We start from the raw sequence: 144,179 nt of genomic DNA, 5'->3' as shown, positions 1-144,179 counted from the left end.
ACCTTATTTGTCACCAAATGGCACTTACGTATGAATCGTTTGATAATCTTATCGATTTTTAAAGCTTATTCATTAATTTCAATGTATTTATAAAGAAAACTTAACTAATTAATTTTTATTTTTTTATTTTATTTAACTACTTAATTTTTATTGAGTGATAGTATACGTGATAATGTATTTATGGTAACTTTAAAAATGGATCCTTCAGTATAATGGAGGGGGAAATCGATAGGATGACGTTCGATTAACAGCGCCAGTTTATTGTAATTACGTGTAGTTTCGTGTTGATTATTGTTAAAAATTCTTTATTTATAGATCTGTTATGTATAACCTATAAAATATGACTATGTAAATAATTAAAATAATAATCATGCAAACATGACTTCGTCAGTGCATGTTAATAGTTCTATCGAAAATGCGAATATCAAATTTGTTAATTTGATTGAACGAATATTATCATTAACACACACTAAACTTAGTAATAAACCATTAATTAATTCATGTCTTAATGATCTTAATGATATTGATTACAGACACATTAATATAACTAACAATGACGTAAGTTTAATTTTATCTATTAATAATTAATGTCATTTTTTTAAGGTTATATCACTTAGATTATCATAGATAACCTTCAAAATAAAATGATATTAATTATTATTATACCTAATGCATTTATTTATCATATTATTTTATATCAGATTATACTTGTTGTTTATTATCATTGTTGTTACTGTTTTAGGCTGTTTTATTGTTGATAAATCAACTTTGTACTATCGTACCACCAACAGAAACACTTCTCGTTAAAGATACTTGTCTATTCCTAGCTAATGTAATACTAAATGATCTCGTACTGCAAGGAAGAACCTTAGCTGCTTGCACGAGATGGATCTTGAACTCATTAAAGTTTTCGAAACCGTTTGCTTGGGTTTCTATTCTTCACGCTTTAAAAAGCGTCTTAGTTAATGGTAATTTTGATAATATCAATCAAGTTAGTATTTTTGATTTGTTATAAAAATGATTTCTTTCTTTGTAAATATGTTATGTTAACATTCTTATTTTCTTTTTTCTTTTTCAGTATCTCCAATCCTTACTCGGAGATAAGGGTTTGTTGAACAAGTATTTAGTACCACAAAATGAAGAGTGGACGGATTTAAATGTGCAAGCAATATGTTGTTTGGAAGGAATTTTGATAAATAAGAAAAGTAATTCATGTATATCGGAGGAATACATATGTATCATTAAGGATGTCGTTTTGAATATGGTTTCGTTGTTACCATGTTCAAATCATAATATACAATATTATAATAAAGTAATTAATATTGTAAATGAATGTTTGAAGTTACACGTTTTAAAGATACGAATTGTTATTTAGAAATATTGTATTTTCAGATTTTATGTTCATGTTTGAGAATTTTACGTATCGCAATGATAGATAAATTGATAAAGATCACATCAGATCTTATTGGCCAAATTTTAGGAGTAGTACAGGCTTTCCTGTTTTATGGAATTAAAGATTATTTACCTATACAACCGCAACTTCTTCATCCAGCAGCAATGAATCTTCCAGAACGTCCACACGTCGTACCAAAATGCAAGAATCAGAAAGCAGCCAAATCCAAATCTAAGAAGCAAATGTCTAAAAAATCTACACCAGAAGATAAACGTATTTCTCCAGAAAGTAAAAAGATTTATAAATACTCCAGCGAATCTGAAATATCTGATAGCGAAACAAATGATTCTGTTTTCGTGGAATCTAAAATCAGACTTGAAACTGTACGCTTATTGCAAGCTCTTATTGAAAACACTCAAGCTCGTGAAATTTTTGGCTACTGGCCACAAATAGTTGCGACCGGTTCGCGAAATGATGCCAGAGTATTAACTAGGAGTATTTTAAAAGAACCTAATACAAAAGTAAGACAAAATGTTTTAAGCGTGCTTACTGAATTATTAATCGGTGCTAGACCTTTCTTAATACATGCTGAAGATGTTCAGCCAACTTCGTTTATAACTTTCTTCGGTACAGTTTATCTAATGGTCAAAGAATTGCATTTTACTTTATCATTAGTTTTAAATACCGAAAAAAATGCAGCTGTTTTGACACATTTATTAAAGTGCATTGCAGTGCTTATTCAAGGTACGCCATATGCTAAATTAAAACCCGGACTTGCAACTAAATTAATTCGAAATTGTAGATCACACATACAACATAAAGGTATGCGTAATATATATCTATATATATCTACCTATATATATATATATTTAATTACTAATTAATATCAAATTCTAGATCCTACTGTAAAGGTAGCAACATTTTTAGTTTTTGAAGCGTTGGTTTGGAACGATCCTATTACTCCAGAAATATTAGAAATTCTATCTAAACAATCTAACGTCAATCCTGAACCAGAAACAAATGCAAGTTCAATTAACGATCTAACGGATCAAGAAGAAGAAATAGATATCGAAGATTTAAATGATAGTAAAATTGAAAGTACTAATCAAGATAAACATTCTAAAGAAAGAGGCATTAGTTCTTTACTTCAAGTATGCTTGAATAATGTATCAAACAAGGTATTATACAACAAAATATTTAATATATTATTCTATGCAATTTGATTAGATAAATAATTATTATGTATGCTATTTTAGAATACAAGTACTCCTGTTCAACTTCAATCTTTGAAACTAGTTGGCGCATTAGCATTTAATACCAGTGATCTTGTATTTCCTTATTTGGAGAGAGTTACTAATACTTTAATTTCTGTATTAGCAGATTCAGAAATACAAATAATATTACATTCTTGTAGAGCGCTTGAGTTAATTGCAGGTTGTTTAGCAAATACAGATTCAAGTCATAATTCTTTATTATTTTGGAATATTGTATTCGAACCTATGACGTTATTAGTTCAACATGAACAAACTATATTAAGAGAAGCTGCCTGCGATTGTTTAGGTGCTATTGGTTCTAATATGGTCACTCAGTTAACGGTATACAATATCTATTTATTTCCAAATGTTATTTCAACTTTTATTTAACATTATTATAATTATTTCAGCGTCAACAAAAAATATTACTTATAACAATATTATTAGGAAGCATTCACGATGAAGAAAGTGCTGTTAGAGCAGCAGGTTTAAGAGCGCTAGGAATGTTAATAAGACTTCCTCCTTTTGAAGAAGACACAGGATTTTTAATGGATTTAGCTGATATAGCTTGCCTGGGTTTAAATGATCAAAGTCTTGGCGTACGCATTAAAGCAACATGGGCATTAGCTAATTTATGCGATTGTATTTGTAGAAGACAGTTAGTCTCATCGACTTAATTATTTTTATTATTATGTTTTATTTAATTTAACGATTATTATATTTGTAGGTGTAACGAAGATATGGAGCCAATTTTATTCGACGTTTTATTACCAAAAATTTATCAAACGAGCATTATAGCTACTAAAGATAATGATAAAGTTAAATGCAATGCCGTCAGAGCTTTAGGAAGTATTTTGTATATCTGTCCGGATAGAGAAATATTAAAAGATACGTCTTCGGGATTGGACGCTTTAATTAATTGTGCTGTATTAGGAAATGATATGAAAGTAAATACACGTATATAGAATAGTTTCATTTTATTAAGTACACAATTCTTAGTTTAGCAAATTTCAATAAATGTTTCTTCATCAATTTTCAAGTATATTATGAGAATAATTTTTTAGGTCAGATGGAACGCTTGTAGAGCATTAGGATTAGTTATATCCCACAATCCAGATTATATTCTACCATCGTCTTGGCAAGTATGTATGTAATATACAGGTTGTTTCGTAATATGCGAGGCTCATATTACATAGGAAACACCCTCTATATATATATATATTGATAATTTGTTTAATATAAAAATATATTTTTACAGGAACAAGTATTTCCAGCATTGTGCAATTTAATATGTCATAGCCCAAATTTTAAAGTTCGCACAAATGCTGCATGGGCTTTATATTCGTGTAACTCTTATGGTAAATACACTCCAACATTATGGAAAAGTATAGTTTTAGCTTTTGAAAATTGTCAACACGTGCCAAGTTATGTCGAATATTCTCATCGTGACACACTCGTTCAACAGGTTTATTACAATATAATTTTTATTTGATATAAAACTAAATTAATATCTAATTTCTTTAATGTTGAAAATACATTATTTCTATTTTTAGTTGTGCCTTACACTAAGTCATTTAGCTGCTCATACAAAAGTAACCGAATTACAAAACGTTTGGGTAGAAATTGGTGATCATATCGAAAGTATTTCCAACTATATTAAAAAGTTTCAGGTAACATTCAGTATTTTTATTATGTTTACAGATAGAAATAATTGTACACGATTTAGAAAAATGTGATATTTATTTATTTTATACGTGATAATATTAGGAGGATCGGAAAGTAATTTTTTTTTACATTAAATTCAAACACAACTTTGAAGTACACAATGAGTTAATTAACATTAATCACATACTTTTTAATATACAACTTAAACATAAAACACATTACTTTCTGGTCCCCCTAATAATTAATATATATTTTACAATGTACAATATTTACAATCTTCTTTTCTTTTTCTTTTTTTAACATAATTTCAGGAAAACATATTGCCAGAGAAAGTTGGTAATTTGATAGAAGCTAAAGCACATTTAGAAAAGTGTGTTAAAACTGCCAAATCATTACAAGAGCAACAAATAGCCAGTACTTTAGCCAATTTATTTGATAGAACAAGTCATTACGATAATCTAGATAGTTTAAGTATAATGTAAAAAAGTATCAATACATTTATATTTAATAATAAATCTTCTATCTAAACGATCATTTTTTCTCATTTAGCAATCATAATCTATAATCAAACTTAATTTGTTGTATAAAATGCATCTTTTATGTATATTAATATACATAATAGAAAATAAGTATCTATTATCAGTAGATACTATATTTTAAGCATGTTTTCCTTTCTCATACTACATTTTCTTTTTCTTTTATTCATCTTCATTTATTTCTTTCTTCGTAGATTCATTCAATATATTAGTCGTATCATTTTCTTGATCTTGTTTAATTTCTGTAGAAATAGTTTCGCTCATAGTATCCTTACATATAACATTAGACTCATCTTTATTATTTTCTTTTCCTTTAACTTCGATATCTTTTAACTGTTTCATTTCTGTACAAGTAATGTTATTTGTAGATTCTTTATCGCAACTAAAATCAGACCGCGTTTCATCGTCATTATTTTCATCAGCCGAATCGCTGTCCTCTGTATTGCTATTTTCCTTACTTTCGATTTCAGTATTATTCATTTTCATCTTTTTCTTCCCTTTCATCTTTTGTTTCCTTTTCAATCTCTTAGCACGCTTTTTTGCTGTCGCTTCCTCTGCTAGTTTTTTATTTTGTTCCAACTTCTCATGGTACTGTGCGTCCAAAAGTTCCTGCAATTTTTCAATGAAAAATGATTTAAATTTATTTCAAGAATAATACAAAATTGAATTTTTATATTTAGCATAGAAGTTAGCAGAACAAAAATGAATCTAATTATTATCAATGAAATACCAACCTTATGACCTTTCTCTTGAATAAATTTTTGTCTTGCATATTCCTTACGGCGCAAATGTCTGTAGACATGAAACTCTCCGCTGCCTGCACCAGCACTACTACCCATTACATTTCTTACAAATTCTGGTACAGTTGGTGTATTTTTTGGTTTTGGTCGTTCTGGTAATACAATAGGTTTGTCCTATCAATAAAAAGAAAAAAAGAAATGATTAAAAATCAAAAATAATATAAAATATTATATAAATATATATTATTACTATTATTATTATTAATAAAATACTTACTGGATTTTTCATTAACTTCATTAATTTTAATCTTTGTAAATCCACAGCTGTTTTAGCAACAATTGGCTTCTCCTCTTCCTTTTCTTTTTTATTACTCATATTGTTATAAATAATATAACAACAATAAATAAGAATGTAGGTTATGTGACACGAAATAAAACCAGCTACTATGCGCCAGAATTCTTTCGTTATTTTATTTTAATACTTTATAATAAGTATTACTTTATATAAGTATAATAAGTACTTTATATAAGTATAATAATACTTTTGTTTCTATTGAAGTTGTATAATAAAAGTTTATTTTATTATAAATGGAATTATTAATAACGCAAAGAACTGTAGTGTACACGACTGTAACATACAGATAAACTTTCTTTGCTTTTTGTATGGTAGCGCTATCTGGCATCTAAATTTTCTGCAGATAAAATAGATTTATACTTTACCAAATGTCGTTATTTCTGAGGCCGGTTTCACCAGTCGATATTTTATCGACCGTCGGTAGTTGCAGTTTCCTACCGGTATCACATCGATCGTCGGTAATAGTAGGGTCCTACTGTTAAAATATCGACCGCTGTTAATGGCAGTTTCTACTTAAATAACATTGACCGTCGGTAACCTTAATATAAAGTATTACCGACGTAAAGTAAAATAAATTTGAAATTTACTATTACCGACGGTAGATAAGATAAAGGTAGAGCACTACTATTACCGATATCGCCTTAGCAATGTTACTAGAATTTCAATAAATTTTGAACTTGCTTACTAATCTAGTAACTTTTTTCAATTATTAATAACTTATTAAATATTTAATTAATAAAATGAGCAATTAAGAGCATTTATTCATTATTTCTGCTGCTGCGGTTCTATGCCAAATTTTTTGTGCCGAGTATAATTATAAGACATCCAATGGATTATCAACACACAGCAACGGCTTAAGAAGAACGTACTATTTTTTAGTACGGATTTTTCGTTTAGGAATTGTTTTTTCATGATGATTAAAAAGTTCAAATTTATTTTACATCTTACATAACCATGAAAAAATTTTTAAATATTTGGAAAATTTTGTTTACGATTTTAAAAGAAATATATATATATATCAGTATTCTTAATTACATTTTCTAGTTTTACAGATTTTACAACCTAAAAAGGATTTACAAATAATAGAAGCTTCTTTATTACTTATTGATCTTAATATATATTGTTTTAGAAAATAATGAAATAAGAGATACATTAGAAGAATGAAATGTAATAAATCTACGGTACAAAATCTGGATTTTTTCTTAATATAACAAAGCCTTCCATAATAGGAGTTAATGGTATATATTCTTCAGTAGCAAGTTCAGCTCTTTCGCCGTATGCTAATAACACAGGAGTCGTATGAGTTTGGAAACCAGTTATTGTTTTAGGTTTACCCGCTTGACCGACAACATCGACGGCAAGACCTACTCTTACTGGTACAGCTAAAGGATTAAGAACTTCATCAAATGTAACCAGCATTCTTGGCTGCATCGCAGCTGCTAATGTATACAAAAGGTAATGCGATCTTCCAAGAATAACTGCAATAAATAAATATAAATAATTAATTTATGCTATAATTTGAATAAGTAATTAAATTACTTACTGTTTTTGACATCTAGAAAGCCAACCAATGTAGCAAGGAGACCAGCTAATGCAACAGGACTTAATAATTGTCTATCACTATGATATGGAGATAATGTTAATGTTCCTTTTCCAAGATGTGTTAAACCTTGCGATATGCGGACCATAAATAAATTATTAGGATCTTTAGAATGGAACAACGCTAATTGTCTTAACATAGCTGCTAATCTTGCATTATTTGTTCCAGCTCCGACTAAACCCATCGCAAATATTGCATTGTGAGCTACCTCTGGGTCGCTATCGTGTGAAAATTTAGATAAGGTATCTAATATGTTTAATTTAGGATTAGAAACAGATATGAGTCCTAAAGCGAGTGGTACGGATCTTCTAATTACTGGCTCGCAATATCTCAATAAATGACCAAATGTTCTGTACGCCATTTCTGCTCCTATTTCTTCGCCCATTGCAATTAATGCAATTCCAAGAACAGCAATTGCTTGTCGGGAACTTAAATCTTTTTCTTTTTCTTCTTTCTTTTCTTCCTTTTTATCTTTATCCTTGCGATCGCTCTTATCCTCTTTCTCATTAGCTGGTTCATAATGTTCAGAACATATATGTAAGAGATGTTGTATTTTCAGAACATTCCCTGTTCCTGCATAAGCACATACTTCTACCAGTGTAGTAGACATTGATCTAAATGGTTCTGGTATAACTTCTAATGCTGCGATTATTGCCTCAGCAGCTTCTTGTTTCCCTAAGAAACATAATCCTAATCCAAGAGGTAAGAAGCGTGCATATGTATCTTTAAGCTCACTTTCTGTCTTTTCCATTAATGTATGCATTATTGTAGTTGTAACATAAGCATTACAAGATCCAACTGCAACCATTCCTAAAGCAAGACCAGCTACACCAATGACTTCCCAACTTGATTTTGGATCGCTGAGAACTGGTGTAAGTAAACATAATACTGTTTCTCTGTTAGAACCAGCATATGCTAATCCCAGACCAACAATTGCACCAATTCTCATCGTATTACTACTGTGTAATACATAATCAGAAAGAAGAGCCAAAGCTGGATCGCATTCGTTTCTCACACCACAGTTTACAATACCGCAGGCTAGTAATGCTCCAGATTTAATATAATCTTCCGAAGAGTAAAGGTATTTGTCGATAGGCGTTAATCCACCATCGACATCCCATAATAAAATCAAACCCAAAGATGCAGTAGCACTGAGCATTCCATGCTCTTTATTTTTGTATAGCCATTTATTACCATCTTCGATTAATAATTTGTCTTGTCCAAATGCGGCATTAACGAAACCATTAACAAAACTAGCAGCTAGATTTTGTCTTGCCGAATCTACTTGTCCACCACCGAAAGGTGGCCGACAATTTTCCAAATGCGATTTATATACGTCCTCTGGTGTTTTAGGTTCCGTTATATCCAATTCACGTGCCAAATTAAGGAAGTGATTGTTTAATTGGGAATTGGACATTATTTCAACCAAATCGTCGTATTCAACGGTCGATTCATTAAGATCTAAGAAAATTTGCTGACGACCCAACATAAATGCCAACTGTCTTTGGACTGATCTAAAAAGATAAGTAAAATATGTATTAGGAAAAAATACTACAAATTCGTGACCACTTACTATACTTATCTTTATACTTACAGATCGGTACATTTAGTGAAAATTTCTTCAATGAAAGAAAGATCATTAAGCTGCATTGCAAGTCGAATTGCTTGAGGAAATTGACCAAATTTTCCATACAATGTCGCAGCAGTTTGGAGTAGAACACCGCTTTCCGCATCGGCAACATAAGGTACGCAACTGGTAAGATAAAGGCAAACTCTCTGATATGCGCTCTCATCGACATATTGTTCCAATATATCGAGCCTTTCAATTTCCATCAGCAAATCGCAAGCTTCAGTTTCTGCATTGTGTGCCATATTGTACGGTACAATTTCATGTACCAATGCAATTAATCTTTTACTCATAGATACAGCATCAGCGCCACAGAGTTCATCCCATTCTCCTGCTAATTCACCCGACAAGTGTCTAACATATTCGTGTCCCCATTCACCGATAGGCAAAGCGGATCCAGTTAATCTATATTGTAAGCATTCTCTACCCTCTCCCATGGTCATTGCCAATACAGAGATAATATCTGAACACAGTTCTTGAAATTCGGGGTTGGTCATCTCATCGTAAATCTTTTTCATGGTATCATAATGGGGTCTCATAAATTTTAGAGGCTTTGGTACGCTTGTCATAGAAGTCGTGGATGCACGTATCTGTGTACGCAGTAATTCCAATGCAAACTGATGTAACTTTTGATTGGGATCTTGCAATACTTCTACCAAGTAAGTTAATTCCTCTTGTAAGAGTTTATCCTCCTCTGTCTGGAAATAGAATAATGTAATTTGTTATATTAACTGTAGTTAGAAGTAAGTTCATTATATCTTTTGTGTAATTTACTTACCAATTCACTTTTCTCATCTTCCTTCTCATTTTTAACATCCTTAGATGGCTTCACCTCGATTTTCGTACTTTCTGACATTTTGTCTTAAATAATTTTTTATTATTTCACCAAAGAAAAATAATATCACAATTTTCAATGCTTTCGTTATTAATTCTAGGATTAATCAACCTTAGATGATCACTCCACACTGGATCATGAGTTTCAATGTTTGCTAGTCACCATAATCGTGAACGCTTCTGCGGTCAATTGATCAACTGCAATATCAAATCTGTTTTACCATAAAATTATCTCAGTAGGTAAATCTATTTGATTTATTTAAAAATAATATATTACTTATATTTAATTAATAGTAATAATTGATATAATTTATTAAATTGATTGAAATTAAATAACAAAAATAATTCTTTAATATGGCGGTAAAAAATTAATTTCGAATGTAAAAAGAACATGCGCGGGAAATACGAATCTTTTTTGATTCTTTTAATTTAGTTACATATATATATATATAAATAAAAAATAATAATAATAATTATAATAACAACAACGAACAAATGTTATTAATAAAATAATAAGATAATGATATGTAAAGAAATAATAGAACGAGTGGGTGGTAACGAAATGAAAATTGGCGGGCTAGGTGGAGACGTCTGAGTTGAGATTAGTGCGCAAGTGTTTCCTGATTTGTTATTCGCGGTTGTCAGGGTGACAGGAAGTTGACGCCGACGGAGGCGGGAACGTCAGACGTCGCGATGCACCTGTGACGTGCAAATCGCCGTTGGTGGAGCGGCGTTAAGCCGTTATCCCCGAAAAAATATCAAAAGAAACGTGAGTGTGTGCGTGAATGTATATATGTATTATGTATATAAGTTTTACGCGTAGAGATAGATACGTGCGTGTAACAAACAATTCATTTTTTTTTATTCATTTGCACTACTATACAAAAAAAATTATGCATTTTATATTAATTAATTAATTATTTATTTTTTATTTTTTTTCTGTGTCTTACAAAATATTCGACTGTATGAATTATTTTAGAAAATAATTTCTAAATTCCTGTGAAAAGTATTTCAATGAAAAACATTTTATTATCAGTGAGACATTTTTTTCCTCATCGTAAACTGCTACTAATCGATATTACAGAAAAGAAAAAAAACATAACGGTGATCGGGAGAGGAGATAAGCGGTGAGTTGTTTTGCAATTTTCATATTTTCGTATACATATTTTTATTTATTTATTCGAAATATAAAATTGTAAGTTACGCGAAGTATGCTTAACGTTGCATTCGTATTGTTCGATAGAGGTTATGCATCTATCACGATTTACATTTAAATATAATGAATAAACAATTGCAATTGCATAATTAATAAAATGCAAATATCATAGATTTCTTTCTGATATTTTATAGAAAAGAAAAGAAAAGAAAAAAGAAATCTTTATAGTTGATCCAATTTAAAATCGATCATTAACATCGATCGATAATTCATATTAATTGATCTTCGATTATTTTTGATTTGACTGACGTTGTATGCTTCGATGGCGCGAGAATTTGAAATAAGTCGATCGAAATGGATGATTTTTGTTAAAATACAGTTTTCAATGAATGCTTATTTATTTAATTGTTATACTTGGAGATGCAACACAATTTTTATATTTATTTCTTTTTTATTTTTTTTCTAGAAGAAGAATATAAGATTTCGATATGCGAGTTATGGGTTCCGGTTTTGATAAACCCCTATAAAACGGCAACACGTTTATCGTAGCTGTCGCAAGGTTTGCTTTTATTCAGGGGCTTGTAGACATAATGAAATTCTCTCACGAAACGCATATACTTGAACAACGTGCGTGTTTCTCGTAGCTAGTCGTTGGATATTTCGTTAAGTCGCTTAGATGTAGCAAGAATGATCGAAGATAAACAGAAAAATATTACAAAGTGTGTATGTTCCTTGTCCCATTCGACATATATCAATATTAGATTTATCGAACAATTTTTCTTTTCTTTTTTTATCCATTCGTAAGTTACATTACTTTCAATTAATTTTATTCCATATCACGCATATGATACAACCTTTCAATTTATTCTATAAAGGAGAAACAAAAAAGAGAGAATCATTTTATTTTATTCAGATGGAAAGAACTTTTATTTAAAATAGTTACAAATTATTAAGCACGTCAAAGATTAGAATCAAGGATAATAACGATTGCACTAGTTCCAAGTTCGAAACTATGCGAATTAGGATGTTATATCCTTTGAAATAGGGCTTCGTTGTTTCGTCGATACTGCAGGTAGTAACCATTTTTAATAGTACATACTATTATACATATATATTCTATTTATTCATGACATAATATAGAAAAAAAAAACATAAATTACCATTTAATTAAAAACGTTAATACATTAATTACAGTAATACACACTGTAATAAATATTAGTATACAGTACTACCAATTAACAAGATAAATTATAAATGATCGTTATTATTTAAAGACGATGCAATTATTGAAAATATATTTCTTCCTTTTAATTTAGTTTTGTTTTAAATGAATAGGTATAACACGAGATAGATCGTTTCAAAATTGATCGGTGTATTCGATTCGTTTTATTCGAAAGTAGGCAAACAATTTGAAACTTTTGATCGGTGGTGTATATACGTGTACACACATATATATATATGTGTATATGTGTATATATAATTCGTCTACGTTCGTTTCAAGTGTGCATACGTGTTCGTCGTATCCGAGCATCGAATGCCTGCGGCCTTTGCGGTTCTGTATATATTCGTGTACATATACGTAATGCACATATGCACACATCTATGTATGTTCTTCTCTTTTCCATGTGCAGAGGGTTATCGATAATCGTGTCAATTTTCCGTGTCACAGGATTCGCCTTATGGGGTCGCGTGTTCACCAAATTGCATTTCTCTGTATCGGCTGTCATGAACCACCGACACAGAACTCTCAGACCCAACGTCGACATTCGTGAAATTCGATCGATGTTTCTGATTAATATTCGAACGATAGGTCATGATCGTTTCTCTTGATATCTGAACCAAGTAATTATTATTTAAGGTCTCTATGTGTGTGTGTGTGTGTTTTACATTTTAATATTATAGGATTAATATAGATATTTTTTTTTGGGGGAGGTTTCTTTTTTTTCTTTTGATAAATATAATTAATTAATTTAATGTTTTGCTATACACCCCGTCTCTGTGTGTGTGTGTGTGTGTGTGTAGCGAAATAAATTTTGAAATAATTGATTTTTATTATTAATTGTTATTATTTAATGTAATTATTTAATTGTTTCTTTTGTCAATCGCATTACGCACGCGTGTTTAATTATATTGTTGTTCAAAGGTCTTAGTTATTGAAAATTGTCATAGGAGATACACGAGAAAGCGAAGAAGAAATGAATTAGAATTAATGTAATTAGTATTAAATCGAAAATTCTTCTTCCTCGAATAATTTTGCCATCTTCGTTTTAAAGATTATTCGCATTCTTCTTCCCTTTGAATATTTTGTGATACTCGAAAGTGGGTCAACCGAAAGAGATCCCTTTTGGGTACCAAAGCATTCTGGTTTTATACTGAAAGCTACTTCTTTCTTTCTCGAACAAAGCGTCTTACATTCAATGTTCTTTTATTAACACTGTAATATCTTTTTATTGACTTTAAACTTCATTTAAAAAAAAAAAGAAAAAAAAGACCACACGAAAATATATTCCCACACGCGCACACGAGAATCTTTTATTCAAAAATTGAAACTAATTTTTTTTTGTATATCCTTTCGTTTTAAATTATTAATAATCAAAAAAATGATACACGACACGCGAATATTTGCAATTGTTAAGTAAGAAGATTTACACCTAACTATTAGAGGTATGTAAAATATAAGAAAGAAAAATCAGAAATAGTAAGAACGATGTTACAGTGGTTTTTATCGATCGATTTGACTATACTCGGTTATAGATACGAATAAATTTATAATAACAGGATATATGAATCGTATATATATATATATATATATCTATCTATCTTATAGTATTCTCTGTTTATACGTTTACGTATTCATGACACTTATATTAATAGATATACAGATTACATTATCTGTAATTGTAAAGAATAACGTCATAATTGCATCTTTCCAATCATCTTTACTATCCCCAATGTTAACATTTTCGTAATTTAAAAAAAAAGAAGAATAATTACCAGATTAAAGTATACAATACTGCTTTATAATTTATATTATAATTGTTATAATTATTTATAAAAGATTATATAGATTATATAGAATAAGATTATATAGAAAATATATGCAAATACTTCAATGTTAAAATTTTCGTAATTTAAAAAGAAAAATAATTACCTGATTAAAGTATACAATTCTGCTTTATAATTTATATTATAATTGTTATAATTATTTATATAAGATTAAATGTTAAAACATATAGATAACATATAGAAAATATATATAAATACTTCAATGTTAAAATTTTCGTAATTTAAAAAAAAAGAAAAATAATTACCTGATTAAAGTATACAATTCTGCTTTATAATTTATATTATAATTGTTATAATTATTTATATAAGATTAAATGTTAAAATTTTCGTAATTTAAAAAAAAAGAAAAATAATTACCAGATTAAAGTATACAATACTGCTTTATAATTGATATTATAATTGTTATAATTATTTATATAAGATTAAATGTTAAAACCTATACATATAACATATAGAAAATATATGTAAATACTTAAAGTAAATATAGTTTAGAATATATAGAAAGGAGAGACATTTTAATTAGAGAAAAGTAAAGTATAGTAAGTTCTGAAGAGAAAGGTTCGATATTTCAGGATCTTCTTAACGTCAATGTAACACTACGACTAGGACGATGATGACTAAAACGACAACGAAGACAACGACGAAGAAGAAGAAGAAGAAGAAGAAGAAGAAGAGGTCAGGGTACGTCGTTCCGTCTCGGAAGCGCAATTACAAAAGTTTCCCTTTTAACGTTAATTAATAAGAGAGCGCGTCGTACCGTACTTCATTATAGTGCGATCCATTACGAAGATAGCCTCAGCTTCTCTATCTATTTATCTATCTATCTTTCTCTCTTAGAGTAACTCTCTCATACTCTCTTTTAAAGTTACTCGAGCTTTCGATCGAAAAAAGATAAGCAAGAGAGAGAGAGAGAGAGAGAGATAAATGATAGAGATTCTGAAAAGCAAAAACTACTTTAACCTTCGCATACGTTTAACCTTATTATCCATCAAAATTTTTATTCCCAAGTGTAAAAGATACATTTTCCAATCGTCTCACGTACCAATTGCTAAAGAATCCGATAAAAGACCTTCTCGATTACTGTGCTTGCGCGATTGTGCGTTTTTTCAAGTATACGCGTAAAGTGGGATTTTTTATCTAATTTTTTAAGATTTTTGTTTTATTAGAATAAAAAAACAAAGAGGAAAGGAGAAAAATAGTCATGGCAGAGATAATACATTAACAAAGGGTATAAATGTGTGTGTGTAAAATCGTCTGATTAAATATCGTTCATTTATGAGCTTAAGTATACATATATGTACATAAGTCTGTCAAGTAGATTCATATGTACTTATGTACTTACTTCTTTCGCCATGGATGACGCAGCCAATCGAATGCCGGTTCGCCTACAGTTTTCGTGTCATTCGCCATATACGGTGCATCGTCTCGTACTCGTGCAAAAGGAAACGCGTCTTGTATTTCTCGAAACTTTCTGTCTCTTTTTCTTTTTCTATCTTTCTATATTTCCCTTTCTCTCTGCCCACGTTGTCTCGTTTAAACAGACGATTCTTTTTTACCGAACTTACCAAGGCGTGGTATCAACTGCTTTCGCTCCTTTAACGGGGCACCTCTCCTTGCTTTTGGGATGAACAGTGAAATGATTTTTTTTTTTTTTTTCGAGAGAGTTGTCAGGGCTGATTCAACCAATGCATGCCTTCATGCTTTATTTATTAGCTCTATTCAAGATACTTCTTCTTTGTCCGATTTTTCTCTTCTGCGTTACTTTCTTCCTTCTTTTTAATATTATATTTTAAATAAAAATTTGCAGCCCCCCCCACCCCATCACTCTCCACATGTTGGATTCTAAATTTTAAATTAAAATTTTCTAAAATTATAAAAGTAACACAAATTTGGATCAAACTTTTCAACCCTTCTCTTGATAGGCTCAATATTTTTCTTCGGAATCATTTATTTCGCGTCATTACTCCCACAATCGATGAAAATTATTCATAGTCGTCGCGTTATATTTTTTTCTTCTCTCTTCCATAGATTTAAGTTGCATCTGGTTCTTGATACGATCCCCAGTATCGTCGTTGTTATTCCATTACCGTTCCCTCGTAGTTCCTTCGAGTTCGTTCGAGTGTCTAATACTCGCTTAGATAGCTGAGAAGGAACGAGTGTTCTTTCAAGTAGCATCTTACAGACGTGTATTTAAGAAGTCCTTCTCTTTGATGAGAAAGTAAACTCGACTAGCGTTAATTCGAACTAACGCAAACGTGCACTTTTATTTTTATACCTTCCTTTACTTTTTTCATCATTATTCCAATTAACAAATCTATTATTATACATGATCAATGTAAAATTAAGATTCGTCATCGAAAAAGTAATATGAATCATGGTGTTAGAGATTATGTGCACAGTTTTAATACGAAATAACGTTGGATCAAATCATTTTCATTTGATTTCATCGAATTTTTGTAGAAAAGTATTTCAATATCAGGAAACTGTGCGTCGTTGAACATGTTTTGAAATCCTTCTTCACACGTTTCCTGCGTCACATATTATATCATCGAATAAAGGTTTCATCGTCAAGGACACGTTTATAACATACCATTTTCCATCTACCTCTCTTTCTCTTTTTCTTCTTCTCTTTGATGATTCAAACACGTTGTTACGTTTTTCATGCTTCGATAATGCGTTAGACTACGTCATTAACTTTTCATTATAGTCAATTTGCGACACGAACCTCGCGGGCGCCCACGATAACGAAGTATTATTATTAGTTTCAATTCAATTCAATTCAAATTGATCACGTTTCTTTTTTTTTTTTTCTTTTTATTTCATTCTATACGTGGATATTTGCTTTTATTTTTTTCTCTCTCTCTGGCAAATACTATATAATAATTAAATATACATAATGATGTGTTCTCATTTTATTTTACTTTGCAAACATATTTTATAAATAATATCGTAACTATATCTCCTCTATATATGAAAAAATTTGAATGAATTATTACATTGAAAATATTAATATATATATATCAATTAATTCGAAATAAAATACAAATTAATAAATATAATCATAATAATGATGTAATAATAAACATTATTAAAATATATTCAAATGAATTTTCATTAAAAACGATGAATTATTTCAAAACTATTGATTTCTTTGATCCACATTATCTATCCAAAATTCAAACGATTCTATTCCGATCTTATTCATTATTTCAAGTATTCGTGCGTTATCATCAAAAATTTCGAGATAACACGATTTCGTCACTTCTCTCTCTCTCTCTTATTTTGTATCTGTCTTTGTTTCTCTGATATAAAAGTAGAAACTATGGCGTCTCCATCGTATTGGAGAACGAGGAGACCACAAGAAGAAGAGGAAGATGGGAGGGAAAGGGGAAAGAATGAGAAGATTCGTGACGGTCTACGTCATCGCTCGGTTTACATCGTCTTATGTTAGTCGTCGTTGTGTCGTTGTGTCGTTGTCGTTGTTGTTGTTGTCGTTGTCTTAGTTAGTAGTCACGAGGAACCGGTTCCTCTGAGCTTAAAGTCCCTCTCAAACGAACGAACCTCTTTTATCGTATTCTCGTAACATCTCTTAAGAAAAATAACCAACCCATTACTATACTTTCGAATCTTCAATCAGAAAAATGATTCCTATTATATTTTTTAAATAATTATTTGACGAATAAATATTTTTTCGAATTGTTTTCCGATCATTGTTTGTGACTCATCTATCGAACAAAGTTCAAATTTTCCCTCACCTCGAATTATTTCGTCCAATTTATTCCATATGTAATTTTTATTCAATTATTTTTGGGACTCGTTGTACTCGTAAAAAACAAACAAGAAGCAAAGAGAGGGGGAGAAAGAGTTGCATCGATTATTCTAATCATTTCTTATTTAGAACTAACGCACACATACATATGTGAGATATTACAGAGAGAAAAGAAATAATATAAGTAATAGACTAACATATTACGAGTAAGAAAAAGATGATAGAAGAGGAGAGAAAACTAATTGTAAAATTCAACAAGATAGGAGAATAGATGAGAAGAAGGATAGAAGATCATTATACAAACGATATAAACAAACATACATATTTATGTATAACGTATAAAGTGCGTTAAAAGGACACACACACATAATCACACACACGTATTCGTCACACTTACTCGCATATACGGTAAAAAAAAAATATAGGAAAAGACACAACACACGTATGAACACACACACACACACACACATTGTGACACAGATCAAAACATACGGATACGTATGTGCATGCACGTGAACGCATACATTGAAAATGAAAGAGTGGGGGATATACAGAAACGTCCCACGTCGAGGTCGAGTAAAGTCTCGAAGGTAGAGGGAATCAGCATTCTCCGTAAGCCGAAGTGAGAACACATTGTACGAGAGAAACAGAGATAGAATATAAGAGAGAAGAAGAGAGGAATCGTTCAGAAAGAGAGAGAGTCATCGTGTTTGGTCACTAGGGCCCGCGAGTTGGCCGCGATGCCACATCGACGTGCAATATCGAGCAGAGAACATCAGTGAAACCACACACTCCTTTTCCTGTTAAACCTGCGAACCCAACAGAGAGAGAAAGAGAACGAGATAGAGAGAGAGAGAGAGAGGGAGAGTAGAAGAAGAGAGGAGAGTGAAGAGGGAAAGAGAAAGTGAGACAACAAGTATTTCTAAGACAAATTACATTTTTCTTGTTTAACGGTCACGGTGTATATTTTGTGATAAATATATCTGATAGAAAATATATCTTGAGATATAAGTGAGACATTTTATATATATGTATATGTATATGTAAGAAATATTTCGTTTGTAAAAGTTTGATAAAGAAGAATTATTAAGGATAATCGTAATTGATCGAAATTAAATATCTCTGGGTATAATAATAATAATAATAATAAATAAATAAATATGACGTTGAATCGTAAGAAAGAATCGACGAGTACGGGAAGAAAAGATTCCGGGGATAGGAAGACGATTATGTCTACGAATAATAGTCGAAATAATACAGGAGAGATGGCATCTACGAGTGTTGTTGAAACAGTGGTATCATCTAGCAGCGTCCTTGAAGAAGCTCAAAGTTTTGTCGAGAGGGAATGTAGAAGTAGCGTAATTGAAAGTAGCAATACCAGTCGGGAAGTTATCATGGATTCTAAAGGTAACGTAATACGCGTGATAGAAAGTTCAACACCGATTCAAAAATCTGGGAGGAGTAGTTTGACACAGAGGAATGGTCAGACATCTGAGGATTTTTTAATTCAGGAAAAGTTATCCCTAAAACAACAGCAACCGCAACAGCAACAGCAACAGCAACAGCAACATGGTCATACTACTACTATTGTTCAAGACAAAAAATCCGAAATGACGTCGTCCTCGTCGAGTAGTCAAATATTTGAGACAAGTAGCAGTACATTGGATCAACGTGGCGTACAAGTGTCATCGTCGAGTAATTCGATCGAGACCAAACAAATCAATCAACAATCTAAAGAAGAAATAACGAAAAATGGTGAGACCGTGAGCAACGTTAAAAGCATACAAGAATCCGCACAAATGATCGACGACAATGGCAAAGTATTGTCGTCTAAAAGTAGAAACGTAGAACACGAGACGACGAAATTTTTACCGGCCGAACAACAACAGCGTTCACGTGTCGTACAATTTACCGATGACGCCAGGGAAACGGGTGAAAGTGTTAGCCTTGATATTACCAACAAATCAGGACGATCGTCGACCGTTTGGGACGGTACTTTTACGTACGAGGAACAAACTTCACCGAGCCGAATTCGTAAAAGTCAGGAAGAATCGCACGGAAAAATGTTGGATCGAACGATCGACGAAAGAGTTGATGCTGCGACCGGCATTGAAATCACCACCGGGTCAACTTCAAATACGATTATTAAACAACACACTTCGCAGGACACGTCGAAATTATCTAGCAGTAGTAGTAACACCGATGTACGTCGTCAAAAACTTGGCGACTCCACTTGGGATGGTCGTTTCGTTTACGAGAAACCTATTCAAACTAAAAGAAGAAGCAACGTATCCGACAGTAGTGTTTTTAGGCATGGCAATCAGGACGATATTATTGAATCCACTCAACGCAGTGATTACAAAGAAAAATCATTAGACGGTACGTATGAAAAGGAATCGTCCGATGTCGTCAACATTCGGGAAGGTTCGACCGACACGTCCAAATTTATTTCTCAAGAAAAAATCAGTAGCTCGAAGGAATCGCAAATTTTGAGCGACCAATCGAAATTATCGAGACCACCCGGGGATTCGAATAAAAATCTTCAATTCGATAAGCAACAACAAGGTGTCGATAAAAAAATGATCAGGCGAAGCGACAAACGCGAGGTCGTCGATGTTCAAGATATTTCGGAAGAACAACAAAACGTTTCTAACGTGTCAGAATACGTTTCAACGTCCTACGTTGTCGAATATGCTTCCTCCAGCGACACTAAAAACGTCGAATTGGTAAGTTCGGTATCGGAAACGATTCACGAAGAAGACGAAAGTATTTCGAGATCGGCAATGAAAAAGGATCGTAGTTACAAGCCAGGTGAATCCACTTGGGATGGTAGTTTCGTTTACGAAAAATTGCCATCTAAAGTGGATCGTCACAGAAGAAGACCACCACCAATGGACGAGACATTTGTGATTCGCGACGTGACCGAGGATCATTCGATCAACGAGGCTGATATCTCAACGACGTCTTACATCGTCGAGCATTCCTCGAGTCAGCAAAGTTTCACTGACATCAAGGACGCGTCGTCGATAGAAACTATAGTTCATCAGGTTGTTCCACAAAAGTTCGTTGACAAGCCTGGCTCGTCGAGTTGGGACGGTACATTCGTATTAGAAAAATCGGAAGACGTTAAAAAACAAGGAACGAGTAAAATTGAAGAGAAGTACAGCGACGTATCGAAAGTAGGGGATAGCGGTAAAGTTAATATTTCATTGGTAGACAGACCTAGGAAACACGTGAGCGACGTTACTATCGATATTCACGATAAGACATCCAACGAGACGTTTAACGACACGCTAACGCAACAACAACACGTGGAAGAAACGTTGGAACGTAAGATAAGTAGCCATGACACTTCCTACGACTCTTCCAACCTCGATTTCACTTCTACTTCCGTCGAAACGGTCGTGTTTAGAGATGGACAACAACAACCAAACTTAAAGTCTAACGTTCAACGAACTATCACGTTTGAGGATAGACCTGAAACACCTGACACTGGAAGAAGACGTATTACCGAAGGATCCAACGAATCATTGCATGTTCAAGATAGAACTTATCGACCTACCAAACCGGGTTCGTCCACTTGGGATGGTTCGTTCGTTTATGAAAAATTCGATGACAAGAAAACGAGTTCGATTGTCACGAAGGATACTCAAAACTTGACCAGTTCAATCGAACTCAAGGAAACTAGTTCGACTAACGAAATTATTGACTCCTCGAAGACGAGAGAAGATATTATCGACGAAAGAAGACGCGTCAAACAAATTCAAAGACCCCAGAGCCCAACGGATAAATTGACTCGTTCCTCGAAACCTGCTGATTCGACTTGGGATGGTTCTTTCGTTTATGACAAGACACCAACAACTTCCCTAACTTTCAAAGATGTTTCTACAGATTTGACCCAAAGTTCAACGCAAGTTCGTACTTCGACGAGTGAAATTATTGATTCGTCTAGGACGATTCATGATATTTCGGATAAAACGATATTAATTAAGGAATCGAAAGGACCCGATGACGCGGACAAAAGACCGCAAAGTCCTGAAAAGAAAGACAGATCTATTCGACCATCCAAACCTGGTGCATCCACTTGGGATGGTTCGTTCGTTTACGAAAAGCCGCAGGATTTGAAAAAGAAACCAACCGACGCTGACAAATCTTTCTCTCCTTCTCCTTCTCCCGATCGCGATCAATCTCAAGACGTCAAAGATAAACCTACTTCTCGGGCACCACCAGTTGATCGCCCAATTGAAAAGACAACGATTTCAACATTCGTTGAAGATTTTCGCGATGTCAAGGATACCATTGATGTCACTGATTTTACTACTACCTTCAAATCAGATTTCAAGGATATCAGAAACGTCAGTGACGTAACTGATATTACTACGTTTAAATCAGATGTTCAGGATATTAGCGAGGAACGTGTCATCAACGAGTTTATTACGGATATTCGCAATGACACTTTGGTGAGTAAGAAAAAAAAAAAATAAAATACAAGATAAAGTAACCATTCAGATATATGTTTCTTAAAAATAATCCTTACATGGTTTGGTTAATATTGACCATAGCAATTTCATTTTAAATACGAGTTAGGTGTTTTATTGAGAACGATGAGATCATCCTTTCCTTAATGTAAAAATAATTACATGGAGAGGTGTTGGTAGTGGTGGTGGTGGTGGTGGGGGTGGAAGGGAGTGGGTCGAACCGTTCGCACATACGCACGTAGATCTTGATTTAACTTATTATTATCATGAATTTGTTTGATTATTATTAATTGTCAAGTGTCGTTCACATTTGTAAGTTTCGGATTGGACGTAATCGTGAAAATTATGATGGTTTAGTCGCCATTGAAATTTAACAGTTGTCTGCTTGCTCAATTAAATAGTCGTTCGAGTAAATAGTATGTGGGTTGAAGTATAAAACAATAATATAATATTACGTACACGTGTGTGTACATGTGCAAGAGAAAAAGAGAGAGAGAGGGGAAAGAAAATATGTTAATTATTGTACAAAGCTAAGGATTTATTTTCACGAAATTTGAGTATCATCGAGAATGATTATGATTCACCTAAATGCTAAAACGCTTTAGGCTGTAATCGATAATATCGAAGGATAATATTCTAGCCAGGAGCACAGTTCTAGGTTTGATGATATTATTCTGTTTAGGTTTTAGGTACATTATTTTACTTACTTACTTTGAAATTATTGATTAGAAATTAGAAAATTTGATTTCGACCATTCGATCAATGGGTTCACTTTTTATTGGAGTTTATTTCGTGCGTGTGAGAGAAATTCAATGAAAATGTTAAACGTAGAATTAAATACGAGTGGAAGAGTTTCACTTGTTGATAGTATAATCATTAAAAAGAAGTTCATCGAATTGCTATTAATATATTTATCGAGTTACGAGATATCGTAATGCGATAAAAATGTGAGAAAATAATTAATGTCGGAATTTTTGATAAAAATTATCTACGCGAAGAAAGAAGAGTGATCAATTATTTAAAAAAAATATATATATATACAAAAGATCTCATTGTGAATATTACTTTTTTTTAAATAGAAATTTTACGAACAAATATTCATTTACGTAAAATAATAGAAAACGCGTTGGGATAAATTATTTGATCATTGGATAATTGAAAATAATTTTCTAAACGAAATGAAATCCTTATAGAACAATAGACTGCACGGATTAGAAATGATTAGAATCGTCTCATGGATCTTAATAATTATCTCGTCACTTTATCTCAATTCATACTAATTAAAAATATTATTAATAATTATATAAAATTATAGTATAAATGACTATACTTACGTGTTACACGTGTCTAAACGATTCCGAACAATTATTCTAATTTATTCTCACATTAAATATTCTTTTCACGATGAATACATATATTTTCTTCTTTTTCTTTTTCCTAACTATCTACGTTAAATGAATTGTATAACTAATACATATATTTTCCGATGACTGAGTAGACACGTAATGAAAAATATAAATAGAAAATAGTCATCATAGTTAATGAGATCGATAGTATTCAAAAAATACTCTTCTTCTACTATTTTTTCTTCTTTTTTAATCATGATTCTATATAATCTTCTCCAAGTACAAGGTCACAATTTCTGCTCGTAGAAATCTGTCGACTAATAAAAGATAAATCGGCATAGTTAAATTGACTGAACGTTCACATATATATACGTAGATGTTTTAAATGATCTAAGCATTCTAAGCAATAGATCAAACATGTATATATGTACATGTGTATGTATCATATATACTTGTTGAAACGATAACGATCGTTCTTAATACTTGGAGTCATGAGTTCGTCAATGATGTCATCGTTCATGTTGGTCTTTTTAATGCACGACCTGTTTCCGTCAATTTCTCGCGTGATACATCTGACGAATTATCGTTTAACTTAATAATAATAATATTTATTGGATTGGCAAATAAGTGATTGCAGAATTTTTTAATTAATTTTCCTTCTAAATTCGTCAAATTTTAAGATTCTAAATTCAATTTCTACAATTCTAATTTACCGATAAAGATTTGATTAATTTCAAATATAAGTTGAACAACTTTAGGTTCTCTTTCTTGACTATTTTCTATTTAATATTTAAGTAGTTAGTTACGAATGAATGCTGCTAGTTCGTTCAAGTTCTTCAAATCCATACTTATGTAATTTTAAAAGGAACTCCTAATCTGTAACCACATGAATACGAGATATATATATATATACATCTATTTTATGCCACGTATATAAGTAGCTTATTCTTCTTCTACTTCTTCTTCTTCTTAAATCTTTGAGTACATAGATGATGAAACAGGTTCTTGTTCTCTTTACATGTTAAGATGTAATTCGATATTTCCGCGGATCGTTAACACGGATTTTAAGATTTGTTTAAGAGACTGACACGAGAGATCTTATGTTTCTTACGTTACTTTATTTACTCGAAACATTATTAAGTTGATTAGAATCGTATTAGAAAACACCGGTAACTTTGTTCACATTTATAAATTTATTCTTTTCAATATTTTATTCATCACAACGCAATGTCATCAATTTTTCTTTGAAAATAGAAGAAAGAAAAATATTAAACGAGTCATGAATTCCAGTTAAGGTATTGCATTTCGTAAAATTATGAGGAAATAATATTTGAAGAGAAGTGAAAAAAATAAAGGTGACGATACGCGTATGCATAATGCGAATAAACAGACACACATACATGCACGTAAACATATAAATTATAATAAATGTGTTACCGTGAAAGATCGAAATCTTCAAATCACCTAGCAACATTTGTGATCCACCCGACAAGTTTTCAATTATCTACGAATTTTATTATTTAATCCATTAATGTAAGAACTTTTGGTTCACCCTATATATATATACATAGAAATGTAGGTAACACCTTACCGTTTTTCGATTGTTCACAACGTGTAAAGTATCGGTAGCAGTATCAGTGCACGCTCCACTTATTTTGTGACACGCAAAGTTGAGACGTGTGTCGCGTGTAAATACATTTATGTATATGTATACAGAAATACCTATACTTATACGCGTAACCTGTATTTTCTCGACGAATCGTTGCATTAGTTGTCTCTCTCACTTATCTCGTTGCATCGGCTCGAATGCACACGATTTCAAACAGGATAAGGAAGTCCATTTTTTTATATACATTATTTCGATAATTACGTAAAATTTACATAGAATAGAATAAAACATATTATCACGCGAATGAAATAGGATTTAATACTAAATTAATTGGAGATTTTTGATTCTTTTTATTAAGGAATATATACGCGAGAATTCGAATAAATGAAAACAAAATATATTTATGATTACGTTATAGAATTTTAAATTGCAAATTAAAACGACACGGTCATTCTTCTCGAGTAATTTGTTGATTAAAAAAAATAAAAGAAAAAGTAGCATGGCGAGCGAAGAAAGGTCAAGTTACTTTAGCGTGACGATCTAAAACGTCGATCAAATTAGTTCAATTCGTGCAAGAAAGAATAATACTCAATTTGACCATTAGAAAAATAGTAATAGTCGTAAAAATGAGCTGTCGTAATAGAACATCATTGTAATTTGTTTCGCGTGTATTATTCGTGGATTTGTAAGTAAAATAATACTTTGTTTTAATGTATTACTATTGCACGCGTGCATTTCTCGGTTATTATTATCCACTCTTAAGGTATGATCGTTGCGTTAGGATAGTAAAAGTTATGGTGAATGTGTTTAACGAAGCAAAACCAATTCGTTGAACTAACCGTGAAATCTATGCACTTCGTTTTTCTCTCGTTTTTTATTTTTTTCTTTTCTTTTCTTAAATAAATGAGAATGATCTCGTAATAAGTTTCTTTTTCAGATCGTTAAAAAACTGTTGAACAAATATTACCGAATTTATCCTATCCGGAAAATAATTAATAATAAATAAACTATTAAAAATGAAATGAATTTATATATATCTAAATACATTTATTATATTTATTTATTTATTTAATAATATTTTATTGAGCCTAGAGCCTAGGCTCCCTAAAGGCCATTAATTACAGTATAGTACAATGTAATGTATAGATAAAACAAAAGAAAAATTGAAATTATGTAATTATTATTAAACTTATCATTATATTAGTAGTAACGCACAGTAAGTAGATAAATGTAAAAAGAAAATAGTAAATAATAAATAAAAGTATAATAGTTCTATAATAGTAGTATAGTAGTATTGGTTCAAAGCAATAAACATATGGTTTAAAAAATATATATAGTACATTATATTATATTATATTACTATATTATATTATATTATTATATTATAATAGTACATAGAAATAGATTTATGTGGTACAGGCTACCTTTCTATAAACTTTCACTCGAGCATATAATTACGTTATTTTTTCTTTTTCGTAGCGACTATCAACCAACATACTAATATAAGTCTGACTAAATTTAAAAAGTTTAAATATTATAAGACACAAGAATGAAATCGAATCTGAAAGATAGGAGAGATTGTTTTAACTCAGCACGTTACGTGATACGTTTACAAGGTGTGTGCATAAAAATCATTCATAGCAATCTCGTGTTACTTCGAAGTAAAGTAGCACGTGACATTTCTAATCTCTCTGTGTTTAAACATTTCTCTCTTTTTCTTTTTTTCTTTCTTTCTTTTCTTTTTTACATTAGAGAGACCGATTAGTATATATATATAACTCAAATAGATATAATTAATAGAAAACTCAAATGTTTTTTCTCATTTTCATTATGATCTCTCTACACCTTGTAATCTATGTTTAACTGACTGTATCATTAACGTGTATATATATATTTTTTTATCTTCTAAATACGAGATTAGAAAATTTATCCTTCAATCACGTGTTATTTTTTTTGCGTTGTTCTCGATTCATCGATTATCACGAGGGAGTGATTTCATTCTAATGCGAAATTAATGATATTTAATAACAGATTTTTGTTCTATATTTCTTGTTTATATTATGGTAGTGTTTAGAGATAATCATTAGGAAATATGGTGCTTTGCTTACTTCATCTCTTATAATAGATCGATTAGTTTTCCTTAATTGTAGCTGTGAGTTATAAACGCAAGTAAATTGCTTTGACTTTGTATTATCAACTAGCTGCATATTTTATTTTCTTCAAACTTGTAAATCATTCGTACGTCAAATCTTGAGAAACGTGATATTTCTAGATTTTGTTTTGTAATTCATTATTTTAACAATAGTTTTTCTTTTTCCACGATATTATTAGATAGATTAGATTAGAAATTTTTATAATATCATATTTATGTTCTTTTAAAAATAATTGTATTTAATAATTTTCTAAAAAACAAAAAATAACAAAACTAAGTACGAAAATTACGTTTTATTATCTACAAGTGATAAATTAGTAAGCAGCTCGTGAAAGCAACTGTAATTAGCGTAACGCAAATTATTTCGATTAGCAAAGTCCGTTTTAATTGTCTTTGAGGTGAATGAACTGGCTAACGGTCTTGGGTTCGTTGACAAGATAAGATAATAGACGATTAATTCGTATGAATACCATGGACTACGTGTTCGTTGCATCATTCATAACACGTACGATGTTAATAGAAAGAGACAGTATATCAAATTAGCTTATAATATTTTTCAATTATTAAACGAGAATATAATTTACATAAAATGAGATAATTTTTCTTATTTTTTTCTTGTTTTTTTTTTTTCCAGAGAGATGTCACTAAATCAACGAAAGAATTTATCGACACAGAGCAGGTGACTAGTATGGTAGCTCGAGATGTCGTCGACGACACTCGATACGAGAAGATCACCAGCTCAACTCCTAAATCAACGACCGATTCAACGAGAAAAACTTCTCCGGAAAGACTTGGTTATCCCCAAGGAATACCAGGAATTCGGGAAGACGATCGAACGAAACCAATTCCAGCTGCTGGAAAACCATCCCGTCCGCAGCAGCCTGAAAAAACTCAGACAGATGATTTCAAAAAGTGAGTCTTATGCAATTTTATTTGTTTGTAAGCTAACAACACTTACACAATAATCAATTTTAATTCAAAATAAAAAAGTAAAAGATTATATAATGATTCTGAAATTGCATTACTTTATATTTATGATAATTGTATTGATCTGTTAGGCCCGATGGAAAAGTGCGAGATTACGTGTCACCAACGAGAAAACAGCAACCAATACCAGCGGCTGGTAAACCAAGTAGACCGAAAGAGAGATCACCGAGTCCAGATAAGTCTGAAAAAGTTGTTAAATTGTTGATTCGTCCAGAGGATGATAAACCAATTGAAGGTAGACCCAGTCGACCAGAGGATAGACCAGCAGCAGGGAAACCGAGTCGTCCTGATGAAAGACCAGCTGCAGGAAGGCCGAGTAGATCCGATGAAAAACCAGCTGGAAGAAAACCCAGTCATCATGATGAGCCCGATGAAAGAATAATTGATGACAAACCTAGTTATCCTGGTGAAAGACCAGCTGCAGGAAAACCAAGTCGTCCAGATGAAAAGCCAGGCTTTAAGAAACCAAGTCATCTTGACGAACCCGATGAAAGAGTAGTCGAAGACAAGCCCAGTTATCCAGATTCTAGACCAGCTGCTGGAAAACCCAGTCGTCCCGATGAACCAGATAGAAGACCAGCTGCAGGGAAACCGAGTCGTCCTGAAGAAAAACCAGACGTTCGAAAAGTCAGTCATTTTGACGAACCTGACGAAAGAACAGTCGAAGGCAAACCTAGTCGTCCTGATGAACCAGACAGAAGACCAGCTGCAGGAAAACCAAGTCGTCCCGATGAATCAGATAGAAGACCAGCTGCAGGAAAACCAAGTCGTCCTGATGAAAAGCCAGGCTTTAAGAAACCAAGTCATCTTGACGAACCCGATGAAAGAGTAGTCGAAGACAAGCCCAGTTATCCCGATTCTAGACCAGCTGCTGGAAAACCCAGTCGTCCCGATGATAAACCAACCGTTCCACTCAAACCCAGTCATTTAGAAGAAAAGCCAGGAAAACCAAGACGCGGTGATCAAACTCCGGACTCTTTAGATGAATCTGAAATAACACCAACACCATCGGAAATTATTTCACGTATTCCATTGAAGGAACAGTGCATTTGTGAACTCTGTACTTGTGGGTAAGTTCACTTCATTTTCTATATTAACACGAACAGATTAAACGAGTATAGTTTGAACTTGTAAAAAAGATATGTTCCCAGAATTTAACCGGTAAACCCTGGGACACCCTGTATGTATAAATCTAGTGTCCTACTTTCATATTAACGTGCAAGTCTTAGCATGGGAAAAGTAGGGCACCAGACGCAACCCTTTTATGGCAACTTGTTTCTTTTCGATCACCTTTCGCATTCGTATTTCTTATTCAAGGCTCTTGCTAGTATCACCCAGTATTCCAAGATGACTTTTTTCAAACTAACATGATCTATATCGATAGCAAATTATCTCAACATCGATAATAATTCAAACGATCTATCCGATATATACAACTAGTCAATTTTTTACAAATATTTTTTCTGAAAATCTATACCGGGTTATAAATTTTGGTGATAAATTTTAAATATAATATAATACATACAATTTTTTAATATCGAGATTAAAGAGACACACAGAGCGAGAGAGAGTGTATGTATGTATGTGTGTGTGTGTATGGTTCAAAGCAAGTATTGAATTTCATAATTAAAGGAAGACAGAGAGAGGAGAGAACTTTAAGCCAATTTCTAATACATGAGTGATAGGGAGAGAGAAAAGGGGGAAAGGGGGATCCTATGGCTTTGGGCTTGGTTCTTCTATAGGATGCATACCATTAACGTTCTCATCATTTCGATTGACGCTCTCGTCTAACTTACCTGTCTATCTAACTCAGTCTATGATTAGAAATTAGAATATTTCCTAGCTTTAAATATTCAATTCACTTTGCGTGTACTATCGCACAACCTTATGAACATTTATTTTTTATTAAATATATATTCTTTTAATTTTTATAATTCACAAATTTTGTTGAAATTTTTTTTCTTTTCGAAATTACATGAAAGTATAATATTATGTATATATATGAGCCTTGAAAATAATGATTCGTACACGGATCCGAAAGATTTGCATTCGAAATTGGCCACGCGTGTGCGACCATGCTCTTTTTTTTCTTCTTTACACCATAAAAGGTGAATCCTTCTCGAAGGTTTTCGCGTGATACGAATAAGGATTTATGGATGATGATGGGCGTTGGCTATTACGAGATTTACTCTCACTCTAATCGGATCACATTTTTCTTCTAATTTGAGTCATCGTCTATAAATATTATTTTTATTATTATTATTATTATATTAATAAAATTATGGAACAAAGAAATATTTTTTTAATCGTGTGATGCCTAGATTTAATATTTATTTGTATTTATTTTCAGACGCCATCGTTGTCCACACAATTTGCCCCAAGATCATTTAGAAATCCCACGGGATGAACCGGTATATATAGTAAGTTCATACAGGGAAGAATTTGATGAGAAACACGTAGAGAGACAACACAGATACCACCATGAAGATCACCTCCACATGGAAGGTGAATTTGTAGGAGAGAGACGTAGCGATTACGTGGCCACTTATGGTGAGAGAGCACCTGTAAGGAAACCGCAAGACCATCTGAAACCCGAGGGTGAGTTTATTGGAAGGCCAAAGATAGAAGCACCAACCAGAGGTGAAAGGGCACCGACCAGAAAACCACAGGACAATCTTAAACCAGAAGGTGAATTTATTGGAAGACCGGACGAGGAAGCTCCTAAGTATGGCGAACGTGCTCCAGTTGTCAAACCAAAAGACAATCTCAGACCCGAGGGTGATTTTGAAAGTAGGTTACATGGTTTATTATTTCATCGCGAGATATTTTTGTATACAATATAATTCCTCGTCTATTGCATATTTATAAAGATTTGAATTTGCTATAAGAATTTGTCTAATTTCATTGTGCAATCATGTTGCGTAGGTTTGACTACAACAGAGCTGGTGTTTACCGGGGTACCCGGCGAACGTCCAAGCCCAGTACGTCGAAACACATACACCAAGCTTGAGGGTGAATTCTTAGATGAAACAACAACTAGATCAGAGTTTATTGATCATCGTACTATCCAACGTGCTGAAATTATTAGACGTACGGATAACCTCACCGTAGGAGAGGGTGAATTCACGGTAAATATTACGACATTACGTATTCGATAATTAATATAATTAAATTAAGAACGAATTTTTATAATTGTTTTTTCTTTTCTGTTTTTTTTTTTAAATAACAGGGAACCTCCCACTCGAAAGAGGATTTCCATAAATACGATGTCGTTGAACGAGAACCTAGACGTCATCGTCCAGTTTACACGGAAGAGGATGATAGATTTTATAGTAAAACTGAATTACTTGAGAGTACAACGACTACGCATGAAGAATATAAAACATTTGATGAAACTGATTATCTGAATACTACTTTTATAAGACGTGATGATAATTTGAGACCGGAAGGACCGTTTGATGGGGTGTCACACGTTAAGGATGATTATATTGTACCAGCAATAACTCATAGACCTGAGCAGAAAAGACCTAAGGATAACTTGAGACCGGAAGGGCCTTTTGAGGGACGTCCAAGGGATGATTATTCACCAAAACGTGCTGAGAGACCAGAAGTTAAAAGACCCGAAGATAATTTGAGACCCGAGGGTGTATTCGAAGGACGTCCAAGGGATGATTATAGACCAACTAGGGGTGAAAGGGCTGATGTTAAAAGACCTGAAGATAATCTAAGACCAGAAGGGCCATTTGAGGGCAGACCTAAGGATGATTATTCACCTAAACGTGCTGAGAGACCAGAAGTTAAAAGACCCGAAGATAATTTGAGACCCGAGGGTGTATTCGAAGGACGTCCAAGGGATGATTATAGACCAACTAGGGGTGAAAGGGCTGATGTTAAAAGACCTGAAGATAATCTGAGACCGGAAGGGCCATTTGAGGGCAGACCTAAGGATGATTATTCTCCCAAACGTGCTGAGAGACCAGAAGTTAAAAGACCCGAAGATAATTTGAGACCTGAGGGTGTATTCGAAGGACGTCCCAGGGATGATTATAGACCAACTAGGGGTGAAAGGGCTGATGTTAAAAGACCTGAAGATAATCTGAGACCAGAAGGACCATTTGAAGGCAGACCTAAGGATGATTATTCTCCTAAACGTGCTGAGAGACCAGAAGTTAAAAGACCCGAAGATAATTTGAGACCTGAGGGTTTATTCGAAGGACGTCCCAGGGATGATTATAAGCCGACTAGGGGCGAAAGGGCTGATGTTAAAAGACCTGAGGATAATTTGAGACCGGAAGGTCCATTTGAGGGAAGACCTAAGGATGATTATTCACCTAAACGTGCCGAAAGACCGCAGGTTATTCGTCCGGAAGATAATTTACGACCAGAAGGACCATTCGAAGGGAGACCCAGGGACGATTATAAGCCAACTCGTGGTGATAGAGCTGATGTGAGGCGCCCAGAAGATAATTTGAGACCAGAAGGACCATTTGAGGGACGCCCCAAGGATGACTATAGTCCGAAACGTGCGGAAAGGCCAGAAGTTAAGAGGCCTGAGGATAATTTAAGACCAGAAGGGCCCTTTGAAGGACGACCAAGAGACGATTATTCGCCTAAACGTGCAGAAAGACCACAAGTAATTCGCCCAGAAGATAATTTGAGACCGGAAGGACCATTCGAAGGGAGACCCAGGGACGATTATAAGCCAACTCGTGGTGATAGAGCTGATGTGAAACGTCCAGAAGATAATTTGAGACCTGAAGGTCCATTTGAGGGACGTCCAAAAGATGATTACGGTCCAAAACGCGCTGAAAAACCAGAAGTCAAGCGTCCAGAAGACAACTTGAGACCCGAAGGCGTATTCGAAGGGAGACCCAGAGACGATTATAAGCCAACTCGTGGCGATAGAGCTGATGTGAAACGTCCAGAAGATAATTTGAGACCAGAAGGGCCATTCGAAGGAAGACCAAAGGATGATTATTCTCCTAAACGTGCTGAGAGACCAGAAGTTAAAAGACCCGAAGATAATTTGAGACCCGAGGGTGTGTTCGAAGGACGTCCAAGGGATGATTATAAACCAACCAGGGGTGAGAGGGCTGACGTGAAGCGTCCAGAAGATAATTTGAGACCGGAAGGTCCATTTGAGGGACGACCAAAAGATGATTACGGTCCTAAACGTGCTGAGAAACCAGAAGTCAAGCGACCAGAAGACAACTTGAGACCCGAGGGCGTTTTTGAAGGGAGACCGAGAGATGATTATAAACCAACTCGTGGTGATAGAGCTGATGTGAAACGTCCTGAAGATAATTTAAGACCAGAAGGTCCATTTGAGGGTCGTCCAAAAGATGATTATTCACCGAAACGCGTGGAGAGACCTCACGTAATACGTCCAGAAGATAATTTACGCCCAGAAGGGCCATTCGAGGGTCGTCCCAAGGATGATTATATGCCAACCAGAGGCGAGAGAGCTGATGTCAAAAGACCGGAAGATAATTTAAGACCAGAAGGACCGTTTGAGGGAAGGCCAAGGGATGATTACAAACCAACTCGTGGTGAAAGAGCTGATGTGAAACGTCCTGAAGATAATTTGAAACCGGAAGGTCCATTTGAGGGTCGTCCAAAAGATGATTATTCACCAAAACGCACAGAAAGACCTAAAGTAATACGCCCTGAAGATAATCTGCGTCCAGAAGGACTGTTCGAGGGTCGTCCCAGAGACGATTACATGCCAACCAGAGGCGAGAGAGCAGATGTTAAAAGACCAGAAGACAATTTAAGACCTGAAGGACCATTTGAGGGAAGGCCTAAGGATGATTACAGTCCGAAACGTGCGGATAGACCAGAAGTTAAGAGGCCTGAGGATAATTTAAGACCAGAAGGGCCCTTCGAAGGACGACCAAGAGACGATTATTCGCCTAAACGTGCAGAGAGACCACAAGTAATTCGCCCAGAAGACAACTTGAGACCCGAGGGCGTATTCGAAGGGAGACCGAGAGATGATTATAAGCCAACTCGTGGTGACAGAGCTGATGTGAAACGTCCAGAAGATAATTTGAGACCGGAAGGTCCATTCGAGGGTCGTCCAAAAGATGATTATTCACCGAAACGCGTGGAGAGACCTCACGTAATTCGTCCAGAAGATAATTTACGGCCAGAAGGGCCATTCGAGGGTCGTCCAAAAGATGATTACGTTCCAACAAGAGGCGAGAGAGCTGATGTCAAACGTCCCGAGGACAATCTCAGACCCGAAGGTCCATTCGAAGGTAGACCCAAGGATGATTACGGTCCTAAACGTGCGGAAAGACCAGAAGTAAAACGTCCGGAGGATAATTTGAGACCGGAGGGCGTATTCGAGGGGAGACCAAGGGACGATTATAAGCCAACTCGTGGTGATAGAGCTGATGTGAAGCGTCCGGAAGATAATTTGAGACCGGAAGGACCATTCGAAGGTCGTCCCAGAGATGACTATTCTCCTAAACGTGCCGAACGTCCAGAAGTCAAACGTCCAGAGGATAATCTCCGTCCAGAAGGTGATTTCGAAAGACCAGAAAAATCCCCAGTTGGTCCAGCCGAACGTCGTTCGCCAATCAAACACCCGGACAATCTCAAACCCGAAGGTGACTTCACTGGTAGACCCAGAGATGATTTTAGACCAACGAAAGGCGAACGAGCTGACGTCAAAAGACCGGAAGATAATCTCAAACCTGAAGGTCCCTTCGAAGGCCGTCCGAAAGACGATTATGTGCCAGTTCGCGCTGATCGTCCTGACATTGTTAAACGCACCGATAATCTTCGTATGGAAGGAGACATTGAAACCTACAGGTCTCGTGACGATTACACCGATTTCCTTATCCGTGAACGAGTTGAAGTTACAAAATATGAAGACAATCTTCGTATGGAAGGTGTGTTCACTGATACCAGAACCAGAGACGATTTCAAGATTGTCAGAGGTGATCGAGCAGACATCATACGTCACCCGGATAATCTCAAATCCGAAGGACCATTCGAAGGCCGTCCCAAGGATGATTACTCACCGAAAAAAGCTTCGCGTCCGGAGATAAAAAGACCGGAAGATAATTTGAAACCGGAAGGTGATTTTATTGGTCGTCCGAAAGAAGAAGCACCTAAACGTGGCGAGAGGGCTGACGTCAAAAGACCAAAAGACAATTTACATCCAGAAGGTGATTTCGATAGGCCGGAAAAAGTTCCAATGGGTCCGAGCGAAAGAAGATCTCCCATCAAACATCCGGACAATCTTAAATCCGAAGGTGAATTTTTATCGAGACCCAAAGAAGAGGCGCCAACAAAAGGTGACAGAGCTGACATCAAAAGACCAAAGGACAATCTATATCCGGAAGGTGATTTCGATAGGCCGGAAAAAGTTCCAATGGGGCCGAGCGAAAGGAGATCTCCCATCAAACATCCGGACAATCTCAAACCCGAAGGTGAATTCGTATCGAGACCTAAAGAAAAGACACCAACGAAAGGTGATAGAGCTGAAGTTAAAAGACCAAAGGATAACCTCCATCCGGAAGGTGATTTCGAACGTCCCGAACATGAAGAATTTAGGCCAGCAGAGAGACCAGAGATAAAGAAACCTAAAGATAATCTTAAACCTGAGGGCGAATTTGATAGACCACAGGTAAAGAAGTTTGGTCCTGCTGAAAAGAGGACACCGATTAAACATCCTGATAATTTGAAACCGGAAGGTGATTTCCAAGGTAAACCTAAGGAAGATGCACCGAAACGCGGGGAAAGAGCTGACGTTAAGAAACCCAAAGACAATTTACGTCCGGAAGGTGAATTCGATAGACCCATCAAGTCTCCAGTCAAACCTGCCGAAAAACGTACGCCTATCAAACATCCGGATAATCTCAAACCCGAAGGAGATTTTATTGGTCGACCTAAGGATGATTTCAAACCTACCAAAGGTGAACGCGCCGATGTTAAAAAACCTGAGGATCATCTTAAACCCGAAGGTCCGTTCGAAGGTCGTCCTAAAGATGACTATGTAACAATTCGTGGCGAACGAGTGGACGTTGTAAAACGTACCGATAATCTTCGAATGGAAGGGGACATAGAAACCTACAGATCTCGCGACGAGTACACCGATTTTATGATACGCGAACGTGCCGAGGTTGTCAAGTATCAGGATAATCTACGTATGGAAGGTGAATTCACCGATGTAAGAACCAGAGACGATTTCAAAGTTGTCAGAGGTGAACGAGTAGACATTGTCAGGCACGAAGATAATCTGAGAATCGAGGGTCCCTTCGAAGGTCGGCCCAAGGATGATTATTCGCCAAAGAGAGTGACCAGACCGGAGATCAAAAAACCGGAAGATAATTTGAAACCCGAAGGTGAATTTGAGAGGCCCGAGAAGGAATCGGTTGGACCAGCCGAACGTAGGTCACCCATTAAACACGATGACAATTTGAAGCCCGAAGGTGAATTTATTGGTCGTCCAAAAGAACAGGTACCTAAGAAAGGTGAACGCGCTGACGTAAAGAAACCGAAGGATAATTTGAAACCAGAAGGAGACTTCGAAAGGCCCGAGAAGAAGCCTGTTGGCCCGGCCGAAAGAAGATCACCGATAAAACACGCTGATAATTTGAAACCAGAAGGTGATTTTGTTCAAAGACCGAAAGAAATCAAACCTGGCAAAGGTGATCGTGCTGTTATTAAAAAACCGAAAGACAATTTGAAACCGGAAGGTGAATTTGACAGACCAGAGAAGACAGTTGTTGGGCCTGCCGAAAGGAGGACACCGATAAAACATCCGGACAATTTACGTCCCGAGGGTGAATTCGTAGGTCGTCCCAAAGATAAAACACCTGGTAAAGGTGAAAGAGCCGACGTCACGAGACCCAAAGACAACCTACGTCCTGAAGGAACATTCGAGAGACCGGAGAAAAGTCCAGTTGGTCCAGCCGAGAGACGTACCCCGATCAAACACGAAGACAATCTTCATCCCGAAGGTGAATTCGTTGGCAGACCCAAGGACGATTTTACGCCGAAACGTGCCGAACGTCCCGTTCAAAAGAGACCGAAAGACAATCTCAAACCGGAAGGTGAATTTGTTGGCAAACCAAAAGATGATTACAAACCTGGCAGGCCTGAGAAATCGGAAATCGTCGTACACCGTGACAATTTGAAGATGGAGGGCGATATTCACGTACACAGATCGAGAGACGATTACGTTACAACCTCGAGAATCGAACGAACGGATGTTATTCGTAGAGAAGACAACCTCAAAGTAGAAGGTGAATTCATCGATATCAAAAGACGAGACGATTACAGAGTAACGCGTGGTGAACGTAGCGAAATCATTAGACACGAAGACAATCTTCGTCCGGAAGGTGACTTCGATCGTCCGGAAAAGACCCCGGTAGGTCCTGCGGAAAGAAGGTCGCCTATCAAACACCCAGACAATTTGAAACCAGAAGGTGATTTTGTTCAAAGACCGAAAGAATCGTCACCTGGCAAAGGTGATCGTGCAGTTATCAAGAAACCTAAAGACAATTTGAAACCGGAAGGTGAATTTGATAGGCCGGAAAAGACAACGGTTGGACCTGCCGAAAGAAGGACGCCGATAAAACATCCCGATAATCTTCATCCGGAAGGAGAGTTCATTGGTAGACCTAAAAAAGAAACTCCAGGTCGCGGGGATCGTGCCGACGTGAAGAAACCCAAGGACAATCTTCGTCCCGAGGGCGAATTCGCCAAACGTACGCCGAAAAAAGTGGAACCAGCTGAGAAACGTGGGCCGATCAAACACGAGGACAATTTGCACGTCGAGGGAGAATTTTATATAGTTCCGAAGGACGATTACAGTCCTCAGAAAGTAGAACGTTCACCGATGAAAAAGCCTCAAGATAATCTCAAGCCGGAGGGTGAAATGCACATCGTACAAACTTCGAAAGAAGATTACAAGTATACGAATGGTGACAAAATTGAAGTACGTCGTCACGAGGATCATTTACGTATGGAAGGTGAATTGGATGTCAGACGATCGCGGGACGATTACAAAAAGATCACGAAAGTCGAGCGAGTGGATGTCAAGAAAAGAGAGGATCACTTGAAAATCGAAGGAGAGTTCATAGACGTTCGAAGAAAAGACGATTACACTTACGTTGTTGGCGATCGGGTGTCCGTCAAAAGACAACCCGATCATTTGCGTCCCGAAGGGGACTTCGACAGACCTCAAAAGAGTCCCGTGGGTCCAGCCGAACGAAGATCACCGATCAAACATCCTGACAATTTGAAACCGGAAGGTGATTTTGAGCGTAGGACACCGGAAAAGATGAAACCAGGTGAAAGACGTTCGCCCATTCGTCACGTGGACAATTTGAAACCCGAGGGCGACTTTATAGGCCGTTCGCGCGAGGATTACACGATGAAACGCGGAGAAAGAAGCGAGGTGATCAGAAGGGAAGACAATTTGAAGATGTCGGGTGATTTCCAAGGTACCAGCATGCAAAAGTCGACTTATACCGTAGTCCGTGGCGAACGTGCCGAGGTTAAACGTCACGAGGATAATCTTAAAGTCAGTACCGATAGTATGGAGACCAAGACAACGAACAAGGACACGTTCACCCCGATCAAGAAGGATTTGTCGACCGGTGATAGACAAATAAGTCGAAGACGTCATATGGAATCATCGATAAGTTTAGGTGACGATACTAGCACCATGACAACGACCAATCAGAAGAATTACAACACGTATACCAAACGTACTGGTAAAGAAGTTGCCGCACACATCAGTAACATCGGATCGGACACTTGGACGAGTGGCAGTGACGTTAAAAAGACGACAACATCGGTTCAATCGGATCAACGTGTTTCTTCGGCTCATACTGCGCATCATCAGACAATCATTGACCGTCGTAACGTATCGGCAATTAGCAACGAACAACGCCACCACACTACTCATCATCATCATCAGCAACAACAACAGCAACACTTGAGCGAACATCAGCAAAGAATCTACTCAAACGAGCAACAACACTCCAGATCCCAAAACGTAGTTCAATCCCGTCGTGTAATAGAAGACAGATCGATGGATCATCAATCTCGTCAAGGCCAGATAGTCAAAGATAGCAAACAGATTCAAGATACTCAAAGACAGATTCATCATGATAGTAATAAACGCGATTACGTTAATTCGATGCACGTTGAGAAACGTCAAACGACGAGTGGTCAGACGAGAAATACCAAGCAACACGAACAACACACGATTTCTAGCCAAGCCAGATACAACGGCAACCAAGCGAGTAGTTCGGAATTCAAACAAGCCATCACCGGGTCGTCCGTCATCGACAATACTCAAGAATCTCAATCGTCCTATCACAAGACGTCGCATCACAGGAAAAATATCATTTCGTCGTCGTCCACCGATGTAACAAATTCCGTCCTACATCGTCGCAGCGGCGTGACAGCGTCAACCGAAGCCCTTCATACGATTTCCTCGACCGCTGCCGATCAGAAAAAGAGTTTGTCGAATTTAGCCGAGAGTGGACAATACATCAGCAACTCGAGTCAAAGCAACGACAGACGCAGTTACACTTCGATGCACCGTAACAGCAAGGAAGCCAATCCTTGGGCGTCCTCGACTTACGAGAGACCGCAGAGAATCGTTAGGCAGGATAATTTAACCGTCGGTGGCAAATTTTATTCCCAAAGCGAGGCCAAAACTTATGGCAACTTCGCGAGCAATCAAAAAATCGAAAGAGTACACAGGCAAGCCAATGTATCCCATATCAAATTAGGCGACGGCACTGCTGTTACATCGAGCATGTACAAAAAAGAATACTCGCCGAAACACAAGGGTCCCTGTCCTGCATCCCTCATTGAATCCAAACAAACACCCTTCAAACATACGCGTGACACCCCTAAACACAAATTTTACATGCCTGTTGTTTCCAATTAAACTCTCCAGTTTTACGACGAATTTCTCTAGCAGTGTCTGGGGTTTTTTCTTCTTTTTTTTTTTGTTTAAATTACATTTAAGATAATCACTTTTTTTTACCTATGACCACGAATAATCAACGAAATGTTTGCAGAATATTTAATCGAAGGTTTGCTCCAATTAATCCATGACATATTTTGTACGAAACTAGGGATGGGAGCTGATTGGAAGTGAAAAATAATTATTGATTGTGATAAAAATCTATTTTCTTTTTCTATTGAACTTTATCTGTTATAATATATATATACACACACATATATATATATATATATATTTGTTATTATTAAAACGATGATGCGTGGGAGTAAAAAAGAAAAAAAAAACGTAAGGAAAACGAATGATCATTTGACACGATTATTATTGCAATTTAATTGTTCGAACAATTTGTTTTATATCAATGAGAAATATAAAAAATATATATATATATATTATATATATTATAAATGAGAATTAATTTGAAAAATTCAACCAACGTGTATTACGAAGCAATAATTAGAGCTTAAACAAATAAATAAATAAATAAATAAATAAATAAATAATAATAATAGTTACCCGTGATAAGGATTCGATTTTAACAGGAAGTTAAAACATCGTACGATTAATTAGGTTAAATCTCTATATGGACTACGTTTTCTATTATTTCTTTGTTTTTGATAAATATACCGTCCACATTTCTCAAATATATATATATATACAAATATATATATTTCTTTTTATATTAAATATATAACAAATATATATATTCTACTTTTTTTTTTTTCTTGCTCCTATATATTTTTTCTTGTTGTTGTTCCAGCAATATCCGATGCTTTTATTATTATCTTCTTTTTCTTTTCTTTATTTTAGTTTATTTGATAATCAAATGAATGATAATTTCTTTTTTTTTTTTCTTCATTACTTGTCAATGAATTTATTTTCGAATTATATTATATCATACGTGTATCCGTAATTATGTTTTTTTTATTTATTTCCTATCCCTTTTTTCCTCTTCTTCCATTTTATTTTTTAATTTAATTATCATTATGTGCTTTTGTTTAATTTATATGGTCAATATATTTTTTATTTTATTTTAATAATTTACATCTGAGCAGTGCATATAATGTTGTTTGATATTAAAAATAATTTTTAATCTAATCACAGACAAGTTTTCTTTGACTCCCTAATTAATACAATACGATTGCAATCGTAGATTTAAAATTAGGCGAATTGTCAAAGAAATGATTAATATATTATTCCTTATTTTGATATTTTTCAAATTGATTTAATGAATTTTTTATATCCTATTACTTCACAGTTACATAGAATGCGTGGTGTAAGTATTAGTAAATAATATAAAAGAAAAAAAAACTAAATTAATTAATAAATAATATTCTTATTTAATACTCTGTGTGTTCTCAGTGCAGTAGTACGCCAATACAGGAATGGGTTCAATTTGTTTAACTAGGATTATTTGTTGAAAAATATCGTAAAATTGTAAGCCTGAGAGATTGTTTTAAATCGTACAAAAATGAATCTTAAATATCTCGAAGTAATGTAATTAATTATGAAAATGACTTAACAATTTTTGGCCTAACCGAATGAAAACTTGTCAACCCCATTCCTGTATTATTAGATTTAATATTATAAGCAATAAAAATTATCTATAATATTAAACATAAACCGTTCACACTAAGGATAATGATCGTCAATTCTATTGAAAAACTTGTTTCGTTAATTTTGTTTAAATATTTCTTTTCTTTTCCTTTATTTTTACGAAGCTTAATCAAGTTTCAATCGTGAAACATGATCTAACGCTGACGTTAAATAAATAAATAAAAATAGCACACAAATGTGTCGTTAATGTTATCGAATTTTTTTGTATAATCGAGGAAAAATGCAATAAATAAATAAATATATTGTAAAATATTAATAATTGTACGATATAAACTGTGTGCATATCAGATATTTGAAATAAAAAACAAAATAAAAATGATTTTTTTTTGTTGATAGATCGATATTAAATAAAAACATTGTACATCAAATCTTTTGTTTTGTTTAGCAGCAAACGATTGAAACAAAAATGTGAAAGTATTTTCTACACGTCAAATTAATCGACACATAACCAAACTACATATATCATATATACAATATTACAATTACAAAATATAATAAACCATTCGGAGTGATTTAATTTTTAACGATGATTTGATACACAATGTTGGAAGTATTCAAACTAATTAACAGTTTGATCTTGATCCTATCAATATTATTCCAATTAACTACAAGCAAACCTCTAATTAGATCATACAATAATATTTCCAAGTAAGTAATTAAATAATTTATCTAAAAATCTGTGTCTGTGAATAATTCGTTATATGTTAGGATCAATAAAGAGCTGAATAATAATCAATTGAACAATGAGGAGGAACAAATGGCGATACTGTTCAATAAAACTTTGGATTATTTGATACCACGACGTCGTTTATTGGACGATCATAATTCTCATAATTATTCTAAACTCAAAGGAACCCAACGATCCAACATTTCTATTAATACCAATGAGAATAATCCTGCAACTTCGACATGGTCATCGGAGGTTACAGTTAACACGGAATATTTTTCTAACGCACCGATCGTTTACGAAGATTCTACGCGTGTTAGAAGAAAAAGAAATGCTTTGGAAGATGACAATCGGTCGAAGTTTGACGAGGAACATGAAACTGATGATAAAATGAACAATAAACGTTCATCATCGTCGTCATCGTCATCTGATAACGATGACAGTGGGGATCAAAGTTCGAACGTGGACAAATCTGAAAGTGACGAGCTCGAAGATTACAACGAAGAGTCCAACGACAACGAAACGGATGATCAAGAAAACGTAGCTCAATCCAAGGATACGAAAACCAAACGAGAAAGTTCGGATTACGATTACGCCGAAGATCAGGATAATAAATCGTCGAACGATGTTAGAGTTAAACGCGACGAAACTAAACAGACCAACGATAAAACAGTGGCCAAACTCGAGGACGAAAATTCGAAAAACAACGAACTCGCTTCGTCGAACAAGATTGACAACGATAAAAGCAAAGAATCGGATGAGAAAAGGGACGATTTATCGGACGAGAAAAAGTTAACCAAAGAGGAAGAAGAAAATGGGGAATACGAGAAACGCGTGGAGGAAAAAATCAAACGTAAGATAGATTCGATAAAGGAAGAGATCAAACGGGAAATAGAAAGGAAACGTAGGGATCGTGAAATCGAGAAGAACAATGCCAAATTCGATGAAATTCGGAATAACGAAGAACAGGAGAATTCGAACGAAGAGATTGTTAATGTCGATGAAAAAATACTTTCGAAAAGATCGTCCGACGTTGTTGCTAGGCCTAAAAGAAAAATGGAAAAAAGAAGAAGAAGAAGAGGAAGGGTAGGAAGAGTAGGAAGAGGAGGAGGAGGAGGAGGAAGAAGAAGAAGAAGAAGAATAACATCGAACGATAATGATAAAATCGTGCATCGTTTGGAAGAAATCGAAGGTGTTGATAATCTCAGAGACGACGATTATCGAATTGCCGAATCGATTCGCGAAAGTAATATTAAAAAAAGATTTGCGACCGAGGAAAGATCCGCTGTTAAAGGTGAATCGATTAAGAATGATGACATTTCTATGAACAAGATTCCCGTTATTAAAAAACGCGAAAAGGTACGGCAAATGTTTATCGTTAAGGACGACAGCGACAAGAGACGAAGGAAGAAGAAAAAAAGAAAAATCAGTGACAACGAGGAACGCGAATTAACGTTTTATCCAAATTTACTTCGTAGAAATCAACGTGCCCTTGACGAGAAGAAGGTAAGGATTAAAAGAGCTAACGCAAGATTGGTTACTTTTGAATACAGGCCGCAAAATATCGAAGACGAGGAAAACGACGAAGGCAATGAATTCGGGGACGATGGTCTGGAAGACAGAACCTCCAATTTGAAAGATCGTAATAGTAATTCGTTGATCGAGGATCAAGAAGATAAAGAATACCAACGGGCTAATTTTCTTTTCCCTGGAATTTGATTTCAATTGTAATCGCAAATATTTTTTATATTTTTCCCTCGCAATTTCAGCGTTTACATTTTTTAATCGTTTTAATTGGTCCTTTTTTTCTTTCCTCCCCCCCATACGCTCGATCGATAAGAAATTGTTTACATTTTTAACTGCGATCGGTTAACGAGAAATTCTCGTTACCAACGTGACGAATAATAAAAGGAAAAATAATGTTAAATGTGTGTTAACCTTTTTTTGTTTTTTCTTTCTTGTTCGATTAAAGAGCCAATCCGATTTGAGAGCTTTGGCATCGTCACCGAGGGATTCGAATAGACGATTAATTACGGATTACAATGAAGCTTTCGGTGGTCTTCAGAGTCTTCGGGATAATCCTAATGGAGCTTTGACCAGATTTAAAAGGATCAAACGTGTTCTACAAAATTCACGAACTTCGCATAAAAATAAACTAACGGATTAATACACACGAGTCGTATAAAAATAAAAAAAAATAAAAAAAAGAGAAAAAGAAGAACTAACGTACACATTATCCAATTTAAATATAAAATGACATTTTTTTCCAATTAATTTATTTATATCTGTAATATTTAGGAACTATATAGTAGAAAGTTAATAATAAAACAAATTTCTTAAATATATTTAAAAAGAAAGTCGAGAATAAATTGCGTTCGTAATAATAATAATAATAATAATTATATTAATGAAATATTAAAAAGAATAAAATACAGAGAGGTTTTACGGGCAAATACACATACAAACACGACTGTATAGATGTTTTAAGATTTAATAATGAATGTACGATTAAACACAAAGAAGACACATAGATCGTTAACCCTTGTGCGCTTACATTATGGTTTTTAAAGGGGCTTTTCGGGCGGGTTTGGGCCGAAGGGGAGGAGGGATCATAGGAGTCAAAGGGAAGAAGTTTTTCTTTTCTTTCTTTCTTGCTTTCTTTCTTTTTTTATAAATCATTCTCATCACTCGAATGATACAATTCGTCAATCTCATATATATATATCTTCTCCTTTTTTTTTTCTTTCTTTTATATATTGTTTTGTTTCTTTTACTTTCTCTTTCTCTCTCTCTCTCTTTCTCTATAACGCTTGTTCCTAATTTTTATACAACAATATATGAAACAATTATTTACAATGATAGGTATTGCATTAAGAAGAGGAGTAGTTTTTTTTTTTCTTTTTCTTTTAAGTTTAGTTTAAGACTAAATGCTTATGTGTTTCTGTGTGTGTGTATGTATGTGTGTTCGTAGAGAAGAATTACTATACATAATTCAAGAATTAAAGCGATCGAGATCGAAAATTAATGTGGAAAATGATTATTTGAAAAAATAATTGTAAAAGAAATGAAATGAAAAAATATGTCGACGAATAAATATTCAAATCAATCTAGATGGCAAATTAATTTGAAAAATATTACGTTTCGTGTTTTTGGTTATAAAACAAAGAAATCATTAAGATTATAATTTTTGTTTATTAATTGTTTCATTTCGAGCTCGATCGCATGAGCAGGCCTGTGTACGAGTCGATAAATTAATGATCGTACGATTACGTTCCTTAATTATTAAGATTTGTTTTAATTAATTAATTAATTAGAGAACGCGCGAAACCGGATTCGAGTTTTCTTTTGTTCTTTTTTTTTTTTTTTCGTTTTCCTTCTTGTGTTTTGTTTTTATCGTAGGTTCGATTTTGGTTGGTTTCTTTTTTTTTTTTTTTAAATGTCGATCGGATCAGTCTGGCAAAGGCTCGTTGCTACAACGTTTTGTGAGGCACCGAATTTTCTTTTGTTTCTTTTTTTTTTCTTCCTTTAACGTAATTCATCTCATTTTTGTCTTCTTATTTAGAGAATAAAAAAAAAAAAGAAAAATAAGTTGGATCTCGTATTTCGTTCTTCTTCAAAATTCCATCCGGAGTAATATTTTATATATTTTTTTGGCTTTGATATATTTTTCTTTTACGAAGAAGAGAATATGAGAAGGAGTTCGATTGGATTCAATTTTTTGTTTTTTCTAACCTGACAATGCGTCGAATCGACGAGTTTCGAGAGCGTGTAAAAAGTTTGTGAAAGAAGAGAATAGTAGAGAAATGTTTCTTGTTCAAAGAGAAAAAAAAAAACAATTTTTAATTATTAATCGAGGGAAAAAAAGAAGTAAAAATGTTTTCATTATAACTTTTCATTCGGCCGATGGAATTCTGCGACGGAGACTTTTATCTATGATACATTTTTATTCTTATTGTTCATTTCTTTCATCCTTTTATCTTTTTTTTATTTGTTTTTTATAACGTCGTGTCTCGAAAGAGAAAAGTTTTTACCCTTTTTATTTAGAAAAATCGATGTCTGAGAAATGGTGTTCGCAATAATATAGTACAACAACGTAACGATATTACAGAATTAATGTATGTTCTTATATATATATTATTAATAATAATAGATAGTGTATTTATACCACAATAATATGGCTATTTACAAATCGTATGTACACGTTTCTTTTCTTCTTTTTCCTTTTTCTTTTTTTTTTCTTTTTGATTTGTCTAATTATTTCTTAGACTAATCTGAGATAAAAGACGAAATTTTTCTATTAATATACGTGTAATGTAATGTGTGTGTGTATTTTTCTCTCCCTCTTTTTCTTTTACTTATTCGTTTGTAGCATCACATTTGTAATAACCTCATACTTTCAAGATGGCTAACACATTTCAAGATGACTGCCTTTTTCAAGATGGCTACTTTCAAAATGGCCGATAAAAATGTAACTTCTATACCAAATAAGATAAAGAAAAATCGTCGTTCAAATAATTTTCTACAATGAAATTTTACCAAAAATATGTATACGTGTATGCGTGTTGATTTCAACATAAAAAAAAGGAGAGAGAAAGAGAGAGAGAGAGAGATAAAAAAACAAGAGCGAGAAGATCTATTTTTTTATTAACAAAATAAAAAAGGTAGTTTGTTTTTTTTAATTTTCATTTCTCATTCATTAGTATGTATTCTATTATACCAACCGGATTTGAAGTCGAAAAATCTTACATAGCAGTCGTTTCATTATGTAGAAGATGTGTATTTATTTATAATATGTATGTATTTATGCAAAGATTTCTTTTTTCTTCATATGATTCTTCATTTATTTGTCAGCGATATTCTATTTTTACCGACCGGACTCGATTTCTTTTTTTTTTGCGTTTCTTTTTGTCTCGATAGGCTCTCTCGTGTAATTACTATTAATATTTTTAAGTACTAATTGTAAGATATTTTTGCTTACGTTAATATTACACGATCATCTGAATTTCTAATATACGTTCCACTTCTCTGTTTTTTTTTCTTTTAATTATTATTCATCTTTGTCTTCAATTTCTTTCTCGTTTGTTTCTACTATTATTATTATTATTATTATTATTATTAATATTATTATTTTACATAATATAATCGACTCTTAAGATCTAAGGCGAATATTTAATACGCACTTTGGCACCATTTTCATGAAAACTGTACTCCTGTTTTTCGAAAAGAAAAATTTTCTTCTTTTTTTCTTTTTTTCTTTTATACACAAATTTGGACATATATGAAAAAAATTTGTTACGAGTTATAATTTTTATGGCTATAACGAGAGGACGTATGTATATACAATAATAGAAGGTACATGTGATAAGCGTTATCGATCGCTTTTAAGAATAGTTTTGTAAAACTTTCGATTATTCGAATCGAATCGAATTTCATTGCGATCATAATTCAACGATTCTTAAAAAAGCGTAATTGGTACATATATATACAATCAAATACGAACAACTCGGTATTTTTAATATTATCTATGTTAGTATATTATGTATAACATGTATGTATGAGTGATTTTACATAAGTAATTCTAAAAACTTTCAGTAAATGGTGAAAAGTGTATTATATGTAAAACCGTATATATATATATATATGAGATGCAGGCTGAAAAAGTTTTGTCACGATCTACACATTGAGAAATTAAGAATCGTTACAAAAGGAAATGTTTAATTCATATGTTATAATAAAAATTAAATAATATGAGAATAAAGAAAAAAAATAGAATAGGATCAAGTAGGACAATGAAGAATAATAACAATAACAATAATAATAATAATAATAATAATAATAATAATCGACGTGTGTTTTTTCCGATAATTCAAAGATAAATTACAAAGCTTTCGTACAAAGATTAATTATAATATACAAAATTTATATTAAAACTATGACGAGGATTTTTTTGAACGAGATTTATAAATTTATTTATAATATATATATTTATATAGGCAACTTATATATATATATATATATATGCATTCAAATAAACTATATATCGCGAATCCTCAACATTGGTGGTAATGGCGAAAAAATATGTTGGAAAAAGATGAAGGGAAACGAAATAAGAGTAGGAGGAGGAGGAGGGGGAAAGAAACATCACAGTGTGTGTGTGTGTGTATGTGTGAAAATTATTTACAATTATTTAACGAGTCTTCATTTAAAACGCGACTTATATATATATGTGTGTGTGTGTTTTTTCCATTTTAGTATTTCAGATTACACTAGAAAGCTACGAGTCAAAGATGTTACGATTAAATGTTTCTTCTTCCTATTCATTAATTTTTCTTATGTGTATATATATATCTTTGTTAAAGTAATAATATTAATAATAATTAAACAAAAAAAAAAAATAAAAAAGAAAAAGATCGACCAAATCTTTCGGTATATCGCACAATTGTCCCATACTTAATAATTTAATTATTATCAAATTTACAAAAATCTTACTATATAGAAACTAAAGCCTAAGAATTATACGAGACGATATTTAATTAATTCATTATTTATTTATTTATTATCGCGATTGCAAATTGTGTCTATATATTTAATTTATTCTAATAATATACGAGCAATTTTTCGATCCGGTCGGGTTCTTTTTAAATACGTTTTCATTTTTTTTTTGTGTTCTTTTTTTTCTTTTTTCTTTTTTAATTTCGTTTCTTAGACTTTCTCTTCTATAGTATTTTATTAATTATTATTAATTATTTTTTTGTTTTAAGGTGTGTCACAAAAGTGGTAAACAAACTTTTATTACACCGATAAAAATTCGAAGGTATTAACGTTGCGATATAGATTTCTTCCTACTAAAAACACCACACGCAGTCCGTATATATATTTAATATACAGGGTGTTTCTTAATATATAAGGGAATCCACTTTATGAGTTAACAAGGAGCCCCTCCCCCAAAAAAAACAACTGGTATCGTACGTGTCTTTGATGAATCTCGATTATTTCTATAAAAAAAACAACGTATTAATAAATGTACATCTCGAAATATACTTAAGATTAGTTTAAAAGATATTTTGTATTTCAATAATTACTTTCTATCTTTCATTCTCTAACACAATTATATTACTTTTATTTAAAATATCTCCTAAACTAATCATATTGCCACAAAATATAATTGCATTAATTTATTAAGGAGATCAATTAAAAATCAATAAATCCAAATTAATCACCCTGTATATTTACATATGTGTGTGTGTATTTGTTTTATTTAGTTCTATTTAGGGTGTATATGTACACACAGCCTGCGAGCTCATTTCATTTATGTTTTAATCGAATATTTTCTTATATTTAAGAATGAAGAGACGATATCGAGAAGAATTAGGTTCATTTATATTACATAGAACGGATTATTATGTATTGTATGTACGTACGTATGTATGTATATATGTATGTATGTGTATTTTACATGTAAGCGTCGTATTTCATTTTATTACATATGTATTACACTGTTGTTGTTGTTGTTGTTGTTGTAGTTGTAGTTGTTGCTGCTGCTGTTGCATCGATTATCCTAAATTCCACTTAATGAATTGTTTCGTTTTCATTCATTTGATAATTATTAGTCAATGTGTATTACAAAGTATAGCATATTACTTTCAAAAAACAATTGACAACCACCATTACGGGAAAAACACGTTTATTAAATACGTGTCTTTAATCTATTAAATGTAATTTATTTATTTAGTTATATATTTATTTAATTAATTAATTAATTAATTAATTATTTATTTCGCTAGTCGTCGCAGAATATTTTATTTCTCTTTTTTTTTTTACTTTTTTTTTACTTTTTTTTTATGTAATTACTTTTATTGCAAAACGAACAGCAAGGAAAATGTGTATTTGTTTGTGTGTATGTATGTATGTATGTACGTGTATAGAAAGTTAAAATGTTTTTTTTTTAAGGAAGCTGCGAATGATCAATAGAATTTTATTTGACTTTTCTCGATCATTCTGATTCAGGTTTTTCAATCGAGACATTGGGTTACCTTTTTTTTTCTTCTTTTTTTTTGTTTCTTTTTGTAATTTAAAATTTAAAGATAAAACAATTAAAAAGAAAATTATTCAGTCACGTTAACAACATTAAATCACTTGGTAATTATATATATATATATATATATATAACTCATTTTAATAATATACATATAATAATAATAATAATAATATATGTATGTATATACATATATATACTTTTTTTTTATTTTAATTTATATACATATATTCATATACGTACGAATGTGCGCACGCGCGTCCAATAAAAAGAGAAAAAAAATTACTATCCTCGTATTAACAATAATTCCTCGGCGTTTTTTTAATAAAAAATATTTAAACGTAAAAAAAAAAATTAAACAAAAAGATAAACAACAACAATGGAAACAAAGTTTCTCTCTCTCTCTCTCCCTCTTTCTTTCTTTCTTTTTCTCTTTCTCTCTTTCACGTGTATATGTGTGTATGTATATATTCATATATATAACTTTATGCGTCTTTAAGTACTCCTCTTGTTTTTTTTTTTCTTTATAATTATTTATTTTAATATATGTGATTTTTATTTTGTCGAAGGAGTTGAAATTGTAAAATTGAGAGCAACGTTTACTACTAAAGCCTGTTTGATCGATCCTATCTTCGAATTAATTCATTCATTCATTCATTTATTAGTTCGTTCACTCATTTTATACATTTATGTAACATGTATTTTGGTTTTTATATCATTCATATTTAGAATATCATACGTTTATTGTATTGTTTGAATATTTTTAAAACATTCATTTATTTTCTCGTATTTTTCTTTATATTTTTATATACATATTACATATATATATATATATTAATTCATATATATTTCATACATATACATAGATGTATAATTAAACGAACGAATGAACGAATGAATATAAATGAATGAATTGTTTAATTAATAATAAATTCATTCTTGGTTTTTTTTTTGTTTGTTTTGTCAGACAATGATTAAACATCACTAGTAATCGCATACGATAAAAGCATGTATAAATCAGTAAAGGTATTATTTTCTTTTGTGCTTTTTGTTTTTGTTTTTTTTTTGTTTTTAGAGATCATCTCATACATGATACACAATGTACAAAGTAGTATAAAATAAAAAAAGGATTAATAAAGAGATATTATCGTTATCATTATCATTATTATTTTACTTTTTTTATTATTATTATTAATATTATTAATTTTTTTTTTTTACCTTCTTCTCATCTTCATCTGTATTTTTTTTTGTTTTTAGTTATTTAATAATCATCTTCGATCAATGATATATCACGAATCACGTATTCGTTGATATGTTTACATTGAAATTTTTCTTGAAAAGCTTCTTAATTTATATTATATATATTTTTATAGGATGACGATAATAATAAATTGCTTCTACTTTCCTTATCTTTCTCTTTTTTCTTTTCTTCCGGCCATAATTAGAATTATTATAAATATTAATTATTATTTTTCTTTTTTATTAATAATATTTCATATATATATATTTATATACGTAATTCATTTTTTCGTTTTCTTTTCAATGGAAACATTTCAACGTTTTATTTCTTTTTGTTTCTTTTTTATTTTTTTAATTAATCGCAGTGTCTTATAAAGAGCTTATTTACTTTTTTTTTATATTATTATATATTATATTTTATTTTAATTTATTATTTATTTATTAATTTTTTTTTTTGATCGCGACAGACACCAAGAGACAGAATTAGTTTTGTCCTACTTTTAATTAATCGGCCAAGCCAGCGTATTTCTCTTTCCTTCTCTCTCTCTCTCTCTTTATATATATATATTTATATATATCTTTCTCTCTTTCTGTTCTTCCTTTTTATTTTATTTCTCTGAGCCTTGGATTGGGCTTTTTAGAGCCGATCTAACCTGAAGTGCGCTTCTGCACTGGGATCAGATATCACCACGGTTGGGTCTGTGAGCATTTGTAAACCATCAACGTCAATTTGACCCAAACCCTGTCTGAGGGCATCGTCCGTTGGAAAAAGTTCCGGATCGAAATCGCTCATCATTGCCGTTCCTAGATCTTTCACAAATTCTGGATTGGTCAGGTCGTCCGCTCCAGAAAAATCTAAACACAAATGTAGTAGCATTTTCTTTTGTTTGAAATTATTCATATTTTTATATTTTTAATACCATACAGGTGTGTGACATACCTAAGGTATGAATAATTAAGAATCTGTTAATATTTATTTTAAAAAAAATAGATAAATTTGTGATTGAGAAATATAAATGAGAGAATCTTTTGATATATTATTTTTTTAATCATATAGAAATAAAATTGTTTGAAGAAAAAAAAAAGAAATAATTCTAATGACAAGATTTATAATAATAATTAATTCACCTGTGAGTATGATCGTAGGTGTGTTTGGCGTTTGTGGAGTCAATTGTTGTGCCGTCGTCGTTGACGTGTTCGTTGGTTGATACCCCACTTGGGGATTCGGGCTGTAATATCCGCCATCTCCGCTGCCTAAATCACCGCCGACATTTATCATGTCGTTCTGTAATATACCAACAAACAATACAATAATTTCAACGATAAACAATGCTCGGAATAAATCGAATAATTTATTTTACAACAACAAAAAATAATGATTCTATTCTTCAATCGAATTAATATTAAGAGAGTAAACCAAAATAAATGTTAATAACAATAATTTTCTTTTAATATTACAATGTTTTTCTTTTTTTTTTTTTCGTGTAAATTGAACGCTCACCTGTGAATAACTCGTCGTGTGATTAGGCGAACTAATGTAACTTCCAATCGTGTTAGCAGAGACAGGCGTGTCCATCTAAATCAAACAGAAAAACAAACGAACGATTTGACGTTTATTGATCAAAATTAAACATTATTTTTAACGAATATAAATATACTCTATCCTAAATTAGGTAATCCTTTGGTATAAACATATAGAACATATCAAAAACTTATGTATAACATAATACAATTGAATTATTTCTAATCTCGTACGGTTTTTTTTTTTTGCAAATCAATTGATTTCTTTATCGAATTTATTTTAATACGATAAACAATAGAAAAATAATTGCAACAGATACGTTCACGATATGATCAAATGTATTGTTATACTTATAGGATTATTTTGTCTCATTTTTGTCAAATTAAATAAATATATTAAAATATATGAAACTTAAACGATAGATCGATCGATCGAAGGAAAAGGAAAAGAAACAAAAAAATAAAACGAGACGGAGACGAGGGGAAAGGATCTCATCACCTCTATCTGCGTTGTCCAGGTGCAACCAAGTTCCATCAGCTGCTGTGCGAATTTCGGCCAATCCTGACGGATGCGGGTAACAGATAAACACCATGGTTTTTAACTACCATTAAACTAACAACCCTCCCTCCTTCCCACCTTCTTAAACCCACCGATTTATTTATCATTATTATTATATTATACAATCAAATTACTTTCTTTTTGTGTTATACTTCTCGAGTATGTGGGACACAATCCATTTTTTGTATGATTTCATTGGGATAATTATTAATTTTCAGGATAGAAATTTGTTGTTCGTACTTAAACACGTATTCACACGCATACATACACACATTCGTAGGTTTAAATAAAAAACATAACGTTTAACTTACCATCGTGAATTGTTCAAAGTCTTGTTGAAGTGCAGCAGCTTGTGCTTGGTTGATGACGTAACTGTTTTGATCTATTCCATCCGAGGTTAGGGTCGGTGGACCAGGATGTCCTGTTGGACTTGGCGGAGCTGATGGATTATTGCTATAACTTAATGGACTCCCCTTGAAAAATAAACGAATACAAAATAATGCGATTTATTTGTTTGCCCCATTGACGATATTATAATTATTTGATACACCATCGATCAATTTTATCGTATCGAATAATTTGTTATAATAATTCGTATGAATTATTTTGAAAGGTATGAAAAACAATTGTGATCGATCGATGGATTGATTATTGATTTATCGAATAATTAAACTTACTTGTACGGTTAAACTAGGTGAAGATTGTGGTGATGGCCTGTTAACAGGTTGCGAAGTCCTGTAGGAACCCAAAGAATTTAATTGCGATTGTTGATGTTGCTGATGTTGTTGTTGATGTTGCTGATGTTGCTGATGTTGTTGTTGATGTTGCTGATGCTGCTGATGTTGCGATTGCTGAGATTGTGACGTTTTCTAAATCATATTAAATCTTTTATTTAGTATTATGCGTTCAACGAAAGTAATTGGTGTTGGTTAACAATAAGGACGCATATATGCGTCCAGTACTGTCGAGAACGTTTAATAATACTTTAAAGGGTTCAATCAAATTTATATTGTTAATACTTTTCAATTAGAATTTAGGAGAGATAGATTAAATCTCCTCTCTCTGAAAACTTTTATTTGAAAGAGAGTAAAAGAAGAGAGATGAAATTAATAGCTCTGAAGAATATTAAAAAAATTTGTCAATTGTCCTTGAAATGTATCCTTAGATACTCCAACTGATGGCACCGAACGATGACTAACCAATATCCAATGACTAATCAAATCCGTTCGCAGAATAAACGAACGAAGATATGGTGGACTTAAAAGGCAACTTCCCTCTTTAATAACGATCACGATTATCATCATAATAATAATAAAAATAATGTATATTCATTTTTGATCGCCATAAAAAATTATCTATATATATATATTATAACGTGAAAGATTGAAATTAGAGAATGTCAAGATTCATATGATCGTTTGGTATATTGGCCCGAAATATTAATGCATCAAAATAAACCCAAATATTCTCTATCTTTCATCGATGTATTTAATATGCATTGACATTTTACCATACGAATTTTGACATTTTCCAATTTCAATCTTTCACAAGGTAATACGAGAAATTTTGAAATAATTTTTACTTTCATTAAAAATTCGATGAAAATGAAAATGTTAAAATTACAAATACAAATTTCAAATTCTAATATATCATTATCATTATTATTTTATCAAAGTATTTGTGAATAATTAATTAATCTGATAAGATATATAAATGATCAATTAATTGGGATAATATAATATAAAATATCTCTCATTGATACTAACCGGGCTTTGTGGTGGCACAGGACTATGTGGTTGTTGTTGATAAATATAATGACCAGCTGGATTGTGAGATATCGAAGGTGGTGGTTGAGGTGCCGGTTGTTGAGAATAATTCTGAAGATCCTGTTGCGAAGTACTTGTGCTGTTTTCCAGCGCCACACCCTGCTTCATCATACCCATCTCTATTAACCGATCGATTCTCGTGCACAATCTTCTCACCATGCTTTCTCTCTCTCTCTCTCTCTCTTTCTCTCTCTCTCTCTGTCACACTCTCTCATTCTCTTTTCTTTTTTTTTATTCTTTTTTTTTTATATAACAATTTTTTTTTCTCCCATTTTTATATATATTTTATTTATATTTTCATCATTATATATGTATTATCGTTTAAATACTTCAACGATAAAAAGAAGAACTCGCATAATCGAACAAATCGATCACTATTATTACGCTATTAACATTTCTCCACTCCCCCTTTTCCCCCTTTTTCTTTTAATTTTTGATTAAACATTATTATAATTGTATTAAATAAAACATTATCATTCTCTCTCGTATAAGAATCATTATAAACATTGTATATTCGATTAATGATTCAATCGATTCTGCGAGAACTTATCTTACTTGAATAAAAAAAATAAATTTTCAAGCACAAACGAGATAAGGGCACTACTTTTAATTAATAATTCGCATGTTTATGTACGTGTGTATATATATGTATATATATGTATACACACACACACATATATACGTGTATATGAGTGTGAGTTAAATAAAAAAAAAAAAAAGCGTATCATTATCAAATGTATAAATGCATGTATATGGAAAAAATATGATTGTATGTGCATATGTATATATATATATTTATATATGTGTGCGTATGTGTATCAGCGTGCTTATATCGGCATGATTAAAAGCAAAGAAATTATAGTGTGTAATATACTACTGACCTTACGCGCGGGAAGGAACCTAGAGTTAACAGGCACTGATAAATGGTTCTGCAAAATAACAAAACACAAACGACCACTACAACAAAGGCAAAATAAAAATAATGGACAAACTGAAAGGTTGATATTTAGGGTGAAATTCCATAAGCGGGATTTTTTACTATGGTTGTCTATATATTTTTTTATATAAATATAATTTTTAATTTATATATTTGTTAAAGATTTGTGCACTCGCGTAAACGTATTGGGAAACACGATTCATTTGATTTGATTTGATTTGATTTGATTTGAGAAATTCTCGTATTACTGTAATTTTTAATATAAAATTATTAAAATTTGCCAATGTGGAAAAAAATCCCAATGCGTATGAGATGTTTGATAAAAAGAACACAAAGAAAAGCATAGGAGGATATTTCTTTTTTTTTTTATTTTATATTCCTTTGCTTCTTTGTTTTCTTTTCTAATTAATCGTCTTTTCCTTTTTATTTTTTTCTTTTACTTTTCTAAATTCAATTCATGCAAGTTGCTACTAAAACTCTCGTCCTAAATTCTGATCAAAGCAATTAGTATAATTCCTACGGAAGTGAGAAGTTTCGAGACCCCGACCCCACCCCCAAATAAATAAAATAAAATGAATTATTTACAATTGTATATTTCGATTAAAACCCAATTGGTTTATTTTATTTCTTTTAATAAATGACCCTCTCACTTCCGATAATTCTAACATTCTTCTAATCAAATACGAACCATTCGAATAAATCACAAGAATATAAAAATCAATCATTTGTGCAATACAAAATAAAACAATTGAATTAGAATATAATTGTATAATATTTATAATTTTAATATTATAAAAATTAATAATTTGAATCGAATGCTTCGTAAAGGGGGGCGGGGGGTAAAAAAAGGAAAAAAAAAAATTATTCGACGAACGTCTAACAAATGCACGAACGCTACAAAACTAATAATAATAATAATAATAATAGAATAATTTACGGGGTATATTTGTTTGATATTTTTTTTTTCTTGGTGGTAGGATATTTACTTGGGCACTTGACGGATTGTGATCCTGTGAAAGGGATAGCCTACCAGCTTGTGCCAAGCTGGTCGGCGACAGGTTTGTAGGACTGCTCGTTTGAGGACTCTGGAATACACCAGTTGTACACAGATTTTTTACCAATTTTTTTCAACATATTTCTTCTTCTCAATTTCTATACGATCATCTCTACAATTATTTGTTTGTTTGTTTTTTATTTCTTCTTCTTCTATCAAATATAATACAGGATTATTCGTAATTATGATGGAAATTTAACGTTAAACCATAAACCATCCTCATCACGTGCGTTCAATCAAATGATTTCGCGTACTGTAATTTGTTAATTAAACAATATCCGAAATATTTCATTTTTTACATTTTTTGTATGAACTTTACTCTTAAGTGGATATCACATAATTACGAAACACCCTGTATAAATGGTTTCTTTTTTGTATATATGGTATGCATGTATGTATGTATGTATTGTGCATGTATTTTTTGTACAAACTATCGGAAAAAAAAAACAACGTAACGACTCCCGATGTTTCTTTCGTTCTAAACTCGAGATAATATAAAAATTGTGTCTTTTTTTATTTAATTATTATTTTCTTATCTTTCTTTTTTTCTTTTATTTTATTTTGGGTTAAACTAAAGCAAAACCTCGACGTGACCATAACGAATTTGCAAAATTGCCCGTCACCGTCACGTAATTTAGATTACGAACGTATCTCAACAATCGTAAGTCGTGCGTCGTGTAACAACATTTCTACATCGGGTATAAAACGAATAAAAAATCTGAAGAAAAAAACAATCCCTTCCCTATTCCCCCCTCCCATTCAAAAAAGATTAAAATAACATCCAACAAAATGTGATGGATAGAAGAAAAATGGTGTAAGGGGGAGTAGGGGTGGTGGGTTACACCTTTACATCGAATTTAAAAAACACGAAAAGAATAAGAAAAATTGAAGTAAAAGGGCGAAGAATGGGGGAGGGGGTGATTCTTCAACGCAAATATAAAAGGTGAGGGGATGAAATGAATTGAAGAATAAAATGAAATGAATAATTTGTCGAGTGTATGTAACATTAATTGAAAATATCTACTTACGTTGCTGAAGGGTGTACTACTGGTATGATCCTCTTGGTCTAGAGGGGTGTGAAGGGGTGATGGAAAATGGACGTTGCTCAAATCTGGCAACGACCCTGTATTATTTCCTATAGGAATTTGTTGTCCAGGTGGTTGTGAACTCAAACATATGCTGTACACATATGAAAAAGAACAAGATTTTAATAATTATTATTCAATTACAATTGGTATTAAAATAATTCAACTAAAAATATAATAAAAGGATGAGAATAAAATATATTTAAAAAAAAATATATATATATATATACATAAGTATGTGATGGAAAAAAAAAATAAAGAAAACAACAACAACAAATAAAAATAAAAATCAAAGATAATTCCAGGTGGTTGTGAACTCAAACATATGTTGTACACATATGAAAAAGAACAAGATTTTAATAATTATTATTCAATTACAATTGGTATTAAAATAATTCAACTAAAAATATAATAAAAGGATGAGAATCAAATATATTTAAAAAAATATATATATATATACATAAGTATGTGGTGTGAAAAAAAATAAAGAAAACAACAACAACAACAACAAAATAAAAATAAAAAATCGAAGATAATAATACGACGTATAATGTGTCAATGTCGTTATCATAGAAACAAAGTAAACGTTTGAAGTATATATATTGTGCATTATTAGTATGTAACACGTTTGCATCGAGAAGTTCGGTATGCATGGAATACAATACATATGCACTTGTACAAAGTCGACGTAATATGAATTATGCTAGAGTACTTATACACTTTGACGATGATAATATTTAAAAAGTAACAAGAGAGGAAATCGGATCTTCTTTTTTTCGTTACCTTTAAAAGGTGTGTACGCCAACTTTCTCATACATTTTAATATAATACATATAAAAATATAAATATTAATATTATCTATGCACACACATAGATAAGAATATACTCTGTGTATAATAATTTAATCTATTTATTATTTTATCGTTCATTTTTCTAATTTTTTTTTTTCAAGGAGGTGGTTTGAACCTGCCATAATTTGGGGGTGCATATAATTATGCAAACTTTGAAAATAAATATATTATATATTATAATATAAACGTACTTGATTCCAGGTACTCGTGGCATCTCGCATGACGATCTTGGTCTTTCGATTGAACCATGATACGTTTCTCTATTATCATTACTACCGCTGTTCATATTGTGCTGATCTATAAATTAACAAACGTATAAATAATTATTTCAGATTTAATTATTACGATTAATTGCAATCGTTAGATATAATTCAAATTAAATAAGAAATAATAACCATTTTGAAATGACATCTACAATAAAAAGAAAAAACCATTTGTTAAAATACGTTCTCACTAGTTAGAGTGTTTATATTTGATGTATGCACGCGTAGATAAAAATACACAACAATGAATAATCATTTACATTTTTTATTAAGCGAATGGGAAAAATAACAAAACAAAGAGAGAGAGAAAGAAAGAGAGAGAGAGAGAGAGAGAGAGGGAAAAAGAGGGTAAACTATTTTTAGTTTTTTACGTGAAACGCAAGTGAATCGGCAGCGCATTACGCGAACATAAAATCGTAGCATTCGGAGAACTTGTGAATTTTCAAAACATTTTTATTCCGAGTATCCGGGAACCGATGCAACTAAAACGATAATGTGCTGGCACTTTGGAAAATATCATTCGATCAATTTCACTTATTATTCAATTAAGAAAAAATTATTAAATCATATTAATAATAATAATAATAATATGTGATAAAATACCTCTTCGATGAGGCATAGTGGTCGCTGATTGGCAAGCTTCATTAGCACTTTGATGCAATGCTGAATCCGAATTGGTCCTTCGCCACGTTTCAGGTAACGATGGTGAAAGATAAGAAACTCCACTGTATGGGGATGTGTCGTGTCTTTTTTCCATGGGACGCGAACGTACCGGACCAACCCCCATATGCCTACCCCTTTCGTTACTTCGATATACCATCGAGTGTTGTTGCATTTCTTCCAAATTGCTTAACGCCGTCTAGAAATAAATAAACAAATAAATTCAACATTTTACAAATATTTTATCATATCGATTGATAATATTATTTAAATAAATGTTGGTATAATCTTTACGAAATTTGTCAAGAAAATATTTCTAATTTCAATGCTGCTGCTACACACATTTTTCATGAATTTATTACATTAATTATTTATTCGAGAAGACCTCATAAATTCAATTCTCTTCTCGAATGATCAATTAACAATACTATCATAATAAAACGTTAACGATTTTTCAAATGACTTCCAAACTTTTGGAGACCCCGTTCCAATCTTTTACGATCCCTGCCCGGAGAGACCGGTTTTTAGTGTAATTCAAACGAACGAAACTTTGGCGATCAAATAAACGATCAAACAAACCATAAAAATCGTATAAACGTTATTTCTTTTTCTTTTTTTTTTTTTTATTTCATTTGTATTGTTTATACAAAAATATTCCACGATTTCGTAGAAATTTTCTCGTTTCACGAATCGTCTCCCATAAAATGTTTCATCCGCTTTACGAGCACCAACTTCCCTCTCTTTTTCCCCTATAACAATTCTCCTTCCTTTCTCATAGCACTTTCACGGAAGCATAGTTACATGTATAATACATTGATTTATATATATAAAGAGAGAGTGAGAAAGATAATAACATATAAATAAAAGAGTTCAACGTTAAGAGAAATATCCTGTCTATGATAAATCACTTTAATATGTATGTGTGTATGTGTGTACAACATTTATTTAATATTAAATTATTATTTCATTCGCGTCTAACGATGATAATAAATAAAACATTCATTTTTTAAATTAAATCGATCAATAAATTTCACATGAAATTGTTCTAAAATCATTTTATTTATAATTTAAAAGTAATTTGTTAATCAATTTTGATTGATCAGACAGCAGACACATTTAAAAATCAATCTTTCTGATACTCTCTAAGAAATTTAAAAATCAAATTAAACGAATAATATTTTTGGAAATAGTATTTCATTAATAATATGCATCGATCGATTGGATTCAGCGTATCTATGGTGGTTTTTATTTTAGAAAAATTTATCAAGAAAAATGAAAGAAAATATTTAGTCGATTTTTCATATAACTTCGTAGTTCTTACAAAGAATGAAGAATATTTTTCCAGTCACGTAATGGAGCTTCTAAGAACTTATGTGGGTCAAACCCTTCTCATTCATTCGATTCGTTCAATGCCTTTTCTCTCTCTCTCTCTCTCTTTCTCTCAAAGAACACACACGTACACATACACACATACATACATTCTTTTATCTCTTTCTTACACACGTGAATGAATCTAGAAATGATTGTTGAAAGATAATAATTAGATTTGAATGTTAGAATTGTTTTATTGAAAATAAAAAAAATAAAAAAAAACATTCAAAGAAAACAAATAAGAAATACAAATAATCATAAAAAATAGAATGTCACGTTTAAACCGCTTAGAATACTTTTGATAGATAAAGGAAAAAGAAGGAAGAGAAAAAAAAGGAATCTAACAATGAATCTAAATTAATAATTATAGCACTATCTATATCTTTATTTTTTTTTTTTATATCTATCTCAGGTTTCTGTCTATTTCAGTCTCCATCTTTATCATTTTCTACGTTTGTTTCTTTTCCTCTTATTGTTTCATTAATTGTTCATGCACAGCTATCTCGATACCAAAGTTCAAGGAAAACTTCATTCTCCTGCGTCGCAGCATCAAACTCTTTTCATCTTTCTCACACGCAGGACACATACATGTGCATATAAACACACGTACGCATACTCACTCACACGCTCATTCTTTCTATCTCTTTTTATTACATTCTCGATTTGTTGTTACGAATGAGAGAAAAATGCACGCAATGTTTCTTCGTACAAACGAAACGAATTAGAAACGTTTAAATCATTATTGTTTCTATTTTTTTAATTAATCATTTGATATCGTTTATATTAAATAATAATAGTTGAATTTTTTAAGAAATTCTATGACTCAAATTAATGTGTTTGAAATATATTTGTAATAAAAAAAATAAAATAAAATAAAATCTCGATCTTTCTTATTCTCTTAGATTAGATTCATCGCTATAATAATATCAGTATAGTTATTTGCATACTGTAATATGTTTAATGTATTAGTAATTAGAATAGTGACGAAGCAAGAATAGCACGTTAGCACTTTGTTTTTTATAAAACACATAATTAATCACACATACACGCATATCGATAGGTGCGTACGATTTATCTATCTATCTATCTATCTATTTATCTATCTATCTATCTTTCTATCTGTCTATTTATATACATATATTGTATATTGTAAGTGCATATATACAAGTGTTACGTATGGTTACGTGCGTTCACGTGTTGCAAAAGATTAACACGTGCGAAACTTGACGTAAGGATTAACGTTAAGATATTATTCTCTCGATGTGTCGTATATTATTTTGTATAACATCATTTCTGAGTGTTGTTAATTATAAACGTTTTGAAATTTACACGGTGATTTCAATGGTGGAAAAATATAATCAAATCTTAAAACATTGGGACAATACTTTTTCTTCCGTAAATCAAATCAAATCGTGTGCGAATATTAGTGAAAAAAAAATTAAATAATGGGATAAAATGTTAAAAATACCACTACCACCATCATCATCACCACCATCAGTAGCAAATCGAAAAGATAAATCTATCGTATAGTATTTATCGACTAGTTGAAAGCAACGACCTTTTGTTTACGGATGGCCTTTAATTAGCATCGATACTAATTGAACGTAAGCATTGCGACACGTGTCGGTTTCTGATTGGTCGATACGCCGGTGACGCATCTCACGAAGCGTCGATGCGCTTCGAGACGCGTCCATGAACTCTGCCATTGAATATAAGTTCTCAATGAAATCGTCGTCGCGTTCGTACAACAACTCTACGACGACGACGACGACGACTACGACGAATAAAACGTCGAGAACGAGAACGAGAACGTCGACTAGAAGTATCGATAACACAAACACGCGCATGTTTAAACACAATTTGTCTAACACAACGCTTGGTATTATTATTATTATTATTATTATTATTATTATTTTCTTTGAGTATTGCGTTACATTTCTCTTCCCTGTAATTTAACACTTCAACGTTTCCATATATTAATTATTAAATATATATATGTATATATGTATATTGCAAATAATTTATTTATATTATTTTTTTTATTGAGAATACTACAGAGATTATTGATTAGAAAATTATTATTATTATTATTTTATTAATTAGATTTATTTATAATATATAGTATTTAAAATAAATTCGATAATAATGCACATTATTTAGAAAATCTCAACTGGAGCCTATTGTGTTTTGTTTGCGATCATTTTAGGATCTACAAATTAATGTCCCCTTTAACCCTTTTAAAGGCCAAAGGGTTTTTTCTTCTTTTTTTCTTTTTCTTTTTTTATAGAAAAATCACGTTAACTAATGTCAAGTTGTTTGACACCGAGTCTCGATTAAATAATATAACGTTTCAAAGAAAATTCAGATACTTTTCGATAAATAAACATGGATAATTAATCGGACATGCAATTAATTGTTCTCTTCCCCCCTCCCCGTTTCCCCGTTAGATTATATTTATTCCCGATAGTGCATGAAATAAATACAAAAATCGATATTAAACAAAAGCACGATTGTTTTATCAACCAGCCACACACACATTGGTGTTAAAACTATATAAGAGAAAAAAGAAAAAAGGTATGTTAGAAGGTCGCGTATGCATCAACACACGGTTCACCCCTCGTCAAAGAAAATAATATAAAAAAGACAAGATAAAAGAGAGAGAAAAAGAGAGAGAGAGAGAGAGAGAGTAGTCAAATACGAGGGTGAAATTTATTCAACGATGAGAATCGATTCACGGTGTTTCTCTCTTCTCTCTCTCTCTCTCTCTCTGTTAGAATTTAAACTTTATATTTATTTGACTGATTTTATTCTATCCAAGAAAAATTGAAATATATTATATATATAATTTCATTGTTGTTGTTGTAATAATTCAACGAATTCGAAACTTCCTTTGGATTACTTCTTTCGAACATAATTTCATTGTAAACATTAGAGGGATGTTAACCCTGTTAATGGGTCGCCCTTTTTAGTCGCCTCTTACGACAAGCAAGGGTTACTGCGGTCTTATTCTTTCAACCCTTCCCCCAGAACCGCAGGGGGTTACTAAAAATAATCGCAATAATTCTAAACGTTGTTTAATCCTAGATTCTAATCTCTGATATCATTGCAATATGCACGATTAAAATACGAAATAATTTTTTTACGAAAACGTGTATGAGAATAAAACTTTAGGATTAAAAAAAAAATGATAATCAGACTGATAATTAGGTTTGTAAAATTAGGAAGAAAAATGAAGAATTTTGGTTATATGCATTAAACCGATAAATAAATAAAATAAAATAATAATGATAATATGTTAAATGTTAGTTGTTAATAACAGTTGAATTAAATCAACGTCCTTCGATTTTCACAGACTATAGTCAAGGATGGTGTTTCTTTAGTCGATCGAACGCCGATGACACTTTCCACGTTATAATTTTATCCTCTGGTGACCCCTTATAAGCTACGAGCATTAGATGGATCGCCCATCGGTGCACTGGAATGAGAAATTATGTGACCACGAGAACTACGACGGTGAGGACGAGGACGAGGACCATGAAAGAGAATAAAAGAGAGAGAGAGAGAGAAAGCTTTTAACGCTTGCCAGAGTTCTTCTCGTGACTGACTGTGCCAAGCTGTCGACCTTGAGCATTGCCCTTTCGTTATTTGCATATTTCGCAATAAAAAAAATGAGAATTGTAGATTGTTCTTCCGTGAACAAAAATTTCTCAACGATTTATTTATTTAATTATAATTCCCTTCTTTAATATTTTTTATCATGTGCATATGACATGCAACAGTCATTGCTGCAATGGTTGCAAACTGGTATGTGTCCTAATATTTAGGAATAAAATTAATAGGATTTTGAATATTATTTTTCAAGCACCTGGATCTTGCTTGTAACAATTTTTCTTTACTTCAAAAAATATTCTAACAATTTTTCCTTTTATTATTTAATTATAATTCCCTTCTTTAATATTTGTTATCATGTGCATATGACATGCAACAGTCATTGCTGCAATGATTGTATGTGTCCCCCAATAGTTAGAAATAAAATTAATAGGATTTTGAATATTATTTTTCAAGCACCTGGATCTTGCTTGTAACAACTTTTCTTTACTTCAAAAAATATTCTAACAATTTTTCCTTTTATTATTTAATTATAATTCCCTTCTTTAATATTTGTTATCATGTGCATATGACATGCAACAGTCATTGCTGCAATGGTTGCAAACTGTTATGTGTCCCCCAATATTTAGGAATAAAATTAATAGGATGATTTGTTTTATAATATAAATGAAATCAAATTTTGAATATTATTTTTTAAGCACCTGGACAATTTTTCTTTACTTCAAAAAATAATCTAACAAATTAAGAAACATTAATATTAATGTATAATCTAAGAAACAAAAATAATATTAAAGAATAATAAATATATTCTTTATATTATTTTTAATAATATATAATAACAATATAGAAACGTTTCAATATTCTATTTTTATTATTCTTTATATATTTTTATTCTATAATATTATTCATTTTTCCTTTAAATATTTCTATGTGCATTTCTATTCGTCTTAAACCAAAAATTCAGATAACGAAAATCAAAGGGTTTTATTTCTAACGATAGATAAAACATTGGAAAGAGATAGAAAGCGGGGGTGGATGTGGGGGGTGGGTGTGGGGTGCAAGCAAGGCAATGCTCGAAAGTAGAATGGAAGCCGTGTGCAAGCAAAGCTTGAATGACCGAGGAACGCGGAACAAGTTGGAGAGGTCGGGAACCGATCGACGAGCAAGCGGGAGTTTCTCTCCCTTTGCCCCTTTCCCTTTTGCCCTTTCCACCCCATTTCGACGCCCACGCATCCTCCTCGTTGTTGTCGTCGTCGCGACGGCTTCGCAAACGATGACCCACTTGAGAAAAAATAACAATAATTATATTTTCTCATTCATTCCTCGATTATAATTTTTTATGCAATTCAATGCATCATATTTTGTTTTCTTTTTTTTTTTTTTTTTTTGGAAATTGTTAGGATTTTTTCCCGAGAACATTCAAACGAATGAATATCATCCAAACGATTTCTTTATTTGAAATGAATATTTTACGTTCGATTAGAATTTTTGTTCAATTATAAGAAGAGAAGAAAAATAAAAAAAAAAAAAATAGGCGTGTAACTTTCTTTTCCAGATTTCTAATAATTTCACTAACGATACCCTTACTTTTTGTTTTATTGTCAGAGAATACAGATACAGTAATATAATTATAATTAAAAATAAAATGAAATATCGATAACGCGTGATAACTTTCTCCATCGGGTATCTAATTAATTTTCTAACTATTTGCCTATCCACTCTCACTATCTTAGTTTTTATTATTAGAAGATTGAGAAAAGGGGAAAAAAGTAAATCGAATAAAATCATTGCAATTTATCTCTATCAGATTTCTAATCATTTTCTAACTGATCTTCGACACTCAAAAATCTATTATTATCTTTATAAATTATATTTACTTTCACTTTTTACATTTATTTCGTATTTTTTCAAGCTATCATCAATAATTTTTCGTGCTATGATCAAATTTACATTTAACGTGGATACAATTTTCTGTTCGTTCGTATATCTGAGAATTTGAATTAGTATTAGGTGTCTAAAAACAATAATAACAACAAAAACAAATAATTATTAATATTAATTGGATAAATTCTTGAGAATAATATCAAAGAAAACGTGTGGTTGGTGTATCGTTGCTATCGGTCTAGTTCACAACAGTTCATTCGTTTCTATGAAAGGTCGCGAGTATTCATTCATAAATGGGGCTGCATAAGCGACTATGTAGAACTAGAAGAGATCAATTTTATTTTAATAGAACACAGCAATATTATTCATATCATTTAAACAATCATCTTTTATCATTGAAATTAATTAAATATATTTATCTAATTTTTCTTTTCATATACGGTATATAAAAAATATTTAATAAATATCGAATAAAAACAGTTGAAACAATTGAATATAAAAAAAGGAACAAAAAAGATAGATATTCGAGTGATTTTATTAATTAAATCACCACTTTTGTGGGTGCAGTTGCAGGTTGCATCTGCAGCTGCAGTGCTACTGCTGCTGCTGCTGCTGCTGTTCCGAACGAAATAGGCAAAGCAGAGAGTAAACTTTTAGAAGCACCGATCAATACTCACTATATATATATATAATATATATATACAAGTATATATATATATACATATATACATACTAACAATAACTGGAACGAGTGAGAGCACGTGCTTAGTTTTGTTTTCTTTTTTTCAAACCCATATTTGCAACAAAAAAATATAGGAGAATAAATCTAAAAGGAAAAAAAAATGAAACGTTTCAATATTGTTAGGTTTATTATTTTGCGATTTATAAAATAAATTTAATATAAAAATATTCTTCAAAAAAAAAGAGAGAGCAAGAACAAAAATTACGAAAAAATTTGTCATTTTCTTTCTTTTTATTCGTTTAATTTTTTTCGGGAAAGGAATTGAGAAGGTTACTAGTTAGCGTTCTTTGACCTTTGCACCCTATTCCGATCTTCGAATTGATTCCGAACTTAGCACAGTCGAACGTGACCTACACAAGTAACTATGGTAGCACGATCATCGAATTAAATATTCCATTCTCCGAAAATACCTCACGTTTTTAACGAGTTTAATGTCTTCTCTGGAGGGTCTTTCAATTATTTTATATTTATTTAATATTATACACCAAATTTTTAATTTATTTTTTGTTTTCTTTTTTTTCACACACGATAATTAAAGAATAAATTATAAGAAAATTATTATTACGAAGTATATGTATTAAATATATAATGCACGAAATTTATTTTGTGTAATTTTAATTGCGAATCGATAAAAAAAAAAAGAAAAGAATTGTGCAGCTAACGTTTCCAAAATTTTAATTTATTTTTAATTTATTTTTTTTCACACACAATAATTAAAGAATAAATTATAAGAAAATTATTATTACGAAGTATATGTATTAAATATAATGCACGAAATTTATTTGTGTAATTTTAATTGCGAATCGATAAAAAAAAAAAGAAAAGAATTGTGCAGCTAACGTTTCCAAAATTTTAATTTATTTTTAATTTATTTTTTGTGTTCTTTTTTTTCACACACGATAACTAAAGATTAAATTATAAGAAAATTATTATTACGAAGTATACGAATTAAATATATAATACACGAAATTGATTTTGTGTAATTTTTATTGCGAATCGATAAAAAAAAATAGAATTGCACAGGTAAATTTGTTTTTACTCTATTTTATAAAGATTGTATTACGAAATTGATGGAAATATTGCCAGGAAATTTCTTTTAACCAAACGAGGAAGCAATTTAAAGCAATCGTCGGTGATTATTTATTAGAAAACATAATTTAATGCAAGAAAGTAATGTATTTTTAACAGGGGGTGGGGTGGTTTGCCGGCGGTGTCGTTGTTATCGGATCTAAACAAATTGCATATTGTAACGAAAGCTGTCGCAACAAATGCGAGGTCACGCCTCTCGAAGGAACGTTTCATTTTTTCTCTCCTGCTTTTTTTTCTTTTTTTTTTTCTAAATGTTTCACCTCGAACAAATTGCATTTTTATGCACCCTTAAATCACTATACATCCAGCCGCAAATATCTATGCAAATATACACGGTGTTACATTTCAATTTGCACGAATATTAACGGTGAGGGCTTGGGGGTGGGGTGGAGGAGTTTGAGAAAGAAAAAATAAGAAAACAAAAGTAAGAAAATAAAATAATTGAAGATTCGTACAAAAAATTGTATCATTAAATTTATAATATTTATACGCACGTGGAAAAACTTTCAACTTTCTTACCATTCTTAAAAAAGTTTAACGAAAGGATGATTTGTTATTTGTATTTATTCCTAAAAATAACGATTCAATATTAAAACAAAAGTTTGTGTCTTATGATGAAGTGTATAAAATTGATTTATAATTGAAATTAAAAGATGTATATTGCGTAGAACGGTTGCTAACCCTTCTCAAAAGAGTCGTCTAACAATAAACGTTTGTAGGAAAAATATGACACGCGACGTGGTTCTTCTTCCAACGGGGGGTGGGTAGGAGGTAGGGGGTAGGGGGTGGGGGTTTTATTTTTTTCATCGTGAAAAATGAGTCTAGGAAACGAGTCTGTCGTCTCGACTCCGCCCTCTTTGCTTATAAACCCTCAACCCCCATCACCTTCTCAACACCCCCCCCAACTTAGCCAACCATCCACCTCGAACTTGTATTGTGTTAACGATTATTTTCATATATTCTTTCTTTACCTTCGTCCAGCTTTTACATATTTTCTGCGTTGGAGAGGAAAAATAAAAAAAAAAAAAGGAAAATAAATAAAAATAAAAGTGTATCTAAATAACATCGACAATTTATTCATTTATACGTTCTAATTCCATTTCCTATTACGTACTTCATTAATAAATTAGGTTTACTAAACAGTTTTATAAAATCCAATATAATCTTCGTCATTCCAAATTTTATCTATCATATTTATATATTATTTATTAAAAATATTATAAAATAAATATTAATATTATAAATTATGTTAGAAGAATAATTTCTTTAATAATATACGAAACACAGATAGATTGATTTATTTATAATTATTGTTCCTCTATAAATTAATATAAATTAGGTTTACTAAACAGTTTTATAAAATCCAATATAATCTTCGTCATTCCAAATTTTATCTATCATATATATATATATTATTTATTAAAAATATTATAAAATAATATTAATATTATAAATTATGTTAGAAGAATAATTTCTTTAATAATATACGAAACACAGATAGATTGATTTATTTATAATTATTGTTTCTCCATGAATTAATATTAAAACATATTTCTATTAAATAATTTTCGAATATAAAATTGATGGGGTAATCATTTTCAATAATTTGATTTTGATTGTACGATGATATCTTATTTTGTGATTATATCGATATCACGTTTCCTGTCAAAAGGTATCATTGAAAAGAAAATAAAAGAAAAGAAAATGAAGAAGGAATGTGAGAGACAGAAGGAGATAAGAATATTCGTTAGCATGAATGATTGATCGAACCAGTTTAAGGCTTGTTCACACTCGGTGGTCTTCAACAGAGACACGAGTTGAAAATATCAGGTAAGTCGTATGTCTCTCTCACTCTTTACACATACACACGAATACATATATATAAATCGTATACACTAGGTGAATCGTTTGAGTAAGAAATTCCACGATACGCGTATTACTACTACAACTACATACAAACAAATATAGAATTTTCACTGTAAATTTCAAAGAGACAAATTATTACATATTATCATTTAAAAATAAAATTTTTTATATCCGTCAAAGATAAGAAAAAATATACGAAGATTTTGTATTTGAAAACGTCACCCAGTATATACCCCCCTCACCCCCCAGCCCCACAGTTACACACCAGGGTAGGAGAGTAACTGCACGTGCGCACGGGGCCCAGAAATTCGCTGAAATTCGATCGATTCGAGATGAAAGTAACTCGGACTACTCTGAGCTAAAAGATGGAAAATCGTTTTTAAACCGGAAACGGGTACGCGCGAATCGAAAATAAGAAATGGACGATGATACGAAAAGGGAAAAGAGAAGAGGATTTCAAAAATGATGATGTATTCGTGAAAGAAATACGAAAAATGAGAAGAAAAGAAGTAAAAACGTAAATAAATAAATAAATAAAAGAAGGAGGAGAAGAAGAACAACCTTGCGGTTGGGAAAAACATCGAACCCTAAACAGCAGCCAGTAGGAAATCCACCACCACCACCACCACAGCAACAGCAACAGCAGCAGCAGCAGCAGCCAGTTAAAAAAGCCGAGTGCTCTCTTGACCCCGATCCGTGATGCATTTCTTCTCTCGACCGATCGAAACTCGACCTTGCCAGATCCCCCAGCCCACCCCCACCCTCAACCAACCACCCTTTGCCATCTACTTCCTACCCCTACCCTATTTTTCACCCCTTCACTTCGCGTCTCTTCTTCTAACTCGAAGTAGATAAAGGAAATAGAATATTTTCTTGTTTTCAATCATATTTCTAAAGATTAAATATCAAATCCTCGATTCCTGTGTGTGTGTGTGTGTGTGAGCTATGCTTTATATATGCAATTAATTAATTAAGATCATGTTATTTTATATTATTCTCATCTACAACGATTCAATCGTACTTTTAGGTTTGATTTTGAATAAATGCAAGGTTAGATAAATAAATAAAAATATATAATAACGTTTGGCCACGGGTGACCCACGTGGCGGTCAACGCGTTAATCGACTAAAAAAAAACAAAATGATATACCAATTAAAAAAAAAAAAATAAAAAAGAATAAGAAGAGGAAGTCGAGGTAGTTAATAAAATGAACGAGTAGGAAAAATAATAAATACGCGAGTTGAATCGATTTAAAGGAAATCACAGCGACGCCGACGTAACATTTAATATTCGACTTGTTATTGCAAAGTAATAAAACCTAACTAATTGTTACAAAACCATAATTCGATATCATTGATTATGAATAATAACACATAAAATACATACAACACACGGGAGTATGTTATATCGGCTGTGATATGTCAAAAAATATGATTTATACACATACTTAATAACTAACGAATATTACTATATGCAGGATGCAACCAAGGACCTTCTATAATAAAAAAAGAAAAAAAAAATATACTCCTGACTAATGTTAAGTATAAAAGTATACAGTATGCACGTAACAATAATATCAGAGTTGTCACAAAGAGTTTCATTTTCATTTTAATTTGAATTTTTGTTATTGTTGTTGTTGTTCTTCTTCTTCTTCTTATTATTCGTCTTCTTCTTCTTTTTCTTCTTCTTTTTCTCTGTTTAGAGAAACACAGGAACATTGGAAATTAACTAACTATAGTCTTGGACTTTAATCAGTATAAAAGAAAGGATAATATGAAATTAACTTATGGCTATAACCTCTCAAACGCCCACATCCCGTTTGCGATTAGAGGATTATAAATACGCTTACGTTTCCATACTAGACTTGTATTTCGCGTTAGCACGTGTATTCGAAACGAACGATTCATTTTACAAGACATTTTTCACATAGAGATTCGAAATATCTCAAATTCATTTGTGTGATATATTATTGTTTAAATTATTATTATTATTATTGTTATTATTAATATTGTGAGAGAGAGACTATCAAAATGGAAGGGAAATTAATTTGCGTCATGTTTTTCACCCTACTTTCTATGAAGATCGTTAACGCAGGGGTAAGTAAATCCATGCTGCTGTGTTTTCTGTGTTATATTTTTTTTTTTATCTAATCAGTGATATTCGTGAAATTTCTTTCGTACATACAACGGAAAATATTTAAATTTAAAAAGAAGAAAAAAAAACACACAAAAATGTACTTTTTCATTTAAATATTATAATATTATAATTATATATAAATAAATAATTTAATATTATAATATTAAAATAAATCGCGAATGAAATTTTTCTTACGATTAACGTGAATCAAAAGTTTGATAAGAATCGATCAAATTTGCGACGGGAAAATTTGTCGAAGTTAAGATGAGATTAGGCTAAATGGTTTAGACGAAATAAAAAGGGATAATTGATTTGAATAATCACTTGGAAACTTTTGCCTAAAAAAAGAACTTCTAATCGAGTATGTATGTATGTATGTATGTATATGTCTGTCTGTGTGAATTTAAATATATAAATGGATGTCGTATTTATTACGTGGGTCGTGACACGATTTCTTGGCATCGTTCTTTCCGTTCCTATCCATCTTTCTTATCGCGAAAATCGATTTCAGAAGTCGTTGACACCGAAGATAGATCTTGCAAATCCTCCCCCATATTTTTCTTCTTTTTTATTATTATTATTATTATTATTGTTTCATTTTATTCCCTTGTTATATCGTTCCTTTTTATTAGAATTTATTTATACGTTTTTTTCCTTTCCGTTCTTTCTTCTTACTTGAGATTTTTTTTTCTTATTTAGAACAATAGAATTACTCGTTATCCATTGGCATAATTAATTACACACACATACATACATACATACATATACAAGTATATTAAAAATTAGTTGGATCGAAAATAAATTGTGTTCCTACGTTCGGCTCAAAACTTTTCAATTATCTTCCCACTACTCGTGTTAACATTTGTGCGTGTATTTTATTATCAAGGAAATTTCATTCGTGTTACGTTCCTGATGTCGAATACTCACAAAATCGATATTACCGGTCGCTACCACCGCGACAGATAAGATATCAAAACGTTTTCCTCTTTTCTATTTTCCATCGACAAAATTATTAGTCATTCTTTCAATTAAAAAAAATTAAAAAAATGAAAATAACGCGAAATCATTTCTGTAAAAGAAAAATTAACATTTTCTAATCTCACTCTCATCGATTGCATTTATATTCTTTAATACAAGTTAGATTGTAAATCTCGAAGTTTATTTAAAAGAAAATACGAGTTTTTTCAGATTTCGAGATACGACGTTAACCGCAATAAATACCTCGTTTACGGTTAATGAGAATAAGAAGAATAATTCTTACGTAATTGAAATAAAAAATAATAAAAAATAATTTCTCACTCTATGCGTAATCGTTATTTTTTCTTTGGTATCGCGTTAAAAATAAAAAATCAAAGCGTGTGACGATAACAATATTGAATATTTTAAATAATTAATAAGACAATTTCTAAACACACACACACAGACAGAGAAATAATTCATATAAACAAACTTGATACACATCGAATACAAATATCTAATTCGAATAAGTTTTTGATTGAATTTAGCCACCAGATTGGGTACCACCAGAAATGATAGAAATGGTTGCCGGAGATAAAGCTCGTTGCATGGAGGAACACGGAACTACGCAAGGTAAAAAATAATTCAAAGAATTTATAAGAAAAATCAAACAATTCAATTCAATTAGCAATAAGAAATAATATCAAATAATATCAAAGTTTTCTTTTCAATTTGTATTTTACAATTTAATAAGAAAAGAGATAAAATATCATTAAATGACGGATAAGACAATTATTTAATTATTCAATGTTTCTCTTTCTCTTTTTTTTTTAATTTTTTTTTAATGTTGGACAGCTCTGATCGATCAAGTAAATGATGGAAATCTGGTGAATGATCGATCACTATCCTGCTACATGTACTGCATGTTGGAAGCTTTCAGTCTGGTAAATCTTATCATTCAATCTTATCATTTTTTTTTCTTCTTCTTCTTACTATTCGCATTATTTCCAAGATTTTTTCCTATACTTTTTTATACTTCTATACATATAAACACGCATACTACTATCGTGTATATTTATATTTTTATTTATAGGTGGACGAGGAAGGTAATTTAGAATCGGAAATGTTGTTGGGATTCATACCGGATAATTTTAAAGAAAAGGGTGCAGATATTCTCAATGCCTGTGCCAAACAGGGTAAATATTTATATCCAATTTATTCATTTGTATTTAAAATATTATTATATAATTTTATAATATATAATATATTTATATTATGTTATATATTATAATATAATATATAATATAATATATATAATATTTTATATTATAATATATAATTTATTAATTATTTCGAAAAATTTGTGTTCGACCAATCAGATGGAGCGGATGGTTGTGAAAGGGTATTTAACGTTGCCAAATGCGTCCAACAAAAAGTTCCTGAGGTAAATAATCGATTTTTCTTTTCGTATATCTCATAAACGCACAAAATTATATTCTTCTTCGTCATACCCCGTACACTTTTCGTTAATTTAAAAAAAAAAAAAAGTTCGTTCAAGCTCACTGCATAAAAAAAAAAAGTAAAAATTTCAATCGTTTTGATACGAAAAATATTGTATTTCTTTTTCAGTTATGGTTCATGGTTTAAAAAACGAAGAACGCTACAAATTTAGGTCAAAGGGGGAGGAGCAGGAGGAGGGTGAAAACCTTGTAAAAGCACTTACGACTATTAGAAATATTGTTATCTGGTTTTTTTTTTGTTTGTTTGTTTGCCTATTTGTTTATTTGCGTTTCTATTTTACTTTTTCCCCAGTCGAAATTGGAAAGAATTTTGTATGAAAGAATCGTACAAAATGATTCCAAATATGTGAAAGGTTCGCGTCAGTAATTTCTAATTTAGAAATAATAATTATTCACGTATGTATACATGATCAATAATGTTATTATAATAAAGAGACGTGAGAAAAATGTAATAAAATATAATTAAAAAAAAAAAAAAAAGTGAATTATACATCTCATTCTCGAGACTCTTTTTAAAATGTAATTACGAGCTCGTAATTTTTCGATTTAGGTTTGCAATCTTGTAGTACCGCAAAGAAAAAAAAAAAAAGAAAGAAAAAGAAGAAAAGTATTTTTTTCCACCTTGGAAAACGTTTACCTTCGCATTTCTATTTTCTTATTAAAATGGATTTGTTCTTATTTGTCGCGATTATTTTTAATTAAAAAAAAAGAAAAAACTAACATCGAGATTTATTTTTCCGATTGTTCATCGCACGATAACAATTTCCCGTATTATGCGTTTTTATTTATTTCAATGCTTTTATTATTGTCGCTATCTGGTTTTTTTTTTCGTTTGATTTTTTATTTTTTCTAATTTATTAGTTGCGTATTTGTCGAGTAGTATATAGCAGGATCATTCTTGAGAAAACAAACGATTACGTGTATGTATTCGAATCCTGGTAAAATTCCATTGACTTTAATCAGACAAGAAAATACGTGGTATAAAATCCTATCCATTAAAATATCAATTAAGTTTAGATGATATACTATGTACATTACATAATCTACAATTTTCTAGGAAAAAACTATGATTTCCTCGTAATCTTAGATGTATATCTTACTTTTAAAAAAGGAAAAAAAAATACAAAAAGGTACGCACATCTTATTTTTTTCATTTTATTTAAAATAACCCGAATTGGTTTGAATTTTTTTATTTAAATTTATTCGCTAAAAGGGAACACTTTTTATTTAATTAATTAATAAATAAGATTTGTTTGATTTGATTCTTTTTATATATGTTATATAATTATTCTTTAATAATTAATTTTTATAATAATTATCTATATTAGAAGATAGAAATATAAATTGAGATTTATAGATCTGAAAGAGGAAAGAAAATTATATTTCTTTTTTAATCGAAGGAAATGTACAAAATTGCACAATCACGTAAGAAGATTATGAAAGCTTTGAAAAAAAAAAAGAAGAAACTTCGTAAGTTAAAGCATTTGATTTTTTATAATTGTTTTTCTTTTTTACATATTGAATTCTATAAATTTCGTGTTACTTTTTTATTACAGGTCCACGAATGATCAATTCGTCCTATATACAAACATAATTAATAATTAACAAATCTAACAACTATATGCAACTACGATACAGATAACTAAGATACAAATGATCTAATACAATAGTTAGCTACAAATGCTAGATGATGAATAATGTAAGATAATTTGCCATGCTGTTTAATCTACGTGCATAATAAAGGACACAAATAATGATATAAATAAATGAAACGAAATATCGTTCGAGGAAAAAACTAAAGAAATAATTCAATGAAAAAGAAGAATTATCAACCCACTAAAATGAAATTCAATCGGAAAATCCATCGATATCGATGAATCCAATTTTTCGAGAAAAATAAAAAGAAAATAAGCAAAAAATGAAATCTTGGTCAACGTTTCAAAACAACAATTAAACAAACAAACAAATAAATAAATAAACAACAAAAAGAAATAAGCGTGCTGGATGTGATTTTTTCCTTTCTCTTGTAAGAAAAGGTGTGAACAATTATAATAATAATAATAATAAATGGATGACGATGAGAGAAGGGAGGATGATGATCATCCAATACCTTAAGATCGATCGAATGAACGGCACCAGTGTGTTGCGAAGGATGATGCTCCTTCGTGTCGTTGGCACAGTTCGCATTGTTGTTAACGTTAGGCAAGGAACCTCCTGCTCGGAATTGATTGCCCAGGTTAATGTGAAGATGTTTGCCACTGGATTGCGGAGGACTCGCACCGGCACTCTTGACGGAGAGCGGGGCATCCGGGACACCAGATCCCGTGGGACTCGCACCCACCGAGCTGCTTGCTGACGCGACCTATGCAAGTCCGTTCTCTTTGTGACAAATCGCTTTCAAATCAAGCGATATTTTTCCAAGCACGATTGCAACTATTTCTTACTTTTTTTTGCCCCCTGAAACCACCCCCCATTCAACCTTTTTCAATTCATTTTACAATTATTTACGTTTATTTAAATAACTATTTTCTTCGTAATTTTTGTAACGTTGTGCTTCGATTAATTTCCAATATATTTTCAACATGAATTTTTCTTTCGATACATTTTCTATCCTACTAATATTGTTTCATACTTTGTTAAATTATTTTGAAAGTAATACCAATCGTGCTTGGACACCTAAAGATTTTTCTACGTTTTTTTTTTATTTATTATCTACGTACTTGTGAATGAAATCAAAAAAAGAAAGAAAGAAAGTACAAAATTAAATGAAAGGAAAGAGAGACGCGAATGATAATATCCTTTTTGTGTTGTGTTTTTTCTCTTTCTATATACATATCACTCTTTCTATCTCTCTCTTTTTTTAGTGAAAAATGATAAGAAACTAATATAAGATGTTCGTATAAAAATGAATTCTTCTTGGATTCAAATAAGCGAGAGACTCACGTTGAAGATATTATAACGTAAACTTTCTTTCGAAGCATACTTAACTAAACAGGTTCTTGCCCAGCATTTTTATAATAACTTAGCCGACTAGATTCCATTCTCGATGTAGAAGTATACGAATATAAAAATCGAATACAATGTTTGTGCCCGTTTTGTATGCCTGCAACGCCATAGGAATTTTTTTCAAACGTAAACAGAAATTTGTAGCTTTTTTTTTCTATGATTCTAATGAAAATGATCGAATTGCATTTGTGAAAAACACAATTTTTCTTTGTGTATATGTGTATGTACATACGTGTTCATGTATATATGTGTATGTGTATGTGTAAAATAAATAGACTGCATTTATTTATTCTGTAATTTGGAAAAATGTTTTCTAAAGAAATTCAATTAGCGAATTAATTTGTACTTTCAATCAAATCTAATCTATAACGTTTTAATCAACAAATTTATTATTATAATTTTTCTTTCTCTTTGATTTTAGAACAAATGTTTTTACTCGACAAATTAAAACAATTTAAATGAATAATAAATGCAAGAAAAGGAAGAAAAAAATCATGGCCGAGGAATAATAATGAATGTCGAGGAAGATCAACGTAAGTTAGAGAACTTGAAACGTTCTTATTCTCGAATTAGATTGACCTTGTTAAAAAGCCAACGTACATTTAGTTATACGCGTATTGAGTAAATGAACATTAAATTTGGCATAAATTAAAAAGAGATCGAATAAACAAATCAATTCTATCTGCACACTCGTGTACAATAAAAAAAATAAATCAATAAATCAATCAATCAATATAAATCAATAGAAAAATAAAAGAAATTAATTAGAAAAAGTAACGAAGCAATCGACCAATGTAACGATCATTTCCATAAGATAATTTTCAAGAAAATTCGAAATTTATAAAATCACGATAAGATACTAAAATACATAGTTATTGGTTGAATCATACCCTGAACGAAAGTAAGTCACTGACCCTTGTCTAGTAAACTGCTAAATAAGTAAAAGCATGGTATAACTAGTCTAACTTGTTTTGCAATTAAATGATTCATATTAGAAAGATAAATATACACAGACATATTATATATGTTATTTTATATAATATGTAGTTATTTTAATACACGTTAATATTAAATATATATAACATATATTTATATACAATTTGTATATATAAAATAACATATACATAAAACATAATACAAATTCAAATAAAAACAAAAAAAAGATTATCTTCTCTCTTCTAATTAATTATAGGCTTTAAATATATATATATATTATATATTATGTAAAGGTACACACATAAGGTACATTAATCAATTTTCCAGAATATTAATTTGCCTATCCGGACGAACGAATCAAAGAGAGAACAAGTTATTCAACCATCAACAAACTTTTACAAAATTTCCTTTTAAAAGAGACACATTAAACTTAACTATCCTTTAATAGCAAGAACCTTTAAATTATACTAATCGTCAATAATTTCATATCTTCTTTTAAACCCTTAATCCCTATATCTTTCTCCATCTCAGAATTATATTTTCAAATTATATTTCTCATCCTTATTACTTTTTCTTCTATTGTTTTTCTTTTCTTAATAAAATTAATGAGATTTCGAATAAAAGAAAATTGAAAATATTCTTGCTTGCTTCTATTATTTTCAGTGTATACCTTGTATTCGAAGTTTTGAAAGAAAATTAAAAGAATAGAAAAAGAAGAAGAAGACATTAACTTAAACGAACGAATAGAAAGAACTTAATTATTGGAATCTTTTGTTTTACACGTGTCATTCATACGCACTCATAAATATTCTAATCGTCTATCCCATTAAAAAAGACATATTTGTCGTTAAAAATATTTAATTAAATCTAACAAAAAATAACGTACGATCCACAAGACATAAATCGAAAAATCAAATGCTGACAAACTCGATATTTTACTTTCGATATTTAACTATCGATACGTGAATCAATCGATCTATCATCAATGAAACAAAATCGCAATTTAAAAGGCCTGAAAGAGAAAAAGAATAGAAGAAAAATGGCTATGAGACTTGTTAACAATCGTCAAACAAAAAATTCAATGTATTTTCATATATGTAACATTTAAAAAAACGGAATCGAATTCCTTTAAAATAATTAAACAGGCAGCTGTCTCAAACAACGACGTAATATCGCCATCACCGACTACGACGCACATGAACAACACAGAGACAGCAGACTAACTAATACGATACACTAACACACGTTAAGTCAAATACTAATATATATATATACGAAAGTAAAACACGAATATAAACGAATGAAAACACAACGACGCCAAAACGCTTCTCTCCACGCGACGAAGTTATCGTTATCTCTCTCTCTCTCTCTCTTTCTCACACTGTAACCCTAGCAAAGTGAACCAGCCAAGAAGATGATGAAGAAGAAGAAGAAGAAGAAGAGGAAGAGGAGGAGACATAAACCCCTTCCCACCTCCCCCCAAACGAACAAAATAAAAAAGAAAAACAAATATACATACACGGTCTCTTATTTCACGTTTCTCGTATCTTGTAACGCAAGGATATCATCATTTTAAGAGAAAAAGATAGAAAAAACAAAAAAAAAAAAAAAAACGGTAAAACATTTTTTTAAACACACGCTATAAATCAAATATATAACAATATAGAATTTTTCATTTATTACATACTTAAATATTATTCTCTTCATTATTCCTATAACGAACTATAGATTTTCATTTTAATATATATATATTAATCAAATTGTAAATAAAACTAAAATAAATAAAAATGCATGCACGCACACATACACAGACACACGCGTAATACATGTATGTGTATGTATGCATGTATGTATAAACAAGAGTGAAGTGATGTTGCACATTATGCGCATAAACGTACTATTCAGTAAATGCAAAAGAAAGAAAGAAATAAAAGAAAAGAAAAGAAAAGGAAAGAAAAGAAAGAGAAAGAAAAAATAAGAAGAGAGAGAAAGAACGTAAACAAGAAGCTTCTCTCTCTCTCTCTCTTTCAATCTCTTCCCCTCCCTCTTACTCTACTCGCTCTCTCACTCGCTCTATCTACCCCCCCCCTCTCTCTCTCTCGAAAAAGTTTACAATAAGTTAAACAGAGAGAATAATATATAAATGTGGGGAGGGGGGAGAGAAAATATTGAAGTAAGAAAGAAATACAAATGGAGATAGAGATGGAATAAGAAAGTAAAAAGAGAGAGAGAGATAGATAGATATGCAGTAGATAGAGATAGATGATAGAGAGAGAGAATGAGAGAGATTGTCCCTTAAGATAAGGACCTACTGTGATTTCCTTACTCTGCTCGTAACAACGTCCGATACTTCTCGCATGATCGCTTCAAAAGCTGCCGTCTCCTGCGCCTCCTTCTGGTTGAGCAAGGCAATCTTTTCACTGAATTTCCGTGGATTCGCCATGATGGCTCCTCTCTCTCTCTTTGTGGTCGCCACTGGACTTTTCCAATTCAACTACACATACACTTAAAAACTTCCTAATAGACGAGCAACGCACACTACCGAATAGAGAGAGAAAGAGAAAGAGAAAGAAAGAGACACACGTACACATACACAAGCACTTGTTCAACTCGTACAATCCAAGGTAGTGTAGTAGTGGTGAACGTGAGAGCGACGTGCGCGTTTCCCCTGCGCGTTTTTTCCCTTTCTATCCCTAACCCCTACCCCTCGCTATCTACCCTAACCCCCAATTTCCCTCCCAACCGTTACTCACTCCCTTTATTTATTTATTTATTTATTTATTTATTTATTTATTTCTCTCTCTCTCTCTCTCTTCCACTCTATCATTCACTTTTCATCGACACACGATTAGAAACACTTTAACTTTGTTTTTTTTTTATATATATATATGTGCGTTTACTTATTACATGCATATACATGCAAAACATGCAGCACACACATTCACTCACTCACTCACTCACTCATTTATTTGCTCTAACTTGCTCACTTACTCTCACGCGGGTAATTCACGCGAATTCATGCACGCACACACGTTATCGTCGTGGGATAATATGCGGTACATTAAACACACTGAACGAGTTCGTTCGCTCTTTTTCTTTCTCTTTCTTTTTCTCTCGTAATCGTTCGTTTATTCGCTTGCTCACTTGCTTGTATTCTTGCTTGCTTGCTTGCTAGGTTGTTCGGTTAGGTTCGACTAGACTCGGTTACATTCGACTCGACTCGACACTCCGATTATTTAGATACTACTACTACTATTCGTTTGTTAGTTCGCGTTTCTCGTTCGTTCACTTTTCTAATACTTTCAACGATTCTGTCTGACTGACTGAAATTGATTCACTAACTGATCACTGACCACTGACCACTGACTACTGTCTGTCTATCTGTCGGTCTGTTTGTCTGTCGAAAAAACTGACTGACTGACTTACTAACCGTCTGACTTGTCGACACCACTGACGACGGACTACTACTAGATTATGCGGCACTGCGCGCCGCACGTTACGCGCAGCAACAACCTTTTTCGCGGGCTCATTGGTCGAATATCTTTTTATCGATAGCGGCGCCCTCTTCATTTTTTAACCTTCTTACTATTGAGTTTTAATATTTACTTACTTATTTCTATACACGTTCTTTTGATTATTACCAATTAGTTCTGTTGGTAAAAATAGATATCTATTTTTTTTATGTAAACATGCACGGGAAATATTTTATTGATTTATTTGAAAATGATTATTTATTTTTATTACGATGTTTCTCTTTTCTTTCTTGCCCAACGAATGTTAATATATATAATGCGTAGATTTTGGAAAATTCGTTTCTCGCTTTCTGATTGGTTGAAATGTCGTGATTTCTAGATTACTTCGTCTAGATTTTTTACGAATACAGGAGGATATTTTCCAATTTATTTCTTGAAATAGAAAACAAATTATATTTTAATGCTTTATTTTCCTATATTTTAATGCTTTATTCTCCTATATGATTAATGCAAGTATGTGTTTAGATGTTTTTTTAACTACGCGAGTTGTTCCTGTTTCTCGACTCTGATTGGTCGATATGTTTTATTCCTTCTATTAGATAACACAAAATATGCTATTTATTTTTAAAATACATGTCAATACAAAATATTATACAAGACCAATTAAAACGTTGAAACAGGATTAATATTTTTTGATTCAGGTAATCTTTTAAAGAATATTATTTAATATAATTTCTATATTTTATTTCTTTCAAAATTTGTGAGCAATCTCAATTGAATGTTATTTTATAAAATAAATATGTATAGTATAAATTAAATAGAAAACAAAGACTTACTTTTACATATTTTCATTCTATAATTTGTTAACAATAATATCTTTCTTTGTTCTTTATTATTTTTTGTAATATTTTTTGCCTTTTCTTATTTTTTTTATGTTTAAAATCATACATATTATTTTCTATTCCTTTCGTTTATAATTCTTAATTTTCACTGTGATTAATGTGTTTAATTATCCAATCACTTTCTTGATTCGCACAATAATCTCTTGAAAACACGTAATTGCAAACAAACGATTTCTTCTGTCTTAAAATTGTATATTTTTCGATTCTATCCTTTACCTGCGCCTCGAAAAATTCATTCATATTGAAGCCCGGTACGTAATGCCCTATCAATATAAATTCTACCCTTTGTTTTTCTATAAGAAAATTAAAAAACATCATAATAAAAAAGATCTTTAGAGAAATTAAAAAATTCAATTAATTTCCATATAATGTCAATGAAATTACCTTCATTGTTATATATTCGTGTTATGTTTAGATCATATGCCATGAAAGCCGTAATATTTTCTTCTTTCATAGCAATAAGCTTTCTTTGTTCTTCGGTTAACGTATCTATTCTTGTTTTTAATATATTTAATAAATTACTATCTACTAGGTTGTATAATGAATCGTAATCTTTATTCGACAGAGCTATGGATACTATAGATGCTGCCTAAAATGAATTTCATTCATTAATTCATCAATCGCATTACACATGACATATATTCTCATCGCATTAATATTTAGATTAATAGCATAGACAAGTTTAACGATGAGATGTAATAATTAACTTACACTTCTAGTGCTACGAAGAAGATCTCTCAAGTTAAATTCAGGATCTTTAGTTATTATGGGTATAAGTAATTCCATAATTGGTATTTTGAATAACTTTAAAATACTGAATGTAATGTTTATCGGGCCAGGTATTAGTTGTGGTAACTTTACTTGACTATCATCATTTCTGTCATAATTGCTTTCACTGTTATAATTTCTATATATTGTTAAATTTTCTTTTGAGGTTAGAGGCTGCAATATTAATTCTTTTGATTGATATAAAACCCTTCCTGATATAAAATTATTGCATGTTAAGGATGCAGACAAATTTCTTAAATCTAATCGCTTAACTGCATTTCTTATTATCACTGATAACATTTTTCTATTTTAATGTTAATTAGTTCACATACGTACACGTATACAACGTGTATACAATGCATATAGTACATTTGTATACGCACGCGTTCAAGTTTTGAATTATTTTTTTCGTATTTTTTATTACTTTTATTGTTTGTAATATATGTTTTAGTTTAATAATTCATACGTCATAACAATATATATTCTTTTATTTTTGTCAACTAAATATTAATTGTAAAGTTGAATATTTTGGACAGAAAATATTTTTAATTCATACAAAACATTTGTAATTTTGTTAAAATAATGATTAATTATATATAAGAATATTCATTTATTTAAACAATATTTATATCGAAATTAACAACAATTACAGGTCGAAATATTTCCAATTTATTATTTAAGATTATAATATATATTTAAAATTAGCGCCATTTCTCCCCTACTATATAATAATTTAATTTTAATTACCTGATTGATTTAATTATCTGTGATATCATATGTATTTAATATCAAACAAATTATTATTGTTTAATTGTCCAATTCCGAATTATGTAGTTTAAAATTAATAAAAACATTAATTTAGTAATGTTGGTAAGACTGTTACGTAAAATAATCTCGCGTGTGGTTAAAGTGTAGTTAGACAAGTTTATTATTATCGTTCAATAAAAAGGTTTAAAATTAAAAACAATCATGAGATTAACTAATTATTTATTTAAAAGAGTTGCAGAATGGACGAAGAAATATTCTAATTTACCTGACTCCTACATAGACCGTACCATGCGACAAGTGCGTTAAAGTTTATTTATTTATAATTTTTACTAACCTTAATTCTAACATTTATAATCATATAGCAATAATAAAAACAATTGTATCATCGTATTATGTTTATTATCGTATATAATTTGTAAAAATAGGTTTATTGGAGAACTCCTAGAAAAGTTCAATATCTTAACCGTACTCATGAGCGTAAACGTTATTGGTTTTCCATTCATAAACCTTGGACGACTCATTTTAAGGTAGAAAATTCTAAAATGGGATTGCCCCCAGCTATTCCCGTTGAGCCTATCAAAGATTGGAGTTTTTTCCGTGGCGACAGAGTAATCGAATATTTGATTTTATATTAGTTCTTAAATTTAGTATGCGTTGAGAATAGAATTAGATCGTTCTTTGTCGTAGGTTGAAATATTAGTAGGAAGAGATAAAGGTAAACAAGGTATAGTCAAAGAAATAATACAGGAAAGAAATTGGGTCATTGTCGAAGGTCTTAATACTAAATTGGAGTGTATAGGAAAAACTAAAACGTTTCCTGGAATATTCATGGCAACTGAAAAACCGTTATTAGTTACTACCGATATCGCTTTGGTCGATCCTCATGATTTGTATGTATATTAAAATATTAACACATGTTATGAGTTTATATTTTATTATATTATTATTCATTTGATATATCGTTTAGAAATGGAACCAAGATAGAATGGAGATATACAGAAATGGGTGAGAAAGTACGCGTATCCATTAGAACCGGTAGAATTATTCCGATTCCTGAATCCGCACTAGAAACTATAGATTATAAGAGTCCTCGGCTTTACAAAGATCAAAGTAAAGATACGTCTAAGGATGATGTAGAAGCAGTAACATTCAAAGTAAGCGTTGTTATATATACCATCATTCGAGTAATACAAGAAAATGTAATAGAATGTTATTATTTAATATATTTTTCTTACATATACTTTTAGCCAGCATTAAAAACTTTCGAAATGGATATTATGGAAAAAATGGGTATTCAGGAAGATCGTATACCTAAGAAAGTATATTGGTATTAGAGTATATTGTAAGTAGATATATGTATTAATACATTTATTACATAAACAAATTATCTATTTATCTATATATTAACTGGGATAATTTTTATCAAAATATATTGATCTATTTATTTATGACACGCTATGTATTTATTTTTATTTTTTATTATTTTTCTCCATTTATATTAAAAAATACACCGAGCGATGGCTTTTGTTTATAAACTCCTGTATTTAGATATGTATGTAGAAATATTATTTAACAAAAAAATTAATATTATTAGAGTTAGATAATAACCAACTTTATATATAACGTTGACTGTAAATTGTAGATTATATTATATTCGATATCTCATTGATGCAGAAAGATTAATAATAATTTATATCATACTTTTCTCTTTTTTTTTTCATATTTTTTGTTTGTTTGCTTGTTAATTTATCTTATTTAAACAACGTCATGCATACATATCACAGTACAATTTTTTACAAACACACACAGAATACCAAAAAAGAAAACACTAATTGCAAATTTAATTTAAAATAATATAAATCCAATATTAATAATATATTTTGCCTTATATTAATATAATAGTTTTTTATATATTTAAACAAAGAAACATAGATTTTTTTTTTGTATTCGTAAGAAGCAACGTAACATGACAAATCATAATAATAATAATTTTAGATTAACAAAAATCTTATAACATATTTTATTAATAATAATAATAATAATAATAATAATAATAATAATAATAATAATAATAATAATAATGCAAAATTCGTGATGCATTGCGTTTATATTTATATATATTCATTGGAAACTATTAAGCTGTTTTTTAATTTCTTGTAAATTGTATATTTGTATATAGTGATTGTCACTTAAAATCATACATCGCTACGATTACTAGATTTTTCCTTATAAATTATTTATAATTGTTCATACATGTACAAGTGTATATAAGTATGTAATGTTTAAACAATTAAAAAATAATTATTAAATTGATTCTATTACTAGAAACCATTTGAATAGTGGAAACAAAGATGGCCAACTGTTAAAAGTGAAAAAATCGATATGCCTACGAGTATCGAGGCATACGATGCAATCGATTATTCTTACAGTTATACCAACACATACGATTTTTAGTGACTGTTTGTAAATTATTTTCGTATTTGCATAGTTCATTTGTTATTAATAATATTTTCAAGTTAAATTAATTTAATATATAATAAAGATATACTAGTGTATTAATATATATTGTAATAGTTTTCAAAACAAATCTAATAAGCGTGATAGTGTACGATTTTAAATGACATCCACTATATGTTCTGGTAAGCCTCTAAGGAGAGTGAAAGGGTTAGGAGATAAAAATTTAGGAGGAAAAACGAAGAAACTATTACGAAATTATGCAGTATTATTAAGGTAAATATGACTTAATTAGCGAGGATTTTAGGATTTCAACTATACGAACTATTTAACGTCGATAGTATTATTGCACTGTTTCAGCACTATATATATATATTTTAAGGTTATGCTTCAAAAAGTTGATATAATAAATGCATTCAATTTGTCTCTTTCTAAGGCACTATTTCTATTTTTCTCATTCTTTTTTCTTTCTTGATTATTATTTTAACGAATATTATACTTTGACGTACATGGCATAACCTTAAAAATGAAAACAATAGTTAATAAATATATATATATATACACACATATATATATATATATATATATGTATATAAAAATGTTTTCTTTTCTTTTTCTTTTCATTTTCATTTTCATTTTCATTTTCATTTTCATCCATTATTTCCATCAATTCTCTGATCTGAAAAATTGATAATCCCTTGATAATTGAATCCAACGATGCAAAAACAAGAGAAGTCCATTTATAATTTACTATAATTCACGAGGACTTGGTGGCAGGGTGCCTGACTAGGAGGTTCACTTCACCGTCATGTAATTTTTTCATCAGAGACCAAGCTTCTATCCTCGACATTCTTGTAACATCACTACCGTTTACTTCCAGTAATTGGTCCCCTGCCTTCAATGCACCTGTCTTTTCAGCAGCACCTCCTAATATTTTAAGAAATAGTTTGATTAAGATTATTTTAATTAGAATAAGTTTAAAGGATATCAAAGTTTACTCACCAGTAAATATTTTCTTTATTACCAACGGTTTGTCTCCAAGTGGACTATCTCGTCCTCCTTCTAAACTGAATCCAAGACCAGCTCCATCTTTGTAAACTGCGACCATTGATGGTGGACCCCAAGCAGTATCTTCCACCGCATTCATTTCGAATCCTAAGAAGAGATTAATATTTTCTTTTAAGTAGAATTAAAAATTATTTTAAAGTATATTGTTTATTGTATTAATGTTTTAAATGAATCAAATGTAACACGATTGATTACCTTCAACAATGGTTTCGACACTAGCAGTCCTTGATCTCAATTTACATCCTTCTTCGATTCTTGCTCTGGATACAACCAGTACAACTTCTGATCTTGGTTGTTTTAATACAGTTAAGCTTTCTCTATGCGTAAGACCACGCGCACTTCTACCATTAATACTAAGTATTCTATCTCCTCTTTGAACGCGACCATCCTTGTCAGCAATAGAATGAGCTAATACACGATGAACAGTTATTTCTTTAACTTCGCAATCGGCTCCACCTGCCAATGTTATTCCCACACTTCCTGTAGGATTTTCTTTGTGGAGTAAGACTACTATGACTTCGTGAGCGCAACGAGCTTCCTCCAAGCTAGCCTCTTCTACAAGCTGAGCTAATTCTTGTTGCGAAATCAGGCTAGTACTGCTGGCCAATGAACTTATACTACCAAATTGTTCGCTATAAAATCTTTCGTTATCTGTTTCATTTCCAATCGATGATACATTCTCATCGACGCTACTGTCCAAACTTGGGAATCGATTGTGAGACGAAGTTTGCGTTACTTGTTGATTCTGACCATTAGTTGTAGCATCGATTTTATCTAAAGCTTTTTTCATGTCAGTTACACTGACGCTACGTCTACCTAAATTCCTAGCTGTTGGAATCTTGGACGTATTGTTTTTTGATTTTTCTATTATTTCTGTTTCATCATTGTTGTCTAAGATTCTCGATCTATCTAACGTCGGTATTTTTGAGACAAATAGTTTATCCTCTCGCCAAGAATCGTTAGAATTCGTTGGAGTCTTTTTGATAAAACGATTATTGTCTCTGGATTCTGTACTAGGTCTATACGAAGACAAACCACTTCCATTTTCCGTTCTACCTTCGATACTTTGCGTTCGTAATAATTTAGGACCCGGAGTTTCTACCTTGGCACTTAGTATGTCTTCTAAACTCATTTGACTCTTGGATCTACCGAAACTACCATCATCGACGTGTATCGCAGATCTCGATCTACTTCTCGTCGTTAGAATAGTCAAAAGATCGTTTTGATCTTCTTGTGTATTTTTTATTGGAGTACTGACCTTGCATCTTTGTTTCATAGTTTCTTGCGAAATCTGTTCAGTTTCCTTTTGAACAGATCTTTTCTTCAAGCCTAAATCATTGGAATTGTATTGTTCGTTAGTGTTACGTGACGTAGTTTGATTTTTCAAGACCACTGAACTTTCTTTTTCTATCGTATTAACTAACTTTTCTTCTGCAGATCTAGCCAAAGCTTTTGCTTCGGCTCTAACCCACATCTTCAAGTCGTTCGAAGGTTCCAGCATTTCCGATTTGGGTGGTCTCACAGCTGGTGTGATGATAGTTCTTTTTGGAGGTAATTTAGGCTCTTCAATTTTCCTTTGCAACTGATCATCTTCTTCTAAGAAGGAATCAGTAACTTCTATGTAAGCTATTTTGATATCCTGTTTAGGAACGCCATTATTAACGTTATTTTTTCTTCTCGTGGTTCCACCATTTTCAGCATGAGTCTCCTCTTCGTCCGAGAATTTTCTTTGGATTAGTGGAGAACCGTTTAAGTCTCTACCACTTCTACATCTTGCACTAGCCAAGATATTCTTTCTGTTGATGGCTTCTACGCTCTGAGGCTTCAATACTCGTCTCGATAATGACTCTGCACTAGCTTGGGAACCCGATGTCAAGGTCGATGATGTACTACAATTCGTTTCAGTACTGTTAGATCTTCTCAATGCTTGCCTTTGAGGAATTTGTGAACTCCTAGTTGTATCTACTGGCTGAGGTGAATGTGCATTAGAACTGCTAGTACTACTGCTCGACGAAGATGATCTTTCCGATGAAACGTATGTTCTTTCATTATTAAGAATATTAGGTCTGGCATGAAATTGTTCTGTATTAATTATTGATTCATTGTCAGACTTAACAAAAGTTTTATTCGAGGTGTCTATGATATAGGATCGACGTTGATAGTTTAACTCATTCGACACGTAAGATCTTTCAGAAGAAACGGTTGATCTTTCCGATGGTACAGGTGACATAGGTGGACTGAAACCACGCGATATGCTACTCTGAGAACTACTTACTGCAGAGTCATTGTCAGAGTCATCGTAATCGTTACGCGTTTTTCTCTGTGTATTAGTTCTTGGTCTACCGCGTAAAACATCTGGTGAATTACTCGTAGAAACAAATTCAAAACTGTAGTCGCTTCTCGTCGGACTACAAATACTTTCTAAACTTTTAGGTGGTTCGGACAAGGTGTTACTCGTATTGCTACTCGTGTTACTACCTTGAGTATTTTTTGTCATATACGTTGAAGAATTGATTGTATTACTGGAGGAACCGTAAACCGTCAGACTCTTCCTTTTGAAAGCTGGTGAATATTTTGAGTTTATCTGAGGAGCTGGCATCTTGAAAGATGTAGCTTTCAAAGGAACGCTAGCTGAACTTGTATTACTTGCTATTGAACTTTGCGATCCCCATTTGTCGTGAATGTTAGCCTTGGGTAACTGTAAAATAAATATGTAGATTAAAATATGAAAAATTAGATGATTAATATTAATCATTTTTATATCGTCGGACTAACCTGACTCAGTAATATGGAATTACGCGATTTAATCTCCGGTAGATCAACGATAGGTTGTTCGATAGGTACAGTTTCCTTTTCAGGTATTACCAAACCACGTAACTTCGAGATCGATCGTCTCCTCTGTTCGATCAGTTGGTTCAAGCTAGTTCTTCTCATATCCTCGCTGTTTCTTCTAAAAGTAGAAGCCAAGGAATTTGTTCTGGATACTTGATTATTACCATTAGATACATCATTGTTTCCCGACGATCGTTCTTGAGTAAACGAGCTTGATCCCGAGAAACTCGTAGCTCTCGTTAAAATCGGCGTCGATGTAGTTTTCGTTGGGCTGCTTATCGGGCTGATTATCGGGCTGTTCAACATCGAGGAATACAATTTCGTTGAACTTTGTATATTATCCGGGGAAGAAATTGTACTAGATGGCGAATAAGATTTCATTGGCAAAGATGTAATGTAATTTTTGGCGTCCATAGAAGTGGTTGCTATCGTTGGTTTTTGTGGTACTGGCGGTGGCGGTGGTAACATTTTCGAACTGTTAGGATATCTTTTACAAGGTGAACCTTCCGGAGAATAACTCTTAACGGAATCGGTCAAATCGAATGAACTTTGAGTTCTGTCCGAGAAAAATGAACATCTTTCCTTATGATTAGGACTTTTCTCATCCGAACAAACGTCCTCGCTCGATTTGTATTTGGATAATTTTCTAACGTTAGTTACGTTAGCAACGTTTACCGTATTCGGGAACAGAGGTGCATCCAAACTACTTTGCGAGGAAAACATTGCTATTTTGTCTCTGACCGATCTTTCAGATTTGTCGTCTTGTCTCCACGGATCTACGTTTATAGAAAATTTTGTAGGAGATTGATCGATGCTTTTCGAATGTAAATTCAATTGTTCCAGTTTTGGTGGGCCTGTAATTCAAACGAATAAATTATTAAAAAATTGAAATTTATTATAAATATTATAAAAATTGAAAAGATTTGAATGAATCAAAATGTACCAGTCAAAGGTAAAGGTGGCGGAACCTCGGGGCATATTTCTTCGGATCGAATTTGAATTTCCGTTTCGATACTCGGAATTTCTTTATGATAATAAGCAGCTATTTCAATTTTCTTTTCAGATATTAATATGGCCTCACCATTGGCGATCTGCGAACCATCGGATTGGCTGTTGTGACCGATCGAATTGGAGAAATTTCTGTTTGCAGATTTGTCGTCTAAATTCGTTTCAAAATAATTCTTTTCGGTTCTCGAACCGAGAACGTTGTTGCTGTCGTTGTTTAATACTTTGAAGTTATCCTTAACGTTGAAAGATTTTTTATTATCGTTTTCGTACAAACGAAAACTATTATTTTCGGTAATATTATTATTATTATTATTATTAATAATCGTCGTAGTAGTCGACATAGTGGAAGTAGTTGTAGCGGTTATAGCAGTCGTCGAGTTAGTTGGAAATCTGTATTCGTGTTGAGTCGCGTTATCGTTAGCAAATTCTTGATATGCTGCTGGAAACTCGTCCCCATCTGGGGGCAGCCGTTGACCGCCTCCACAATTGTCCATTCTATCATTTACCGAATCTGAAAAAGAGAGACTAAATTCAAATATATGCGTGCATATATTGTATCATACGCGTGTTAGCAGCGTAGGATGTTATTTATATACACGTATTCCCAGATATGGGAATTGTGTGTGTATCCTGTGTTCAAATTTATAGATCGTTCGAGTCGTATATTTGCTGGGCTACAAGATTTTAAGCCATCTTACCAAAATAAAAAAAAATAAAAATAATCTTTTTATAATTAATTTACAGTTGCAGTCTTGAAAAACATTCGAATGCTTTCCGATATTATTTATACGTTTGTTATTTTATTTGTTTTTAACGTTTCATATCATATTTGAGTTAATTTTATTTTTCAAACAAATCATATTCCGATCATTCGATCGGATTTAGGGTTGAGCTCGTGTGATTTATATTCTCGATAAATCAAATGACGGAAGAAAATAATCAGAGGCAGAAGAAGAATAAGAAGAATAAGAAGAAGAAGAAGAAGAAAAAAAGGTAATCGGTTAGGATGTGAAATAAAGTTAAAGTTCGAATTCCGTTATGAAAGGATCATTCGATTCGATCGAACGATTTTAAGGGGAACATTCAGGACTCCTCCGATGTTCTTGAATTTCCTGGTTCTCGGAGCTTCCAAAGGATAAGAATTTTGTATCGTTTTTTTTTTTTGTCCTTTCCTTGTTGCATATATGTGTGCATGTGTGTACGTGTGTGTGTGTGTGTGCATGAGAGAAGAGAGAAGTGTGACAAAGAGAACCCCATGGTGCACAGGGGCTATTAGCAACTAACGGTGCATTATCATCTTCGCATTCCTGGGAATCCTTCCTACGATTCGCTTTTAACTGCGAATCGGGTTCTTCGTGAGCAAGCAAGTATATAAGCAAGCAAGTAAAGGAAGAAAGGAAGGAAGGAAGGAAGGAAGGATGGATGGATGGAAGGAGTAAAACGGCCCTTCTCCTTTAACCAAAGATGGCTGCAAACTCGAAGGACACGCTTGGAGACGTAGCGTAATCGCGAATGGGAGAGATGTCCCATTCTCCAAAAAGAAACGAATGAGAGAACAAAAAAGAAAATAAAATAAAAGAAAAGAAACGCTTAAAAAGAATATAAATGAGAGTTATAAAGAGGTAGATGAGAAAAAGTCATTTTACGTCATTTTGGGATCCCTCGTGAAATAAATTGAACTTAGAGATTATTTCAAAATTATTTAAAATTAATAGTCTAATTAATATTCTCGTTATTTATTTATTTATATTCATTTTTATTTGAAAATTCGAACGTTTGAAGGCTCGCGTAGAAAGAAGAATGCAATGAACTAGCCGTTAACTTGGTAAAAATAAATGTCAAGTTGAAACTTGACAAAGTGCATACCCAAGTAAACGTTTCTTATGGGATTCCTATCAACTAAAATCGCGAACCAGTTAATCTCCGCATTCCTATACGTCGGGATAAAAGTTTAACTTCGCGGACTTATGGCTTTTTCTTATCGCCGTTCGGTTCCTTGGAAAAGCAATGCTCGATCCGAATGAACAGCTTCTTGGTTAATGATCAATATGTATGCGTACGAGAGTGCAAGAAACGTGTGTTAATACCAATAAGAAACTAACATATATATATATATATTTATACAAGGTGTTTCAAAATGAGCATATATTCAAGGGCTGATTTTAGTAGTTTAAAAATAGAAAAAAAAAGAATAAGAATCGTTTATACAATCATACACCTTTGATATATGACCCTGAATTACATCTGTGTTTTGTCTTCCAATATAATTCATATTACTTTACCAACTGTGTTTCCTTTCAATTATTTACGATAATTAAGCTTCTTATCTCACGTTCTCGACTAATTCAAACAACACCTGGTATTTTTGTACGAACGAGAAAAATCTACGATAAGAAGAGACACATTCTTGGTAGTTTAAATTAAAAATCTATAATGTGAGAGCCAGTTGGGAGTAGTTTCTATGAAAATAATGTTGCAACGTGTGTAATATAAACAATGATTATAATTTGGGAACAAAGTTATATCGTGGGGGCCCCATGAATTTATTTTTTCTTATTTTAGAGTCTACCAAAACTACCCCTTGAAATTTTGTCTAGATATTTTGAAACACTCTGTATAAATATATATATATGTATTTTATAATGTATGTGCATTCGTGTGCATTCGTGTTAACGGCCGATCGGACCATATTTGTACCGATATCAGGGACAACGTGCGTCACCATATGTACATATGTAAGTAAGTAAAGTACGCTCATTCCTATGCACTTCTTTACACACACATACACAAGAACACGACACTAAATGTATTTTTTTTTTATTTTCGGAGATACGTACGATCTCCTTAATTTATTTCTTTTTAATTCAATCCAGAATTTTGAATCAATATAATATTATATTCGTTTGAAATGTTACAATTTAAAAAAGTAATGCAACGTGTGTACTTTCATTAAATTGCAATTTTCTTTATTTGTTATGGAACAAATTTTTATCCAAGTTGTAAAGAAGAGTGTATCGAATAATAAAAATCTTGGTTAGTAATTTTTTCTTGCATTTCGTGCAAAAAAAGAATTTACGTATACATGGAAAAAGAAACGTTGTTGTAAAAGTTAGTTTGTAATAATAATTCGCGTCACGATTCTCAATGCTTACAAAAGGAGGAGGAGGAGGAGGGATTCGTCGAATCGTTAAGTATTTGAGAGAATTCGATGTAGACACATTTATCATCCATCTATTCTATCCTTATCTCCGTTCTATCTCTTTCTATCATTTTATATTCCTCTCGCTATTTCATTAACGTACTTTATACTTATCTCTCGTTAAAAAGCATTCTAAGTTCTTAGAAAACCTCGTGCGACGTCTTTAAACGTTCTCTCTCTCTCTCTTTCTTTTTCTTTTTCTTTTTTTCTATTAAAAGATTGCGCAAAACTTAACACACATTTGTCGTATTTAAAGCGATGCTTCATTTTTCATTAATTAACACTGTTGTAAGATCAAACCAAATATTTTGCAATAATTTTTAAACAGACACTTTTCTACACACTTTGCCAACACTTTCGATAAATATTTTCACTGAAATAATTTCGTCCTCCCCTCCCCCCCACCAGTTTCTTTAAACGATCGATCATCTCGTGGAACACTTTCACTAATAATTATCAATGATTCTCGTTACAATCTTAAAGAAAATACAATCAAATCTTGGGGGTGGGGAGGAAAAGAAATTAAGACAGGACGTTATAATCTGTTAACAATAAATCAATCCACTTATTAGATAATTCTAGCAACAACAAAATAATGCAACAACGTTCAACAACAGTTCGTAGATAATTTTTGATAAAAATTGTGGATAAATTCTGTGATCCAAACAAGTTCTAATAGAACAAAATTTTACCTCTTGTCCCATGTTCTCGAAGCATGATCAAACTTTTTTTTCTTTTTTGAAACAAACCAACATTAAAAAAAAAAATTAAAGAATAACGTGCAATATATATAAAAAAAAAAATAAAAAATAAAATGATTATGAGATTATAATAGGCGAGTAAGAATTTCTTTAAAATGTTAGTAGAGGTGGCATCTCAGAAGTCGTTGAAGAAAACTGTTGCCGGTGTGTCCAAGTCGACTGTCGTTGTTAAGGATACCTCGCAGAGGGACCAAACAAGAAGAATAAGAAGAAGAAGGAAGAGGGAGTGAGAAGGGGGGTAGAAAAGGGAGAGGAGAGGACTTGTTCTTACCGGCAAGAAGGCTCTCGTAAGACTGGACGACATTGCTTCTCGAGGCCAGCTTCCGTGGTTAGCACAACACCATCGGGGCCCGTTCCTTTCCGTTCAAATCACAGTAAGAGAAAGACAGAAAAATACAAACAGGAGAGAGAGAGAGAGAGGGAGGGAGAGGGTAAATATCGAATACTTTGTTGGATTCTGAGAGTCTACAAAATATTTGATTATATTTTAGTTTTCTTCTGTGTTATCGTTCGCATGAATTTTATTATTTTTCATTAATTATTACCGTTAATTAAATATTACCGTTGTTATCGTTGATAATATTGTAAATCTGTATATTAATTTTTGTAAATACTTTCTTGGATTCTGAGAGTCTACAAAATATTTGATTATATTTTAGTTTTCTTCTGTGTTATCGTTCGCATGAATTTTATTATTTTTCATTAATTATTACCGTTAATTAAATATTACCGTTGTTATCGTTGATAATATTATAAATCTGTATATTAATTTTTGTAAATAATTTGTTAAACTCCGAGTCTAAGAAATATTAGTTTTCTTCTGACATTTTTTTAACTTTCTTTCTCGTGTTATCGTTCGTATGAATTTTATTCGTATTTTTTGGTTCTTTTTTTAATTAATTATTACCGTTGTTATCGTTGATAATATTATAAATCTGTATAATTAATTTTTGTACAAATGTAACACACACGTCCCCCGTTGTATAGTTTCGCATTGCAACTGACGATGATAAAAAGAAACAACGATATAATAAAAGGATGAAAGATAGTTTAGAAGGATGAAATCATCAATGATAATACCATCGACTCATTTCCAGATACTTTAACTATATTTTTTTCTTTCTTCTTCTTCTGTGCGTTTCTTTTTATCCTTCATTCTTTTCTGTTCTCTCTTATCGGAATATCATCACGCTTGATACGTTAGTAAATGAGTAATTAAGTAAGTAAGTAAGTAATCCTATTGTTATAATCGTTGGAAAAATAACGAGTTCGACTATGCAATTTAGTATTTTATGTATATTTTTTCGTTTCAAGGTAGATCTATTAATCGTTGAATAACGTGTTAACAATGTGAATTGTATGACTCAATTCATTACTAATATATATGTGTGTGTGTGTGTATCGATAATAATATTAGTGATCTAATATAAGTTTTCAAAATTATACAAAATTTATATTCGAATTATTGATTACTCATCGTTTAGAAATTACGTCTCACAAAATATGATTTTCTACTTTATATTTATTCTAATCTAATCGTACTTTGCTTCGTTACGAATTTGCAAAGTTAAAAGTCTTGTAGATCGATTAAATATAATTGTTATTATTATTGTTTTTATCATATTCAAAAAAAAATTCAATTTTATATGAATCATTCGATGAAAATGTTGATTGAATTTCTGATATTACCTACGATAAGAATCAATTTATATTTTAGATTTGTAAAAAACAATTTGAAACATTGTCAATTAGATTTTTCATTGGGAATGGAACAGTAATGTGAAACGAATTTTAAAAATGAACGTTTTAAAATATGTATTATATATAGGAGACGTTTGTAAAAGACTCCCGTCGAGTCTCGCAAACGTTTTGCATAGCAAACGTGATTTTGATGTCTCGCATTCCGAGCATTCGCGTTCTAGCAAGATAAGAAAGTATATAAATGTATGTATATAACTGTAGATTAACGCGAATTTTTTCTTTCCTATGTATATATATACACGTATACAATACATATACAACTTTGTATATGTATATTATAAAATATACTTCTTATCTTCGCATAAACAAAGACAAATTCAACATTTATAATTTTATATAATTTCTTTTTTCTCTTCACGCGTATTTTTGTCAATTATTATTATTATTATAATCAATAGAATTAGATTATAGGCAATTAAATAATTGACCTAATCGAATGAATGATTCTCACTTAAAAGAATGTTAAAACGATTAGTGGTTACTTTCAAACGAGATTAGATCTTTGATTAGGATTTTTGTTGTTGTTTCTACACGATTAGGAAACAAGTTTAAAAAGTATTCCAAGTGTATACAAAATGAAATATATTACGTCAGGAGTATTATATTTATGATTAAAGAGTGTTATAGGAGAAAAAGAAAAAGAGAACAAATAAAAAGATAAAAAGATAAAAAGTAATGGTATTGGGAAGGTCGTAGGAATACCTTGGAAAGCAGAGTTTATCAGATAATAAGTTTATCTAAATCTTTTTTGGCAAATGATATCACGTTATATTTACCAACACGAACAATGATCAAAGTTTAAACCTGCGAATAATATTTTAACTTGGAACTTCCCCGTTAATACTTGGAAAAGATAATTGCAACGTGCCAATCGAACGTTTAACTTATCTCAAGATTTATATCAGGATAGATAATAAGCTTTTAATTGTATCAGAGTTTTGATTAGATATTACATCTGCGATATTATTGTCTACCATCTGTTCAATCATTTTCTCTTTTCTTTAAATTATAATTCAATCATTTTGTTATATTTCATTTTAAGTATAATCGGAAGAGAAATAATATTCTGTTAGGTCACACGAATAAGAAAGAAAGAAAGAAAGGAACGTCATCGATGCCTCGAGGCACGTAAAACAACGGAGGAGTCGTTTTGTACTCCTTTCCAAATGTTTCCGCATTCTACTACGATCCTTATATTACACAATAAATATATCCCCTTGGACTTTTTTCACCTGGAATATTCAACATGATTCAACTAAACAAAAATGAACATTTAACGTGATATTTAAAACACAATTCTCCCCCCCCCCCCCATATAAAAATCAATCCATTTGTTCCATTCAATTTTGTTAATTGTTTAACTTTATTTATTATTATTCTGTTAATATATTTATATAAGTCTTGTTTATTTCTATGTATATTTTATATCTATTTATTTATATTTATTTTTATATTATTTTATGTACACACATATAATATTTATTTATACTTATATTTATTATTATGTATCTTTTTATAATTTAATTATTTGTTTATTTATATTTATACCATCTTTATTTTATCTGTATCTTTATGTAACAATGGGTTATCCCCATAAATGTTTGAATAAACGAAATTATGCAGTTTCAAAGTTCAAATTTCAACAGAATAAACGTACGAACATTTGATTCAATTAAATATTTTGAATCCTAGATAATAATATTCTAAGGATTGAAATTGTAAATGAAAATTAGGATAGAACAGGATGGTATCTTTATGTTTGGTAAAGCAACAAACCATAGAGTTGTGTTGTTCGAGCAAGTTCGTGACACGTCGTGAGAGGATCTCTCAATGTGAAGTTCGCAACACGATCGAGGGCGAATTCTTGGTTACTTTCACCAACGAGAGAACGCGCGAAGGCCGGCAAGGATCGTAAATCGGTAAACTATTTGTGGCTTGACGCCATTGTTACGGGAACCCCGATCCTTTTACCACCCAACCAACCAAACGATCATCTGACATTTAAATTGACTAACTTTGACGTACGACTGTCGTCTACATTTTATTTAGATTAACGATTATTATCATTTCACATTTTATTTACTTATTTATATTCGACAATAATTCATCATTTATTTTAATAACGTACGTGCAAATTGTTTTGTTTTGTTTTGTTTTTCTAGCAACTGAAATTCGTGTCAGATTTTTGTCTACTTCTTCTTCTTCTTTAATTTCAAGTTTTTACCAATGCGTTTATATAAAAACGATATATATATATTATTTATTTAATTTCATTTAATATTCACTTTTCATTTTGATCGAACGAAATTTATCTCGGAAAGTCTTGTTTGCTCTGCGGTATCTTTCTTTCTTACTCTTCAATAATTTAATAATAACACGCTCGAGGTTCCGGTTATAAACGAGTAATCATATATACATGTAGAGATATACTTATAAATATATAGTATATATATATATATACACATACTTATAAATGAAAATGTATGCTATTATATACATGTGGATACGTAAACGTATAAATGAGAAGGTGTAACATACAGGGTGTTTCGTAATATGTGGTATCCATTTTAGAAATGAACAAGGAACGGAGGGGCCCCGGCTCGTTTTCTTAAATTGTTTGTTCTTTTTTGTTTCTCAATTACGAGCAATAATCATTTGACCGACAATGTAAAGAAAACTCACCTTTGTTCGTTTTAGTATCCTTCGACTCGCGGAAATCTTCGATTCGATTCAGACGACTCGTTTCATCTCGTTCTGAAATCATTATAATAAAACGTTCTTTTTAATATTACAATTCAAAAATTATTTAACATTGAAAATATCAAATAATAATATTCTTCGATTATCCTTAAATTTAACAACAATATTTAATACATTTATTCGCAAATAAATCACAATTACAGATACAAATTCAATAATACCGTGTTATTTGAATAAATATTTTTCAAGAACACTCTCGGTTACTGAGTACTATTAATAAAAATGATCAATTAGAAAAAAAAAAGAACAAATAATCAAGTGTCCATCCTTGAAATTGATGTTTGACATTTAAATGAAGAAAAATGAATCTATCGGGTTCCGTATGGTAAATTAGATTGTCTAAGAACAACGCAAAAAAGAAAAATGAGGAAGTTAAAATATAGTAAATAGAAGTAAGGAGTTTTTAAAGTGAGCTATAACGAATCGAGGAAACCATTTTGATCTTATGTTAGTAGACACAGCTGCACTGTTGACTCCAGTTGACCTGTCTTTATTAAACATTCAATGTAACCATGCATATACTATACTTCTTCATTCCCTATCCTAACTTCCAATCTAATATTTCTAAGCATCTTTTCTATTACGTTTTTCTTTCTTTCTTTCTTTCTCTTCTTTTTTTCTTTTTTTCTTTATCTTCAAAAGATTCAGTTTGATTTAAAAGCAAGTAAACATCGTAGCAAACGTTGCTTAAGATTCAATATTATTCGAACCAATTTTAGAATAGATTATTATAACGATCAAAGGCATTAGGGAAACATTAGGGTGAGTTCCTTTTCGAAATCTAAATATATCAGAATTTTCATTTGTTTTTACCATAGGACTTGAAACCCCCTTAGAAGGATAAAAGAAAGCCGACTAAGCGATGTTTGTAAGACTAAAAATACTTCAAACACATTTACGCATACATACACGCATACATACACGCGTATACATCACAGACAACCCCCCTCCCCCCCGTGCATTTGAAGGAGTCACATTTTTCTTTCCACAATTTTTGTTTGAACGTTGAAAGATTTCGATAGCATGGTAAAATAAAATCAAATAAAATAAAAAAAAGAAGAAGAAGGAAAAGGAAGAGAAGAAGAGAAAAGATACAAATATTTCATCTATTTTTACAATGAAATTATTTTAAACACGGTATGGGCGAGTGAGGGGGGGGGGTTCGTTGGGATCAAATCCGGGTAGAAGAATTTTTCGTTTATTCTTGTTTGTAATAAATAATAATAAATAATAAATAATACAAATGTAGTTGATATTTCGAAGGATTAAAGGTTTAGTAACGTTACGATAACTGTATTAGATTAATTTACAATGAGGTAGATGAATTTGAGCTAGGAGACATGGACAAGGTAATCGAGTTTTGTACTTGCAATGTAATCTTTACTTCTCGAAAGTCTACTTCTCTTTCTCTTTCTCTCATTCCTTCTCGCAATGGAATCAATCCGAAAGGGTTGGTGTTGACACGTGGATGGCCCTGTTCTCAATTTATCCTGACACGATTCAAATTGAAATATCAAGGATACATTATGATTTCCTTTTTAATTATAAATAAAGAAAAAAAAAAAAGAAAGAAAGAGAGAGAGAGAGAGAGAAAACATCCCATCACTTCCACGTAATATTTTTTCGTTATACGTTTAATTAGAAGAATGAAAAAAAAAAGAAATCAAACGATACGAAAAAATAAAACGATCGAAACGGTCGTTAAATTTAGTCGATTAAATTGAAAATTAATGCAAATCCAATGTATAACGAGTATTATAAATTCAGATCCATTTAGGTTCGGGCCCAATATTTTGTATATATTGTTAATTTATCGTTACGATTAATTATACGGTTAAATAATAATACGTTCGTGGAAACTTTTTTGGGACGTTGACAAAAATATATTTGAGATGGAAAGAATGAAAGAGAGAAAGGTAGGTTGGGGGGAGGAGGAGAGGGGGTTCAAGGAGTAAGAAGAAGTTAAGATGGTCCAGCTTGGGCAGCAACATCACCGACGCAGCATCACCGGCCGGAGGTGATGACCTGTTCAAGGCCACCCGCTCTCACGAGAGTTCTCTCTTAGCGAATAAAAAGAAGAGAGAGAGAGGGAAGAGAATAAGAGAATGGATCTTTTTATTTTGTATTACTCTCTTTATCTTTTTCCTTTTCCTTATTGCACAGTCTTATATTATCTTCCTTCCTATTCACTTTCTTTTTGTCATTTTATTATTACCTTTTTGTTTTTTTTATCTTCTTTTCTTCTCACTATTTCTTTGTAATTATTTGTTATATTATTATTGTAATTAAATAATATTATATCATATTATTTTATATTATATTTATCGTATTTGTAATTATTTCTAGGATATTATTTGAATATTTTCTTGATAAATATTATAATTATATTGAAACATTTCTATTATCGTAATATTAATATTATATTAAATATCATATAATTATTATCATTATTAATTGGAAGTATCTTCATAACTTACACACACATAGAGATAACATAATTCAGTCGCATGTGAATCATGCAACAAAATTGCGCGTAAACCTGTTATTTCAAAAAATCGAACATCTATATATACTTGTTTGCAACACTCTTACACACACATACACATACACACAGAGAAACATTTTACTTTCGTGTTAGAGATTATTTTAGTTCGTTGCTCTTATAGAAATCAGGCAAATTGAGTTTGACAAAGTGGATCAGCCACGTGTGAAAGAAGAAGAAGAATAATAAGAAGAATAAGAAGAAGAAGCTGCCCTTTTTCGAGAGCATAATGATCGGCACGTGGCGTCAATGTGGCGTCAGTATTTTTATTTTCTTTTTCTTCCAAGACTCTCTCTCTCTCTCCATTTAAAAATAATATAAGAAAGAGAGAAATACTGAAAGGAAAAGGGAGAGAGTGAGTGAGAGAGAGAGAGAGAACGTTGGTAAAAGACCTATTTCGGTAAGGTCGAACTCAAGTGTGCAACGAGTAGTATGCAACTCGCGAGAAGTTAAGTGAATGAGAAAGATAAACATAATAATTATATTAAATTACTGGCCTGCCCGTTGAAAACGTTCTGACGACGACGCGAAAAAAGAGAAAGAGAGAAAAACAGAGAGAGAGAGAGAGAGAGAGAGAGAGAGACATCACCGAGATGTACCAAATCGAACGAGTTTTTCAAATTGCCACGTACAGTTATGTTACTTTCAATTTCATATTTTCTATAGTTACGAGAGTTTTAACTTCTAACGTGTATAATAATAATAATAATAATAATAATAATGATCCCCTAACCGTTTATCCAATTTTACTTTTCGTCTCAAGTCGTTTGACTATTTCGTTATTCATTTATAATCGAAAAAAATTCTATAAATTTGATGAAAAATTATATATTAAATTTCCTCTCGATATTATTATGAAATTCGATTAGAATTATGTTTTTTTTTTTCATTACTATTTTATTTAAATGTGCATAACTATTTGTATCTCTGCGCTTGTTTTATTGATTTTTTTTTTTGTAATTATTATTATTAGTATTATTTTTTGCTCGATTAATCGTGCGATAATGATTGAAAAGAAAATATTTGTATGATAATAAACCGTTCGTTCTCCGTCCACAACCATCACCACACCCTCGCACAAATATTTATATTTACTATGAAACGTATATATCTGTGAAAGAAAGAGACTCACTGAGCTCATAACTTGGCGCCAGTTTAGATAAACCGATCGCGGAAGATTTGAATGCCGGTCTATGCGTGTGGTAAGAGAAAAAAAACGAAGGGATGAGAGAAAGAAACAAAAAAAAAGAAAAAGAAGATGAGAGAATGAAATAATGTAAGGAGAGGGAAGATAAAATAAGGAGAGCATGCAAGTAAAGAAGATGAGTTACGATGAATGAATTAATTGTACTTTCCGTGTTGCATATCCCCCCATTAACTACAACATTATTTGTACACTTTTATATTTTCATTCTTATATATTTATCTATCTCATTTTCTTTTCTTTTCTTTTCTTTTCTTTTTCTTTTTCTTTCTATAAACGAGACGTTGTTAACATGGTCTGTCGCGCGAAAACGAATCGCGATATCTTACGAGGCCGTTCCTATTCTTCCTCGAGTGTAAATCCTGGAGAAAGTAGTTAACGTTTTCATTTTAAGGATGAAAACATTTCATACAAGTACAAAATGTTTCTATCTACTCTTCCTCGTTGCTTACTTTTGTTTTATTAACCAAAAATTAAATGAAATATCTAACGAATTTATTTTTCTTGATTTTATTAAATATTTTTATAATAAGTTTCATAGTTCTAAGTCTTCGTGGCTCAAGTGGTAGAGCGTTCTTTTGGTATGCGAAAGATCCTGGGTTCGAATCCCCCCGGATCTTCTCTCGATTTTATTTGAATAATTGAAGCTCGAATTTATTAGGAGAGTCAGGGTTGTTGCGTCACTAAATAATGAAAATAATAGTCTCATAGTTTTATTTTCATGGACCATTAAAGTAAGAAGGATCAAAAATAAGCAAAAGGATCGTCTCGATTTCAAGTAAAGAAAACCCAACCAACCAACAAACAAACAAACGAACAAAATAAGAAACAAATAGAAAGGAAGGAAGGAAGGAAGAGGAAGAAAAAGTTGGCTGAGGGATCGGCAAATACTAAAAGGCAGGTGTAAGGCATCCATGATGCCCAGCTGCCTGCCTGCCTGCCTGCCTACTACTACTATACTATACTATAATATACTATACCCTTCGAGAAACCCTTCGTCCTTCTATCCCCACCGACTTAACAAAAGAAAGAAAGGAAAAAAAAAGAGAAAAAAATATTGCGAACGAACGAGCAACAGCTGCCGTCTCGATCCTACCGTGGGTGGTATGTGTATAATGATCCAATGCATTTCTCAAGGTCACTATGGTTTCTTTCTCTTTTATAAAGACGACACTATGTTAAGTCTCGAATCAACGTCCGGTCTTAATGCACACTTATTCAAAAGGGTTAGATCATTATATATCCTTGGAAACTTTATTATTTTATTAAACGAAGATTTATTATAAAATTAATATTTACAAGAGAAGATATAATTTTGTTTTTTATTTTCAAAATATCTTAATAAAATAGTATGAAGATTTTGTTCATTCAATCAAATCACCATTTTACTTTGTTCGTATTCATTTAATAATTTACAAACAAAAAAACAAAAAAAAGAATCGAAATAATCAAATGTAGTAATCTATCGAGAATGATCCAACGATCTAACTGACGATCGTGATTTCTAACTAAATTATGGGGGACTTGAAGTAGGACGATTCAATTTCGATTTTGAAATAGATCCACGAAAATTGTCCATCGATCTATAGATCTATAGATCGATCAGTATAGATATCTATCATTTTTTAACGAGTACGTTCTAGTTTCGCAAAAAGAACAAACCAAATATTTATCCGTTTAATCTTTCTTATATTTATCCATTTTTATCTTTATCTTATTAGAGACAAATTTATCGATTTTATATTATTTTTCTTGAAAACAATGCAAGAAGAAATGATACGAGCCGTTATTCTTGGAACTAGCAGTAATACTTTAGCAAAAGAAAAAGAAGAAGAAAATGAAGAAGAAGAAGAAGAAAGGGAAGGAAGAAGAAGAAGAAGAAAAAGTTCAGAAAAATATCATAAAGCATGGGTTTTCCTTCAAAGTCACAGAAGGAATCTAATCTTGTTTAGTATTAGTCTAACGGAATGAGAACGATTCTCTTGTAAACCGGTTTTGTTTGTATTTATATAGACACGTACATATGTTATACTCATGCCAAATTTGTTGTCTAGACTATTATCGTATACTATGCGAAGAAGATACGATAAGTTTTATTCGAAGATTTATAGATCCATAGATCTAATTCGGTTTCTTCTATAAACGTTGCTTCTTCGTTTCTTTTCTTTTTGTTTTTTTTTTTTTTGTAATTTAAGCATCAATTTATATAATTATTTATATGTTAGAATTGCGTTAGATTCGTTCAAGATTTGAATCGATCGATTGATCATCATTTATAGATCGAAATATCTAATTGAGATATTAATTTTGTTTAGATTTCAATATTTATTTGTACAAATATCAATGATACTTGTATAAATTTTGGTGATGGTGTTTAAATGATTAATTAATCGATGAGTTCTAAATTCGAAGATCTAATCGATTAGTTTCGTTTTAATTTCAATATTTATTTATATAATTTGATGATAATTCACGATTGATTCTTACGAAGATCTTCAAATGATTTCAACGTAAAAATGATCCATGGATCCAATGTATTCGAGATAAATTTCTATATTTATTTTGTAATTATAATATTATTACATACCGTTTTGTTTCTTTTTCTTTTGTTTCTTTTCTTTTCTCTTTTTTTTAAATAAATAATTAGATCCTTTTTACAGAGTTGTATTTGCGCGTCTCATAAGTTTCTCTGACTCACTGTAGATGTTTAAACTTTTACTGATAACTTTCGATGATGTAACGATGTAATACGCACATGTTCTTTTTTTATTCTTTTTGTTTAAAATCGTTCGAACGTATTTTAACTCGATGACACACGTTAATCGTTTTCTCCGATATCTTTTTAAAAATTATAACGATAATTATTATCGCGAAATCACATTTTTCGATTGATTACTTATTTAACAAAATTCGTACGATATATAGAAAAATGAAAAATAATTTTTGAATAATAAATAATTTAATTGTTTCTAATAAAAAAAAAAAAATATATATATATATATAATTTTAAATAAGGACAATTTTAAAAGACAAAAAATACGATCATTACACCAAAACTCTGACCGATAATATTCGATTAATAAATTATAATTTTCAATATAAAATAATAATAATAAAAATAATTAAAAAGAATAATAATCACTGCCAAATAATTATATCACATATTTAAATATAAATAACAATAACGATAACAGCACAACAATGTTTTCGATGAATATTAATCGAAATTTTAAAAAATTGTTTTCATACGAATACAATTTAAAACAAAAAAAAAAAAGAAGAAAAAAATAATAAATAATAAATATTTAATTATAAGAAACGTTCGTGTATCATCGTGCGAGAATAACTTTTTTTTAATAAATCATAATCGATATATAATGATAATAATATAATCACAAAAAAGAGATTTTCAAGAAGCAGAAACTAAAACGTTCCGAACATTTAGTCTCGAGTATCGAGGAAAGACTGGCGAACGACTTTCTGATTCTACGAGCCTGGGACCATCACTGGCATCCCTTTCCACCAATGACGTCTCTTCCTTCTCAATATCTCTCTCTTTCTCTCAATATCTCTCTCTTTCTCTCTCTTTTCATCGTCTTTCCGTCTTTCTTCGTGGTAAAGCTAAGGTAACTTTAATATGTTCAAGATAAGCTACCTTCAAGTTAACTCAATATATTTATACATACACGTACGTATTATAACACATTATATATGTATTGCACATTTCATTATTTGTTAAATTAAATAACATTTAATCGAACACATAATAAAATTGTTACTTTTTTACTCTACGAATTATTTTCTAATAATTTTCTACTAAATATTTATTAATATTAATAAGTATTATGTATATTTAGTATTAATACTAAATAATTAATATAATATTATTTTTTTGTAATAATTTTGTATTAAACAACTAAATTGGCACGAATTTTTAGAATCAATCATATTCATTGTTTATAAAATTGATAGCATTGGATGTATGTGTATTTAATTAATTAATACTATTGTTTATATTGAATGATTATAGAATAGTATTGATAATAAATGAAGGTACTCTTAATAGGTTTGAGATAAGCTACCTTCGAGTTAACTTGATTTATGTGAATACAAATATATATATATGATTGTATCTGTGAATAAATGTATGTGTATGTATAAGTAAATCTATGTAAATGTGTGTTTTCTAATAAATTTCATCGGAATTGTAAGAGAGGTACGCCTTTGGCTAAGATTAAATGCCGATTTTGTAATCGTGTGCTTTTGTACGATTGCTCGAGTTGGTTGGTTGGCTGGTTGGTTGGTTGGTTGACTGGTTGGTTGGTTGGTTGGTTGGTTGGTAGATCCTGTGAAGTAGATCTTGTGATGTAATTTCAGGGCTGGGCCCTTCTTTAAACATCTCTCTGCTTTGCTTCTCTTCTTTTTCATTTTATTCTTTTATGAAATACGAGAATTTGATGGTAATCGATAGCTGATTTCCCACTGTATTTACATTTTTATATTCCATCATCAATTTACCTTGCTTTTATTTCTTTTTTTTTCTCCATTTGTTTTAATACTTTTTTCTTATCTTGATATTCTTTTCAACGAAAACAAAAATAATGAAAAGAAAATGGAAGGAAGAGAGAAATGATTGCAACTTTGTTGCAAATTGAGCATAATTGAGAGATGATACAAAATCTTAATGGAAACAAAATGTAACTTTATAATCAAGTTTTACAAAAAATAAACGATCAACTCTTTTAAACGATGGAAAAAATTTGTTTCTTCTCATTTTAACGGGATGAATGAATTACGAAACTAAAATGCATTGGATAATAAATGGAAGGATAGTTAAAGAGTTTAAGAATTGAGAGTCACTGAACAAACGTTTCGCCATGAGACGGCGGGAGTCGAGTAGCTGGTAAAAAAGGAGTCAGCCTGCAGTCTTTGAAGGGGTTCGAATTTCCTCCAGTCGGCTAAGGAACATTTGGCTTTCTCATAAATACCCAGTTGGAACGATGTAGATTTTATAAAAACGTCATCATCATCATCATCATCGTCCCTCTTATCGTATTCACTTATCGACATATTCCATTAATAATTTGTTCAAAACAAATAAGAACAATTTTGTAACGATTTATAACTAATTTTTACCACGTTTGTTTATATATTTAATTTACATTTTGTTTATATTTATTATAATTATTATATTATTTTGTATATTTAATTTACATTTTTTTATATTTATTATAATTATTATATTATTTTGTATATTTAATTTACATTTTTTGATATTTATTATAATTATTATATTATTTTGTATATTTAATTTACAATTAATTAATTTGTGTTAAATTACGGGGTTAATCAAATATCAAATATGATTTTTTATTGTTGATAAATTGTTTATTTCGTATAGAAAAAAATCAATGAGATAGATTTCAATAGGAATATTAAGCGTGAAATATTAAATTCCCGATATAGGATTGATCCCTTAGGTATTAAAGTTTCTAACCGTTTCCCTAAAAAATTACATTTCGAGGCACGAACTATACCGCTAAATGTATTTCACATGCAAGTCGTGAGGAATGTCGGCCGATGTCCCGGACAATGACGAACGTGACGCCAATGGAAGATGTAGCCTCGTAAAGGCCGACTCTCATTGTCGCTTTTGAATAATCCGATTAAGTTTTGTCCGAATAACGGACATATACGCGAATAACATTTTTCTTTTCTGTTTTTTTCATCTAATAATTATCCAAACTTATATCCCCACTTCATTGTATTTTTCTTTTCCAAATTATTATTCACAGAAAAAAACAAAACAAATTTTATAGTTGCCCCAAAGTTAATTGGGGGTGGTCCACTTGGGTTTAATGAAACACCCCATTATAATAAATATAATAAATGTGTAAATATATTTGATTAGGATGAAAAGTATCCGAACGATTATTCAAAATTCAGATATTATTTTGATTATAATAATCGTCTTAACTTTATTACGTTAACCCTTTTTTAAAATTGTAAATAAAAATGAATGTTAAAATGTTTAATAATTCGATAAAAAAATACTTCGTTAAAATTTCAGATAATTTTTTCGGATATGAACGAAGTGACATTGCATGGATGTTTGGCTGTTGCCGAAGCTGCTGAAGTTGCTGCTGTTGTTGCTGCTGTTGCATCTCTGAACCGAAAGCAGCAACCTGCTATCTTCTCTCTCTTTCTTTCTTTTTTTTTCTTGTATCCTTTCTCTTTCTATCTTTTGTTGGTTTTATAGTTTCTTCGCCAACGCGTTTGAGAACGCGTCCCACGATTCGTTCAACCTCCGGCAACTTCCTTTCTTCTTTTTTAAATCCTTATGCATTTTACATCGATATGATTTCGTCGTAACGACAGACCATTTCTCCTCCTCCTCCTCCCCTCTGTCCCTCCCCCGCAAATCCTTTTCTAAATTTCTAAACTTCTCATCTTTTGTACTTTTTTAAACTTCACGCCTCACCCTAAGGGATTTTATTTCCATGCGCGTGTGTGTGTTTTTTTTTTAATACAACGAATATTTTCTATCTTTTATTTTCCTTCGTTTGAATTAAAATATATTTTTTTTGGTTGCACACGAATCTTTTTTATTTGTTTGTTCGCAAACAAATAATTGTATTTGCAGTAAGTAACAGTGCACTCGATTTGATATTTTTCGTCCTTTTTTCTTCGTTGTAATTAATTTCTAAAGTTAATTCGATTTTATAATAAATTGATTGAAACTAGAGAGGGGGGGGTGAGTTCACCCTCGCATAGACGCGAATACATATTAGAATAGTTTAGCGCACACGTGTTGCACTTTAATGCATCCTCCGATCGAATAAAACTGCATTCCATCGCGCTAGCTCGAAAACGGTGTGGTTGCTTTGAACAGAATTGCTCGCAAAGAGAAGAGAGAACCCATGAGAGATGAATTCATAAGAAGAAAAGAAAGAGAGAGACGGAAAGAAACGAAGAGGAATGTTTAGAAATTCGCTGGACCGTTTTACGTTTAGCCGTTAATCGATAGAATTACGATAAACTAGCGGAAACCGGAACCGGTCGTTCCGGACAACTTCTAGAATATCGTTCAAGTTAAATCTAAAGTTCTTTTTAGATAAATACGAATTCCTGTAACAAGGAATACTTCTGTAAATGGGTCAACACTTGTTCTTCTTATTTTCAAAAGTATCTTATACTGGTATTTATAATCTTCATTTTTAATCAGCTGATTATAAGTTTGCAGTATTAGAATACGTAAAGTAAGATTGTGACGTTTATGAAATGATTTATTCATTTTTCGAATTCAGTCGACGAAAACGTTTGACCCACCTGATAAACTTTTCTTTCGTTTTGTATTTTTAACTAGTTTTTTTTCGGGTAGTTTTATTTGAAATGCCTCGAGGAGGATGATAGGACGAAATCGTAATAAGTTATAGTTTATTATCGACGTTAGAAACTATATAGATTAGCGAGAGATCGGCATGCTTGGAATCTGGATGTACGACGGGTTATTACCGATGATACACGAGTCACTATATCTATCTCTCTTTCTCTTTCTCTCTCTCTCTCTTACTTATTCTATTTTATTTCAACTTTATCTTGCAAGTTTACGAAGTAAATTCTATGAAATCGATCGATGTTTTACGATACCAGAGAGATATCTTAGACTATGATCGGTTGGAATATATATTCCCTTCGTTTTTATTTATTTATCGAGTCTCTCGTAAAATAATTGGACGGTAATAAAATATAAATAATTGCTCTCCTCATCTATGATTATTATACGAATCAAATAATATAACGTATTTATCAAAAAATTGTCTATATCGAATGAATATAACCGATCAATGATTGATATTTGAAATAAATTTCATAAAAATAAAATGATTATAAAATAAAACAGATCAATACGAGTACTGTTGCATACAAAAAAATAAAGAAAAATATAATAAATACAAATTATAGAGAATAAATAAATATAAAAAGGAAGCAAGAGAAAATAAATTAGTGGTAGGATACAAAAGTTCTCTCGAATAATAAAATAAAGAAATATAAAATCTAAATAAAACAATAATCATTGTATGTGTGTGCGAGCGTTGATTCGATTCAAAGTTCTTCTCAGTCGATCGCATAAATTAATTGTATGTACAACGCCAGGGTATGCACGACCATAACTCGATCACGATCTCCCCCCCCTTTACCCTCCCCTCCTACCACCCATCTTTTTCCTTCTCATTTTGACTTTTTGTTTTGTTCGTTCGTTCGTTTGTTTGTTTGTTTGTTTCTTTCTCTCTTGTTCGAGTGAAGATCCATCGTCCGGAGGGAGAGCCTTCTTCGGAAGTAAGACGACCGGTTTTCTCAATGCGATGCGATCTTTGCCCGAGTCGAAGGCTACCGAAGCGAGGAAGTCAACCACCTACTACGGTGGGGTGCATTCTCAATCGCTTAAGGATCTAATTTGCGTTACCGATCTCTTCCGAGTTTAGATAACATCGACAAAGAATCCTTCAACATTCCTAATCCGAACACACACGCACACACACAGACACTAACACATTTTACTTTCATCGTTTTAGTTAGTATACGTTTATAACGTTCGTCGAAACTAATTTGGCATCGATTTCTTTCCATTCAACACTTTTTAATTGTTACTAATCTAATTTTCTTTTTATTTTCTACAATTACATTTATTATTTAACGCGTACGCGGATAGCTGAAATTTTCTTTTCAAACTGGTTGAAAATATAGATAAATTAAAGAAAAAATAATAAACAGAGAGTAGGATTGTAATTTGATTTCATATAATTAGGATGATAATTGCTGATAATTGTAATTTCGAGTTTGAAATAAATCATTTGCGAGAGACCTATCCCCCCCTCCCCCTATCCTGAAACGCCATGCATCCTGTTACAGATACACAATAATTGTAAGGTAAGTGTTAAAAAGAAAGGAATTCAAACGGGGAAAGGAAGTATGAGAGAACAAACTGAAAACCCTGAGAGGATCGTACTTCTTCTGTAGTCTAGTCCTTGGAATGCCGTCTCCTCCTCCTCCTCCTCCTCCTCCTCACCAACTCGACTTCGACGGCAGTCCCTTCGATTGCAACGAAAACGAACGAAACGTCTACGAGAAAGAAAGAGACTGAGAAAGAGAAAGAAACATAAAGACTGTATGTGAGAAAGGTAGAAAGAAAGAAAGAAAGAGAGAAAGAGAGAGAGAAAGATCTCGAAAAGGAAGCCGATTAAACGAGAAAATAAGACCTTGAACACGGTCAGCCACTGTCCACTGTTTGCAGTCGCCATCTTGCAAATTTTATCATATCTACGAATGCTACTGAATAAACCTAAAAAATACCTTTAACCTTTTATATAATCTAAATTTCTTTATATTACTACAAAAAGATAAGTATGACACTTTTAAACTAAACGAGAATATATATTCATTCTTAAATATAATTGAAACGACACGAATTAATAATTTGGTTAGTCGTTGTCAGCTGTTCCGCAGTCGCCATCTTGCAAATTTTATCATATCTACGAATGCTACTGAATAAACCTAAAAGATACCTTTAACCTTTTATTTAATCTAAACTTCTTTATATTACTACAAAAAGATAAGTATGATACTTTTAAACTAAACGGGAATATATATTCATTCTTAAATATAATTGAAACGACACGAATTAATAATTTGGTTAGTCGTTGTCAGCTGTTCCGCAGCCGCCATCTTGCAAATTTCGTCTCCGTGCTTATACGATAAAAATTCGCAAAGAAATTATTTCTTTTTTTGTACAAATTAATCGTTTAAATCTCGTAGATCAAATTAATCAGTCAAATTATTCGATCGATTTAATAGTTTCAGTTATAGTTTATTTAAATGTATGACGTAATTGGCGAGGTAAAAAGATCGTTCGGGAAATAAAATTTAGTTAGTTCGGGGAAATGAGATTAGCGATTAGAATTTGTTAGATTTTCTTATTGTTAGAGGTCGAACACAACCCACACATCCCTATCCCGTCCCTCCCTTTCCTCCTCCACCACCTCCCCCGCAATCCCAACCTTTTTACGTTTATTACTTTCACTTCTATGATTTCCTTAGATACATATTTTATTGCAATGTTAAATGTATAAATGAAATCGATTATTTAAAAATAAAAAAATAAAAACAATGTGCGATATAGCCTAATCAATTAATAGAATAGATTTTTAATTTCATGAATGATTAATTCAAAATAAAATAAAACAATTCGTATATATATATATAAAAAAGTATAGAATATAAATTCTTGATTGATTATAGTATTACGTAAATAATTGAATGAAAAAATTGCGTTTGAAATAAATTATTAGGAAAATGGTTTTTTAAATGTGCTCACCTAGAAAGTAGAACCGAAGACACTTTGATATTAACAGAACTCACTTCTGTTTTAAACACAGAAGCCGGAAAACAAACGGACCTGATTGCGCAGGCTTCACTTCGGAATTCTTCAATGACTCTTAATGGTTTCGTTCTCACACCCACACCTTCTGACACTACGTACATAATATATACTATACTTTTATGCCTCGAGATATCTATTACTTTTCAAATGTTATCTACTTAAACAAATATATGATTCGATCGTATTACAATATTGAGCAACACGACGATTTCAACGTTTTATTCAAAATTATTTTTCATTCCGTCCTTTTTTCCTAGGATTTATTTATTTGTGTAATAAAATGTCACATTTAAAAATGAAGAAAACGTTATAAAAATTGTATAGATAAATAATAGAAAATATTTTACTATTAGATTTGATTTAAGGATCTTTTTTTTTGTATTATTTATTTTGTGTTATTTTATACGCGACATTTAAATATTTTAAAAAGAAAAAAGTTAGTTATTTATGCAAATATGGAATGTTAGTAATAAGAAGATCGTTGAAATTCACATTTAGAATGATGCAATCGACGTTAAAGGTATATAATACGAATTTCCGGTGATTAGAATCCAATGTATATGCAACTAATGCGAATGACGACCTAAATTTATAAAAACGGACATTGGAGGTACCATTTCTTTTTTTTTTTTTTCAAAGTATAGTGTATGATGAAAACATATTAATCTTTCTTTTAAAAACGTATTATTCATATACTAAAGAATTTCTTCCTCTCTTTCTCTCTCCCTCTCGCAATCTTTTTATCCACCATTTTGTAAGTTTCATCTTATCGTTTTTTTTAAAAGGAAGAGTTAAAGTATTTGAACGTAACGAAACAATAAGCCGAGTCAATGAATGGTGGTTTCGTTTATAAGGAATTTCAAGGCTCGATATTCCAAGGTTCCCAATGTACCAAGGTTCATTCTTGTGTAATTGATATGTGCGTGTGTGCGTTATTTTCTTTTTTTTTTTTTTTTTGACAACAGACTTCGAAATTCAATACAATATATACATATTTAAAGTATCCGCAAAAAAGAAAAGAAAAACAAACCCAATACAAATATAACAGTTTAGTGTAATGCAAATTTACTTTGAATTCACGAATTTGAAGGGATTTCAATATACATGACAAATTCCTAATTCGTGAGATTTTGAAAAGAAACTAAAAATGTAAATTTGAAATTATTGTTGTCCCGAAATGATTGTTTTACTCCTCGTTTCTTTTGTTAAATATTTCCTTACGTGAAGAATTTACGAAACAATTAGAATTGTATTAAATTCGTGGAAACAAAATTAGTCATCGTTATTTAAAAAATAATTTATACTTCCTTTCCCTCCGAATAATACGAACGAAGAGAAAATATAAAAAACGAACGAATAAATAAATAAAAACAAATGGGGGGGGTGGGGGAAAGGAAGAAGGAAAAAGAAAGAAGGATGAAAAGGTGGAAAATATTTGCAAGGAACGAGGACAGCCGGTATACACACCCACTCAACGCACTTTACAAAACGCAAAGGTTACGTGATATATATATAAAGAAAGAGAAAGAAAGAAAGAAAGAAAGAAAGGAAGAAATAGAAATAGAGAAAGAGTAAAAGGGAGAAAGAGAGTTTGGAATAAAGACAAAGGCGTGTTAAAGGGGCGCACCCTTCAACGTGGAAATTTTCTATGCAAGAGTACAACAACAACTCGAAGATAGATCGAGTAATGTTTCCTTTCGATCGTGCCTTCGTCATTCGTGGAGTTCTCCGCCCACGAGAAGAAGTCGCTCGAGTAACTATCATAAACTATCCTCTCACACACACACATACACACATACACAGTTTGTGAAACGTCTAATTCGCCAAACGATACGAAAAAATTGAGAAGGATGATCGATAGTATTTGACTTCTTAAATAACACACGCACACGTGTTAACTCTTCTATTTTATATTTATTTATATGATTTCATTTTAAGTATAATAATACCTAATTCATAAATTATAGTAATCATATTCAATAGTAGAAAACTTGAAACGATGTTTGATAAGATCAAACAAATATGTGTGTAAGTTAATGTTCAATTTATTCGTTATTTTTTGAAAATATTTTTTCGGAATTTTTTAGATATTTTATTTAACTTTCATTCGTTTTTTAAAGAAATTTTCTAAACATATTTATTTAGAATCGAAATAAATTGCAAAGATTTGTTCTTAAATAATTGCAACAAAGGAACGAATCTTTCGAACCCGTAAATTGTTGATTATAATAATTATAATATTTATTTATAAATTAACCATATCAAAAATTCGTGCCACTTTTGAGATCAATGTATGCAAATTTAAAATGTAATAGTATCGGTTTATTTTTAATCACATTATTATTATTATTAATAATAATAAACTGGATTAGTTCGTAATAAAGATAAAATATCCATTAAATCAAATCTAATCTATAAAGATTTGTAATGTTCGATCGAATCGAATTTTCTAATCGATTTTATTTTCGTCACGTTGACATCGATATTTAATAAAACAAGTGACCTTTATAATCGTTAAAACACGATCGAGATTATATCGAGATAGATAGTTATACTTAGAAAATGATTAGAATTCTTACTTACCGTTTTCGAGGTCAACCATCTTGATCTCGTTCGATTTCCTTGTGTCCTTGTTCTCTTTATCCTCTTCATCTATTTTTTTTTCTCTGGACAAATAAGAAAAAATAATTATTACATGTACTCTTACAAAAAGAAAAAGAATAGAAATAAACTATGAGACATGAAAAAAGAAAAGTTAATTATTTTATAAATAAATATATTTCTCATATATGAAATTGTTGAGTAATTATTTTTCTCGATTACGTTTATTTTTCATTATTTTAATATTAAAATAATTAACAACGATTTTTTTCGTAATAATTCGAAGACCATTGTAAATTGGATCGTTCTTTTTCTTTTTCCTTTTTGTAAATTTAATAATTTTGAAGACTACGATTATGAGATAGAATCGAATTGAATGTAGGTAATAAAACGTGAAAGTATTTTTCGATAGTGAATCCGTATGTTATGTCTGTTTTGATGCAATCTAAGTAGCCTAAAAACACTTTCCACATAAACCGCAACTTGTCCTTTAAAAGCAACAAGCTTTTACGTTCTTGGTAAACGTTAATAAGATCTATCACGAGGCTCGTTGAACCATTCCCTGATTTTCTATGTTTTCTATTTTATTGAAAATTTAACCATTTTTATCCCATTTTCAAACCAAATATGACGACATTAGAAAATGGATTAGAAAAAAGAATTTCGTGTAATCATCTTCCACTAGTTTCTCCAATTATTTATTTGCCTACGTTGCTTTCACTGTGTTCTAACTATTTTGTTTTTTTCAATTCAATCTTTTCCAATATTTTATCTGATAGATCATCGCAACGCGTTGATTAAATTTTGCATTTATTCTAATTGCTCGTTTACGTTGCATTCATTTTCCTCTCTTGTTTTTTGTTTTTATATTTATTGCTACATTTTTCATGAGTTTAATATCGTTAGAAATAGATGATTAGTCATAGATCAAATGCATGAGTCAGACGTGTTGATTCGATCGCATATTTTATGAGCAATCATTATAAATTTTATTCGCGTTTTCGTTCTATTAATAAACATAATATTGAAACGTTCATTCTTACGATTAGAATTAGAAATGAATAATGCAGTCGTCCGATAAAATGATTCAATCAATAAAGTCACTCGTATGATTTTCATAATAAAAACAATCGAAATATATAATACAATAATGAAACAAAAATAGGGGTACGAAATCAAAACCTAATTTCCGAAATAATTTCGAAAGAAATATTATCTAAATCCCATCTACGATAATATCGAAGATAAATATTATAACAATAATAATAATAAGAAGAAAAAGCACTTACACAGAAACATATTCCAAAGAATTAGTTTCCTCTTCCTCACCGATTGTAGCAAGATTAGATTGCCAATAGTAATCACCATCGTCGCTATCGTCAGTACTATCATCATCATCATCATCATCATCATCATTCCCGTCATTATGACGAACAACAACAGCATTGTCAACATTCTGAAGGATTTGTCTATCATTATCATCGGTTAGAACACGATTGACATTAGTATTTCTGAGATCATCGTTGACTTCATCCAAAGATTTATAAGTTTCGTCGTCTTCGCTTTCACGGTAAGCTGAATTCTCGCTTAATATGGTGTCACTTCTTTTCAACGAAACGGCATCTTTGTAGGAAGAGGAAGAATCATCCTCGTCGTTGTCGTTTTCGTCGTCATCCTCGTCCAATTTGATTTGATTTTCAATCGAATCAACAACGATAGAAGCTACGACATCGGAATCATTTAAACGATCATTGTCATCGATGATCTTGACAACGGGTTCTTGAATTTGAAGAATTTCCTTCTTGGGAGACAACGCTTTAGCTTTTCTAAGCTCAATTATTTCTAATACTTTATTGGTACCTTGATGATGAGGATCAAACTCGTCCAAGTTCATTTGATCGGATTCGAAAGAAGAGGATTCGACGGATTCCTCTAGGATTTGTTGTTTGGGTTCGGAAATGGTCGGGCAAACTAGTTCCCTTCTTGGTACTGTTGGTGGTTGTGGTGGTGGAGGTGGCGGAGGAGGTGGTGGTCTTTTTCTTCTAGCTTTGACATCTTTCCGCGGTAATGGTTTAGGTGGCAAGACAGGTAAATCGGGCCTATCCTTAATTTCATGGTTTTCAGTAGAAGCCTCGTTATTGGCTTGTCTTTGTTGCTGCTGCTGTTGCTGTTGCTGGTTAATGTTGATCCTGTTGACGTGATTTCTTGCCGGCAAAGGTGGCGGTGTCTTGTCCCGTGGTGCTGGACGTGGAATAGGTTCTTCCCGTTCTTCCTCGTCCCGATCATCGTTGACAACTCGTTCGACCAGTTCAGCGTCGTCCTTGATTGGTCGGAAATGTGTCGTAGAGTCGGCTGCTAAATCAGCCGCGTAGAACAGATCTGGTCTCGGCTCGTGACCGTAACTTAATGGTGCATCCTGGAAACTCAATGGTGGTTGCAGTGCTATGGTTTCTTCGATTAATACGGTATTAGGTGCCACAACAGCTGTTATCCTTTCGACTTCCCCGCGCGATTCCACGTGAGTTACCGCCTCCGAACTAGCCAATCGATGTAACAAGTAATCGGGTGGATGACTCGAAGACAATTCGCGTTCCAATTGTTCGAACGAGCTTATCATTTGTTGCTGGTGTTGTTGATTATTATTATTATGTTGTTCGGATCCCGTTGAACCCGTCGACGTTGTTGAGATCGTTGATACTCGATCGGAACTCGAGAATCTGTCGACTACAGTTGACAATGAACTTCCCGTATCGTCCGAAGTGCTACCCTGCGTCGAACCACATTGCGATCTGGCATCCAAGTACACCATTGCTTCCGGTGGTTCCTACAAAATATTATTTCCATTAGAATGTGCTTATTTTTTTATAGAAATGTGTGTTAAATCGATATCGAAAACAACCTGTTTGGGTTTAATGGTATCCGGCGATGAACGATGTTTCGATGTCGAATCTTTCGGCGAACCTTTCGGTGATTCCTTAGGACTCACATTGACATTTTTAATTTCGCTAAGGACGACTCCCCCATTTAATGATTTCTTAACTGGACTCGGATTAGCTTCCCCGTCGGCCGAACCACGGGTTTGCCTTAATTTTCTCGGTGGTACTGGCGGTGGCAAAGGAGGTGGTGGTAAAGACGGTAATTCCGGTGGTATCTTGTTCTTCCTCTCACTGGCAGCAGCCGCAGCAGCTGCTGCTGCCGCTGCCGCCTTTCTCTCGGCACTAACTACTTCCGGTCTGAGTGCACCTCGACATCTAACCATCAACCTGATCACCAATTGGGATTCCTTCAACCTCCGCACGCAATCCAAGCGAGTCATGTGTGTCACTGGTACACCGTCGATGGACAATACCTGCAAACGAATAAGAAACGAACTTTTCATTCCAATTTTAAACAATCAACGGTTAATCCTTCGAAATGATTAACAAGCGATCTACAAATCATTTCGATATCAAACCTTCGAAAATATTTGTAATTTTTACCTCGTCACCCTCTCCCAGCGAACCCCAAGAACACTTGGCTCTACTGGCAGGGCTCTGTTCGGCACAACTTTGCACAAACAATCTTCTAACGCGTTCCGACGTCTTGTTACCACCCTCGAATTTCAACCCGAAGCCAAGTCTTTCGCCAGGAAGCCTGTACACTTCAACTTCTTCTTCGAGATGTGCTTCGACCACCCCATTAACCAACTTCGTTGTTGTTGCTGCTGCTGTAGTTGCCGTTGAAGACGGGGCTGTAGATTGTTGAGTAGTTGGCGTCGTAGGTGAGGGTTTTGACGATGGGGGTGTCGTAGGAATATCATCGTCCTTTTTAACAGTACCAATCGAAAGTACCGTAACAAAGTTTTCATTGGTCGCTTGATTACCAACCGTAACCACCGTCACAAAATCCTCCTTAACAGAACTCTTGCCAACTTCCATTCTTTCTTTGATTGACCTTAATATCTTCCATTCGTTATTACCATAATTATCATTACCATCATCATCATCATCATCATCAATCGTACGATGATCCTTGTGATCCGGAATGCTGGCCACTCCCTGAAATACAAATGAAGTATATATTCCAAAGTGTTAAACTACATTTTTACAAGTACGTGACACAAGTAAACGTCTACGACGGGTTTGTCGTGAAAATTCTTTCGTTGTTTCGAATTAACATAAATTGTGATCGAAATAAATTAGTATACGATGATCAATTTGGGTTTAGGTAAGTAGGTATTACATGGTTGGGTCAGTAACATAGTTTCCTTTATTACGAATATGTTTTTTTTTTGTTTTCTCTTATGTTTGGGACACTGTGTATATGTAAAACGTAGGTATTATACTAATCGGAAGTAAAGAAAACGTGGGACTGACTGTTTTACAACGTAATAATTACGACGGCATCGCGTGCTATGTAAATCCGCTATCGTAAATACGAGTTACGATTTCTTAAGTACTTTAACTTAACCGTAGAAGATCGTTCGTTAACTTTCGATCATGATTGTGTATTCGTGATCGTGATCGTGATCGCGATTCGATCGGGGGGAAGGAAATTTTCTCATCATCCTGTGTTTCGAGAATACATTTCGATTCCTTATTTTGATATTCTTTCCCTTTTGTTTCCTTTTTAGGTTGATTATGCAAGGTGCAATGTTCATTTGGAAATTTAGAAAGTTGAGTTAACGTCCGCGAATTCTTCATTTTTAATAATATTTTTTTAATAATAATTTTTTACGAGAAAATGGATTTTTGTGGATTTTTATTTTTAATTTGTACTTTCATTTTTAATAATATTTTTTAATAATAATAATATTTTTGCGAGAAAACACGCGTGGATTTTTAGTTTTTAATTTTTGTACTTTTTATTTTGTAAATTTGTATTCATTAAAAAAACATAAAAAAATATTATTATTAATAACGTAATAATATAAATCTTTTCTCAAACATTATCACCGATCATCACCTTATATAAATATTTCGTAAATGAATAAAACAACGAAGTCACACACTTCCCTCGTTTACATCATTTACATAATAAACAATGAAACTCTATGATCTAGTTTTACACCTGTTCCTTCCTAGTACATTTATTCTTCTCCCTTTCTGATTCTAATCTACACCTGGCTTGCACTTTCCTCGAGTCTAAGCATTCCACATTAAAATTACACTTCGTTGATAAGTTTATTTCTTAAAAAGTACAAATTGAAAATACTTCAAATAAAAAAAGAAAAGAAAATAATAATACGCGTATTTCTATCGAACAATTATAGAATGTTAACAAATATGGAATTGAAATTCAATTAAATTTTGATTGGTCAAACGTTATTTGAAACTTTCATGTTTTCACTCTGTAATCAAATGAAACTTCTTTGAAGATTTATCGAATATTTTACGGTATAAACAATGTACATATAAGAAATAAGATGTTCTCATGTGAAAGTATGTTTAGTTTCGAATTTAAAGTCACCAATGGGAGAAGGAATATCACCTATGATCTGAGAAGAAAATGTGAGAAGTAGAAAGTATGGATTGACCCAGGGTCAATCTTCTTGTCTTCGTGCAGCTGCAATCAGCTGATGATGATCGTTTCTTTTTTCACGGTCATACACGTTTAGGTGAATCTTTCGTTCGTTTGTGGTTAAAACATATTTTCACCTGAGAAATTTTCCAATTGAAATATTTTACAAACACTTTCTTATATGCATGCAAATATATATATATATACAAGGTGTTCTAAAGTGTCCAGAATAATTTTAATTTAATTTAATTAACGACAATTCGATTACTTTCTTATATGCATGCAAATATATATATACAGGGTGTTCTAAAGTGTTCAGAATAATTTTAATTTAATTTAATTAACGAAAATTCGATTTTGAAGTTTACTCGTTTATTTACTGCAATTTCTATGAGTACTGAAATGTTAACAAGGATACCTATAACATTTTCACAATATATTATAATTATTTAAGAAAATAAATGAAATGTGTGTGGGAATTTGCGTGACATTGACTTTCTTACTTTAATCTCATGGTATCATTTAAGTTCATCATACTCGTTACTGGTTTATCATTGGTCGTGTTCAACGACAACCATTCATTTTCCGTTACTGTGTACTTACGACTGTGTGAAAGAATAAGGAAAAGTTTCTTCTCTTTTGGAAAGTTGAAGAAATTTCATGAAATTTTATATAAGATCGATAAAACTGGTTCTGTCTTTGTTAAACAATTTTTTTTTTAACAATCAAATTTTATCCACGATTGCATACGCGCGTGTACGAATGTGTGTGTGTGTGTGTTAGAAAAATGTTGAATGTTTAATGTTTAAGAAAATAGAAAGAGATGGCAGCTGGTAGTCTTATATAAAAAAAAAAAAGAAAAAATTAGACAGAATTCTCCCCGAGTATGCGAAAAGAGAGAAAGAGAGAGAAGGAAGAGCCGTACAAGTGCGCCTAACGGAATTCGTAGCCCGAGGGCCGAATGCAGCGCATTTCTCGTTTCTCTTAACTTCTATCCCTCTCTCATGCACACACACATACACATACCTATACTATCTCCGTCTTCTTTTTTTTACCTTCTTTCGGTATCGAAGCAAGACTGAAAATATTGCGAAAGAAAATATCCGATCGGTGGTGCACTAGATTTATCCGATTTTACACGCCTAATCTACAAAAATGAAGTTTCACTTTATTCCTCAGAGATTGGATTACACTGTCATTATTATCATTTCAAAAATTCAATTCGTATCATAATAATATTTCATATCAATTCAATTTATATCAATTAATATCATTTGAAAATTTCCAAAATTTTAAAATTATTAGAGATTGGATTACACTGTCATTATTATCATTTCAAAAATTCAATTCGTATCATAATAATATTTCATATCAATTCAATTCATATCAATTATTATCATTTGAAAATTTCCAAAATTTAAAAATTATTAGAGATTGGATTACACTGTCATTATTATCATTTCCAAAATTCAATTCGTATCATAATAATATTTCATATCAATTCAATTCATTTCAATTAACATCATTTGAAAATTTTCAAAATTTAAAAATTATTAGAAATTGGATTACACTGTCATTATTATCATTTCAAAATTTCAATTCGTATCATAGTAATATTTCATATCAATTCAATTCATTTCAATTAATATCATTTGAAAGTTTCCAAAATTTAAAAATTATTAGAGATTGGATAACAGTCATTATTATCATTTCCAAAATTCAATTCGTATCATAATAATATTTCATATCAATTCAATTCATATCAATTAATATCATTTGAAAATTTCCAAAATTTAAAAATTATTAGAGATTGGATTACACTGTCATTATTATCATTTCAAAAATTCAATTCGTATCATAATATTATTTCATATCAATTCAATTCATATCAATTATTATCATTTGAAAATTTCCAAGATTTAAAAATTATTAGAGATTGTATTACACTGTCATTATTATCATTTCCAAAATTCAATTCGTATCATAATAATATTTCATATCAATTCAATTCATATCAATTAATATCATTTGAAAATTTCCAAAATTTATAAATTATTAGAGATTGAATTACACTGTCATTATTATCATTTCAAAAATTCAATTCGTATCATAATAATATTTCATATCAATTCAATTCATATCAATTAATATCATTTAAAAATTCAGAAATTATTCCTATGAAATAATTTTGCACATGGAACGCATCTTGAGTTATTAAATGTTAGAGTTTTTTGGTAACATAAGTTTTAGATAAAGAATAATGTTTATTTAAAGGTTTCTAAATTGATTTTGATTTTAGTATTGTCATATAATAATTGTTCTATTTCACAAATATATTTTCCTATTGATATAATTTTTATAAAATGATCATAGGTTTACTTGGAACGTAAGTTTAAAAATGGTTTAGTCAATTTTTATTAATTAACGGGGAAAGCTTTCTAAATTTATTTCCTACGAAGTGGCGGAATTTTTACAAGCCTGTACGAGACTTTGGGTCACTTCAATTTAATGTCTCCTCTTATAATCTCAGATTCCTACAAAAAAATAATCGTTTAACTTTGAATTCATTTCTTTTTTTATACTTTTTCTGAGATAAAAATTATAATTGAATATTACAAACAGTGTTGATTATTTAAAGATAAATTTTAGAATACGTTTACACCTGGGCCCTTTAACGTGCACAATCCGTCACTGTTCCCAACCATAAGCGAACGTTAACACAATGCGTTTCGTTGGTTTATGCAACGAATGCTCTCCGACACGGTCTGTAGCTTTTGGAGGCGTGTTTCATTCATTATTTCAATTCTACGACGAGTATTAACTCGTCCTCGATTACTTTGCATGAAATTCCTACTTTTGTATCACATCCTACATATCTAACGATAATAATAACTACACATTTTATTCAATAATTTATTATATTTCCAAATTATTCATATTTTAAATGAGATACTTACGAAAAATGTGCGTATGTGTGTGTGTGAATTTTTTTATTATTTATTATAATAATAATCATCATCAATTAATTTTCTACTTTATTGATATTTCATAATTTCTACTTGTATTAGATTGTTATTTTATTCTTGAAATGAATGTAAAAATAAGATTAATTGAAATTTAAATTTGTATTTACCCCACGTGGGTGAACTGTGATCAAACTGACACTATAACAATTTATATTTAATTGTAATATAAAATAATATAAATAAATAAATAACAAATAAGGGAATACAATAATTATAGAAAAATATGAGATAAAAATATAAGAATAATAAATAACAAATTCCCGTTACTCGTGTCCATCGAATTAACCATCGAACAAATAAAAGTATAGTTTAAAGTTTTCTAACATAAGTGTTGATAGATGAAGAGAATAAAGTTAACAAGTATAGTAGTCAACTTCCTCGATCTTCCCGAAGGTTGTTCCTGGACGTTAATCGGCAAACATAGCCCGTAACCGGTGCCCATAACGATCTCTTTCTTTCTCTTTCTTTCTTTTTTTCTCTTCTAACGGTGGCTTCCTACTCAACTCGATATAAGTATATGTGTACATTTATATGTATGTATGTATGTATGTATGTATATAGATAGGATAAATTACATAGATGGGTTCCTTGGTTCTCTCAGCTCGACGACTTTCACGCGATCGAGAATAATTATCCATGCGGGAGGTCAAAATACCTTTACTATTTAGTTAACCAAAGTTTTATTATACTCGAATATCTTTTATAAAATGATATGAAACAGAAAGAAAAATAAAAAGAAAATCTAATTAAATATATTCAACGTTATTATTTATATTACGAAATATTATATTTTATATTACAAAATATTATTTATTATTATTTAATTATATCAATGTTATATTTTAAATTACAAAATAAAATAATATATATAAATTTATTTTTTATTTATTAATAATATTAAATATATAAATAAAAAAATAATATGTTATATTTTATATTACGAAATATTATATTTTATATTACGAAATATTATTTTTTCGGGTTTTGTTTTTGTTTTAAATGAAAATAATTCATTTTTCTTTTAGTTTTTCCATAAGATTATTTTATTTTTCATACGAATTCGTTAGAGAAATTTAATTATTTTTATTTGAACTTGTTTGTAATTCGTTATGGTATTTCAATACTAACAGGATCGTTTAGATTCCTATTGGAAGACTGGTTTTCATTCGGTGATTTCCTATTCATTCGTAAAAGCGTATAAAATACCGTATATAGTGATTTAATTCTAAACGAAAGTATACGTGTGTGTTGGTTAACGGTAATGTAACTTCTCCTAATGTTAATGCTAATTTTTCTTTTTTTTTTCATCCTAATTTCTATGTTCGAAATAAGTTTTTAATAATTGTCTTATTCGCGTGCAAATAAAATAATTGTAATTTGATATTAAATTAATTGTATAAAATAATCCCATCCAATTGTTTTCCACATAATCAAACTATCCTGAAATTGTATATAATTTTAATAAAAATATTATAATTTATTTAAATAAATTATAAAAATTGTTGAACGAGTTGATAGTTCAATGGGCGACCACGTGGGGTGATCTGTGATCAAACTTACTATATTATTTTATAATTAATTTAAATATTATCAAATAATATAAATAAATAAAAAATAGAATAGAAAAAATGATTGAACAAATAATATCGTCAAATATTTGACAATAAATAATTCTTCGTGATGTTATAATCGATCATTCTACATAGTTTCATTTAATTTATTTGATAATTATTGTAAAAAAAAACGTATATCAAAGAATTTTCAATGGATTGAAAGGAAGTTTCAAAGAAGCCATAGGTCGAACCTTCTAACATCATTCCTTAAGAGGATTAAACTCTACGTAGGATCTATTAATGCGTAATGGCAGATACCAACTGTAAGAACTCACGTGTCAAATCTTCCTATACACACACACACACTTACACACATGCATAAACACGTACACGTATCGTCTGAATAATTTTAGAATTGTTTAGACACAAATTAATCGATGATTTTAATAAAAAAAAAAGAATAAAAAATAATAATTTGTTTAATAATTTGTCGAGTTAAACAAGAACAACAACAACGTCTCCAGATTTTACGATCAAGTGAACTCACACGCATGTATATTTGTATATTTGCGTTTGTGTGTGTTTGTGTAGAAATACTCGATGCCTCCCATGGACCAAGACCTTTCACTTTCCAAGTATAATCCTTCGAATAACTCGAAAATATCTTTCCTCGACCGAAGGACGATGAAAGAACGTATTGGAAAGTGTCTAAACTTTCGACAAAGTTTTTATCCCGTGGGAACAAAAAATAAAGAAGAAAAATCAATCTATGACGAAAAGAGTTTGTGTTACAATATGATTGGTCGATCAGAATTGGTTAGATTTAGATTAGGATCTATATAATATTTTTTAATTTGGATCGATCAATGAAATGATAAATGATTTCTACGATTGTTAATTAAAAACAGTGTATTTCTGAGCGAGAATAATTGTTTTTGTATAAATATTGAGAAAGAAATTTAATTAGAGATTAATAACTTTGATAAATATTTACTTTAATTAATGAACATTTCAATAAGAATTTATAATACGTAAAAGTATATATTGCAAACGATGCGTATAACAATTTGTTTGATTTTCATGCAAATAATGAATGTTTAATGAACTAGGAAGATTTTCTAAAAATATGAATACACGCGAATATGAGTTTTTATTGATAAATTAAATATTCTTAGAAGTAATTAGGAAAGAAAAGAAAATTTATAAAATAAAAACAAAGAGAAAGAAAGAGAGTGGTGATTGATAGTAGATCAATTACTTCGATAGATCTAATTTCAATTATTAGAATATAAATTAGTATTTACAGTACATAAAATTGAGAATATTAATGAGAACTTTAAGATACCAACAAAAAATATAATAATAATGATCGTAATTAATGGTTTGTTAAATTAGAAAGTTAATATTCCATATATAAACATAAACATCCATAGCAAAATATCGATAGGATTGTTCAATCGTATCAACGATCACTCGACAAACATTTTCTACTAAAAAACAATAACAATTTCATAGTTTAACTTACCATTCATTCGTTAATCCTCGATCCAATGATTAGAAGAATATTATTCACCTTTTTCCTTGATCCTGATATTATCACTTGTGTTATCAATCAAAATCAAATCATATTCTTCTCTCTTTCTTCTCATTTTTATTACTTCATTCGAATAAAAATGAAACCATTGTAATAAATAAATCAAAATTCAGAAAATCGTAAAAGATAATCGATAAAAAACAAATGAAAAATAAGAACGGTACAAATTAAACGTTAATCAAATTGAATAATTGAATCTAATCGTTTTACAAACAAATAAACAAACATACGTTAATCGATTAAATTGTCAGAAGTTTGTATTATTTTTTTCGTTGTTAAAACAAAATCGTAAATATTTTAAGAGAAAGAGAGGAAGAGAGAGAGATAAGGAATAAAAAGAGGAGAGAAGAGTTGTGTACCGTTCTCCAAGTATAGTGTTGGGTTCCCTGTTGTGTTGGTTAACCAATCACGTGGCCTCGAACACGCGGAAATCGATGGTTCGACGTGCATTCGGGACAACGCGTCGTGCCGGACTGCCGAGCTCTCAAGAGTCGCTTGACTTTCTTCTTCTTCATGCCGCACACACCACACACAACGGATCTCTCCCCTTTGATTATAAACACCAATCTTTTTTTCTCCCTTTCTTCTCATTTTTCTTTCTTTTCTTTTTTTTAGTAATTCTTATTTTTGTTTTTTAAACCTGGCTCGTACTATCGTCTCAATCGTTATCTTAGAAGTAATTTATCTTAAATTTACTTTACCTCACCCCTATTCGAGTATATTTGTATATTTATTTATTAATTTATTAATTTATCATTGATTTTCTAATGTTCACTCTTTTGAACAAATTTATTTGTAAATTATTTGATATATTTTATAAAGAGATATAATTTTTTAGATATTTTATCTAATTTTCTGTTATAGTAGTGTTCTATTAAATATATATCAAGTTATATATTACATAGATGTTCAATTTTCAATAGATTTATTTGTAAATTATTTGATATACATTTTATAGATATGTTTGAATTATATTTTTTAGATATTTTATCCAATTTTCTATTCTAGTAGTGTTCTATTAAATATATATCAAGTTATATGTTTGAATTATATTTTTAATATATTTTATCAATTTTTTTTACAGATTTTTCAATACACGATACACGTACATATAATTGTTTAAAACAATTATCAGATTAATTACTCTCTCACATGTTAGTAATCCTTCTTTTGAACCAACCCTTACCCTTTTTCTTCTATTCTCTTTTAGAAATAACCTTGTCTTTTCTTAGCCCATTCTACGTATTCCTTTACAGTTTGAAGCGTCTATAATCGTAATTGGTCATTGATTTTCTATAGAAATTTATTATTACGTAAAATAATAATATTAATCTAATATATTTAATATAAGATATTTATATTCTATTCGTATTAAAATTATTTTGTATAATTATTAATCATTTCAAAAGATTTGTCATACATTTAATGATTCTTTTTCTTTCCTGATAAAAATATGAATTATTTATTCTATCAATTGAACTATTTCTCTCTCTATTTCTATTTTATTCCATAATTACTAAGCTTTCGAGCTTGCACACCTTTCCCTTTTGCTTATAATTTATCAAGGTACTCCGTTTAGTCCTAAGCTTCATTGATTTTCAATAGAAAATTTCTGTTAAACACTGTTAGAAAATTTAATCTTAATAATAGTAACAATATATAACAGAACACCTGTACAGATTTTGATGAATTAATTAACATTGATTAAGATTGACACATCGCGTGTTGCGTATATGGATGACGATATTATTTATTTAGAAAAAAGAAATAAAAAATAATTTCTTAATGAAGGATTCCTGTTTAATAAGAAACATAACCTTAAAGTATGCGTGTAGAAAATGTGGTATTTTCAAGACAGTAGGACGGATTCTCTCGTTCTTCCAGGTTTGCGAGACGTGCGGTTTTGCGAAACACAGGACGGTGGTATGTCGGACACGTCTGACAGGATTACCTGTTAACTATATCGGTGAGAAGTGAATCGATGGAAGTAGAGTAAACTTGTTAACAAACAAAAACACAACGAATTATATTTTCTTCATTTATTTATTAATAAATTTGGATTGAATGAACATATCTTTGGGAAGATAATTTCGATTTTAATTAGAAGGATGTACGATTCGAATTTCCGAATGTGTTGTGGTCTCGTTCTCGTAAATAGAAAAGATGAATGGATATATCTACGAGAAAGAAATAAATCGAAATAAAGATAGAGAGAGAAAAGATCTATTCGTCGAAGAGAAATAACGGCTGCAAGTTGGAGGCGCCTTTTAACGGTAAATTGGCATCGTGCGTGGATCTGGGTTGGTGGAACGAGAGGCGGTGCCATAACTTCTGCACGTTTTCTTCATCGACAATAAAATCTTTTTAAGAATTTACCAACACGTTTCTAAACGATCGTGATTAATTATTACGAGTTGTATCAATTTCTATCGATGAATTTTCTTAGTTCTTTTTTTTATTTATTTAAATACAACAATAATTAATCTTTATACGAATAATTTCTAACAAAATAATAAATAAAAAATACGCGTACGAGTAGAAAATTGAATATCTTCGAATGAAATCAGACATTTTTTTTGTGATTTATATTTAAAATTATTGATTAAAGTTGTATTAAAATAAAAATTAAAAAAAACATATCACGTCGAGGATTAAAAAGAGAAAAATATTGGTCCTGTTTAGTGGTGTTAGTAAAGTGGTACAACACGCATGAAACAAACCGGTGGAGATCGTTGTCCTCTTTCGCGTCGATCAAAGGAATTGTGGCGCTCGGCGAATCACCTAACAGAGGCATAGCACTCACCTGCCGCATACTTCTTAGCAGTCGTTCGTAAGGTTCGTTCAGAGTCTGTAAGGTACGTTCATTCGTACGTTCGTTCGTTCGTTCGTTCACTCTTCTCTCATTTTCTCTTTACAAGAGGAGGAGGAGGTGGAGGAGGAAGAGGAGGAGAAGGGGGAGGGGAAGATGAGGAAAAAAGATTCGCTTTCTCGATGTTAACGCACTTATATTCGTCTTACCTTTCATCCAGATATTCATTTTCATTATCTTTTTTTCTTTAAACAATGTATTTTTAATAATTTGAATTTCAATTCCAATTTTATGCACGATATGATTTTTTAAGACCACCACAAGATACATTTAGAACTTAATAGAGAATTCTACGTGTAGGTAAAGGGTGTACTTTAATTTAATATAAAGTTTATTGAAATTTGTTCACTCTAAATAAAAAAAATATTGACGAGAATTTTTCAAAGATATATCAATAATATGCAATTTATAGCATTGTATTCTCTGGCTCTTTTTGTACCTTAGACGCGAGACTTACAAATCAAAAAGGTATTCTACACGTAGGGAAAAGAGTGTACTTTAATTTAATATAAAAATCATTAAAATCCGCCAGCTCTAAGTATAAAAAATATTTTCCTAAACTTTTCAAAGAAATTGCACAGATGCACAATTTACAGCATTTCATTCTCTGACACTTTATGAACATTTACAAATCGATTTAAAACTCAAAAAGGTATTCTACGCGTAGGGAAAAGAGTGTACTTTAATTTAATATAAGTTTTGTTAAAATTTGTTCACTCTAAATATAAAAATTATTGACGCGAACGTTTCAAAGATATGACTGATATGTGTCAAAGATATGCACTTTGCAGCATTGCATTCCCTGGATCTTTTTGTACTTTAGAAGCGAGACTTAGGACTCAAAAGGGTATTCCACGCGTAGGGAAAAGAGTGTACTTTAATTTAATATAAAAATCATTAAAATCCGCTAGCTCAAAGTATAAAAAATATTTTCCTAAACATTTCAAAGAAATTGCACAGATGCACAATTTACAGCATTTCATTCTCTAACACTTTATGAACATTTACAAATCGACTTAGAACTCAAAAAAGTATTCTACGCGTAGGGAAAAGAGTGTACTTTAATTTAATATAAAGTTTATTAAAATTTGTTCACTCTAAATATAAAAAATATTAACGCGAACGTTTCAAAGATATGACTGATAGGTGTCAAAGATATACAGTTTACAGCATTGTATTCTCTGGCTCTTTTTATACCTTAGACGCGAGACTTACAAATCAAAAAGGTATTCTACACGTAGGGAAAAGAGTGTACTTTAATTTAAAATAAGTTTCATTAAAATTTGTTCGCTCAAAGTATAAAAAATATTTTCCTAAACTTTTCAAAGAAATTGCACAGATGCACAATTTACAGTATTTCATTCTCTGACACTTTATGAACATTTACAAATCGACTTAGAACTCAAAAAGGTATTCTACGCGTAGAGAAAAGAGTGTACTTTAATTTAATATAAGTTTCATTAAAATTTGTTCACTCTAAATATAAAAAATATTGACGCGAACTCAGAATTTAAAGAAAAGTTTCTTACGTATACATGAACAGTCGTTTTGAATCTATCATCAGGAGGGTTGAAAAGTTTTGAGCCATGAAAAATCTCATTTAATATAAAAACACAAACGAACAAACGAACAAATGAACAAATTTATTGAAGATCACTTGTGCGAGTGTCTCTTTATACTTTTAGCAAAGATAATGGTGATTTCACTATACCTACCGAAATAAAAAAGGAATAAGTAGAAGAAACAAAATCTTGAAAGATGAAGGTGTAATCTCACCTACGGTGCTTGAATACGAAAGGAAGAAAGAGAGAGAGGGAAAGAGAGAGAGGGGGAGAGTGGGAGAGAGAGAGAGAGATAGATGGAGATGGTACCAAAGAGATTTCGGAGAACAGGTAGTAACGGTACAGGTACAGGTTCAACCCATCTTGGTAATCTTATTTTTGAATATGACTTTTTTGGTACTCATCTTAACTCTCGTAAGTATTTAAACTCGATATATGTGTATGTGTGTGTGTGTGCTTTCAAAACGGACCACACAAACAGACAAAAACCATCTTTAATTAATTTCCTCAAAGATTTCCAATAATTTCAAATAATAATCGATTAAATGCAGTCATGCTCGTCACTGCAAACGTCATCTTGCACTTATCAGCTTTCATTGAAGTCCAACAACAAATAGCACACACTATTCACTATTAATTTATTATACCATTCAATTAAATCTACTTATTTCTTTCCCCCTCTTTAATTTTTTTAATTTTAATAGTTTTCTTACTCGTGGAATCTCATTTTCTTTTTAATTATAAAAAATGTTAAACGTTGATAGTGTTAAAGGAGAGAAGAAAAAAAGAAAAAAGAAATGAGAAAAGAAGAAGGAATTAGTAGAAAAATGAAGAGAAAGATTAGTATAGTTCTTCCTTGGTGAAAGAGAATAACATCTGAAAGGTCTTCTCGAAGAATCGTGATGCACGAATAAGGTTTATATGCACTTTTATCTATGTATGCACTCTTCCTTTACGTGTTTTTGTATAAATGCATGCATGTATGTTAATATGTATGTGTGTACGTTCTTGAAACGAGAATCGAGGTCGATCTCTCGAACGGGCCTCTTGCATTCTTCTTATACCGGGTGACTCGTCGATACTTTTCTGCAAATATCAGTCATTTTCACGGATATTTTGAACTATTGAAAATATTGTTTAAATAATTACTCACACTCTCTCTCTCTCTCGTGTTTGTTCATTTATTCAATTTATTTAAAGAAAGAATTCAATCTCATTTTTTTCGTATCCAATTACGCGAAGTAAATGTTATTTAAATAATTATTACTATTATTATTATTACTATTATTATTATTATTATTATTATTAACGGTATTCAAAGATCGTTATCGTGTTTTTATCCTTTAAAACTTGTATATCGAAAGATCTTTATTTAACAAATAAATATGAAAATAAAGGTATGTACAAAAAAATAAATAGTAGGAAAATAGCCGCGCTCGTTGTCATTTTGCAACGAATACACGTCACACACACACACACACATACAGACAAATTCTCATATACTCTCGTACAACACTTACAAATCTCTCATACGTACATACATACACAGATACAATCATACATATACGTAATATCTGTCCTTAAACAAAATCCACGTATTACATACACATACACACATGTAAACCTTAATGCACACACGCTTAAACACACACGAGTATACTTTAACTTACGCATATTCGTTTTTTCTCTTTTGTCACTTGAGGACTTTCGTTTTATTTTGACAAATTTATTTTCGTTTCAATGTATTCCCCTTATCAGAGAGATTCTCATACATTTTTCTCTCCCACAAACTTAATATTTATCATATTATTATTATTATTATTATTATTATTATTATTATTATTATTATTATAATATTCTTATTACCAAATTTTAGAAACTCAAACGAAGAAGTAAACGTGCGTCGAAATAATTCTTACGACTAATCTTTCCTACCTTTTTCTTTTTTTTTTTAATTTAAACATTTTTTTGAAGAAAGAGAATAAACAAACGAAACGAAAAATTATAATAAAAATATCAAAAATATTATATTAATTTACTTATACGTATGCATGTATGTTCGTATGTATATCTACGTATGCATCTTCAAAATATAATTGTTTAGAAAAATTATTAATTTAAATATTTAATTATTTAATCAATGTTTTGTTTTTTCTTCAACATAAATATAAAAAAGAAAGAAGAAAACATAATATAATTGTTAATATACAAATGTTTGTATTATATTGTTAGATTAATGAAATTAATATTGTTGTCATTGTTATGTTTCCTTTTTCTTCGAAGCTTCCTTAATGCACATTAATTATTAATCAATTCGTTAATATATTCATTCATTGTTATAACAACGATTCGAAACACACATATAACATACATAACACATACACACATGCATACATATATACGTTCATACATACACACGTGTATACAAAAATTCACACAAATCTTCTTATATATATATATGTATACTAAATATTTAATCCGATATTATATATATATATAATATTTCTCTTATTATATAATTATTTATAATATACATTTATATATATAGTACAGGACCTCGGAACCATAGGCCTATTATTTCATTACCATATAATCGTTATTATTATTAATTAATGAATTTTATTATTAACAATACGAGAGAGAGAAAGATAATTTCTCTTATTTATTATAATATATTAATAATAATAATAATAATAATAATAATAATAATAATAATAATATTTAATACAATACAGGTGTATACAGTTAACGAATTTTTTTTTTTTTTTCTTCATTTTTCTTTTTGCTTTATTATCTTTTTTTTCCTTTTTGTTTTTATCATTACCAATCGTATAAATAATTTCGTTTTCTTTTTTTTTTTTGAGATTAAAATTAAAAGAGAGAGAGAAAAAAAAGAAGACTTTTGCTTTTTTAATTTAATTAAATACGAACGAGACTCTCAAAAGTTTATAATGTATAACCATTTATTCTATCAAGTAAAATAATAAAAGAGAGAAATGAATGAAATATTATTAATATAAATAAATTAAAATATGAAAAACTCTCGTTAGAGCCGTCATTATTATAAGTACAACGATGATTTTTTTTATATTATTACTTTTCTTTTTTCTTTCCCCCATAATCTTTCTTAAGAAATAGAGGAATAATAATAGATCAATATAAAAAGCATGAAAGAGATTTTTGTTTTATAAGAAAGAAATGTTATTAATTGATTTGTACGAATTAATAAAATAATTGAAAAAAATAATAGGAAAAAAAAGAAAGAAAGATAATGTGAACAAATAAATAAATGAATGAATTAAATTAGACCAAAAATTTGTTCTTCTAATTCTAATCATTTCTAATACATATATATGAATATCTTTCTCTCTTTCTATGCTTTTTATTTAATGAACAACGACGACGCATGATTAATAATCAATAAAGCGTTTTTATAAACACACGAATGAACACACCCACGCATACAGACACACATGCAGGCACGCACACACCAACGCATACACACGGACGTAGATCAAATTATTATTATTAATAATTTTAATAATAATATATATATATATATAATATAGGTACACTTCTTTTCAATATTTATTTTATTCATCAATTTATCCACTTGTTTTTTATTAATATTTCATATTTTCTTTCGTTTTAGGTCGAGATACTGATATATATAATTATAAATATATTATTTTATTTCTAAATCGTTAATTCTAAATGAGAAATAAAATCAAAATGTTAAAATAGTTTTGCTCGCGTTTTACGTTCTCTAAACAGGGAAGGTAATTTAGAGGCGAATTCTTTTAAATAAAACGATATGATTATAATAATCATTATTATTATTATTATTATTATTATTATTATTATTATTATTAATTATTATTTAATATAGACTTCGGGCGCGATTAGATTCGATCTCGGTACGAACATTATTTATACATTATATTATCCTGCCTATTTGTTTGTTTATTATTATTATTTTTTATTATCATTATTCTATTTTGCGATAAGAGGAACGTGTTCGTATTTGTTATATTTATATATATATATATGTATATGTATAATATGTGTGTATATGTGAGAGAGAAAGAGAGAGAAAGAAATGGAAAGGGTAATTGAGAAAGAAAACAAGTTACAGTTAATTAATTAAATCATTAATAGAACAAACAATGATTAAACAGTAGTTTAAATAATTAATCATACATAATTCCAAATAAATTTTCGTTATATTTGTATATGTATGTTCTTAAGAGAGTATCTCATCTATTAAAATACAAATTTCATAATTGCATTTATTATTATACATGAAAAATTATATTTGGATATCGTTTGTTTTAATTAATTTAATGATTTTATGTAACTGATATTTGTTTCTTTCTTTTTTGTTTTTTTAACATGAGGTTCTACTTAAACTTAAATCGTATCGACGCATTTGTTTTGCATATTGAAAATATTCATTGAATTTTTATTACTCTTCTATTTTCTTCTCATTCTTTTATCTAATTTTGATATAAAAAAAAAAGTGTATGGATTTATTTAGAAATTTATTAACGTGACAAATTCGTATATTGCAATTTGAAAATAGACATTCTTTCGTATTTTATTTTGTGTAATTTGTTGAATACTTCTCTTTGAAAATATAATAGTTCTTTATATTCATTTATTATTCTCTCTTACCATTTTGCAAGTATAATTATTATATTTATTTATTGATTTATTTATTTAATAGATTGATTAATATAACATATTTGGTAAATAAATCCTTTCGATCGTCAATCTTCACTCTCACTGGGGCTAAAACAGTCTACGTTCTCTCATTCTAAATCAAAAGCACAATAATGCCTCTGAATATATGTATTTTAATAATATGTATGTTATGCATGTATATATACGTGCTAGTGTATCTGTATAGAGGTATATATATATATATATTTTTTGTATATTTGTTTTTTTTTTTCACTCGTGGAACGACGTTAAAAAAAATATTATTATTAATATTATCATTTATAAACGTCGTTTTTCTTTCTTCTATTTTAACTTTTAATTTTCTCTCTTTTTATTCATGGAAGCGACGTTATTTTTCTTTATTTCTTTCTTTCTTTTATTTTATTTTATTTTATTTTATTTCTGAACACGGTTTTAGCACCAAGAAAATTGTTTAAACTTTTCGCTATTTTTTACTATATGTGTGAGAAGTAATAATAGTAGGTAGTAGTAGTAATAATAATAATAATAATAATAATAATAATAATAATAATAATAATAATAATAATAATAATAGTATGTAATAGTAATAGTAGTAGTGTTAGGAGGAGCATGCATAAATATTAATTATGCTATTGCACGAGCTAACAATTATTTTCTTTTTACCTTTTTCTTGTCTCTTCTATTATTTAAATATATATATATATATATTTTTTTTTCTTGCTTTCTTTTTGTATAATGAATAATAATAATAATAATAATAATAATAATAATAATAAATATTTTTATGTTAATTGCACAAATTATTTACATGTACGTTTTTCAGTATGTGTATTATATGTGTGTACGCATCTCTCTCTTTGAAATTACATGCTATGGGGATTTCTATGATTTATTTTAGATTGTCTAAATTATATAGGATATTAAACATGAATGAGAGAGAAAGAGAGAAAATCCTATGAACAAAAAAAAATAACGTCTTATCAAAAAGGAACTCTAAGAAAAAGAAAAGAAAAAATATTCTGCAATTAAAAATGCAGCTGCTTTTTTTGTCTTAAGAATTAATTTCTTCAATGTCTCTATATTTTTAACTCATTTATTTATAAGGGTGTTTCGTGATAATGATAATATTATTAACAACAACGAAGATCATACCTTGCAAACTTAAATATACAAATATATCCATAAATTAATATGTATGCGTGTAATATATAAAAAAGAATTATTGTAAAACAAACTTATATTTTAAATAATTATTGGAAAAAGCAAAAAAAAGATTCGATTAAAAATTTATAAATTACGAGTTAAAGGAACGTTCATTGTATATATTATATTCATTTTAAACGATTCTTGGTATAAATGTTTATATTAAATAATAATTATATAGAGGAATAATAATAATATAATAATATTAATAATAATATAAATAAAAATAATAATAGTGACGATTTTCTTGTCTATACGACAGACTAATGATAATAATGGATGATGATAATAGCAATAATATAATAATAATATTAATAATAATAATAATATATCTCTTTCCTGATGCCTATTACTTGTTTATTAAATTAATTAATGAAATAATAATTATTAATTAATAAAGCCTGCATTTTTTTAAAAACAAAGCAAAAATTGGATATAAATTTATATTTGTTTAATCGTCCTGCTTTAAGGAAGAAAAACAAAAATGTTGTATCAACATCATCAACGCGATAATCAATCTAATTACCGCTTAACTAATAAACTATCTATCAGTCGCAATGATTTCATTCATTTATCATTATTTAATATGATTTTATTTATTCGAGCTGAGATAAAAGTGACAATGATTGCGATTAGGATCGGTATCTCGGTCTTTGCTTATTGAAAATTCGTAACGAGGTTATACGTAATATAAATTATTCATCTTGCATAATTATGTACATGTATAGTTGATATTTTATTATTATTTAAAATAGTATTTTTATTCGCTGCCATATTTAATCAGCTGCACTCTCTTTCTTTCTCTCTCTTTCTTTTCTTTCTTTCTTTCTTTTTTTTTTTATTCTATCATCAGGAAATGATCATTGAAAAGGCAGTATCTTCTATATATATTATATGTGTATGTATAAATTAATAAATGATTTAATAACGATCAACAATAATCAATCTGTTCGATTACTATTAGTGAACATGCACGCAATGAATTAATGATAATGAATGAATTATATTATTATTCTATATCAGAGAGACGGAATTGAGACGTCGTTAATAATAGTATTAAAAAAAAAGAGAAAAAAAATCAATTCTTTTATAATTGTTCTTTCGTGTAAGCTTGAACTGTCATTAAACGCCCTCGCGATTACAACTTAGGATTGTTCATTGATAAATAAATGATAATAAATACGTTTTCTTTCGTTCTAGACACTGCCTTTTTTGTTGTTGTTGCTTTTCTTTATTAATTACAACTACTATTTCCTCTTTCTCTCTTTCTTATTTTTTTGTTCATAGCGACGAAAAATGAATGAGCTATGTTGAGTCTTTGTTACGAACCCGTCGACTATTATTATAGTTAAAGAATAGTTTCACGTAGATGGACTACGTTTTTTTATTGTTACCACCGATGTAACCATTGTTCAAAGTTTCAGGTTCGTTCATATATTCAGCTGTTGGCGAATGGCGTCTACGTTTCCCTTCGATGTCAACGTCGATCTCTAAAGTGTTCAACGATAGCGATGGGAAAGAAAAGTTTCTCTCGTAGTTGGCTAATATCATCGGACTACTATTCTCATAATCGTGATGTTTCTTGGATTTAGATTTGATAGAAATCGGACTATCTTCCTGCGTTCGTTGCTGTATATGTTGTTTGATCAAATTTTGTAGACTCGTTGCCCTTCCTCCTGTCGATGTTTGATTATCGATCCCTTTGGGTGTACTTTTAGCATGAATGAAGGGCGAATTTTTAACAGATTTCAAACTATCCTCGACGAATGGTAAATTTAACGTATCTTTGCTCGACGCTAAAGAATCTCCTGAAATACCATCGAAATCATCGAAACCTGCCTTCAATGGTATCTTAGACAAATTCATGTCATGGAAGTTCGTCGTTGTTTTAGAATTCTCACCGTATGGTTCTAACGTGTAACGCGGGCTTAAACTGTTTTTAATACTGGTCGGCTCGAAACTTGCAAAATCCCCAAAATCCTGACGTAAAGGAGAATCTTCTTCACCTTCGGCTTCCTCATCACGGAACTCTTGGAGAGTCGTCATCTCCAGATCCCTATTATCAAACGACACCATAAGAAACAACAATTACAAATGCAAAGATTAAACGAAATAATTGAATTACTTGTCCGTTTGCGGCGAATGAGACATATTCTGATTTCTCGCTTCGATTCCTTCAGAACTGTGATAAAAACTGACTCGTTCGAAATCTTCCAAATTAACATCTGGTAGCAATATCGTAGCTATGTCGATGAAAGTTGGTCTTCTTGTTGCTTTATGACACCAAGTACGTCTCATTAAATTGTAAAGCGAGTCTGGACAGTTCTCGGGACGTTCCATAACACCACCCTCGATTACATATCGTAATACCTACGAAAATACGAATCAATGTTATCGACAATCTCATTAGTGGTATTATCAAAATTGAATAAACTCATTTAACAATAATATCATCATTTTTACCTGGTCATTAGATAAACCTTGATAAGGTTGAGATGCAAGAGTTACCATTTCCCATAAAACGACACCGTAACTCCAAACATCGGAAAAACTCGTAAAGACGCCATCTTTCAAGCTTTCCGGTGCCATCCATCTAACAGGTAAAAGACCTTTGGTACCTTTACGATAATAATCAGTCTCATAGATATCCCTGGTCATTCCGAAATCACCGATTTTAACGGTAAGATCTTCGGCTACCATACAATTTCTTGCCGCTAAATCTCTGTGAACGAATTTCTTTGCCGCGAGGTAAGCCATGCCATCTGCTATTTCGATCGCCATTTGTAAAATTCTTTTCAATGTCGGTGGTTGTCTAGAGAAATTTTCGCAAACGTCGGGTCTGTGACTTCTCAAGTAAGTCTTCAAGTCACCGTTCACCATTAGCTCCATTACTACCAATGTAGGTTGTCCTTGAGACACTACACCGAGTAATCTAACCACGTGATGAGTGTTAAAAGCTCTATAAAAGTATAAGTAATTGAATTTCAACGTGAAATTGACTCATTGATCGATCGGGAATAGAAAAATAACAAAATACTTGCTTCATAACGGACGCTTCGTTGAGAAATTCTATTCTTTCTCTATCAGTCGCATTCTCATTGACCGTCTTAACAGCACAACGAACTTCAGGTTTCCCTTTAACGACGTCTTTGGCTAAACCTTCGTAAACCATTCCAAAAGAACCATTTCCTAATTCTTTCAAAACTTGAATTTTCTTTCTGGGTACTTCCCATTCGTCGGGCACGTATTGGGTGCTCACGTATTCGGGATTAACGGTTGCTATGAGTCTAATACTAGGAACGTTACGCATATACTTCCTTTTGCAGAAATAAAACACCGCGGGTGAGAGGACCACGACTAAAATACAAAATATCGACCAAAATAGTATCCAATAGAGTCCTATATTGGATTCCTTGATGAAGAAATACAAAGGTTCCGTGTAATTTCCATTTCCAGCCAAACTAGTAGCTCTGACTTTGATCGAATAATTGCCAGGTGGGAGATCTTTGAGATAGTAGACATTGCCGGATGCATTAAAATCACGTCTAGTAATGCAAACTACCGTTGCTTTTATCTATAAATAGTCAAATTACCGATTAATTAATTTCATATTTTAATCAGATGTCAATG

At 31.1% G+C, this 144,179-nt stretch overlaps 12 protein-coding genes and 3 long non-coding RNA genes across 40 annotated transcripts in view; 7 read left to right on the top strand and 8 right to left on the bottom strand.

The window, feature by feature from the left end:
- Window positions 1-115, bottom strand: part of LOC122514811 (MOB kinase activator-like 4) — a 1,724-nt gene extending 1,609 nt beyond the window's left edge. For 2 of the 4 annotated variants that reach the window (XM_043631866.1, XM_043631868.1), the window contains exon 1: window positions 29-115. The gene's annotated coding sequence lies outside the window, so the exon portion shown is untranslated. Of the gene's footprint in view, window positions 1-2 lie in introns of all 4 variants that reach the window. The other 2 variants (XM_043631864.1, XM_043631865.1) reach the window with 2 other exon arrangements.
- A 180-nt stretch (window positions 116-295) lies between these two features.
- On the top strand, window positions 296-4,842 carry LOC122514808 (HEAT repeat-containing protein 6). 2 transcript variants are annotated; one of them, XM_043631860.1, is made up of 12 exons: window positions 296-558; window positions 743-991; window positions 1,079-1,312; window positions 1,393-2,215; window positions 2,291-2,571; window positions 2,650-2,988; window positions 3,057-3,304; window positions 3,374-3,593; window positions 3,711-3,788; window positions 3,905-4,111; window positions 4,200-4,316; window positions 4,623-4,842. In XM_043631860.1, exons 1-12 carry the CDS (start codon window positions 379-381, stop codon window positions 4,791-4,793), a joined length of 3,147 nt encoding a protein of 1,048 aa, XP_043487795.1. In that variant the 5' UTR covers window positions 296-378; the 3' UTR covers window positions 4,794-4,842. The 2 variants fall into 2 exon arrangements, with proteins under 2 accessions (XP_043487795.1, XP_043487796.1); XM_043631861.1 differs by lacking the exon at window positions 296-558 and having other exon boundaries at window positions 877-968.
- A 159-nt stretch (window positions 4,843-5,001) lies between these two features.
- LOC122514810 (PRKR-interacting protein 1 homolog) lies at window positions 5,002-6,102 on the bottom strand. The gene is made up of 3 exons (XM_043631863.1): window positions 5,865-6,102; window positions 5,582-5,761; window positions 5,002-5,456 (listed from the first exon to the last, which is right to left on the bottom strand). Exons 1-3 carry the CDS (start codon window positions 5,961-5,963, stop codon window positions 5,010-5,012), a joined length of 726 nt encoding a protein of 241 aa, XP_043487798.1. The 5' UTR covers window positions 5,964-6,102; the 3' UTR covers window positions 5,002-5,009.
- A 988-nt stretch (window positions 6,103-7,090) lies between these two features.
- Window positions 7,091-10,160, bottom strand: LOC122515023 (26S proteasome non-ATPase regulatory subunit 2). The gene is made up of 4 exons (XM_043632160.1): window positions 9,948-10,160; window positions 9,137-9,867; window positions 7,486-9,056; window positions 7,091-7,420 (listed from the first exon to the last, which is right to left on the bottom strand). The coding sequence occupies exons 1-4, from the start codon at window positions 10,023-10,025 to the stop codon at window positions 7,119-7,121; spliced, it is 2,682 nt and encodes an 893-aa protein (XP_043488095.1). The 5' UTR covers window positions 10,026-10,160; the 3' UTR covers window positions 7,091-7,118.
- On the top strand, window positions 9,736-13,053 carry LOC122515024. Of its 4 annotated transcripts, none has more exons than XR_006303190.1 (5): window positions 9,736-9,828; window positions 10,105-10,239; window positions 10,649-10,772; window positions 11,088-11,130; window positions 12,829-13,053. It is a non-coding gene; the product is annotated as an uncharacterized LOC122515024 (long non-coding RNA). The 4 variants fall into 4 exon arrangements; XR_006303193.1 differs by having other exon boundaries at window positions 10,585-10,772; XR_006303191.1 differs by having other exon boundaries at window positions 10,105-10,243.
- A 5,139-nt stretch (window positions 13,054-18,192) lies between these two features.
- LOC122515022 lies at window positions 18,193-40,725 on the top strand. Of its 2 annotated transcripts, XM_043632158.1 has the most exons (7): window positions 18,193-22,454; window positions 28,214-28,491; window positions 28,638-29,035; window positions 29,369-29,636; window positions 30,917-31,356; window positions 31,492-31,694; window positions 31,796-40,725. In XM_043632158.1, exons 1-7 carry the CDS (start codon window positions 19,155-19,157, stop codon window positions 40,490-40,492), a joined length of 13,584 nt encoding a protein of 4,527 aa, XP_043488093.1. In that variant the 5' UTR covers window positions 18,193-19,154; the 3' UTR covers window positions 40,493-40,725. The 2 variants fall into 2 exon arrangements, with proteins under 2 accessions (XP_043488093.1, XP_043488092.1); XM_043632157.1 differs by having other exon boundaries at window positions 28,638-29,636.
- A 2,000-nt stretch (window positions 40,726-42,725) lies between these two features.
- LOC122514978 (protein CLEC16A homolog) lies at window positions 42,726-45,018 on the top strand. The gene is made up of 4 exons (XM_043632114.1): window positions 42,726-42,832; window positions 42,893-43,704; window positions 44,035-44,543; window positions 44,824-45,018. The coding sequence occupies exons 1-4, from the start codon at window positions 42,726-42,728 to the stop codon at window positions 45,016-45,018; spliced, it is 1,623 nt and encodes a 540-aa protein (XP_043488049.1).
- A 7,703-nt stretch (window positions 45,019-52,721) lies between these two features.
- On the bottom strand, window positions 52,722-83,502 carry LOC122514852 (CREB-regulated transcription coactivator 1-like). 9 transcript variants are annotated; one of them, XM_043631925.1, is made up of 14 exons: window positions 82,989-83,502; window positions 82,324-82,502; window positions 78,166-78,417; window positions 60,825-61,080; window positions 60,150-60,255; window positions 59,051-59,201; window positions 57,955-58,053; window positions 55,972-56,133; window positions 54,883-55,074; window positions 54,517-54,678; window positions 54,146-54,208; window positions 53,627-53,701; window positions 53,254-53,410; window positions 52,722-52,980 (listed from the first exon to the last, which is right to left on the bottom strand). In XM_043631925.1, exons 2-14 carry the CDS (start codon window positions 82,438-82,440, stop codon window positions 52,763-52,765), a joined length of 2,010 nt encoding a protein of 669 aa, XP_043487860.1. In that variant the 5' UTR covers window positions 82,441-82,502; window positions 82,989-83,502; the 3' UTR covers window positions 52,722-52,762. The 9 variants fall into 9 exon arrangements, with proteins under 9 accessions (XP_043487860.1, XP_043487861.1, XP_043487864.1 ...); XM_043631926.1 differs by having other exon boundaries at window positions 82,324-82,491; XM_043631929.1 differs by lacking the exons at window positions 57,955-58,053; window positions 82,989-83,502 and adding an exon at window positions 56,913-56,960 and having other exon boundaries at window positions 55,972-56,130; window positions 82,324-82,712.
- Window positions 73,312-76,286, top strand: LOC122514853. The gene is made up of 6 exons (XM_043631934.1): window positions 73,312-73,538; window positions 75,084-75,168; window positions 75,391-75,479; window positions 75,629-75,731; window positions 75,915-75,979; window positions 76,165-76,286. Exons 1-6 carry the CDS (start codon window positions 73,473-73,475, stop codon window positions 76,180-76,182), a joined length of 426 nt encoding a protein of 141 aa, XP_043487869.1. The 5' UTR covers window positions 73,312-73,472; the 3' UTR covers window positions 76,183-76,286.
- On the bottom strand, window positions 78,972-80,060 carry LOC122514854. The gene is made up of 2 exons (XR_006303138.1): window positions 79,952-80,060; window positions 78,972-79,158 (listed from the first exon to the last, which is right to left on the bottom strand). It is a non-coding gene; the product is annotated as an uncharacterized LOC122514854 (long non-coding RNA).
- Window positions 83,503-84,435: 933 nt separating the features above from the next.
- On the bottom strand, window positions 84,436-85,524 carry LOC122514851. The gene is made up of 3 exons (XM_043631923.1): window positions 85,084-85,524; window positions 84,757-84,961; window positions 84,436-84,665 (listed from the first exon to the last, which is right to left on the bottom strand). Exons 1-3 carry the CDS (start codon window positions 85,438-85,440, stop codon window positions 84,451-84,453), a joined length of 777 nt encoding a protein of 258 aa, XP_043487858.1. The 5' UTR covers window positions 85,441-85,524; the 3' UTR covers window positions 84,436-84,450.
- Window positions 85,525-85,990: 466 nt separating this feature from the next.
- LOC122514865 (probable 39S ribosomal protein L24, mitochondrial) lies at window positions 85,991-97,440 on the top strand. 6 transcript variants are annotated; one of them, XR_006303144.1, is made up of 7 exons: window positions 85,991-86,205; window positions 86,334-86,516; window positions 86,596-86,798; window positions 86,876-87,062; window positions 87,156-87,250; window positions 93,326-96,005; window positions 97,336-97,440. XR_006303144.1 is itself a non-coding variant. In XM_043631954.1 (6 exons), exons 1-5 carry the CDS (start codon window positions 86,110-86,112, stop codon window positions 87,240-87,242), a joined length of 756 nt encoding a protein of 251 aa, XP_043487889.1. In that variant the 5' UTR covers window positions 85,991-86,109; the 3' UTR covers window positions 87,243-87,250; window positions 97,336-97,440. The 6 variants fall into 6 exon arrangements, 3 of the variants coding, with proteins under 3 accessions (XP_043487889.1, XP_043487888.1, XP_043487887.1); XR_006303142.1 differs by having other exon boundaries at window positions 97,333-97,440; XR_006303143.1 differs by having other exon boundaries at window positions 93,326-96,009; window positions 97,333-97,440.
- On the bottom strand, window positions 89,016-130,729 carry LOC122514977 (probable serine/threonine-protein kinase DDB_G0282963). Its single transcript, XM_043632113.1, has 12 exons — window positions 130,571-130,729; window positions 130,143-130,216; window positions 122,019-122,576; window positions 121,439-121,888; window positions 119,829-121,363; window positions 118,522-118,604; window positions 101,674-101,745; window positions 93,206-93,781; window positions 92,206-93,116; window positions 89,626-92,128; window positions 89,365-89,517; window positions 89,016-89,289 (listed from the first exon to the last, which is right to left on the bottom strand). The coding sequence occupies exons 2-12, from the start codon at window positions 130,143-130,145 to the stop codon at window positions 89,120-89,122; spliced, it is 7,014 nt and encodes a 2,337-aa protein (XP_043488048.1). The 5' UTR covers window positions 130,146-130,216; window positions 130,571-130,729; the 3' UTR covers window positions 89,016-89,119.
- On the top strand, window positions 113,822-116,146 carry LOC122514866. The gene is made up of 2 exons (XR_006303145.1): window positions 113,822-113,921; window positions 115,934-116,146. It is a non-coding gene; the product is annotated as an uncharacterized LOC122514866 (long non-coding RNA).
- A 10,632-nt stretch (window positions 130,730-141,361) lies between the features above and the next one.
- LOC122514871 (insulin-like receptor) overlaps window positions 141,362-144,179 on the bottom strand; it is a 51,194-nt gene continuing 48,376 nt past the window's right edge. For 4 of the 5 annotated variants that reach the window (XM_043631962.1, XM_043631961.1, XM_043631964.1 and 1 more), the window contains 4 exons: window positions 143,591-144,123; window positions 143,013-143,508; window positions 142,675-142,919; window positions 141,362-142,605 (listed from right to left, as the gene is read on the bottom strand). In XM_043631962.1, coding sequence (XP_043487897.1) covers window positions 141,924-142,605; window positions 142,675-142,919; window positions 143,013-143,508; window positions 143,591-144,123 — 1,956 coding nt within the window. In that variant the 3' untranslated portion in view covers window positions 141,362-141,923. The remainder of the gene's footprint in view (window positions 142,606-142,674; window positions 142,920-143,012; window positions 143,509-143,590; window positions 144,124-144,179) is intronic. The other variant, XM_043631965.1, reaches the window with a different exon arrangement.

Source organism: Polistes fuscatus, unplaced genomic scaffold (assembly GCF_010416935.1).
Source record: "Polistes fuscatus isolate 324 unplaced genomic scaffold, CU_Pfus_HIC Scaffold16, whole genome shotgun sequence".
In the NCBI taxonomy this organism is placed as follows: Eukaryota; Metazoa; Arthropoda; class Insecta; order Hymenoptera; family Vespidae; genus Polistes; species Polistes fuscatus.
The sequence above is the reverse complement of the archived record's forward strand: the minus strand, read 5'-3'. Positions and strand labels throughout refer to the sequence as shown.

Excerpts from the sequence above, each read along its gene's own strand:
- LOC122514808 (XM_043631860.1), top strand. The coding sequence starts at position 379 with ATGACTTCGTCAGTGCATGTTAATAGTTCTATCGAAAATGCGAATATC. Across the intron at positions 1,313-1,392 it reads ATATACAATATTATAATAAA|ATTTTATGTTCATGTTTGAG; the intron begins GTAATTAATATT and ends TTGTATTTTCAG. Across the intron at positions 2,989-3,056 it reads ATATGGTCACTCAGTTAACG|CGTCAACAAAAAATATTACT; the intron begins GTATACAATATC and ends TAATTATTTCAG.
- LOC122514810 (XM_043631863.1), bottom strand. The coding sequence starts at position 5,963 with ATGAGTAATAAAAAAGAAAAGGAAGAGGAGAAGCCAATTGTTGCTAAA. Across the intron at positions 5,762-5,864 it reads TGAAGTTAATGAAAAATCCA|GACAAACCTATTGTATTACC; the intron begins GTAAGTATTTTA and ends TTTTATTGATAG. Across the intron at positions 5,457-5,581 it reads TTCAAGAGAAAGGTCATAAG|GAACTTTTGGACGCACAGTA; the intron begins GTTGGTATTTCA and ends GAAAAATTGCAG.
- LOC122515023 (XM_043632160.1), bottom strand. The coding sequence starts at position 10,025 with ATGTCAGAAAGTACGAAAATCGAGGTGAAGCCATCTAAGGATGTTAAA. Across the intron at positions 9,868-9,947 it reads AAGATGAGAAAAGTGAATTG|ACAGAGGAGGATAAACTCTT; the intron begins GTAAGTAAATTA and ends TTCTATTTCCAG. Across the intron at positions 7,421-7,485 it reads CTTTCTAGATGTCAAAAACA|TTATTCTTGGAAGATCGCAT; the intron begins GTAAGTAATTTA and ends TATTTATTGCAG.
- LOC122515022 (XM_043632157.1), top strand. The coding sequence starts at position 19,155 with ATGACGTTGAATCGTAAGAAAGAATCGACGAGTACGGGAAGAAAAGAT. Across the intron at positions 22,455-28,213 it reads ATATTCGCAATGACACTTTG|AGAGATGTCACTAAATCAAC; the intron begins GTGAGTAAGAAA and ends TTTTTTTTCCAG. Across the intron at positions 31,357-31,491 it reads ACCCGAGGGTGATTTTGAAA|GTTTGACTACAACAGAGCTG; the intron begins GTAGGTTACATG and ends CATGTTGCGTAG.
- LOC122514978 (XM_043632114.1), top strand. The coding sequence starts at position 42,726 with ATGTTGGAAGTATTCAAACTAATTAACAGTTTGATCTTGATCCTATCA. Across the intron at positions 42,833-42,892 it reads TCATACAATAATATTTCCAA|GATCAATAAAGAGCTGAATA; the intron begins GTAAGTAATTAA and ends GTTATATGTTAG. Across the intron at positions 44,544-44,823 it reads AAGATAAAGAATACCAACGG|AGCCAATCCGATTTGAGAGC; the intron begins GCTAATTTTCTT and ends GTTCGATTAAAG.
- LOC122514853 (XM_043631934.1), top strand. The coding sequence starts at position 73,473 with ATGGAAGGGAAATTAATTTGCGTCATGTTTTTCACCCTACTTTCTATG. Across the intron at positions 75,480-75,628 it reads TGTTGGAAGCTTTCAGTCTG|GTGGACGAGGAAGGTAATTT; the intron begins GTAAATCTTATC and ends TTTTATTTATAG. Across the intron at positions 75,732-75,914 it reads CAATGCCTGTGCCAAACAGG|ATGGAGCGGATGGTTGTGAA; the intron begins GTAAATATTTAT and ends TCGACCAATCAG.
- LOC122514852 (XM_043631925.1), bottom strand. The coding sequence starts at position 82,440 with ATGGCGAATCCACGGAAATTCAGTGAAAAGATTGCCTTGCTCAACCAG. Across the intron at positions 54,679-54,882 it reads CACCTAGTTTAACCGTACAA|GGGAGTCCATTAAGTTATAG; the intron begins GTAAGTTTAATT and ends TTATTTTTCAAG. Across the intron at positions 52,981-53,253 it reads ACCTACGATCATACTCACAG|ATTTTTCTGGAGCGGACGAC; the intron begins GTGAATTAATTA and ends ATTTGTGTTTAG.
- LOC122514851 (XM_043631923.1), bottom strand. The coding sequence starts at position 85,440 with ATGTTATCAGTGATAATAAGAAATGCAGTTAAGCGATTAGATTTAAGA. Across the intron at positions 84,962-85,083 it reads TTCTTCGTAGCACTAGAAGT|GCAGCATCTATAGTATCCAT; the intron begins GTAAGTTAATTA and ends AATTCATTTTAG. Across the intron at positions 84,666-84,756 it reads ACGAATATATAACAATGAAG|AAAAACAAAGGGTAGAATTT; the intron begins GTAATTTCATTG and ends ATTTTCTTATAG.
- LOC122514865 (XM_043631954.1), top strand. The coding sequence starts at position 86,110 with ATGAGATTAACTAATTATTTATTTAAAAGAGTTGCAGAATGGACGAAG. Across the intron at positions 86,517-86,595 it reads GTTTTTTCCGTGGCGACAGA|GTTGAAATATTAGTAGGAAG; the intron begins GTAATCGAATAT and ends TCTTTGTCGTAG. Across the intron at positions 87,063-87,155 it reads TAGAAGCAGTAACATTCAAA|CCAGCATTAAAAACTTTCGA; the intron begins GTAAGCGTTGTT and ends ATATACTTTTAG.
- LOC122514977 (XM_043632113.1), bottom strand. Across the intron at positions 93,782-101,673 it reads GGATACTAAAACGAACAAAG|ATTCGGTAAATGATAGAATG; the intron begins GTGAGTTTTCTT and ends TCTCTTTTTCAG. Across the intron at positions 89,290-89,364 it reads AATAAAGAAAATATTTACTG|GAGGTGCTGCTGAAAAGACA; the intron begins GTGAGTAAACTT and ends TTAAAATATTAG.